The 142,758-nt window shown below is 40.6% G+C and overlaps 8 protein-coding genes and 1 pseudogene across 9 annotated transcripts in view; 3 read left to right on the top strand and 6 right to left on the bottom strand.

Annotated features, from left to right (window-relative positions):
* Window positions 1–4,056, bottom strand: part of LOC110947183 (myosin heavy chain, fast skeletal muscle-like) — an 11,442-nt gene extending 7,386 nt beyond the window's left edge. The window contains exons 1-16 of the mRNA XM_051941617.1: window positions 4,042–4,056; window positions 3,769–3,818; window positions 3,453–3,675; window positions 3,181–3,324; window positions 2,927–3,083; window positions 2,741–2,768; window positions 2,541–2,652; window positions 2,359–2,451; window positions 2,219–2,282; window positions 1,499–1,597; window positions 1,310–1,413; window positions 1,009–1,147; window positions 774–892; window positions 519–668; window positions 255–425; window positions 1–167 (exon numbers count right to left, since the gene is read on the bottom strand). The exon at window positions 1–167 is cut by the window's left edge and continues 140 nt beyond it. Coding sequence (XP_051797577.1) covers window positions 1–167; window positions 255–425; window positions 519–668; window positions 774–892; window positions 1,009–1,147; window positions 1,310–1,413; window positions 1,499–1,597; window positions 2,219–2,282; window positions 2,359–2,451; window positions 2,541–2,652; window positions 2,741–2,768; window positions 2,927–3,083; window positions 3,181–3,324; window positions 3,453–3,656 — 1,751 coding nt within the window. The 5' untranslated portion in view covers window positions 3,657–3,675; window positions 3,769–3,818; window positions 4,042–4,056. The remainder of the gene's footprint in view (window positions 168–254; window positions 426–518; window positions 669–773; window positions 893–1,008; window positions 1,148–1,309; window positions 1,414–1,498; window positions 1,598–2,218; window positions 2,283–2,358; window positions 2,452–2,540; window positions 2,653–2,740; window positions 2,769–2,926; window positions 3,084–3,180; window positions 3,325–3,452; window positions 3,676–3,768; window positions 3,819–4,041) is intronic.
* Window positions 4,057–18,238: 14,182 nt separating this feature from the next.
* Window positions 18,239–28,840, bottom strand: LOC110969581 (myosin heavy chain, fast skeletal muscle). Its single transcript, XM_051941603.1, has 40 exons — window positions 28,784–28,840; window positions 28,441–28,663; window positions 28,090–28,233; window positions 27,847–28,003; window positions 27,706–27,733; window positions 27,506–27,617; window positions 27,324–27,416; window positions 27,157–27,220; window positions 26,973–27,071; window positions 26,776–26,879; window positions 26,550–26,688; window positions 26,315–26,433; window positions 26,062–26,211; window positions 25,808–25,978; window positions 25,415–25,721; window positions 25,024–25,103; window positions 24,847–24,934; window positions 24,647–24,764; window positions 24,412–24,535; window positions 24,178–24,314; window positions 23,808–24,063; window positions 23,340–23,582; window positions 23,054–23,230; window positions 22,796–22,941; window positions 22,593–22,683; window positions 22,109–22,498; window positions 21,866–21,992; window positions 21,664–21,782; window positions 21,275–21,471; window positions 20,966–21,149; window positions 20,712–20,877; window positions 20,425–20,549; window positions 20,016–20,324; window positions 19,728–19,931; window positions 19,518–19,643; window positions 19,231–19,401; window positions 19,031–19,135; window positions 18,843–18,938; window positions 18,583–18,714; window positions 18,239–18,367 (listed from the first exon to the last, which is right to left on the bottom strand). Exons 2-40 carry the CDS (start codon window positions 28,642–28,644, stop codon window positions 18,350–18,352), a joined length of 5,820 nt encoding a protein of 1,939 aa, XP_051797563.1. The 5' UTR covers window positions 28,645–28,663; window positions 28,784–28,840; the 3' UTR covers window positions 18,239–18,349.
* Window positions 28,841–32,449: 3,609 nt separating this feature from the next.
* LOC110969576 (myosin heavy chain, fast skeletal muscle-like) lies at window positions 32,450–43,805 on the bottom strand (annotated as a pseudogene).
* Window positions 43,806–46,627: 2,822 nt separating this feature from the next.
* Window positions 46,628–55,793, top strand: xab2 (XPA binding protein 2). Its single transcript, XM_022219694.2, has 19 exons — window positions 46,628–46,772; window positions 47,140–47,288; window positions 47,598–47,721; window positions 47,839–48,036; window positions 48,460–48,594; window positions 48,692–48,856; window positions 48,943–49,087; window positions 49,176–49,327; window positions 51,200–51,319; window positions 51,416–51,547; window positions 51,811–51,942; window positions 52,101–52,214; window positions 52,344–52,506; window positions 52,602–52,792; window positions 53,629–53,751; window positions 53,846–54,017; window positions 54,279–54,405; window positions 54,552–54,664; window positions 54,780–55,793. The coding sequence occupies exons 1-19, from the start codon at window positions 46,737–46,739 to the stop codon at window positions 54,839–54,841; spliced, it is 2,553 nt and encodes an 850-aa protein (XP_022075386.1). The 5' UTR covers window positions 46,628–46,736; the 3' UTR covers window positions 54,842–55,793.
* A 4,165-nt stretch (window positions 55,794–59,958) lies between these two features.
* Window positions 59,959–88,247, top strand: camsap3 (calmodulin regulated spectrin-associated protein family, member 3). The gene is given in 19 exon segments (XM_022219690.2): window positions 59,959–60,489; window positions 66,461–66,723; window positions 77,296–77,436; window positions 77,661–77,747; window positions 78,886–78,918; window positions 79,705–79,843; window positions 79,939–80,078; window positions 80,185–80,269; window positions 80,367–80,409; window positions 80,508–80,563; window positions 80,851–80,887; window positions 80,978–82,299; window positions 82,302–83,089; window positions 83,168–83,292; window positions 83,454–83,746; window positions 83,865–83,958; window positions 85,431–85,555; window positions 85,652–85,770; window positions 85,861–88,247. Coding segments are annotated over 19 exon segments (4,323 nt in total). The 5' UTR covers window positions 59,959–60,356; the 3' UTR covers window positions 86,161–88,247.
* A 502-nt stretch (window positions 88,248–88,749) lies between these two features.
* Window positions 88,750–92,605, bottom strand: nr5a5 (nuclear receptor subfamily 5, group A, member 5). Its single transcript, XM_022219691.2, has 7 exons — window positions 92,405–92,605; window positions 91,509–91,624; window positions 90,817–90,958; window positions 89,759–90,516; window positions 89,496–89,615; window positions 89,228–89,375; window positions 88,750–89,078 (listed from the first exon to the last, which is right to left on the bottom strand). Exons 1-7 carry the CDS (start codon window positions 92,502–92,504, stop codon window positions 88,831–88,833), a joined length of 1,632 nt encoding a protein of 543 aa, XP_022075383.1. The 5' UTR covers window positions 92,505–92,605; the 3' UTR covers window positions 88,750–88,830.
* Window positions 92,606–94,200: 1,595 nt separating this feature from the next.
* On the bottom strand, window positions 94,201–96,192 carry soul5 (heme-binding protein soul5). Its single transcript, XM_022219693.2, has 7 exons — window positions 96,014–96,192; window positions 95,843–95,902; window positions 95,677–95,755; window positions 95,464–95,584; window positions 94,924–95,063; window positions 94,634–94,797; window positions 94,201–94,517 (listed from the first exon to the last, which is right to left on the bottom strand). The coding sequence occupies exons 1-7, from the start codon at window positions 96,016–96,018 to the stop codon at window positions 94,448–94,450; spliced, it is 639 nt and encodes a 212-aa protein (XP_022075385.2). The 5' UTR covers window positions 96,019–96,192; the 3' UTR covers window positions 94,201–94,447.
* Window positions 96,193–98,987: 2,795 nt separating this feature from the next.
* Window positions 98,988–113,139, top strand: zmp:0000001048 (retinol dehydrogenase 8). Of its 2 annotated transcripts, none has more exons than XM_051941615.1 (7): window positions 98,988–99,064; window positions 110,801–110,955; window positions 111,053–111,214; window positions 111,300–111,479; window positions 111,556–111,649; window positions 111,818–112,001; window positions 112,088–113,139. In XM_051941615.1, the coding sequence occupies exons 2-7, from the start codon at window positions 110,859–110,861 to the stop codon at window positions 112,295–112,297; spliced, it is 927 nt and encodes a 308-aa protein (XP_051797575.1). In that variant the 5' UTR covers window positions 98,988–99,064; window positions 110,801–110,858; the 3' UTR covers window positions 112,298–113,139. The 2 variants fall into 2 exon arrangements, with proteins under 2 accessions (XP_051797575.1, XP_051797574.1); XM_051941614.1 differs by having other exon boundaries at window positions 99,001–99,155.
* A 453-nt stretch (window positions 113,140–113,592) lies between these two features.
* Window positions 113,593–142,019, bottom strand: notch3 (notch receptor 3). The gene is made up of 33 exons (XM_022214902.2): window positions 141,732–142,019; window positions 140,751–140,823; window positions 130,069–130,211; window positions 129,636–129,971; window positions 128,842–128,964; window positions 128,529–128,762; window positions 128,280–128,435; window positions 128,001–128,186; window positions 126,651–126,764; window positions 125,357–125,470; window positions 124,122–124,355; window positions 123,822–123,932; window positions 123,520–123,712; window positions 123,243–123,388; window positions 122,714–122,947; window positions 122,457–122,609; window positions 122,104–122,332; window positions 121,783–121,984; window positions 121,524–121,680; window positions 121,231–121,415; window positions 120,976–121,108; window positions 120,604–120,861; window positions 120,380–120,492; window positions 119,765–120,294; window positions 119,350–119,676; window positions 119,111–119,259; window positions 118,794–119,016; window positions 118,574–118,664; window positions 118,266–118,434; window positions 117,822–118,126; window positions 117,428–117,575; window positions 117,210–117,307; window positions 113,593–117,089 (listed from the first exon to the last, which is right to left on the bottom strand). The coding sequence occupies exons 1-33, from the start codon at window positions 141,790–141,792 to the stop codon at window positions 115,593–115,595; spliced, it is 7,425 nt and encodes a 2,474-aa protein (XP_022070594.2). The 5' UTR covers window positions 141,793–142,019; the 3' UTR covers window positions 113,593–115,592.
* Between the last annotated feature and the right edge of the window lie 739 nt (window positions 142,020–142,758).

The following is a 142,758-nucleotide window of genomic DNA, read 5'->3' as shown; positions in this document are numbered from 1 at the left end:
TAGTGAACCAGGGAGAAGTGAGCCTCAGCCTTGCCCTTTCCAGGCTTTGGCTTCTCAAAGGCCTTGGTCTTGCCAAGATGCTGATCATGCAGCTTGTTCTTGAAAGTTGTATCAGAGGCCTTGGGGAACATGCACTCCTCTTCAAGGATGGAGAAGATGCCCATTGGCTGAGGAGAATTTACATTTCATGTTTAAAATTAACCAGCAGAATTCATCATTTTCACATGAATTCAAGAGATTTGTTATTTAAATACCTTCTCGATAAGCTCAATGCAGGCAGCCAAGTCCATGCCGAAGTCAATGAACTCCCATTCGATACCTTCTTTCTTGTACTCCTCTTGCTCCAGGACAAACATGGTGTGATTGAAGAACTGTTGCAGTTTCTCATTGGTGAAGTTGATGCAGAGTTGCTCCAAGCTGTTGAACTGTAATTACAGAAATATGTCTAATATCATGGCAAAATAGTATTGATCTTTTAAACTGCTCAAAGATATCTCAAAGATATTTCAACTGCTCACATCAAAGATCTCAAATCCAGCAATGTCCAACACTCCAATGAAGAACTGTCTTGGCTGCTTTGTGTCCAGCATCTCATTGATACGGATGACCATCCACAAGAACATTTTCTCATAGACAGACTTGCACAGAGCGCTGACAGCATTGTTGACCTAGAGGAAGACATTTTAGCATTGAAAATATCACAGTAATACAATTAATTCAAAATGCTAATATTTCAAAAACAAACTTGAGGCATCAAACTTTATCTTCATTACCTGTGGGACGGTCTGACCTTTGGTGACCATCTCATTGCCGACCTTGACTCTTGGGTAGCACAGAGCTTTCAGCATATCAGCTGAGTTCAGGCCGAAGAGATAGGCGATTTTATCAGCCACTGAGGCAAAGACAGAAGATATGCACTCAATACACATACTTTGATACATTAGTCTGATACGTGCCTTCCACGCCATGACACTTGTACAATGTCAGTTCTATTATTTTATCAATTACCCTCAGTGCCATCAGGCTCAGCCTGCTCCTCTCTCTGCTTCTGCTTGAATTTCATGTTGCCGTGATGCATCACAGCACCAGTCAGCTTGTAGATGTTGACTTTCTCTTCAGCGTTGAAGCCCAAGATGTCAATAGCAGTCTGCAATGTAAAAAGCATTAGAAAATTTGTGGTTGAAGGTTTTCCTTCAATTTTATTAAGTATACTATCTATGTTTGGAAATAAAATGACTTGTATTGATATGACAAAGTACAAGTAAATATGAAGTGTAAGTCTAAAAATTAATGTGAAATAAGGTTTTACATCTGTTGCAATGAACTCCTCCACATCATTGATGCTCTTGACAGTGATTTCACCCTGACTGATCATTGGATAGTCATAGGGGTTTGTGGTGATCAGAAGAGCCTCTGGAAGAAGACAAACAAAATTCATGACATTTTCTTATTTTTGAATGTTGTTAAAAGTTTAGACACAACTTGTGTGGCAACATACCCAGGAGCTCAGGCTTGTGTCCAGTCATCAACTGATAGAAGATATGGTAGCTCCTCTCAGCAGACAACTGGAAGGTGACACGGGACTTCTCCAGCAGATCTAAGAGGAACATATGAAAGTGTGGAAAACCGTTGTATTACAGCAACACTTTTTAAAAGCTAAATCCAGAGAGACTGCCATCTTTCTTACATTTCTTCTTTCATTCTGTTGCTTTTCTCATTACTCCAGTGATCATATCTGTCAACCCTTGCCTGATATCTACCACTTGAAAGTGTGGGAAGCTGGGAAATATTCTATCCCTATAAGTACTCATAGAGTGCTATGCAATTCTACATGTAACTTGCTACAGAGCTAACAGATTGCAACTAGTCACTTTGTTAATGTGTTTATCGCTTGCCTACTCACGACCATGACTGCAGCCACAGTCATACACTGATGCATATGCTCCCACACAACATAAAACATGTCTTTATAAATCTTAACCTAACTACCACATGGCAGCCTAAATATGTAGTTTTTATGCTTCAGTTGTAACATATCCACTTTAACACCGAAACACAACCACTTCTTCTTCCATAAATACTACATATTCTCATTGATCTGTTTTCCTACCCACAAGGTTTTGATTGCCACATTTTATTCATTGCATGTATAAAGTTAGACTAATAAAGCACATGTTTTTTGACCAAAACTATGATTTACCCAAGGGTCAAAACTTACATGTTTCAATATCAGCTGAGGCCAGCTTGCCAGAGGAGCCGAAGTGGATCCTGATGAATTTACCCTAAACAGTCAGATTAATTATAAGCATTGTATTTTTTTTGAAAACAGCACGAAAAATATGTTACTTGATGACTTACAAAACGAGAGGAGTTGTCATTCCTCACAGTCTTGGCATTACCATAGGCCTCCAGCAGAGGGTTGGCTGCCACAATTTGGTCCTCAAGGGAGCCCTGCAAGAGATGGTGTGAGTTATATGAGCTGTACATGAATGTAAACTTTTTCTCTGGAAAAATCTTCGCTCTTAAACAATGAAATTTACCTGCATCTTGCCAGGTGTTGGCTCAGCCTTCTTTGCTCCCAGAGCTGCAATTGTTGCAAAGTACTGGATGACACGCTTGGTGTTGACAGTCTTTCCAGCACCAGATTCTCCGCTGGGGAATAAGAGACACATTGTCAAGGTTCAGCTGCATGATCATGAAGTTTGCCAATGTTTAACATACAAGTTTGTGTTATACTCACGTGATCAGGACAGACTGGTTCTCACGATCTAAAATACAAACATATATGCTTCACTTGAGTTCCATCATTGTTTTTCCTTTAATAATTGTGTATTTAGTTAACTATTTTGTACTTAGTAGTAACTAAAGCATATGTTTGAGGTAATTTCTTCCATTAAATTTTTGCTAACTTTATTAGCAGTCTTACCAGTGAGCATGAACTGATAGGCATTGTCAGAGATGGAGAAGATGTGGGGTGGAGCCTCAATCCTCTTTTTGCCTCTGTATGCTGCTACACATGTAGCGTCATACACGGGAAGCCATTTGTAGGGATTCACGACAACACAGAACAAGCCAGAGTAGGTCTGTCATAGCAGAGAGTGAATAATATAAATACATCACATTTGAACCTATAAAGATCTGCAGATTAATTTAACAGTTAAAATCAAAGTAAAAACTTACGTAGATCATCCATGAGGCATAACGCTCTTTGAGGTTATACAACACAGATGGCTCGTTGAGGTGGGTCATCATGGCCATGTCCTCCATCTTATCGAACTTTGGAGGATTCCTGGGATGGATCTCATCCTCTTTTACAGTGATACTCTGAATAGGAGATGCAAAAAGGTTTTGTCTTTGAAAGATTTTATATTCTATCCATTTGAAAATGTATTAGTAATAACAGGTATAGAACATGTAATATAAATAATAGGTATTTCAGATCATTCACCAACCTTTCCCCCATCTGTCTCAACTGTGGCTTTGCCACCCTCCTTTTTGGTGAGTTTACCCTTGAGATACATCTCATCATTATCTGGCACAAAGAAGGCTGTTTTGGCATCAAATGGAGAAGTCTGAGCCTCAATCCTCTCCCTTTCTGGCTTCCGGAGGAAAATGGCCGCCGGGCCATACTGCTCCATCTCCGCGTCTGTGCTCATGATGGCACTTTAATGGGCACTGAAAATATAAGAAGTTCACACAAAAATGTCAAAGTTATCACAGAACCAACACTTGACAAAATTTTGTCAGCTTTTGCTTTATAGAAATTACCTCTGCTGATGCGAAACAGAATTCCTTGATATCCTTTGTATGGCACAGTGCTACAAAATACAAGTTTAATGTTGATCAATATAAGTTTTTCATTGTATTGTAATGATATCAAAGATTTTGAAAATATATTTAATATAAAAAACTAAAATCAAAACTGTCTAAGTTAAGGAATGTAACTAAAAGAGAAACACTGAATCATATGACTTATTTATTAACAATATTGTGGAATATTAATGTAACAGAGACATAGCATAGGGACAGTGTTGCACTCACCTGTCTTAGATGCCTGTCAGTTAGAGCAAACGGCCAGAGCTGCTGTTCTTATATACAACGGCTCTGCCATCTCAGCAATTGCACCCTACTCAGTTTGGTCAGGAATGCTTGACACCTTGTTGCTTGATATTGATATGGTCACAGATAAATTAACTATCATGTTTCATTTTCAACATATATAATTAACATTTTACAAATATGTATTAAAAATGCACATATGTTTTAGTACTGTATTGGAATTATTAATGCTAAAGAGCAGTGTTTAAGCAAGTATTAACATTTAGTTATTAATGCATTAATTAAACAGTATGACACAATCAAGCACAGTATCACTTTTATTTAATCATATTTTATTTCTATTCTATGGATATATAATCATAATATACATCACCAATCTTTATAAATGACTTAAATTCTTGTATTTAACACAACATAAATATTTAATATACCAACATAATTTTAACAGTTAATATACTTTGACTCTGTCTTGTAAAAAAAGTATGACAGTGTTATTTGACTGATTTATTGTGGCACTTGATTGAGCTTGTAAGTGCTGAGTGTTCTAGTTATGTCCACAGAATATCCACTAGTAAATTGCAAAAGTGCGCAGAAGCGTTTGTGGTCTGTTCATTCCAGTAAATCCAGTAGGTGAAATCATTCAAAGCTGACACAGTTTATAGCAGGGATATGTGTGCCCTGTTCATTAATATCACAGCCAGAAACAAGTGCAGCCAGTAATGAGTTTTAAATTTGGAGAGGTACTGAGATGCCTCTGGTGTATAGTTACAGGGCTTGCAAATCTCAGATAATAATGAAAACGTACTATAATTTAACACTATTAGTATTTTTTCTGTAACAAAAAGGTTCAGTTTGTGATTTTAATTTCTGACACTCAGAGCAAGTGGCTGACTGTTTTAATTACAGGGAAAGTCTGGGATCATATCCAGGATCAACTTTCAGTTCCAAGTTTTGCATGGACTTGGCTTATTATTTGTTATTTGTCATCTTATCAGCAGATCATGGGGTATTACCATGGTCAAAAATAAATCCAGGGAGGGACCAGTGATTCGTGTTTGGCATATATGGAAGAATATATTCATAGGACACATTTAGATATGTTGTTCACACATATCAAAAGTTTAAAGATATTTATTATCTCAAATTATCTTTTCCCTCCCTGTATTTCAGTAAAAAAGTATCATGCCTGTATAGATTAGGTACGGCCATATGCAGCGAACAGGCACAAATGTTTTGCACGTTTTTTACAGTTCATCTCAGGTCGGGTAGAATTGCTAGAAAAGTGCAGAGCAGACATATTGCTAAGGATGTGCCACAACCAAACTAGGAAAATGATCAACTTGCTCCACTTGCTTTAGCCCTGGCATTAAAGAAGAGTTCCTGACAGATACAGCAGTCTAGTGCTTTGCACCGAGTGCAACATTAAGGATTTACTTGCACTTAAAGTTCTTGCATTCCTGAAAAAATGGGAATAATGAAGGTTCTGTATTGTCCTTCTAATAATCAGAACAGATGGAGTCCCTTTTGTTTTCAGTCCCTTTTTGTTTGTAGCTGAAGAAAACATCCCAAAATTCATTCAGCGATAGCTCCACAACTGTACAGTCAAGATGAACAACCTCTCAGGCTCGATGGATAAGAGTCACTTGGAAGACTTTGAAAACTGAAAAATCAAAAGTGACTTTGAGAACGGAGTGAGGGCTAAAATAGAGAATACTCTATTCTATTCTAAAAACGATAATCAAAGACTTACATTTCTATTTCCACTCTCTATTTCCACAAATATATTTATTTATATATTTATATTTATGTTTAGTCTGTGAGCGTGTTCAAAAAATTCTGACCAGCAACTGTATGAAACGTTGAGGCAACAGAAATTACATGAAACAAATAGTACATAATTTCAGTTATAGCAGTATCTATATGTTCTAACAATATCTCAGGAACTATTAAAAATAAAATCCTGAAATTTTCACTGTTATTTCTCATCATGCCATATGTGGTACAGTCTGTTACATTGGATCAGTAGATCAAATAGTCTCTGATTATTGTTGCATTTAATTTTAAAATATTAAACAAAGAGGTCAACTAAATGATATTTTCTTCACCACATGTACTAACAAGGCACAATATTGCAAAAAAAAAAAAGATACAGAATACTTCTTTATATTAAATATTTGGTCATAAAAATGAAAATAAAGTTGTTCAAGTTGAGCTTTCACAATTGATCAAGCAGGGATGACAAAATACTGCCAGGCAACCTAATTCAAGCAGAACAGGGTTCTGGAGTTTCAAAATTGTTCTTCAAATCTCACAAAGAAAATATGTTTGTTTGTTTATTCAATATAGGCATATTTTTGGACTCCATTTTGTAGACATAAAACTTTGGTTTGGATTGGAATTGTAGATCCAAATGTCGCTTTGTGCATTTTATTGCATAATTGTTCCTCCATTATAGCATCATCAGGACATATGCTCAAAGATGGAATTCATTTGACTTATTTTTTCAATATATTTCAGCCTTTCCATGAGCAAAAACTATTTTATCTATTTATTCAATAATGCAGACTCTGGATCTGCAATATTGTGGATCTGTGGATCAATGGAATGGTTCGAAATAGTGGTGAAAATCACAGCTGTGTTCTTTAACAGTTTCTTGTGAGCTTTCTCAATAATGCCTTGAAGGAATTTCCTTTATTTGATATAAATGTTCACTCGAACTTGACAATGAAGGTAAAAATCAAGGTCACTGGCCGATCCCCCTCTCCTCCAGTCAGGCAGCCAACCCAGCCAAGTTCGCTGTGAATTAGAGCAAGTATCTAAGGAGCTGGTGAAAAGTTAATTACTATGCATGTTGTAATGGGTCTGTGGTGACCACATTTAACCACTATTGAAAATAAATTTGAGGCCTGTATCAGCTCCAGCTTTAATATTGATGGTCATAGAGTGGCCGCCGATGTCTCTATCTTTATCTCTGCCAAAGGCAGAGTACAAGTACACTTGTTTGAATGCAAAGAAAAGGTTTATGGAATATTTTCTCAAAATTTAGAAAGATTTGCGAGAAATCACGAAATATTCTAAATATATTGCATAATGGGCCCTTGCAGCTAGAAGATCCCTGATTTGCGTCCCGACTTTCCTGGGATCTTTCTGTATGGAGTTTGCATGTCCTCTCTGTCCATGCATGGGTTTTCTCTGGGTACTCCGGTGTCCTCCCACATTTCAAAAATATACCGAGGTTAACTGATTATTCTAAATTGCCTGTAGGTGTAAATACGAGTGTGCTTGTTTGTCTATATATGTAGCCCTGTGATAGACTGGTGACCTGTCCAGGGTGTCCCCTGCCTTTGGCCCAAGTCAGCTGGGATAGACTCCAGCTCCCCCATGACCCTAATGACGATTAAGTGGTGTATATATAATGGATGGATATTGCATACTTAAAGGGATTTAGATTTTTCTTTTCAGATGGTCCTTTTTTATGGGTACCTTTAAAAAATCCTTTTGGATCTGTGTGTGGACCACACGGTGTCCATAAGGCATTTTTGGAAGTTATTTACTTCTGTGAGGGAAAATTATGCAAACAGCACTATCTTAGAGTGCCAAGCTGTCCAAAACATTGCTTTGTCATGTTATGTCATTTCATCAATTACCATAAGTGAGGTGAAAATGTTGTCATGTGTGCAGTCTGCAAAAGGGCTTTATGTGATACCTGTACCCTGTAGGCTCCACAATTTATACCTAAACTTCAATGGTTTGGCCCTGAGGAAATACTTGTCATAATAAGACATCTAGTTTTGTCCGTCAACAATCATACTTTTGGCCTTTGAGTTGGGCTAATTGAATCAACTGGTTGTCATGAACATCAGCCTCATCTTCCAGATAGTTCACCTCTGCATCAACATACAGTAGTAAACCTGGAAAATGGCCCATTTCACTTCAGTACTCCATTTCTGATATGATAGTTGTTTATCTGTGATTAACCTATTTACTTCTGAAGAGGATCGCCTCTACCAGAAGTGCAAATTGGTGTGGTCATGTGACTTAATACACTAGCTACATGGCACTGATTCATTTTAATCAAGATCATTTTAGCTGCTTGCTTTTTAAGAAAAACAAAACAGCCCTTAGATGGTGTGCTGGCAAAAAGAAGATTTTGCATACATCATTCCAGTCGAACAGTGGGTCATAAGCGTTTAAAGCAAGTCTTTTCACCTGGAGAGAGGTTCTGTTGCTAGAACTGGGTTTGTTCCACAACCTAGTTGATGTAAACAAAGCCTTGAAGGGTGGCTGGTTAGTCTGTTGCCCAGGCCCGGACTGGCAGTCGGGAGAGGCAGGACTTTTCCCGGTGGCCTGCCTCCTTATTGGCCTGCCTGGACAGGACAGCCACGGACTGGCAGGCCAATGAAAAAAGTTGATCGGCTTTTTGGCAGACAGGCCAGAGACAGCAGCACTAGAAGCCTTACAGAGTACACGCCCACCCTCCTGTCACTCACACAAAGCAAGTGCTCTGAGCTCTAAATCAGAAGGATAGGGATTGTTCCAATTCTTTTAGTTTAGCAATGTTTAGCTGAAATGTGCCACCTGCTGAACGTATTTATTTGGATCACAGCAGGGGGCCTAATCTCACTAAAGTTTGTGTGATTTTGATCCACCTTGTCTGCTTCATTGGATCATTATTGCAGTGTTTTTGAAAACTGATAAATACTTAGTGCAATATTGATGACCATTAAACAATATCTGTAGAGAAATGAATCAAATAATTATTACACCTTTGTTCTTACATGGTGATGGAAATGTAATGCTAATTTTAATGCACAAAATATGGTGAGTCTGGCCCAAATAAGCTCCACAGGTGTCAGGTGGGTTGTAGGAAGCCTGAAAACGTTTGAGACCCCCTCTTCAGGTAGGATAGGCAGTTGACTTACAATTTTCAGTTATAAAATGAGCATTGGTGTTTGCATATACTATTAGCTATGACCAGCTGACATCTAAATGATTTGCTGACAAAATAATATATATTTTTTTTTATTCCACATGTTATATAAATAATAGGAAAAGGAAAACTTTGGAAAAATTGATGAGGGTAGTGAAGAGATTACAGAAGAGAAAAGTACTGGACTGTATGGAGCTGTCGTTATGGTTGTGTTTAATAGACTTACTGTCTGTTTAGTAGTGTTGTAATTGCTATAACATAACTGTAAAAGGCATATTTTTGGAAGGAAAAAAAAACAAAATTTTGGTGCATTATCCCACGTGACACAACCCTTGCGGTGGCGGAAGTGGCCTGACTGATTGGAAATCTCCTGGCCTGAATTTCTTTCCCAGTCCGGCCCTGCTGTTGCCTGAATCTTCACAAACTCTTGGGCAGACACAGAGAAGATCCCATTGTTTCAGAAAAGACTGTGATTGTGGTTTACAAAGATATAAAGCTGTCAGAGTAGATGCTAATGATTTAAGACAGCTGTTGGGCTTACTACTATTATTTGAAATGATAAGGTGCAAAATTGATGGATGCATGTACACAGCCATCCATCCTTGGCCTCACCTGTTACGATTCTGTAGGTGAGCTCAGATGCAGGGAATGAGCAAGCATGTAGAAGGTTAAGCTTAAAAGCTTTATTGCAGAGAACAGAATTTAAAGGCTACAGCTCGCAGGTGGAAGACTACAAACGGAAGTACTAACGAATAAGTAAAGTTAGCACTTTACTGCTACTAGAGGCTGAGAAGACTAATTACAGGGAAAGAACTCACAGTGGGTAACACCCAGGCAAGAACTGGAAATTAAAAATGCGATACTACAAGAAAACTAGGGAAGGGAAAAACAACTAAGGGTGAAGCAACTTGGCTTGATACGCCCAATAACTCTAAGAAGTAGGTACTTAATCAAAACTAAATCAACGCACTATATGAATCTTTGAACAAAAACTCAAAATAAGGGATGCTCGGACTGGGTTTCGGCTGGTTTGGGGATCCGGGGAGGGTTGCAGCGACAGATAGGTGCAGATGGACGCTGGACGGACAACGGCGGAGGTAGGTGGCTTTCCAGGTGGCAAGCGGACTAAACCAGGAGGTGGACGAAGGAAACCCAAATGGCAAGAGGCAGGAGCAGGTGGAACCAGAACTGTAGCAGAGGAAGAAAACCGGAATTACTAGGAGTACTCAGAAAACTCAGAACAATGACTGTAAACACAAGAAACAGTTACAGGAGGTTTCCCGATCCAGCGCCGAGAGGTGAGTGGCATCTGATTTTATGTCAGGAGTTGTGAGGCTGATTGGCTGCGCTTCCACCTGCTCCTAATCCGGCTGTTGATTGGAATGAGGGACGCCTGCCGCTGCAATCACCAGGCGAGGGAACCTAAGAGGGAAGGAAGGCAGGGGAAGAAGGCACTAGCCAGAGCTGGCAGCTGCTGGTCTAACATCACCAGAAAATGTCAGATGTATAAGACTGTTATTCTTGCATTATTTTCCAACATATTGTGTTCTTGAACTTCAGTGCACTTGGTTCACCAGTGTTCAAGCTTCACCATCCTTTTGAGAAAGAAGGTCATGTCCTCCAGATTCTCCTGAACAACATGCCTGTCTTTATCATCACTCTGAAAATGGCAAACTGGGATTTCAGTTTGGGAAAGAGATAGAAGTCAGTTGGATCCAGGTTAGATGAGTAAGATGCATGTGACAACATTTCAATGTCAAATTTGTCTGCTTTTGCCTTATGTGCTTGAAATTTTGGGAAGCAGGGGAAAAGGTGTGCTGGTTTTAATGCTTTGGTGCTTTGATTCAGGCCCAAGGTGGTAAACATATGTCTCTTTCTGTGTCACAAATCTCTTCAGGAATTTAGCTGGATGACCCAGAAAAAGAGCCAAAAGTGACTGAAATTTCCATTCTTTTCATCTGCTGGTGTCAACATTAGGGACATTCATATATCAGACAGTTTGCTAATCCCCAAGATGTCAGTAAAAACAGTCATGTCTTCGTGGATTTCCTTGGGGTTCATTTTTAAAAGGCATCACTAGCAAGGCAAAGGTCTTAATTTACCAGTCCATCTACGTTCCAACCCTCATCTCTGGTCATGAGCTTTGGATAGTGACCGCAAGAACAAGATTGCAGATACAAAGGGCTGAAATGAACTTCCTCCCCAGGGTGGCTGGACTCAGCCTTAGAGATAGGGTGAGAAGTTTGGAAATCTGGAAGTAAGTTTGGAGTAGAGCCATTGTTTCTTCATGTCGAAAGAAGCCAGTTGAGGTAGTTAGAACATCTGATTCCGGGGAGGCTGCCTTTGGAGGTTTTTCGCCTGGGAGGAAGCCCTAGGGCAGACCCAGAACTTACTGGAGGAATTATGTATCTTGTCTAGCCTGGGAACGCCTGGAGATCCCTCAGGAAGAGCTGGAAAGCATTCCTGGGGGGATGGATGTCTGTAATGACCTGCTTCGTCTGTTGCCTCCGCAACCAGGTCCCGGATAAGCGGAAGATGATGGATGGATAGATGGATGGATCACTAGCAAGGAACTGTCAACAAGCATTAGAGTTTTGTAGACAGAGACATAAGGCTTTTTTGTATGTATTTCAGGGTAGGACCAAGAACTTTCTAAGTACCCTTGTATTGACAGAAAAATAATTGACATAAAATATTTTGATTTTCTGCTAATCCCAACATTCCCTACTTTTTGCTTCTCCTTTTTAAATACCTGGTACTTCTCTGCATTTTATATGAGTATAAATTTAATATATATGCATTTTTGATTGTTGGTTATGAATTTTTACGACTCTCTGTGGTCTGAAATTTTGAATTACCAGATTAATTTAATAATTGAGAATATAAAAGACAGCATGATGAAAATATGTGTTAGTTGCACTCCCACTTTCAGATGAACATCCTAATCAAATGCATCTAAAACAACTGTGTCTGCCATCTTCATGAAATAGTCATCAAGAATGCTTCCCCAACTGTCTTCAAGGACTTCCTTATACAAAACATTTACATAAAATTGGTTGGTTGCTTTCCTTCACTCTGCACTCCAATTCCTCCTAAAGAATCAGATTGTAGATTTGAGTTTAGACTGCCTGATTGTGTGTTTTTGCATGCGTGCGTGTGCCTTTTTTTGTTTGTTCTTTTTCAACGCATTTTGTAATGCCACTTGTTTTATTTTATAGTTTTGATGTGTCTGGAAATTAGTGAAAATACAGAGGCTGTTGGAAAACTCAATCATGTGACAACCCTTTTCGCTGTGCATTTCCTGATGATCTTATAACACTTAAATATAGACATAATTTGTGCACGAGGCAACCACATAACTTTGATTCCATCTGAGTATTTAAATGTCACTTTAAGGCCAGGGATCACACAAAACACCCCTGGAGCTCAGATGTAAGTAGTGACATGCAATGAAAGGTTACAGCTCTTCCGTTTGTTTGTGAGATTTTTTTTTTGAGACCATATAAAAGTTTTATACACAGTGGCACCGATGGATTTTTTTTTTGACAAGTTGAGGAGATGCCATTCTATTCAGACAAGAAGACTGAGTTATACAGAAAGTTTAGGACCCTTTGAAGTTCGAATCTCTGCAGGACTATTTTAATTTCCTCAGATACCATCTATTGTGTCCCATGATGAACTATGGTGTTTTGAACAATTAGTGGTAACACTGTATTTAAAGCATAGAGCACTAGATATAATATGACACCATTATAGACATGACACTGACACTGCCTTGATAATCCGTTTATGACAGATAATATTTCAGGATGTGTACATTACGTATGGATACCAGCTTGCGTGATCTACATACGTAGTATGCAATGGGAATTGATGTGACTTGGAAACATCTCCACAATTAACTGTTCCTTGTATCATTCCCAAACCTCCACGGCAGTGAATTTGTAGTAGGATTGCAATCATGTGATCGTCAGCAGGTAGCTGACGTAGCATTCAGTTGTCATAGTTACAGAGACGCCGTGCCACTGTCTTGCAATGATACAGAAATCTGTGACAAATCCGTGGATCCAAACTATAAGCGGCAACACTGCCAAAATCTAATCACTTGGTCCTTGTGTCATTTCTGACCATCCCTGAAAAATTCATCCAAAATCTGCTTTTGAGTAATGTTGTTAACAGACAGATTCACAGATAAACAGACAAACATATGCCGATTATCACATAACCTAACCATGTTCCTTGGCGGGGTAAATATTTCATAACCGCCTGAACAGCTACCTGTCTTTCTTAAAGTAAAATATGTGACTAGAATTTGATACAGCTTTTGTCAAATCCAGCAAATATCTTCTCATGTTTCACTCGCTGTCCATTCAGTGTGTACTCTGTAAATGATAAAAAAACAAAACAAAACAAAAAAAAACAGACAAACTGGCTCAAATCACTGTTTCAAAAACTTTCATTATGTCTTCTTGTTAGTACACTTGTTATGAGTTCTTTTGTTCAGACATAGAATAATTTAGGCAGATGTTGATTACCTTGTAGCTTGACAGTTTCAGCGAAACCTCTTGCCTTCCTCAGAAGCGTCTACCTAAATTATTCTGTCTGAACAAAAGAACTCCTATCCAATGGCTCAAATCAGTCTACGCAATACTATCTTACTGTGTTCATGTTCATGCATATTCGTACTTGTATGCAGAACTGGAGGATATGGAGGGCAGGGGGAGGTGTGGGGAGAGAGACAGTTTTAGCAAGAGAGAAATGTAAATCTGGAACATTCTGACTATCTAAGTATGCTAACTCGTTAAATATCAACAGCCTTTCTTCAGAATTGTCAAGTCCACCTTTACACCTGAAGAGCTGTAATTGGAGCTCTATGGAGCAACCAGACATCCTAGTTGCAATTTATATATTATTGTACACACGTGGACAAAATTGTTGGTACCCCTCAGTTAAAGAAGGAAAAACCCACAATTCTCACTGAAATCACTTGAAACTCACAAAAGTAACAATAAATAAAAATTTATTGAAAATGAAATAATCAAAAACAGCCATTACTTTTGAATTGTTGATTAACATAATTATTTTAAAAAACAAACTAATGAAACAGGCCTGGACAAAAATGATGGTACCTCTATAAAAGATTGAAAACTATTTGACCAGAGTGACATGATTAACTCAGGTGTGTCATTTAATTGACATCACAGGTGTTTCCAAACTCATAATCAGTCAGTCTGTCTATTTAAAGGGAGACAAGTAGTCACCCTGCTGTTTGGTGAAAAGGTGTGTACCACACTGAACATGGACAACAGAAAGCGAAGGAGAGAATTGTCCCAGGACATCCGAAAAAAAATTATAGACAAACATCTTAAAGGTAAAGGCTATAAGACCATCTCTAAACAGCTTGAAGTTCCTGTGACAACAGTGGCTCATATTATTCAGAAGTTCAAGACCCACGGGACAGTAGCCAACCTCCCTGGACGTGGCCGCAAGAGGAAAATTGATGACAAATTGAAGAGACGGATCATTCGAATTGTATCCAAAGAGCCCAGAGCAACCTCCAAAGAAATTAAAGGTGAACTCCAAGGCCAAGGTACATCAGTGTCAGATCGCACCATTCGTCGTTGTTTGAGCCAAAGTGGACTTCATGGGAGACGACCAAGGAGGACACCACTGCTGAAAAAAACTCATAAAAAAGCCAGACTGGAATTTGCAAAAATGCATGTTGACAAGCCACAAAGCTTCTGGGAGAATGTCCTTTGGACAGATGAGACCAAACTGGAGCTTTTTGGTAAGGCACATCAACTCTATGTTCGTAGACTCAAAAACCAAGCATACGAAGAAAAGAACACTGTCCCTACGGTGAAACATGGAGGAGGCTCAGTAATGTTTTGGGGCTGCTTTGCTGCATCTGGTACAGGGTGTCTTGAAAGTGTGCAAGGTAAGATGAAATCTGAAGACTATCAAGGCATTCTGGAGAGAAATGTGCTGCCTAGTGTCAGAAAGCTTGGTCTCAGTCGCAGGTCATGGGTCTTCCAACAGGACAACGATCCAAAACACACAGCCAAAAACACCCAAGAATGGCTGAGAGAAAAGCGTTGGACTATTCTAAAGTGGCCTTCTATGAGCCCAGATCTGAATCCCATTGAACATATGTGGAAGGAGCTGAAACATGCCATTTGGAGAAGACACCCATCAAACCTGAGACAACTGGAGCTGTTTGCTCATGAGGAGTGGGCCAAAATACCTGTTGACAGCTGCAGAACGCTCATTGACAAATACAGAAATCGTTTAATTGCAGTGATTGCCTCAAAAGGTTGTGCAACAAAATATTAAGTTATGGGTACCATCATTTTTGTCCAGCCCTATTTCATTAGTTTGTTTTTTTAAATAATTATGTTAATCAACAATTCAAAAGTGATGGCTGATTTTGAGTATTTAATTTTCAATAAATTTTTATTTATTGTTACTTTTGTGAGTTTCAAGTGATTTCAGTGAGAATTGTGGGTTTTTCCTTCTTTAACTGAGGGGTACCAACAATTTTGTCCACGTGTGTATATGATATAATGAACCACTTTAAGTAAAGTTAAATATAAGTTGAATTAATTGAATTAAGCTACTGCAGTTTTGGTGAATCATATAAAAATGTTGTGAAGATTCAAGGAGAGTAAAGCTGAAAATGTCCAACAGTTTAAAAAACTCAAAAGCATGAACAATCTAAGAGGTTTAGATTGTCATTTGCTTATATTGGGAGCTCAGGAATAATGAGAAAATCTTTGCCGTTGAAACAGAAATAGCCTATTATGGCATACCATAATAAGCTATAAATGGCTGTCCTTATACTGATGTAATATTTGTTTCTCCTGTGTAAACAGAATTTTTAAAACTAGGTTTTGTGTAATTATTAAAATTTTAGATTTGAATCCCAACTCTCTTACACTTTATTCACAGTCCGATACAATATACAAACTGTCAGCATGTCTTTTTTTGTGCGTTTCAGTTGCTGGCTTTAATTTGATCGCTGGCTTGCTTGTATTGAAATAGAACATCTTCCTCTTCTAAATCCTTTTACATTTAATATGGGCATGAAATGTGCCGTGGGGGAGATATCAGATTTTATAAGTAGCATTTAAATTTATTTGATGACTGCCCATATTTTCAGTCAGGATAAGGCTGAATAACCTGATCAAAAATAGAAAGGCATCTGCAAGTGTGGCCTCAGGTGTCAGAAAGCGTAAACAGATGACAGGCTTCTGGAGTACATATAAGGTGGTCTCTGTGCATTTGTGTGTGACTGATTTCATCAGTAATGTGTGTCTTTTGCCACATGCCCCATTTTACTATGTGGCAGATGCAGTGATGCTGCTAACCAATTAATCTAAAATGTATTGCTCATACAGTAAGTGTTTGAAGAAGCCTCTGAGTGATGTGCTGATATATTGGCTTTGCTTAACTGTGAAATTGTTTTGTAGATCTTTCTGTGCTGTTGATGCATGCTGAAAGTTTTTCAAAGGCATTGCTTCAAAGCGGATATAATGCTGCACGCTAAACTTGCTGTAATGGTGCAGAAAACCATTACTTTTAAAATGTTAAAGATAGTCTTTTGCTTGTTTATTAGCTATCAAGTTGATAATTTTTCGTAATATCTATTGCCAATTGTACAACTGCATTGGGGAGCCTTTAATTATTATTCTTGGGTTTTTAATTTTTTTTTAACAAAGATGTTGACATGAAAATTTCAGATTTAACTTAACTGTATAAGGTAAGCTGATCCTTTTTTTGTAATCTCACTTCTTGCACAGGCATGGATTTCAAAGAACCAAATTATTACAGATTTATTTTACTCTCAAACTGACTGTGGAAAACGTTAGATACTTTAGGGCTGTAGCAGGATCACATTAATGACACTTCAAGCTTTTCACTTGCACGGCCCTGAATAACAGCAATGGCAACGTTCAAAAACACTTTGTGCATCTTTTTCTTTTGATTTATTTGATGCTCTGTCTGTTTCGGCAGTAATTGATATCAGCTAAAAGAGAAAATGCAGCCACAGCAAACACTTTCCACACAAAGCATGTACTGTTATTATGGCACTTGTTGTTGGACATGTCCATTAAAGCTTGGTAATAAAATTGTGTCTGTCACATCTGTACATCTCTGTCTGAAATATTGTTTGTGCGATGGTAAATTGATGGGAAGTAAGAGGTCAAAGTGAGCCAACTTAAGCCAGTTTTGCTTCAGGAAGTACAATATGTTAAGGTTTTGCTTATAGACAGGTACAGTGTTCAACTATGGACTTGACATGGTGTGTTGTGGTACGGTCTAGCTTTTAAATGGACAGAAGTTTAAAATATCATCCAAATACACTCGATATGGTTCCATGTAGACCACTCTATCTTAGTTTCAAGCAAAATTGATTTCTGAAATGTGTCCAGTTCTGTTTGTCTCTGTGTTATATGAGAATATCCTTGTTCAGAAAGAACTCATTATCCACATATTTAATTAATGGTATGCAGAATGCTGAAAGCAGTTTTCTTAAATGTTTTTTGAAAAAAAATATCAGTGTTTACGATCCATCCACATGTATAACTAACATGTAAAAATCAACAATGGTTCTGCAAGATATTTGTGCCTGTCAGTGCATTTACAGTAAAAGGAGAACTTTCAAATTTTACTTGTTAGATGTGGTGTATTTTAAGGTTCAACCTGACACTGCTATTACTCACACTAAAAGCTATATGGAGCACTGAGCAAAAGTGCTGTAAATACTTGACTAAACCTCATCCTGCAGGTATGAATCATGATTATTTTGAGGGAAAGAAACTGTTCATGCTAAGCTGTCAGAGCTCCTCATCCAGCCATATTAACTAATGCACTTTATAGATGAACTGAAGACTAAATAATACATCCATCCATTCTCTATACACCGCTTTATCCTCACGAGGGTCGCGGGGGGTGCTAGAGCCTATCCCAGCTGACTCGGGTGAAGGCAGGGGACACCCAGGACAGGTCGCCAGTCTGTCACAGGGCTACATATACAGACAAACAATCCCACTCACATTCACACCTACGGGCAATTTAGAGTTATCAATTAACCTCAGCATATTTTTGGACTGTGGGAGGAAGCCGGAGTACCCGGAGAAAACCCACGCATGCACAGGGAGAACATGCAGAAAGATCCCAGGCCCACCCCGAAAGTGCCAACCCCTTACTCCACTGTGCAGTCCCCCTGAATAATACAGAGCAGATATATTTAAATGGTGGTAAAACAGTTTATTGAATTAATACGTTGTTAGAAAACAATTCAACAGCTAGTTCATATTTTATGAACTCTGTCAAAAGGTTCCAAACCGATGTTGTCTCTTATTCAGCACTTTCAGACTGGAAAAAAGCAAAATAAAATTATTCATCACATATTATCAACATTACAATAGTCTGTTTCATGTGGTTATACATGTTCATTTTGGATTTCCCTCATTGAACAAGTGTATATAATTATATTTCATGCAAAGCAAATAAGGAATGGTGCATAGAATCTAAACAAAGCAATTCAGTAAGATAAGATCACATCTGTATCAAATGGTGACTTAAATTACCTTTCCAGCATCACGGCTCTTGGCTCTCAGCTTGTTGACCTGGGACTCAGCGATGTCAGCGCGCTCCTGAGCTTCTTCCAGCTCATGCTGAACCTTTCTGAGCCTGGACATGTGAGTGTTGGCCTGTTCCTCCTGTGAAGGGTTCAGAGTTACAGTATGTTGCATTTTTGCAAACCCTATCATATAAGTAAGCTTTCCTTTTGTCAATATTGACATGTGCCAATGTCCCATCTGTCAAAATCACAAAGCATTGCACTTACAGCCTCCTCAGACTGTCTCTTGTAAGCCTTGACTTTGAGCTGCAGCTTGTCCACCAGATCTTGAAGTCTGTTCATATTTTTCTTGTCCTCCTCAGTCTGGACAGACAAAGGATTGTTACTGATGAAGTGTAGACTTAGAAAAAGTAAATTATGAAATAATGTTAGTTCTTAAATAAATGAGTAACCACCTGGTAGGTCAGCTCCTTCACTCTCCTCTCATATTTGCGCACTCCTTTGACAGCATCAGCTCCACGTCTCTGCTCACCTTCAACTTCAGTTTCAAGCTCACGCACCTGTGACACGATGACAGAAGATATATTAAAGTTTTACGAGTGATGCATTGTCAGATTCATTTGCTGTGAGTATTTACAACATATACAGTTCATACCCTGGACTCCAGTTTCTGGAGCTGCTTCTTGCCACCCTTCATGGCCAGGTTCTCAGCCTCATCCAGACGGTGCTGCAGGTCCTTGACTGTGACCTCCAGGTTCTTCTTCATCCTCTCCAGGTGAGCGCTGGTGTCCTGCTCCTTCTTCAGCTCCTCAGCCATCATGGCAGCCTGAAAAGAGTTCATGTTCTCTATGTAATTTATGATCTATAATAGATATGACATTATCACTGTATGGAAACAGACAAAAAGATAAATACATAGAAGAGCTATAGACATAATCTCACATCAGTGATAGCCTTTTTGGCTTTGTCCTCAGCGTTTCTTGCTTCCTGAACAGCATCATCCACCTCACCCTGGACCTGGACGAGGTCAGACTCCAACTTCTTCTTGGTGTTCAGAAGGCTGGTGTTCTGAATGTTCAGAAAAGTCGTGTTAAGTGTGGTCAAGAATAAGGCATTTTTATACTGTTATCTTGTGAATTAATGACAACAAACCTGAGAGTGAAGCAGGCCGACACGCTCACTAGCATCAACCAACTCCTGCTCAGCCACTTTGCGTCCTCTCTCGGTCTGCTCCAGAGCGGCTCTCAGCTCGTCAATCTCAGCCACCATCAGACCATTCCTGCGCTCCACCATGGCAACCTGCTCCTTCATGTCTTCCTGTCCTCTGACAGCATCATCAAGGTGCAGTTGAGCATCCTGATAACAAAAAAAATCCATTAATGTTAACTTCCATTATTCTCAAATTGTTTGTTTTTAATCCACCAATCATAGAAAACTTACCTTGAGCTGTCCCTGGACGTTCCTCAGTTGTTTCTGGGACTCAGCAGCCTGCCTGTTGGCATGGCTCAGCTGAATCTCCATCTCATTCAGGTCTCCCTCCATCTTCTTCTTGACTCTCAGGGCATCATTCCTGCTCCTGACCTCAGCATCAAGATTGCTCTGCATGGAGTCAATCACCCTCTGGCTGTTCCTCTTGATCTGTTCCATCTCCTCATCCTTCTCTGCCAGCTTCCTGTCCACCTCACCTTTGACCTGGTTCAGCTCAAGCTGAACACGGAGAATCTTGGCCTCCTCATGCTCCAGGGTGCCCTTTAAAATTCACACACATGAAAAACATTATCTTTTACTGAAGCAAAATCAAAATAGAGGGTTACAAAAATGGTTTATGATGTGGTAATCAAGATTATACTTCAGCTTCCTCCAGTGCTGACTGGATTTCAGATTTCTCAGTCTCAACAGTCTTCTTGGCTTTTTCCAGCTCATGGATGCTCTTTCCAGTCTCGCCGATCTGCTCAGTCAGATCTGAGATCTCCTCTACAATACAAAAAAATCAGTGAGATGAATTTGGCTTGATGTAACCACTGTATCAAGGAAATAGTTTATGGGTTGTACCACAACAAAAGCTCATGAACAGCACAAATACATGTCAAAGAATTGCTAAAGGAACAACAAATTTAAATACAAAGACTGACTTACGTTGCAGGTTCTTGTTCTCTCTCTTCATGGTCTCCAAGTGATCCAGAGCCTCCTCATAGGAGTTCTTCATCTTGAACAACTCAGTGCTGAGAGAACGAGCCTCCTTCTGGGCTCCCTCCAGTTCTGCCTGGCCCTCCTCATACTTCTGCTTCCATTCTGCCAGGACCTAGAAACACAAAGAAGTAGAATATTTTGTCAGGGATTGGTGAAGTCTTGTGTTGAACCTGGTTTTGCTTTCTAATGCAAGCACCAACCTTATCAAAGTTCCTCTGCTTCTTGTCAAGGTTGGCAGCCAGAGCGTTTGCTCTCTCGACGTCAATCATGAGGTCCTCCACCTCACCCTGCAGCCTCTGCTTGGTCTTCTCCAAAGAGGCACACTTGGAGTTCACAGCCTCAATGGATTCCTCGGCGTCCTGTAGGCGCTGGGCAAGTTTTTTCCTGTGGTGAACAAAGAGTTATCTTTGCTCATATGTACATACTTTCACAATAAAAAACTTAAGTATAAACGAAAGAGATTTAACTGGTGATTTATCTGATATGGAAAGGCAAGGGGTTTTATTTACTTTGCGTCCTCCAGCTCCTCAGTGCGCTGGATAGCATCAGTCTCATATTTGCTTCTCCACTGAGCCACCTCGCTGTTGGCCTTGGACATTCCTCTCTGCAGCTCAGCCTTGGCCTCCTGCTCCTCCTCAAACTGCTCTCTGAGCAGATCACAGTCATGGCGAGCTGACTGAACACCATGGGCCAGGGCGTTCTTTGCCTGTTGAACACACAGTCTATGTCAGAAAACCCAGTGCACGTTACATCAAAATGCTTTCAAAAAAATTGTTGAAGTTGAATCCCTAACATACCAAGTCAGGGAGCAATGTCTTGGAGTAACGCTCTGGAACTGTCTAATAAATAGCTTTATACTGAATTGTAATGGTATAAAGGGAGATATAAGTTTTCACACCTTCACTTCTTCCTCAATGTGCCTCTTGAGCTCCTCAATCTGCTGGGTGAAGGCCTGTTTGCCTCTGGTCAGCTGGGAAACAAGAGCTTCCTTCTCCTCAAGCTGGCGAGAGAACTCACCTGATAGAGCGTGTTTAAAAGTGATATTTATCAGAATGATCATGACCGTGTTTCAAAGCCAGTTTTCATTCTACATCACTTACCATTCTCTGTCTGAAGTCTGGCCCTCTGTGCATTGATGTCGTTCAGTTGGCGAACGTTCTCGTCATTTTTGGCCTTCAACTCACTCAGCTGGTCCTCAAGAGTTCGGCACATTTTCTCCAAGTTGCCCTACAGAAAGAAACTGTGATGTATGTAGCGCATTTCAAGTACAAAGCTGTTGATAGATTCATTCGTGACAGTTCAAGTCATTTCTGTGCTTGATGGAAGACAACCAGTTCACTCACCTTTGATTTGGCAACAGCCTCCATGTTGCTGGAGAGGTCATCAATCTCCATCTTGTACTCGCTCTTCTCCTTCTCCAGCTTCTGCTTGACACGCTGAAGGTTGTCGATCTGCTCTCCCAGCTCTGCCACGCTGTCAGCCTGCTTCTTGCGGAGAGCTGCTGCAGTAGATTCGTGCTGCAGGGTTGACTCTTCAAGGTCACGACGCAACTTCTGAAACTCAGCCTCACGCTTCTTGTTCATCTCAATCTGAGCAGCTGTTGCTCCACCAGCCTCCTCAAGCCTCTCACTGATCTCCTCAAGCTCCCTGGACAGATCAGCTCTCTGCTTCTCCACCTTAGCCCGAGCAGCCCTCTCAGCCTCAATCTCTTCCTCCAGCTCCTCAATGCGAGCCTACAGTTGATGATGGTTACATCAACGAGATTTAGTGACATAAACACGTTGTTTTGGATTCTTCAAGTCCTGTATACATGTAAAATAATGATACCTGGAGTTCCTTGATCTTCTTCTGAAGCTGAGCACCAAGGGACTGTTCATCTTCAATCTTGCTGAGGAGCTGACTGGTCTCAAAGTCCTTCCTTGATGTGAAGAACAAGATGGAATTCACTATCATAATTCATACTGTTGTTGGAGAGTAATATGTAAGGTCCTGAAAAGACAAGTGAAAACCAAAACAAACTAAAAACCTACTTCTTGATTTTCTCATCAGATTGCTGCTTGTCATTCTCCAGATCCATTATGGATTCCTGGGCCAGTTTCAGATCTCCCTCAAGCTTCCTCTTGGCTCTCTCAAGGTCCATGCGGAGCTTCTTCTCTTGCTCCAGTGAGCCCTCAAGCTGACAAATGACAGGTAGTAAGAGTTAATATCAGGCATTTAAGTATCTATAGCACGTATCATGTATGTTTATGCAAAGTGACACCGTAAAGTCAAAACACTTGTTTTCTTACATCGTCCACTTGCTGTTCCAGCTTTGTCTTGGCCTTGGTCAGAGTGTTGACTTTGTCTTCCTCTGCCTGGAGGTCATCCAGTGTCTGCTGATGGCTCTCTTGGAGGGCTTTCTTCTCCTTGGTCAGCTTGGCAATAGATTCATCTTGAGTGGCCATTTCCTCTGTCAGGTTTTTCACCTGAAATCATGTGTAAAATTTAATATCCCTCTCAAGCATTCATTTAATTAGAAAATAACAATATGTAACACTATATTTCTATGTAAAACAATGTCAAAATGAAGTGAACCTTGTTTTCTGTGGCATGTTTCTCCTTCTCCACTTTAGCCAAGGTGAGCTCCAAGTCATCAATGTCCTTCTTCAGCTCAGAGCATTCATCCTCCAACTTCCTCTTCTTGGCAGTCAGCTCAGCATTGATTTCCTCTTCATCCTCCAGTCTCTCAGATGTCTCTTTGAGTTTGGCCTCGAGCTGGATCTTGCTCTTAATGAGCCCCTCACACCTTTCCTCAGCATCAGAGAGATTCTCAACTTCCTACAATCCATGCAGAACAGACAAGATAGTTTGATTTCACTATGTATTGATATTTGCTCATTTTTTATTGAGTACAATAAAAGTGATGAGAGCTGCAATTTTGTTCCAACCCACACTGGTAATGTGGTCTGTGATCAAGTCTATATATGTGAAAACATGAGCATCAGTGTCAGAGAAGTTGCCGTTGGTGTGATCCAATGACACTTCGTTTGGTTTGATACTTACTGCAGCCACTTGGAGTTGCAGGTCATTCTTCTCCTGCAGGAGAGAAACCATCTTCTCCTCCAGCTCCTTCTTCTTGGCCAAAGCAGCAGCCAGATCTGACTGCATCTTATCATAGTTATCCTTCATCTGCTGCAACTCCTTCTCAGTCTCAGCACTCTTCAGAAGAGGCTTGATCTTGAAGTACAGCTTCAGCCATGGCCAGTTCTTCACATTCATGAATGAGCGGATGTTGTACTGGATGGAGTAGATAGATTCTCTGGAAGAAAGAACAATCAACACAAAATGAATGTCATATTTACTGCCTTGCAATGTTGTTGTAAGGGGAACAATATCGCACAACAGAAATGCCTGTGTTTTATTATCGTCCTACCTCCTCTCCATCATCTTTACAAACTCCTTCCGCATGACATATCCTCTGCAGAGAGCCTGAGTCATGGTCACCAGTGAAGCCAGTTTCTCATCTCTCATCTCCTCAAGGGTACCCAGCAGACCAGCTTTGAAGAACACCTATGGTGTCAAATCAGCAGACTCAGTTGTCGGTACATATAGATATGACTGGACCTGTTAATAACCAAAGTCAATACTGTTGGTGTGCGATATGTACTTTAGTGTGTCCAAACTTGTACTGAGTGTGGTCCACATCAATGGAGCCCAACAGCTTCTCTGAAGCTTTCTTGTTGTCAATGAACTGTCCCTCAGGGATGACACTGGCATTCAATACTTTGTATCTGCAAGATAGAATGGTTTAGTTACTTTTGTCCTCCATGTCATCTCGATCTTTACCATCACAATATCTTTGAAATCATTATGATTTTTTTGTTAAAAAAAAGTTTTGTCACCTCTGCTTGAAGTCACCGTAGAGGATCCTGCTGGGGAAGCCCTTTCTGCAGATTCTGATGCCCTCCAGCACACCATTACACCTCAGCTGGTGGATGACCAAGAAGTTCTCCATAAGACCTGAGAGATGGAAATTCATAGTTTAAAGTACAGCAATATTTTCATTACTGTGCAGCATACTATAAGACTTTGGCCTTATTACCTGGGGTCTTTGTCTCGTTGGGAATCAAGCAACGGACAAAATGAGGATGAGTGCTCCTCAAGTTGGTCATCAGTTTGCCCAAGTTCTCCTGTAGAGTGGTAGGATCAGATAATCTGTCAATATGACTTCGATATGAGGTTTTTCAATTGTTTTTCCAATATGTGAAAGTATACATACTCTGAAAAGAGCAGACACAGTCTGGAAGGAGCCACCCTTCTTCTTGCCACCCTTCTTGCCACCGCCACCACCAGAAGCCTCTGTTTGCCAAAACAATGAATGTCACTATCATCACCACAGAGCAGTAATCAACTTATTGTCAGGAATAAATCATGTGTAACAGACAGATTCATGTTGGTATCTTCAAACTTATCGCACCTCATTTGACGTATCAACTGCATTTAGTGACTACAGCTCTATCGTTTACACACTCAGTTCAACCATTCATATCACTGTACCAATTATAGAAGATAGCATTATTAGTTAAAGAAAATTTCCACAATGCCTTCAGTGTAAGAATTTGTCTGCAATATCTATGCAAATCATGACTCTGTTCTTTGTTATTTCTTACCCTCTGCTCCGGCATGGGCTGCATACAGGAAGGACAGCAGTTTGTTTGCAGACTTCTGGTACAGCTGAACAACTGAGTCATTCAGTGGGTCCTTGTTCTTGTCCAGCCAGCCAGTGATGTTGTAGTCCACTGTACCAGCATAGTGAACCAGAGCAAAGTGAGCCTCAGCTTTGCCCTTTCCAGGCTTTGGCTTCTCAAAGGCCTTGGTCTTGCCAAGATGCTGATCATGCAGCTTGTTCTTGAAAGTTGTATCAGAGGCCTTGGGGAACATGCACTCCTCTTCAAGGATGGAGAATATGCCCATTGGCTGAGGAGAATTTACATTTCATGTTTAAAATTAATCAGCAGAATTCATCATTTTCACATGAATCAAGAGATTTGTTATTTAGATACCTTCTCGATAAGCTCAATGCAGGCAGCCAAGTCCATGCCGAAGTCAATGAACTCCCATTCAATACCTTCTTTCTTGTACTCCTCTTGCTCCAGGACAAACATGTGGTGGTTGAAGAACTGTTGCAGTTTCTCATTGGTGAAGTTGATGCAGAGTTGCTCCAAGCTGTTGAACTGTAATTATAGGAATATGTCTAATTTCATGGCATATGATTTTTAAATATTTAAAACTGCTCAAAGATATTTCAACTGCTCACATCAAAGATCTCAAATCCAGCGATGTCCAACACTCCAATGAAGAACTGTCTTGGCTGCTTTGTGTCCAGCATCTCATTGATACGGATGACCATCCACAAGAACATTTTCTCATAGATAGACTTGCACAGAGCGCTGACAGCATTGTTGACCTAGAGGACATTTTTAGCGTTGAAAATATCACAGTACTATGCTCAATTCAAAATTTTAATATTTCAAAAACAAACTTGAGGCATAAAACTTTATTTTCATTACCTGTGGGACGGTCTGACCTTTGGTGACCATCTCATTGCCGACCTTGACTCTTGGATAGCACAGAGCTTTCAGCATATCAGCTGAGTTCAGGCCCAAGAGATAGGCGATTTTATCAGCCACTGAGGCAAAGAGAGAAAATCTGTACTCAATACACATACTTTGATACATTAATCTGATACCTGTATTCCACGTCATGATACTTGTGCAATGTCAGTTCTATTATTTTATCAATTACCCTCAGTGCCATCAGGCTCAGCCTGCTCCTCTCTCTGCTTCTGCTTGAATTTCATGTTGCCATGATGCATCACAGCACCGGTCAGCTTGTAGATGCCTATTTTCTCTTCAGCGGTGAAGCCCAAGATGTCAATAGCAGTCTGCAATGACAATGAGACAAATTATTTGTAATTGAAAGTTTTCCTCCAATTGTATTAAGTACAGGATCCACTCAATCATTGACTTACATCTGTTGCAATGAACTCCTCCACATCGTTGATGCTTTTGACAGTGATTTCACCCTGACTGATCATTGGATAGTCATACGGATTGGTGGTGATCAGAAGAGCCTCTAAAAGAGTACAATAGATAAACATAGTCTTGTTGTTTGGTGTTTTTTCTTTAATCTTTAATATTTGAACTTCACAATAATGTTGAAACATACCCAGGAGCTCAGGCTTGTGTCCAGTCATCAGCTGATAGAAGATATGGTAGCTCCTCTCAGCAGACAACTGGAAGGTGACACGGGACTTCTCCAGCAGATCTAAGAGGAAAAAAGTCAGCTCAAAACCCTGGGGACCACATTTCAGTCCAGATGAACGTAGTCTCTCACCATGGCTGGAACTTACATGTTTCAATATCAGCTGAAGCTAGCTTTCCAGAAGAGCCAAAGTGGATCCTGATGAATTTACCCTGGAGAGTCATTTTATTAACAGAATCAGTTTTTATAATTATGTATTAAATTATTACAATTTAGCAACAAAAAAAATCTCAAGATAATCTTTGTGTAACTTACAAAACGAGAGGAGTTGTCATTCCTCACAGTCTTGGCATTACCATAGGCCTCCAGCAGAGGGTTGGCTGCAACAATTTGGTCCTCAAGGGAGCCCTGCAAGAGATGGTGTGAGTTATATGAGCTGTAAAGGAATGTAAACTTTTCTCTGATAAAATCTTTCATCATAAAACAACCAAATTTACCTGCATCTTGCCAGGTGTTGGCTCAGCCTTCTTCGCTCCCAGAGCTGCAATTGTTGCAAAGTACTGGATGACACGCTTGGTGTTGACAGTCTTTCCAGCACCAGATTCTCCGCTGGGGAATAAGAGACACATTGTCAAGGTTCAGTTTCATGATCATGAAGTATAAAAATGTTTAACACGCAACTTTGTATTATACTCACGTGATCAGGATAGACTGGTTCTCACGATCTAAAATACAAACATACATGCTTTATGTCAGTTTTGTTTCCGTTGTTTCTTTATTAAGCTTACATTTAAATTTCTGTTCTGACTTCTTCTAGCTCTTGTTATTCTGATCTTACCAGTGAGCATGAACTGATAGGCATTGTCAGAGATGGAGAAGATGTGGGGTGGAGCCTCAATCCTCTTTTTGCCTCTGTATCCACCCACTACTACAGCATCATACACAGGAAGCCACTTGTAGGGATTCACAACGACGCAGAACAACCCAGAGTAGGTCTGTCATAGGGAGGGCATCAACGTCATATTAAAATTTATCCATACATATTCACACTTATAGATAATGAATTATGGTCGAAACTTACGTAGATCATCCATGATGCATAACGCTCTTTGAGGTTATACAACACACAAGGTTCATTGAGGTGGGTCATCATGGCCATGTCCTCAATCTTGTCAAACTTTGGAGGGTTCCTGGGATGGATGTCATCCTCTTTTACAGTGAGAGTCTGAAATGAAAATAAAATGGAATTGTTTTTCATAGTATCAGAATTCATAAGACAATGCAAAATTATTGGTTTAGTGAATGTGCTACTCAGCTATCATCTTAGATAAATGTTTTTAGAAAGAATGTAGTCCTATATAGAAGGGATTTCAATTATTATTTGGCTTAAATGTTTTGTCAAAACAGAAAAACTATAAGGAATCACACCTACCTTTCCTGAATCTGTCTCAACCGTGGCTTTGCCACCCTCCTTTTTGGTGAGTTTACCCTTAAGATACATCTCATCAGCATCAGCCACAAAGTAGGCTGTTTTGGCATCAAATGGAGCAGTCTGTGCCTCAATCCTCTCCTTTTCTGGCTTCCGGAGGAAAATGGCTGCAGGTCCGTAGACCTCCATCTCTGCGTCCGTGCTCATGATGGCACTTTAGTCGAGACTGCAAAGGTAAGATTCTGAATGAATTCACTATGGCAACATTGATGTTGTTTTGTGTCCATGGCAGCTGAGGTTTTGTGTTTTATTTTCAAAGTGATTTCATTTATTTATTTATTTTTACCTTAGCTCGTTCCCCAAAAAATGAGAGGTGCAGTCTCAGTTGGAGTCTGAAGATGCTTCAAAAGATGATTAAATGTCAACAATAACTCAGCTTATGGATCTGTATTTATGTATGTATCTGTATTTAATTTAACTTTCTCTTTTTAAATTTTAGCTACAAAACTAAATTTTACTATAGTAGATGCTAAAAGTTGCAAAATTAAGTACAGTAGATTGTTGTTAAACCACTAAATCATAGCAAAACACAACAAAGCAACACATTAAATTGATAAGCTAAAAAGCAAGAGTACAAACTAAGGTCACAGTGAATGCACTCACCTGTGTTGGACGCCTATCAGTTCATGGAGACGTCCAGAGCTGCCTCATTTATAGAGGGTGGGAGTGCCTGGTCAGCAGTCGTCCCTCACTCAGTTTGGTCATAGCCTCATGGTCATCCTGTTGCTTATTTTGTGGCACTGATGTTTTTGGAAATGGCACAAGTAACTGTTTGAAACTCAAATTTTAAAATACATTAATTATGATGTTACGACAACAAGTGTATAAAAAATATACATGTGACCAAAAATGTGATTTTTAAATTTAAAATTCATTCATTCTTACACCAGTCATGTTGACATTGTACTAACATTATCTCTGCAATAATAGTTAATGAGAATTTAAGAACAATGGACATAGACACTAAAATACCACACACACATGCACGTACACACTCATTCATACACACACACACACTCACACACACACACACACACACACACACACACACACACACACACACACACACACACACACACACGCACAACCAGCCAGTCTAAACCCAAATAAGTATTTTGCAAAAATTTTGTAAACCAAAGCTATATAGTCTGCTTAATGGAAGCAATAAACAATTATTTAGACAGAAAGAAGGAGATGCTTATGTACTGCTGCCTGAGATAGTCTTGAAGCTTCCTGCTCTAAAATTTGGTCCACCACTGCCTCCAAGTGCAGGCAGGGAAATGATGGCAACAATAAATCATTTATGAAATAGCGCAAATATGGTTTGTGTATATTTCCAATGAATATTTCTGGATTTTTAGTCGGCATTAAAGCTGAAACCTTTGGTGAATATGAATATTTAATTATGTTTTTATTTAACATTGTGGACAGCTTCAGGGATTAGTTTTGGAGAGTCTTTCAAAGTCTGTGGGGATTCAGTTGCAGGACACTGGCATGATTGAAATCTCTGAAATGAAAGAAAGTTCACCGTTAAATGTCACTAATATTAGCAAGTCATTGACACTTAGTAATCACCGAATCATGACATTCATGGTGAAGAGAAATTTAAAAGTTGCTTCAAGTTTTGGGGAAAAGCAATTAATGATGAAAAATCATACTTCAAACAGCAATAATTTAAACTAGCAACCATGCTATTTTTAGCAAAACTGTCACTGCACAAAAAAATTGGATAAACTTGAGCAGGTCACTAATACCCAAAGGCAGCCCTAAAATCACTACCATAAGTTTATAGTTATGCACTATTTGAGCCAATAAATCAAAAATCAGTACTTTAGTACTGAGTGTTGGTAAGTACTTTATTAATAGGGATTGTGTCACTTTTACGTTTTTAGTGGACTATTTCAGATGCATGCAAGGACCTTAGTTTTGGAAATGCCCCCAAATGTTTGTGGTCTACAGTTACAGGACACTAGCACAGCTCATATTCCTGTAATAAAATTAATTATGAGGTGCTGTCCATATAAGTTCATTCACCCATTATATTGCTCCGTACATGGAAATGAAAAGGACTGGCAACTTGCCTGTGATCAAGCTCAAAATAAGTTCTGCACAAGGCAAAATGAACTTCATCCAGCTGCTACATTTGATAGGAGGAGACATCTATTAAAGAAACATGATGCAAGGGTCCTGGCAATTCCTGAGTTCCTGTACACAATATGTCATTTTTGAGTCAAATGGACAAACCAGAGAGAAAACATATAAACTTGGAAAATAGAAGCAACTTCGCTATTTCAGGAAACGCGCTAACGGTTTTCTTGTTGACTGTTTTTGAGTTGACTCTAAGGAGTCAACTCTGATGCTGATCTGAGCAGATGGTGTGAGGGTTTAACATGCCCAAGTGACCATTCCAAGTATTTTCCATCTCTCTTTATAGCATCCTTGCTGTGACACTGAATATACAAGGCTACTGATTCAAAATATATATTTTTTATAAATCAAGGAAAATACAAACAAATTGCTGTAGGTACTCGTGCATCAGTGTGTGTGTGTGTGTGTGTGTGTGTGTGTGTGTGTGTGTGTGTGTGTGTGTGTGTGTGTGTGTGTGTGTGTGTGTGTGTGTGTGTTTGAGAGTGAGAGAGAGAGAGACTGGTGTTTACTGTGACTAACTATTCTACACACATTGTTTTTTGTTTGATGTCACCTAACAGTGGTCTTCATGCTCAACACATTTGAAAACAATTTGAGAAAGACTATAGCCATATTTGAACCCAGGACTTATCTTTGTTGTTCCTTTGACATTTTGAATTGTGATTGTTTTGGAAAGAAAATGACCTTGACGCCTTAGTGGTGCTGATTTCTTATGCAGCTTATGTGACATGGACACGTATCCCTGCCACCATATGTTCCCATTAGGGGGACACAAAAGTGGTGTGAAATCCAAGTACCCCTTACAGAAAGACCCACAGGACTGCAAGCTGACTGGTCATCAAAGTCTTGGCAGAGACCTCATTTTGCCCCAAGATTCCAAGTCAAGCTTTAATTTCTTCCAGAGGACATAGTGAAAAGACTTGCATTACTTGGCAACCTGCTATTTGTTGCTTGTGACATCCCAAATAAAGTGTTGCATGGATGCGGGAAAGGCCTGAGCCATTTTTGTGTTGTAAGCAGAATTTGATCTGCTAAATATATTCATGTGGGGAAAAAAGAAAAGACACAGCCATGTTTTTTTTTTCTTTTTGTCATTTGTCCTGTATGTTAGAAACTATTTTCTTTCACAATTGTAAGCATCGATAACATATTTGGAGTTCAAATATAAGATGAACTCATAATGTAATAATGTGTCAACAGGGGTCAACAAATGTTGTCCATTTCATCTCGGTATGAGTGTCTGAAGTCTTCCAGTCTACCCACAGATATGTCCATGTCGGTTTAGCTAATACTGGATGGTGAGTGAGAAAGCTCAGCTCTTGTGTGGGCATTTGTTGTCAATTCAGTGGACTAATTCACCAGTGGAAGAAAAGCACACGATTTGACTAAACATCTAAAATCTATACAAAATTGTGCTTGTTTTAATGAACAGAATTTAACAGAATCCCAGATGACTTTTTATGGAGTTCATAATATTGAACACCAGCATCTGCTTTGTGCTTCCAATTCTATTTTTATTTTTACTTAGCTGCTCTTGCTTTATCCCCTTGTTTTCAAAATATGCAAAACTGTTTTTTTGTTGTTGTTTTCCCCCCCATTTGTACAGGTTTACTTTACAACATTTCAGAAACACTGAGATAGAGGTACAGTTGTTGTGGACAATGATATGGTACAGTGCTTTCAAACTGTATTATAAGGCAATACAGGATGTATGGCTAACTGCACTACTTAGTTTTGGACCACATGTTTTTCCTTGGGCAAACAAATAAATTAGTCATCAGAAATAAATTGACAGGATTCAGAATAGGGATGACAATTATTGTCTTTATTGATATATTAAAGAGCTCCCAACCACTTGTTCATATTTTATAAACTCTGTGGAAAGGTCTCAACTGAATGATGACTTACTCAGCAGACTCAGACTAAAAAAGAAGGAAAATCAATTAGCAATCCCAAAATTAAAACTTCTGAATGAAGACATAGGGTAACGTTGCCATCATACAAAATACCTATAACAAAGTTACCTTTCCAGCATCGCGGCTCTTGGCTCTCAGCTTATTGACCTGGGACTCAGCGATGTCAGCGCGCTCCTGAGCTTCCTCCAGCTCATGCTGAACCTTTCTGAGCCTGGACATGTGAGTGTTGGCCTGTTCCTCCTGTAAAGGATGCAGGGTCATAGTGACAGAGTTGGAAGGCAAGACTGAATTCACTAAAAATGATGTCACATGAAGTGTTTAACTCACAGCCTCCTCAGACTGTCTCTTGTAAGCCTTGACTTTGAGCTGCAGCTTGTCCACCAGATCTTGAAGTCTGTTTACGTTCTTCTTGTCCTCCTCAGTCTATATAGATTACAGATTATAGTGATGAAGAACAGAGAATTCAAATTGAGCCACGTCATTTTTTTCAGTGGGTATTACCTGGTAGGTCAGCTCCTTCACTCTCCTCTCATATTTGCGAACTCCTTTGACAGCATCAGCTCCACGTCTCTGCTCACCTTCAACTTCAGTTTCAAGCTCACGCACCTGTAAGGTGAGGATAAATAGTATGAGAAGTATTATATGCAAATATTTTAGCACAAAGTAATAGAAAGTGAATTCATTCCACACAGTGAAAGAATGATGTAATTCCAAAAATTAGCTTTTGTGAGTATTTTTTTAGAGACAATTTATACCCTGGACTCCAGTTTCTGGAGCTGCTTCTTGCCACCCTTCATGGCCAGGTTCTCAGCCTCATCCAGACGGTGCTGCAGGTCCTTGACTGTGACCTCCAAGTTCTTCTTCATCCTCTCCAGGTGAGCGCTGGTGTCCTGCTCCTTCTTCAGCTCCTCAGCCATCATGGCAGCCTGAAATAGTTCAAAAAGAATTTACAATTAAATTGATAAAACCATTTGAAATAGTGTTTAAAATTAAACAGGTAATGTTGGAACTGACATCAGTGATAGCCTTTTTGGCTTTCTCCTCAGCATTTCTTGCTTCCTGAACAGCATCATCCACCTCACCCTGGACCTGGACAAGGTCAGACTCCAGCTTCTTCTTGGTGTTCAGAAGGCTGGTGTTCTGAATGTTAAAAACAGTCACAAAAAATACAATAATTATTTGTCATGTAAAGAAAAGCCTATCTGTATATTCATTAGGTAGAAATAAATACATTAATTTTCTATTTGTGAATGATTAAAATCCAACCTGAGAGTGAAGCAGGCCAACACGCTCACTAGCATCAACCAACTCCTGCTCAGCCACTTTGCGTCCTCTCTCGGTCTGCTCCAGAGCGGCTCTCAGCTCGTCAATCTCAGCCACCATCAGACTATTCCTGCGCTCCACCATGGCAACCTGCTCCTTCATGTCTTCCTGTCCTCTGAGAGCATCATCAAGGTGCAATTGAGCATCCTGATAACAAAAGTAAACAAAACAATAAATCATTTGTTTTGTTCTACATGGTTCTGTAGCTAAATGATCATACAACCTTACCTTGAGCTGTCCCTGGACATTCCTCAGTTGTTTCTGGGACTCAGCAGCCTGCCTGTTGGCATGGCTCAGCTGAATCTCCATCTCATTCAGGTCTCCTTCCATCTTCTTCTTGACTCTCAGGGCATCATTCCTGCTCCTGACCTCAGCATCAAGAGTTGTCTGCATGGAGTCAATCACCCTCTGGCTGTTCCTCTTGATCTGTTCCATCTCCTCATCCTTTTCTGCCAGCTTCCTGTCCACCTCACCTTTGACCTGGTTCAGCTCAAGCTGAACACGGAGAATCTTGGCCTCCTCATGCTCTAGAGTGGCCTGACAAATTCACACAGATGCAAAAAGTTTGCTTTTACTCCAACAAAATTAAAATCAACAGAAGGTTACATAAATCATTTATGAAGTCATAATCAAGCTTTTACTTCAGCTTCCTCCAGTGCTGACTGGATTTCAGATTTCTCAGTCTCAACAGTCTTCTTGGCTTTTTCCAGCTCATGGATGGTCTTTCCAGTCTCACCGATCTGCTCAGTCAGATCTGAGATCTCCTCTACAGGAACACAATGCAAAACAAATCAATTTAGACTTTTTACAACAAGTAAATATCAGTATTAGAGCTGGTATGCTATCAGCATTATTACCTCCACCAGGAGGTTATGTAATCATCGGAGTTTGTTTGACTGTTTGTCTGTTTGTCTGTTAACAGCATAACTCAAAAAGTCATGGACGGATTTTCACAGAAGATCCGGAAGAGCAAAAGTAACAATCGATTAGATTTTGGAGGTTATCCGAATCACCGTCTGGATCCAGGATTTTTTTGAAGGACTCTGTACAATTGAGAGATGGCCGCCAGGTGAAAATCCGTCCATGACTTTTTGAGTTATGCTGTTAACAGACAAACAGACAAACAGATGGCCTGGTGGAGGTCTGCGCTCTCCGAGTGCTTTTCTAGTTTTCTATGTAGTAAAAGTAAACATACGTTGCAGGTTCTTGTTCTCTCTCTTTATGGTCTCCAAGTGATCCAGGGCCTCCTCATAGGAGTTCTTCATCTTGAACAACTCAGTGCTGAGAGAACGAGCCTCCTTCTGGGCTCCCTCCAGTTCTGCCTGGCTCTCCTCATACTTCTGCTTCCATTCTGCAAGGACCTAGAAACACAAAGAAGTAGAATATTTTGTCAGGGATTGGTGAAGTCTTGTGTTGAACCTGGTTTTGCTTTCTAATGCAAGCACCAACCTTATCAAAGTTCCTCTGCTTCTTGTCAAGGTTGGCAGCCAGAGCGTTTGCTCTCTCCACATCAATCATGAGGTCCTCCACCTCACCCTGCAGCCTCTGCTTGGTCTTCTCCAAAGAGGCACACTTGGAGTTCACAGCCTCAATGGATTCCTCGGCGTCCTGTAGGCGCTGGGCAAGCTTTTTCCTGTGGTGAACAAAGAGTTATCTTTTCTGACATGGACATACTTTCACAAAACAAACAGATTAACCAGGTGATTTATCTGATATGGAAAGGCAAGGGGTTTTATTTACTTGGCCTCCTCCAGCTCCTCAGTGCGCTGGATAGCATCAGTCTCATATTTGCTTCTCCACTGAGCCACCTCGCTGTTGGCCTTGGACATTCCTCTCTGCAGCTCAGCCTTGGCCTCCTGCTCCTCTTCAAACTGCTCTCTGAGCAGATCACAGTCATGGCGAGCTGACTGAACACCATGGGCCAGGGCGTTCTTTGCCTGTTGAACACACAGTCTATGTCAGAAAACCCAGTGCACGTTACATCAAAATGTTTTCGAGAAAAATTGTTGAAGTTGAATCCCTAACACACCAAGTCAGGGAGTAATGCCTTGGAGTAACGCTCTGGAACTGTCTAATTAATAGCTTTATACTGAATTGTAATGGTATAAATGGAGATATAAGTTTTTCACACCTTCACTTCTTCCTCAATGTGCCTCTTGAGCTCCTCAATCTGCTGGGTGAAGGCCTGCTTGCCTCTGGTCAGCTGGGAAACAAGAGCTTCCTTCTCCTCAAGCTGGCGTGAGAACTCACCTGATAGAGCGTGTTTAAAAGTGATATTTATCAGAATGATCATGACCGTGTTTCAAAGCCAGTTTTCATTCTACATCACTTACCATTCTCTGTCTGAAGTCTGGCCCTCTGTGCATTGATGTCGTTCAGCTGGCGAACGTTCTCGTCATTTTTGGACTTCAGCTCACTCAACTGGTCTTCAAGAGTTCGGCACATTTTCTCCAAGTTGCCCTACAGAAAGAAATTGTGATGTTCGTTGTGCATTTCAAATATAAAGATACTGATAGGTTCAATAATCACAATTGATGTAGCTTTTTAGCTTAATGAAAGACAAAGAAATCACTCACCTTTGCCTTGGCAACACCCTCCATGTTGCTGGAGAGGTCATCAATCTCCATCTTGTACTCGCTCTTCTCCTTCTCCAGCTTCTGCTTGACACGCTGGAGGTTGTCGATCTGCTCTCCCAGCTCTGCCACGCTGTCAGCCTGCTTCTTGCGGAGAGCTGCTGCAGTAGATTCGTGCTGCAGGGTTGACTCTTCAAGGTCACGACGCAACTTCTGGAATTCAGCCTCACGCTTCTTGTTCATCTCAATCTGAGCAGCTGTTGCTCCACCAGCCTCCTCAAGCCTCTCACTGATCTCCTCAAGCTCCCTGGAGAGATCAGCTCTCTGCTTCTCCACCTTAGCCCGAGCAGCCCTCTCAGCCTCAATCTCTTCCTCCAGCTCCTCGATGCGAGCCTACAGTTGATGATGGTTACATCAACGAGATTTAGTGACATAAACATGTTTTGGATTCTTCAAGTCCTGTATACATGTAAAATAATGATACCTGGAGTTCCTTGATCTTCTTCTGAAGCTGAGCACCAAGGGACTGTTCATCCTCAATCTTGCTGAGGAGCTGACTGGTCTCAAAGTCCTTCCTTGATGTGGAGAACAAGATGGAATTTACCATCATAGCTCATGTTGTTGGAGAGTGGATGTGAGGTCCTGAAAAGACAAGTGATAACCAAAACAAACTAAAAACCTACTTCTTGATTTTCTCATCAGATTGCTGCTTGTCATTCTCCAGATCCATTATGGATTCCTGGGCCAGTTTCAGATCTCCCTCAAGCTTCCTCTTGGCTCTCTCAAGGTCCATGCGGAGCTTCTTCTCTTGCTCCAGTGAGCCCTCAAGCTGACAAATGACAGGTAGTAAGAGTTAAGGGATAGATAGATAGATAGATAGATAGATAGATAGATAGATAGATAGATAGATAGATAGATAGATAGATAGATAGATAGATAGATAGATAGATAGATGGATGGATGGATGGATGGATGGATGGATGGATGGATGGATGGATGGATGGATGGATGGATGGATGGATGGATGGATGGATGGATGGATGGATGGATGGATGGATGGATGGATGGATGGATGGATGGATGGATAGATAGATAGATAGATAGATAGATAGATAGATAGATAGATAGATAGATAGATAGATAGATAGATAGATACTTTATTAAACACTAGGGAAATTCAAGGATATACCACGGATCATTTATGTTCATGCAAGGTGACACCGTAAAGTCAAAACACTTGTTTTCTTACATCGTCCACTTGCTGTTCCAGCTTTGTCTTGGCCTTGGTCAGAGTGTTGACTTTGTCTTCCTCTGCCTGGAGGTCATCCAGTGTCTGCTGATGGCTCTCTTGGAGGGCTTTCTTCTCCTTGGTCAGCTTGGCAATAGATTCATCTTGAGTGGCCATTTCCTCTGTCAGGTTTTTCACCTATAGTTGCATGAAAGGAACATTTAAATGGCACTTCACAAATATGTATTAGAAAATGGAATAAACATTTCTAAATGAGTCCTGTTAAGTTTTGAATTAAATAGACCTTGTTTTCTGTGGCATGTTTCTCCTTCTCCACTTTAGCCAAGGTGAGCTCCAAGTCATCAATGTCCTTCTTCAGCTCAGAGCATTCATCCTCCAACTTCCTCTTCTTGGCAGTCAGCTCAGCATTGATTTCCTCTTCATCCTCCAGTCTTTCAGATGTCTCTTTGAGTTTGGCCTCGAGCTGGATCTTGCTCTTAATGAGCCCCTCACACCTTTCCTCAGCATCAGAGAGGTTTTCAGTTTCCTACAGAACGAACATTTGTGTGATATTACTGGGACAGAAATATATTTAAAAATTGTAGTAAGTGGATTTTTTTGTGTAAACAAAATAAACATCTGACTATAAAAGATCACACTGATATATAGTTTTTTTCAGCAGTCAATATCACATATATTTTCCGTGCCACTTACTGCAGCCACTATCTATACAATCTACATGTCTATACAATCCGAAGATGATGCAGTTATGTGACATCTTTATATCCCACCTATATGTGTAAAAATGCAAACTAAGGTGATCAGTAAGTGATGCACAAGTGATAAAATCACACTTGGTTTGGTTTCCTACTTACTGCAGCCACTTGGAGTTGCAGGTCATTCTTCTCCTGTAGGAGGGAAACCATCTTCTCCTCCAGCTCCTTCTTCTTGGCCAAAGCAGTAGCCAGGTCTGACTGCATCTTATCATAGTTATCCTTCATCTGCTGCAACTCCTTCTCAGTCTCAGCACTCTTCAGAAGAGGCTTGATCTTGAAGTACAGCTTCAGCCATGGCCAGTTCTTCACATTCATGAATGAACGGATGTTGTACTGGATGGAGAAGATAGATTCTCTGGAAGAAATCATTTGAGATAATGTGTCATTTCTTCTGCAACATATTTTTGTGGTACTGCTGAGGAGAATGACTTTTCAAAGCTATAGGTTTTCAAACTGGACAGAATAGCGTAGAGTATTATATGATAATCCTACCTCCTTTCCATCATCTTTACAAACTCTTTCCTCATGACATATCCTCTGCAGAGAGCCTGAGTCATGGTCACCAGTTCAGCCAGTTTCTCATCTCTCATCTCCTCAAGGGTACCCAGCAGACCAGCTTTGAAGAACACCTATGGGGTCAAGGAAATAAGCACACATCGGTACAGTCGGACAACTCCATGAGTAAAAAATCTGTTAATATTGTCCATAATATTGAACCTTAGTGTGTCCAAACTTGTACTGAGTGTGGTCCACATCAATGGAGCCCAACAGCTTCTCTGAAGCTTTCTTGTTGTCAATAAACTGTCCCTCAGGGATGACACTGGCATTCAATACTTTGTATCTGCAAGAAAAAAAATTCTTAGACATAGTAAACTTTCGACTGATATCCTCCGTCACAGTGCTACAACAAAAATTTTGAATTTGTAATACATAAACTGACAATTATGGTCACCTCTGCTTGAAGTCACCGTAGAGGATCCTGCTGGGGAAGCCCTTCCTACAGATTCTGATGCCTTCCAGCACACCATTACACCTCAGCTGGTGGATGACCAAATGGTTTTCCATAAGACCTGGACATTGACAAAAGTGTCTTGTATAAAATATTTGTTTTCACACTATGCTTTCAAAACTACTAAAAGATGGCTCATGAATCAGTTACCAGGTGTCTTTGATTCATTGGGAATCAAACAACGGACAAAATGAGGGTGGGTGCTCCTCAAGTTGGTCATCAGCTTGCCCAAGTTCTCCTGTGGATCCATATCATGAATATATAATGTCAACGTGACTTCAATGTGAGATTTTCAGTTGTTTTCCCATTAATATGAAATTATACATACCCTGAAAAGAGCAGACACAGTCTGGAAGGAACCACCCTTCTTCTTACCACCCTTCTTGCCGCCGCCACCAGAAGCCTCTGTTTTTCCAAAAAGTTTCAACAGTGCCATTAAGTCATTATCTTTGCTTTACATTATCAGAGTTTATATCCACATGAAAAATCTGTGTTTTTACCAAAATCACATAAATTTAATTAATAAAAAGCCTTTTCACCTTGTATTTGTGGCCTCTGCTCAGGGACTACTAATGACGATTACCTTTAAGTGACATGTGGTTCAACACATGTATTGTGCATTGTCCCTGCTTATACAGTATTTTTTATAGATCGCCAATTAATGATGTACAGCATTCTGATGACTCTATTCTCTCCTATTTCTTACCCTCTGCTCCGGCATGGGTTGCATACAGAAGGACTAGCAGTTTGTTTCCAGACTTCTGGTACAGCTGAACGACTGAGTCATTCAGTGGGTCCTTGTTCTTGTCCAGCCAGCCAGAGATGTTGTAGTCCACTGTACCAGCATAGTGAACCAGAGCAAAGTGAGCCTCAGCTTTGCCCTTTCCAGGCTTTGGCTTCTCAAAGCCCTTGGTCTTGCCAAGATGCTGATCATGCAGCTTGTTCTTGAAAGTTGTATCAGAGGCCTTGGGGAACATGCACTCCTCTTCAAGGATGGAGAAGATGCCCATTGGCTGAGGAGAATTTACATTTCATGTTTAAAATTAACCAGCAGAATTCATCATTTTCACATGAATCAAGAAATTTGTTATTTAGATACCTTCTCAATAAGCTCAATGCAGGCAGCCAAGTCCATGCCGAAGTCAATGAACTCCCATTCAATACCTTCTTTCTTGTACTCCTCTTGCTCCAGGACAAACATGTGGTGGTTGAAGAACTGTTGCAGTTTCTCATTGGTGAAGTTGATGCAGAGTTGCTCCAAGCTGTTGAACTGTAATTACAGAAATATGTCTAATTTCATGGCATATGATTTTTTAAATATTTAAAACTGCTCAAAGATATTTCAACTACTCACATCAAAGATCTCAAATCCAGCGATGTCCAACACTCCAATGAAGAACTGTCTTGGCTGCTTTGTGTCCAGCATCTCATTGATACGGATGACCATCCACAAGAACATTTTCTCATAGATAGACTTGCACAGAGCACTGACAGCATTGTTGACCTAGAGGAAGAGATTTTAGCGTTGAAAATATCACAGTACTATGCTCAATTCAAAATTTTAATATTTCAAAAACAAACTTGAGGCATCAAACTTTATTTTCATTACCTGTGGGACGGTCTGACCTTTGGTGACCATCTCATTGCCGACCTTGACTCTTGGATAGCACAGAGCTTTCAGCATATCAGCTGAGTTCAGGCCCAAGAGATAGGCGATTTTATCAGCCACTGAGGCAAAGAGAGAAAATCTGTACTCAATACACATACTTTGATACATTAATCTGATACCTGTATTCCACGTCATGATACTTGTACAATGTCAGTTCTATTATTTTATCAATTACCCTCAGTGCCATCAGGCTCAGCCTGCTCCTCTCTCTGCTTCTGCTTGAATTTCATGTTGCCATGATGCATCACAGCACCGGTCAGCTTGTAGATGCCCATTTTCTCTTCAGCGGTGAAGCCCAAGATGTCAATAGCAGTCTGCAATGTAAAAAGCATTAGAATATTAGTGGTTGAAGGTTTTCCTTCAATTTTATTAAGTATACTTTCTGTTTAATTCAATCACTGACTTACATCTGTTGCAATGAACTCCTCTATATCATTGATGCTTTTGACAGTGATTTCACCCTGACTGACCATTGGATAGTCATATGGATTGGTGGTGATCAGAAGAGCCTCTATAAGAGTATGATAGACAAACATAGTGTTATTTGGTGTATTTTTCCTTAATCTTTTATATTTGAACTTCACAATAATGTTGAAACATACCCAGGAGCTCAGGCTTGTGTCCAGTCATCAGCTGATAGAAGATATGGTAGCTCCTCTCAGCAGACAACTGGAAGGTGACACGGGACTTCTCCAGCAGATCTAAGTTTAAAATATCAATGTCAGATAACAGAATATTTCATGTATGACATCACACAATGGCAAAAAAAATTAAAAGTTTGAAAATTAGCATCATATTGACATTTAAATTCAAATACATATGATTGAAAAAAGTATAGAATATGACTTACATGTTTCAATATCTGCGGAGGCCAGTTTGCCACTAGTTCCAAAATGAATTCGGATGAATTTGCCCTAAGCATATCAAATTTAAGTTAACACGCAGACCAAATAGCTTGCATTTATTTTTTTTATCCTTTTCACACTTACGAAACGAGAGGAGTTGTCATTCCTCACAGTCTTGGCATTACCATAGGCCTCCAGCAGAGGGTTGGCTGCAATGATTTGATCTTCCAGCGAGCCCTACCAAAGGATATTGCAAAATATTTTGCAAATCGTAAATAATTCCTGCAGATTCAATTTTCTGATGATTTTAAGTAAAGCTAACCATACCTGCATCTTGCCAGGTGTCGGCTCAGCCTTCTTAGATGAAGTCATTGCAATTATTGCAAAGTACTGGATGACACGCTTGGTGTTGACAGTCTTTCCTGCACCGGATTCTCCACTGGAGAGAGAAACAGATATCTTGAGTATGCTGTACGTTTTCATATACCAAATGTCCTGTAAAAGATATTCATTTACTTGTATAAAACTTACGTGATAAGAATAGACTGGTTCTCACGGTCTGAAATGAAAATGCTTTTATGTTACATTAAATATTACTTATGGCTAAAATACTTGACAAAATACAAAAGCATGTCATATCTGTTGTGTCTCATTTTGTGTGTCATGCATATATAGACTCATATGTCGTCTTCTCACAATAAAACATCTTACCAGTGAGCATGAACTGATAGGCATTATCAGAGATGGAGAAGATGTGGGGTGGAGCCTCAATCCTCTTCTTGCCTCTGTATGCCACAACAACCTGAGCATCGTACACAGGAAGCCACTTGTAGGGATTCACGACAACGCAGAACAACCCAGAGTAGGTCTGAAAAGAGAAGGAAGTTTTCACTGCATGTCACTTTGTCCACATATTACAGCTATACCATTTAAATTTGAGCTCTAGACTACTACGAAAAGAAATCCCCATTATTTAACATTTACTATTGAGTGAGTTAAACACTTACATAGATCATCCATGATGCAAAACGCTCTTTGAGGTTATACAACACGCAAGGTTCGTTGAGGTGGGTCATCATGGCCATGTCCTCAATCTTGTCAAACTTTGGAGGGTTCCTGGGATGGATGTCATCCTCTTTTACAGTGACAGTCTGAATGAAAAAACAGTGATGAAAAGTTTTTCTTTTGTTTTTTGTTTTTTTTTGGGCCAGGATTTTAGTTAGATATTAGTTTGTGTAATATAATCAGTTAGACAACGAATAAAGACATAGTTCTCTTTTAGAGTAACAGTCTGAATAGAAAATGTGTTCTAAAATAATCACACTTATAATAAGCATTATTTTAAGTAAAGATACAACAGATGGATGTTAACAAGTACAGAATAAAAACAACTAAATAAAGTTAAATGAAATAATGCTTCACCGACCTTTCCTCCATCCGTCTCAACGGTGGCTTTGCCACCCTCCTTTTTGGTGAGTTTACCCTTAACATACATCTCATCAGGATCTGTCACAAAGTAGGCTGATTTGGCATCAAATGGAGCAGTTTGGGCCTCAATTCTCTCTTTCTCTGGCTTCCGGAGGAAAACGGCTGCAGGCCCGTAGGCCTCCATCTCTGCGTCCGTGCTCATGATGGCACTTTAGTGGGGACTGGAAAAAAAGGAATTTGAATTACTTTGAATTATTTCTTTCTGATGTCATTTGAATAAATAGTTTTGGTGGTATATGTACCATAATACTGAAGTTGACTTATTGCCAAAACCTCTTACCTCAGTTTATCCCAGCTGTGTGACTCCTATTTGTTGATGTCTCAGGATGCTGTTACAGAAAGACTTAGAGAGATCATTAAAGAGCCCACAAACTTAAAGTATCGCCCACTGCCTAGCACCTACAGCAGTAAGCAGCAGTCACATTACATGCATTTTAGCCTATTTAGCAACCATTCAGAGTCCAGTAAGTGTTTAAAATTTGCACGGTACAGAGTTTTCTTGTGTACCATTTCTATATCATTTTGTAAGACCATTTTCAAACACTGTCTAGAAAAGCAAAAGCACCGTGATCAAACAAAAAAGTTAATCACAAATTCATTGTAAATGATCTCTAAATCTATTTATTGTGCTGTTGCATGAAATAATACCTCTGATCAGTGATATTATCTCTGAAAGATGACCAAGCATGACAAACAAGACAACGAAGTGACAGCTGGCATTAGTAATTTTAGGCAAAAACGAATTAGATTCAGAAAACATACAAAGCAAACTAACCTGTGTGGGATGCCTGTCAGTTCTCAGAGAAGTCTGAAGCTGCTGCTTTTATAGAGGCTGGAACTGCCTGCTCAGCAGCAGTCCACCACTCGATTTGGTCAAGCATCCCTGTCATCTTAAGACCCGTCTTGGGACATTACAGGTTTAGACAGCTTTTTTGTATCTTCGATTGCTTCACGGTCAAAATAAGAAAATAATACAGCAAGGTACTGTCAGAATTTTAGTGATTTTTTTTAAAAAGTAAAAATTAAGAAAATAAGCTTCAAATTACATTTTGCATGGGACATTGGACATTTTATGTAGCAAGCATTCTGAAAGATATATAGTAAGACCAAATCCTAACCATTTGAGAAGTACAAAACTGAATAATCTCATATGAAAGTTGTGCCATGACTTTCCTTTTTGAGCCCATAAACCATTTGCCCTCAGCAAGTTACACTCAAATGTCATTGGTATTAAGTGTCAGAGCATGCCCAAATTTTAAATCTTTGAAATTATTTAAACTTGATTATCATGACATTTTTTTCCTTCATGCCACTAAGACTACTACAATCATTCTACTGTGTAATTTTATGTCTCCCAAACAACATATATAACATTTTCAGAATATGCCATTTAATATCAGTAATATCATGCTGCATGCCTAATAGAGAAGTGTTAGACTTAACTTTATTTCTGCTCATAAAGCGTAAGTGTGATGGTAATGCCCAAAGTATGTCCCCAAAATAGATGCTGGGCAATGCATATGTGGGTTTTTGAACCACTAATTTGCTCCAATAAATATTTTCCTCAAATAAATTTAGATTCTGATTTACTTGAGAAGGATTTTATCGTTTTAAAATGATGTCTCTACTTGCTCATGCAATTAAACATGTGCACAGCCAGGAATGGAAATTCGTTTTGGAGAAGCACCCAAGTGGGGCTGGTATATAGTTGCAGGACATTGGCACATCTCATATTCCTCTAATAAAAGTGAATGTAAGGCCCTTTTCCATAAAGTTCAAGTGGTATTACACCTTGCCTTTAAAGGATGAGAAGAACATTTGCCAACAAGGCTGAGATAAGACCTATAATAAGTCCCACTCAGATATCAAAGATCTTTATCCTCGGGCTACATTTGATTCTATGTTGTTGCTGTTATGGAAACTCAGTGTCCTTGAAAAACTATGTGACTCTGGTTTTGAGACATTGCTTGCATAGGCTCTAAAATAAAATGACCTACTTAATCCCGAAAACAGCTGACAACTGCACAAATGCCTTTCAGAAGAATTAACAATGAATTGCACCGTAACAGCTTTGAAATATGTTTCTAACTTATCATGCAACTGCATAACTTCAAAACCAGCTTCACAACCATTTTAGGGTTTAGGTATAGACTACTGTATTTGCTTTTTATCTATTTTATCTATCCCTTTTTCGCAAGTATAATTATCTGTGCCTAGAAACTATAAGATATCATGGCTTTCTGCAGCACCTTTTGTGCTGGTCTATTAAGGTACATTAACAATTAATAAAATTAGGACTTGTATATGATAATGATGTAGATAAACATTCTAGCCTAACATGGGTACCTGGGGTGCTGTGTTAAAAGATTAATTTTAAAATATTGTCAGATTATTATTATTATTATTATTATTATTTAAAAGGCCTCAAATGATAAACATATTTATTGGTTTATGAAGGCTTTTTAAAATGATTTTTGTTTAAGAGGCAATGACATATCTTGCATTTTTAAGTGTTCTAAGGTTAAATGGTGTTAATGAAAAAGATACGCTGATTGTCTGCCATTCGACCCATAATGACTCACTTTAATTTTGCACTGTTCACATTTCAGTCAGCCTACTATAACTCTTGTGCTGTCAGAAAAAAACAGCTGAGCGTACCTTCACTAAAAGAAAAGTATTTAGATTATGGCTATTTCTGATTTTTGCAGGTAGAAGATCCAGTTATGAAATGTTACTCTGCAGGTTATCATTTTCTCATACAGTAAAATCTACAGACATTCCAGTTTCTGTCATTATAGTGTGTCATATTTGCTTCAAGAAAATCCTGTGCGTTAAAAAATGTAAAAAGGCATCAATATCATAGCATTATTTACTGTATTTTTGCAGATTTAATTGAACCTACTCTACATTAATAAAACTTAATTTTGTCTGCACGAATGTGACAGTATAGTATAGAGAATCTTAGTGAATGTCAAAAGAAACACAATATTGACATTCGATACAAAATCCGTACTTGATGCATAAATCATTTGGGAAAATACGATTCCTTTAGGGTTTACTTACACAGTACCGCTTCGAAACTACAAACATTTGTTTGGCTTGTAGTTTTTTTTTTTTTTTTTGGTCGAGTTTGTTGCGCATGCGTACTTTGTGACACATGCACCGGAAGTGTAACTGACTACACGCTTTGAATCTACAAGCTAGTTTTAGCTTGCTAAAGTTATCATTACTTTAATGTGGAAGCTCGATTCTTTCTAGGAAGAAATGCCTTCGTTAAACGGAAAAGCTGATGTTATGTTTGTAAGTTAAACCTTATAGTACGTTGTTTTCTATCGGTGTTTGTTGACAACAAGTGTTGGCTAGCTAGCGCTAACTTTTCCTGTATTGTTAGCTTGGCTGTGTGTGTTACGTTACCGGTGTTAAAGTTATGGTTCCGAAGCTTGGAACCAGATAGATCTGTAGTCCGGCATAATTGCGTGTTTACAGTAGTGAAATAATGAGATTATAGTTGCCGTTAAAGCGTCCATAAGTAATTAATCATCACAAAATAACCTCTCAGTCAATCTACGCTGTCGCGCAATGATGACATCTCTGTCGAACATAATACTTTAAAATGTGAGCATTACTGAAATTGAAGTGTTATTTGCTATGATTTTTTTTTTGTTAGGAGGACGATGATCTGCCTTATGAAGAGGAGATCATCAGGAATCCATACTCCGTAAAGTGCTGGATGCGTTACATCGAATTCAAACAGAATGGACCCAAATCCACCCTGAACATGATTTACGAACGGGCTCTGAAAGAACTGCCTGGCAGGTAACCTATAGGAGAACGATGCAAAGACGACATGGACATGCTTCTACCATGCAGATCACTTCAGATACTGCAAATGCACAGATGTTTGTGTCCAACTCAGATCATGCTACAAATGGATAGGGCACTTTCCAAGAATCATTTGTAGTTAAATTTTGATTAGCACTGATATACATTGCTATAGAAATATACTTTGACAGACTTTCATGTAGATGACTGTGTTCAAAATGGCATTTTAGGTGTAGGATCTTGTGCAGTAACTATTTTCTTGTGTTGTAACTCTTATTAAAAACAAATCTTCCCTTTTTCCAGCTATAAGCTGTGGTACAATTACCTGAGAGAGAGGCGGAAACAAGTCAAAGGAAAATGTATCACTGAACCAGCCTATGAAGAGATCAATAACTGCCATGAAAGGGCACTGGTGTTCATGCATAAGGTAATACTTCCTAAAGAGTTCAATACTGTCAAACTTTGCAATCAAAATATAAATGTATTATGTTGTGATGTTTGGGAGTTGTATTTAAAACTTATCACTTGTCTTTAATCAAACTAGATGCCTAGAATCTGGCTTGACTACTGCCAGTTCCTTGTGACTCAATGCAAGATGACAAGAAGTCGGCGAACATTTGACCGTGCTCTTAGAGCTCTTCCTGTAACTCAACATCCACGCATTTGGCCTCTGTATCTCCGCTTTGTCCGAAACCTGCCGTTGCCTGAGACAGCCATCCGGGTGTACCGCAGGTACCTCAAGGTGAGAACAAAGTGTACAAACCCGATCCCAGCAGCAGCTGTTACTTGGGATGTTTGTGATTTTACTGATTATTGTATTTAAATGCTTCCAATGATGTCCCAGTGCTTATGGTATGTCTACACGTACTATGTGTCATAAACATGGTTGGTAAATGCCTGAAAATTCTTAAATAGATCAAGGGCTATCAGATTGCCGTTTTAGTTTTGAGGATGGTTCACTAATGATTCAAAATATGATGTGGAGCTCTAACATCGACTGACAGAGATTTAGAAGCAACACACATTTACTAACAGTCTTATTTATACAGCAGAACAAGGACGAGGAAAGCTGTCAATAGATTATGCTGTAGAAACTGAAATGAAACGTTTTTTAGATGAATGATGACATCCTCTAAATATACTGTCTTCTCTTTTTACCCTGTAGCTTTCTCCAGAAAATGCAGAGGAATACATAGACTACCTACGGTCTGTTGGTCGCTTGGATGAAGCCGCTGTGAGACTCGCAGCTGTTGTCAACGATGAAAGCTTTGTGTCTAAAGAGGGCAAGTCTAATTATCAGGTAAGATTCATTGTCACATTAAGTGTTTTCTACTGTCTGTCTTTAAAGCTGAACAAGAAAATTAATGGATCTGTTTTTTCACCTATTTCTTGTACAGCTGTGGCATGAATTATGTGACCTGATCTCCCAGAATCCTGACAAGGTGACCTCTCTGAATGTAGGAGCCATCATCCGAGGAGGCCTCACACGCTTTACAGACCAGCTTGGAAAACTTTGGTGCTCTTTAGCGGACTATTACATCAGGAGTGGTCACTTTGAGAAAGTGTGTTTCCTCCGAAAAACGTCCACTTTTATACAGAAAGCACTTAGCTGGCGGAATCGACTAACTATGACTTTTCATTTTCTCAGGCACGTGATGTTTATGAGGAGGCCATCCTTACAGTGGTAACAGTAAGAGATTTCACACAAGTGTTTGACAGCTATGCTCAGTTTGAAGAGAGCATGATTGCTGCCAAGATGGAGACCACTGCTGAGATGGGGCAGGATGAAGATGGTGTGTATTAATTCAGTAATATTTATAACACTTATTGCTTTCACTTGTCTTGTTATGCATGCCTCACTCTTTGTTACCACCCAACCAGATGACATAGACCTGGAACTTAGACTGGCGCGCTTTGAGCAGCTGATAGCCCGACGGCCGCTCCTGTTGAACAGTGTGCTACTGAGGCAAAACCCTCATAACGTCCATGAGTGGCACAAGCGGGTAAAACTGTATGAGGGAAATCCACGGCAGGTAAGCTCTAGGTCTTTTCTAGTCCACACACAATTCATGGTGATATACAGCAGTGGAAAAAAAGTTTTCGGACACCCCATGCATTGTGAAATACTGCATTAAGAAACCCTCTTAGGTCTTCAAGTACGATTTCTTTTAGTACAGTCACAGTGAAAATACTGAATAAATCCTAAAAAAGCCATTAAAAACTTAAAATTGATTGGTTCCATAAAAAATCCATAAGAAATTTTGAGTATTCTCTCATTTTGGTACCAGTGATCCACTAATAAAGGTCGTGCTTTTTATTAAAAGACACAATTTTTGTCAGCACATCTGAAAGTTCTTTAGAGGCAAAAATATCTAAAACAAGGAACCTAATACAGGAAACGCACCCGAAGATAAAGATTCTCAGCCAGAAAGGGTACAGCTGCTGCCAGATAGCCAAGAAGTGCAGATGGCAGCAGTTCAATTTCATCAGTTGGATAAAATCTACAGAAATACAGACGAACCAACAGCTTCAAAGACAAACCAAGATCTGGACGTCCAAGGGTTTCTTCAGCAAGATATGACTGCATCCTGATCCGCATGTGCAAGAAAAACTGCTGAATGACATCACAGGAGCTTCAGCAGCAGTGGTCAAACCACACTGGTGTCCAGTGTTCCACCTGCACTGTACGTGGCTGACTTTTAGATCATGGCTTAAGGTCCTACAAGGCTGTCAAGAAGTCCCTAATCAGTGAGAGACAGAGGTTAGCACGGTGTCGTTGGGCCCAAGCACACAAGAACTGGACAACCAGGAACTGGAAGAAGATTCTGTGGTCAGATGAGTCCAGTTTCCATCTTTATCTTCCTCCTGCTAATGTGAGGGTACGCAGAAGGCCAGGAAAAACATCATCTCCAGCATGTACAGTACCTACTGTCAAGCATAGTGGAGGCAGTATCATGGTTTGGGCATGTATAGGTGCTGCTGGTGTTGATCATCGCATTGTCTGTGATGACACATCAATCAATCAAAATTTATTTAGAGAGCACCTTACAGCAACATAAAAGAGCACCAAAGTGCTTTCCAACAGCATGATAAAACAAGACAATACAATTTGGTTGTCAAAACCGTAAAAACTATAAAACCATAAGTCAAAACTGGATGTTTCAACAAGATAATGCCTCTTCCCACACATCCAGGACCAGTAGAACTTGGCTACAGGAGCACAGTATCCAGGTCTTAGAGTGGCCAGCTCAATGCCCAGACATGAGTTAGTGAAATATATTTATATAACATCTTTCACAGATAAAACATCACAAGGTGCTTTAGAGCAATAATCCAACAAGGATAAAAACAATAATGATAAAGGAAACAAACTGTTAAAAACGGGAGCTGCAGCTAAAATATAGTGCATCAAAACAAAAAAATAAAATAAAGCAGCTACAGGTCAGCTAATTGAGTCCCATTGAACATCTGTGGTGGATTATCAAAAGGTCTATTTCGGTAAATTTGGTGAAGGTCTAAAGCGTAAATTATTTTGTTTACTCTTTGAAACAGACCAGCAGTAATTCAAGAAGAATGGGACAAGATTTCCCCTCAACAGAGTGAAAGGCTCATGGGGAACATGACAGCCAGAATTAGAGCTCTACTGCGTGCTAATGGCAGAACTACTGAATATTAATTTGATGATGTGGTTTATTTATTTTTTGTTCGGTTTTAAACACATTCTTTGTTGAGCCACACCTTTTGAAACAAAGATTTTTCCACAAATATGTCATGATATTTGAGATTATGTAAAACTTTAAGGGCATCCGAAAACTTTTTTCCACCTCTGTACAATTGAACTAAAAGCACATAGAAAGCATTTTCTTTAATGTCGTGCTTTACTGATGACTCCGTGTTCTCTTCAGATCATCAACACATACACTGAAGCAGTACAGACCGTGGATCCAATGAAGGCCACAGGGAAGCCTCACTCTCTCTGGGTTTCTTTTGCTAAATTCTACGAGGAAAATGAACAGCTAGATGATGTAAGTCTCTGAAGTCTTTCCACGGGGGTTCTGTAAACTTCCTGAATTTGTTTTTCTATCCGTCAACATGTCTTGTTTGGACTGACTGTACCACAGGCCAGGACCATCTTTGAGAAGGCGACCAAGGTGAACTACAAGCAGGTGGATGACCTTGCTGCCGTGTGGTGCGAATATGGAGAGATGGAGCTTCGCCACGAGAACTATGAACAGGCACTACGCATACTCAGGGTAACACACTTGTATCACATATTAGCCACAGCATTTATACGTGATGCTTTGGAGCATCTAGTGGCAGAGTTGAGGAACTACAACAACCCTGGTCGGCTTCATTCTGCCTTTGAATGTTTTTTGAAAGTTTCTTTTTAAAATATGCTCTTGACAGCTGATATATTGGAGATGCAGAGCTTCATGTCACAACGCGTTACATGTAGACGCTTGACTTGTTTTGTTGTATGCATTATTCTAAGTTTGTGTTTATGATTTGAATGTAGAAAGCTACCGCCATCCCTTCCAAGAAAGCAGAATACTTTGATGCATCTGAGCCGGTCCAAAACAGAGTCTACAAGTCCTTAAAGGTCTGGTCTATGTTGGCGGACTTGGAGGAAAGTCTTGGAACTTTTCAGGTACGTTCACGACATGTCTGTGTCTATGGAGTTGTGTGTTTCATGAGCCAAATATATACACCGTGGGTAAATCAAATAATTTGTATTGGCATTAGAATCTCTGTGATCCTTGGATGTTCAATCTAATTCTTCCTCCATTTTGTTCTTTTTCTCCTCAGTCCACAAAAGCAGTGTATGACCGCATTATAGATCTCCGCATTGCCACTCCACAGATTATCATCAACTATGCCATGTTCCTTGAAGAGCACAACTACTTTGAGGAAAGCTTTAAAGTAATAATATGACACCTATTCATTAAATCTACATTAATTTTAAAAATGTAACTTTTGCCTTGCTCATTGTAGCACACATTTAATTGATGCTTTGTTTGTCTTTGTTCTTTTTCTTTGCTCTTCTTCAAGGCATACGAGCGTGGCATCGCTCTCTTCAGGTGGCCAAATGTTTATGACATCTGGAACACTTACCTTACCAAGTTCACTGATCGTTACGGGGGCAAGAAGCTGGAAAGAGCCAGAGATTTATTTGAACAAGCCTTGGATGGCTGCCCTGCCAAGTTTGCCAAGAGTAAATGGTTTTGCTAGAATCACAATCACAGTTTTTGTCAATTCAGTTTTTTTTTCTTTTATGAAATTCACTTCAAAACTCTGTTTTTGTTTTAGCCATTTATCTATTGTATGCCAAACTGGAGGAGGAGTATGGATTGGCACGACATGCCATGGCGGTCTATGAAAGAGCAACACAGGCAGTAGAAACTGAGGAGAGACATCACATGTTCAACATCTACATCAAGCGAGCAGCTGAAATTTATGGCGTTACATACACCAGAGCGATTTACCAGAAGGCTATTGAGGTAATGTAGCATTGTTCTTAGCTCTTAGAAATACCTACAGTTTCTTCTTTAGTAAGTTTTCTGCAAATTCGAGCCTGTTGAAATGATTGCATTCACTATGTAGCAGCACTTTAAAGCTATTAATGTCACTTTTGCTTTCGCTCATTTTCTTGCCTGTCATAAAATGAGACGAGCCCCATTTGGTTTCTTTTTTAAACTGAAAACTCCTACCAAGCTTCAGTGCAGCTAGTTAAACCTTTCGACCAGATTTTAAATGATGCAGACATTATTTAGGGATGCACAGATGGATCATATTGACATATATTTACGGTTAGTTTTGCAAATGCAAATATGTATGAAGGAAAATGTATTTTTAAACTGACAGGTTTTATTTTGCAAATGCAGCACCAATATTTGGTGAGATTCCAACTTATCTCCAATAAAGAATACAGTCATTTGTTTTATATTATTTTTTGGCCTTTATTATATTGGACAATGGAGAGAGAGAGAGACAGGAAACATGAGTAGAAGAGTGAGAGAGTGAATGTCCGTGGGCCGCATTCAAACCTATGACCGCTGCATTGGGGACTGCAGCCCCTGTTTATGGGTCTCCTGCTCAGCTATCAGGGCATCCCAATGAATACATTCATTTTTTATGTACTTTCTTGTAATAACCATTTACAGTTGTTTGTATTTCATGCTAAATGCTATCTCTTCACTTTTAAACAAACAAAGGTTACAAAAAACCTTTGAATAACTTCAGGCTTATGGATCGGCTCATGAAAAGCTCAAGCTACTGAACTACAGTTATTCTATTCTGATTTTCATGCTGAGTTCTGCCATTTGTGTCAAAACAGGTCCTTCCTGATGAGCATGCAAGGGACATGTGTCTACGATTTGCTGACATGGAGAGCAAACTGGGTGAGATTGACCGGGCCAGAGCAATCTACTCGTACTGCTCCCAGATCTGCGACCCAAGGGTGAGAGAGACGAAACAAAATGTCACATTTTTCAGAAAACGTGGATGTATTTCATCATGCCTCTTAATAATCACTTATGAACTTGATCTTTCAGGTGACGGCTAATTTCTGGCAGACCTGGAAAGAATTTGAGATCCGTCATGGAAATGAGGACACCATTAGAGAGATGCTGAGGATCAAACGCAGTGTCCAGGCTACTTACAACACCCAGGTCAACTTTATGTCCTCTCAGATGCTGAAGGCCACAACAAGCTCCACAGGCACTGGTGAGAGAACTAACTTTAAAGTATAATGTGTCTTACCTTTGTGCTGGTGCTATAAATGAACTGTATAGGTTATACAGGATATTCAGAGAATGGATGTGTGAAACTATATTGATATAGCCACGCATGCTCCATGTTTGCATTTTATCCTGGACAGATAAACCAGAATTGCAGAAGAGTGAATGTACTGTACACTATACATGAACTTATAATATATTTTTGAGACTCTTTCCCTGTTTGTTCAAACATTATTTCTCTGTCCAGTGTCAGATCTTGCTCCAGGTCAGATGGGAATTGATGATATGAAGATGCTGGAGCAGAAAGCACAGCAGCTCGCTGCTGAAGCTGAGCAGGACAAACTCAAACCCAAAGAGAAGATTCTCTTTGTTAGGTTGGTTGTTCTTTTTTTCGTCTTTTTTTTTTTTTGTACCTACAGCAAAAAGTTTAGTTGGAAATTTCCACTTTTCATAAAATTTGATGCCTTCTTCCAAATGACTTTGGTGGCATTTATCTCATTTTCTTCTTCTATTAATGCAGGAGTGACACTTCACGCAGTGAGTTGGCTGAGCTTTCTAAACAAGCCAATCCTGATGAAATCAACATTGATGATGATGACGAGGATGACGATGATGAAGACCAAGGACCAGAGGGTGAGCGCCAGACGCTGTAAACTTGAAACAGTGGTTTGTTTTATAACATTCATGTAGCAATCTTTTATTCAGGAAAGTGCATGCACTAATTGTCCCGTCCTCTCGGCCTTTGCAGAGGTGCAGCTGGAACAGAAGAGCGTCCCCACAGCTGTCTTTGGAGGGCTGAAAGATGACTGAAGGATAACTCCCTCATTCAGTTTTGTAAAGATGCGCAATTCTGATTTCCATTGTCATCATTCAGTTGTTGCATTTTAAAATATGCAAAAATATTCAGTTGTATCCAATTTATTTGAATAGAGTGTGACCCATGAGATCAGTCAGAAGGGCAGCATTTGGGCAGTTGTAGTTCAGTGTGCAAAGACCGATTTGTTTTGACCACATGGTGTCAGTCTTTATCAAGTATGAGCTTCAAGATAATTGAGCCATTATGTCTGTCTGTTCAGAAATCCTAATATCTGGTTTTATGATAACAAACGAAAGCCAGGTATGGTTTGTATCTACACAACATTTTGTGGAAGAATAAACAGTGAAGTCTTTTTTTGACCACTGGTAAATGAAAAGATCTTTCTCTGACAGGAAGCTCTGTCCGAGAAAACATATGGGAGGAGCATAGTTTCTCAAGCAGGAAGCATTCCTTTGATATGGGAGCTAAACATTCAAGCCTTGAATTGGTGGTTTGAGGATCACAAGTAGGTGGGTGTCTTGCAACCCGCAGGATTACTGGAGAGATTTCATAACTTTTGGAAAAATGTCACGATCCACTATTATACAACTAATTGAACAATCACGGGTTGTATAAAATTTTCAACAAACTGTAACAAATCAGAAAATGCTGATTTGGAGGTATTTCTAATGCCTTTTTTTGTTAGTATTGCAGGTTTACCACATTCACTGATCTTTTTTTAGGTTATAGTTAATAATGCTATAAAAGTGTGACTTAGTGATGTGGAGGATCGACTTGTAAACTTCATTTTTTTTTCTTCCTGTTGTCACACTGTAGACCTTTGCAGTGTTTGTGAATTATGCATCACTTGTTCCTATGACTAGCCGGTCTCTTTGAATCTCGTGGACTTTCTTAATATTGTCATAAGAATGCAGTTGTAATAAAAATGAATTTATACTTGTTAAACCGAGTGATTCTTAAGTGACTGAGGACATTGCTCTAAAAGTAAGGGTAGGTGCTGTTGCAAAACCTCTGTGAAGGTTAACACATCAAACATTGTTACCTTTAAAATGAATGTAAGTGCACCTCATGTACACTGGAGTAATTATTCTCTGATTAAATATGCAGATCAGCTTCAGTATTTGATGATTGAGGCGCTGCATTATTTGTTGCAACCCCATCATAAGAGTCAAAGTGAATGAGGACTGGAAAAATACTAGAAATTGTTTCTTTCATAATTTGATTAAAATAGCTGAGAGGTAATCCTCTTAGAAAGTTACTGCAGTGGAGTGTTTGAAGAGCTCTTGGAACTTTGCACATCATGTGATGAGGCACTCTTGAGGTTTCCAGTGTGGATGGTGCTACAGGAAACATGACTTAAAAAACAAACGGGGAAAAAAACTGTCCTAAATAACAACAGTTAAGCTATTATCCATATTTAATGTCCCGCAATCCCAACATAGTTACACAGAAAGTATTTTGCTCTGTGTCTCATTGTAGTTTTATGTATACAGATATACCTGCTTTAAAAAGCTGTAAGGTGGAAAAACATGACCATATTTGCAGGTATCTTGTATCATTCAAAGATTAATCAGAAGTTGATATGAATGGTTTTGTTCTAAATGAATCCCTCTTTGATAACGTGACCACCATATGTTTGTCCAACAAATATACTTACCAACAACTAATACAAGTTGCTCCAGGGTGTCAGTGTTACGTTGTGTCTACACATCTGCACCACAGCCAGAAATATGATCCAACATGTTTTTCAAAATGCATTTAATCAGTGTATTTTTATGTAGTGTATAGCATCAAAGAAAAAATAGCTTTGCAAAAATCAATAATGGGACGCTTCATGATCTCAAAACTTCTTTCTTCCATTTGCAAGGGGGCATTGTTCAGGGTCATATCCCAACCCGATATGGAAGTTTGCTCACTGCACACGCTGATGTTTTGTGGTGTTGTACTGGGGCCATTCACCTGACAAAGTCTCTAACTACTAGGGTTTAAGGCTTGGTTTGACGATCCACCATAATAAAGGGCAGTTTAGTTGTATTTTTTCATCTGCGCTGTTTAAACAGCAATGAAAACTTGTCTACATTAAGGCAGAGCAGGAACACAGAAAATACTGCTCAGGCTCAGTGGTGAGAGTATAGAGGTTATGCTTTACTTCTGAATATTCAACTTCTACTCCTATATACATCTAGTCAGCTACATTTAAATGAAATAGTTTGCTTTTCAGTCCACTGCCATCTGACAGTTACAAAGTTGCTGAAATTTCACACAATGCATTAGATTAAATGCCTGACATACCCACACAGGGGTTTTGAGTTACTGTGGCTGATTTTTTGTAAGTTTGCCAAACTCCATCCAAGCCTATACCCTCTTAAAATAATGTTTGGGAGTAACAAAAAGTAAATTAATAAAAATCAGTTAACAGTTTGCATAAATCATTTTAAGTTAAAACAACTGAAATTATGTTCAACCAACAAACTACATAGTTACAAGAGAATGAGCTTTTCCTCTACAATCACGTTTTTTTTAATGTCATGATTGGTTGCATAAACAAGTCTTTAAGTTGATTTCTCATAAAAAAATAGTTGAAGAAACTAGTTTATCCGTATCATTTAAAAGATTTTTTGTGTGTTATGTACTTCATTACCATAATCCTGAACACAAGTTCTTAAGCTGACAAAGATGGAAGATATAAAACTTGCTTGAATTAGATGTGTTTTAATAGTTTTTTTAAATGTTTTTGTTCATGTAGTAGCTTTTAAGAAATTAATTGATTCAACATCAAACTTATTTAGAATATTTTTTGTTTGTCTATCAATACCAGATATTAAATCTTAAAAGGATAAAAACACAAATTTAAATAGCTAAACTGAAGGGTAGGATGGCCATATTTGACTAATAAATACTGCTACAACACAAGCGGTCATATCATAATTAAAAACATTTCCAGAAAGTATTGCTTTCGAGGAATTTATTTGTAGAAGACAATCAACTAATGCACACATTAAGTTATTTGAATTACCAATATTACTGTCAACCCAACCCATCAAAAGGTGTCTGCAGGGTTTATCTAAATCGGTAACTTCAACAAATAAATCTAGTATTTATGTTTTTAATAAAGTGGTGGAAACAGGTATCTTTTTATTCAAAGTGTAAAAAGGAATAATAAAGTTGTCGCTTGTCTTGCAACAAAATGCTGGAGGAGTGTAAGAGAGTTCACCATCCTGATGTGGTTTGAACAATGTAACAGTGAGCATAATACTATCAATGTCTGCAGAACCACAGATGTTTCACCATTCTGTTGTGTCCAGCATCATCTTCTACACTGTAGTGTGTGAATGTGAACGGTTCTGATGCTAACAGCTCATAAGGACAGTCACTTTTTTTCCTGGGAGAGGAGCTGGAGCCTTTGGTAGAGGTGTCAGAGAGGAGGATGCTGAGGAAACTATACAACCTGTCATCCCCTGCACCACACTGGTATCACATCAGAGGACCTTCAGCTGTAGACCGAGACCACAGATGTGCAGCACAGAGCCTCATTTCTACCAGTGGGAATCATACTGTATAACTCCTTCCTCTTCTACAGGAATGAACAGACAATGAACTAATGATATAAATGTCATTTACAATATTATTTGTCTCAATTGTTTGTGCAGTAGCATTTTCAGTATGATGAGTAATATTTCATCTTCATGGGCAATAATTAGCTTTCAAGTGCAATATTTCATATTCATATACAACATGTCAATATAATGTCCATCCACCTGTTATTTATATGCCACTTAATCCTCATTGAGCCTATCCCAGCTGACTTAGGGTAAAGGCAGGGGACAACCTGGACAGGTCACCAGTCTATCACAGAGCTACATATAGAGGCAAACAATCACACTCACATTCACACCGACAGACAATTTAGAATCATCAATTAACCTCAGCATGTTTTTGGGCGGTTCTCCCTGTGGTGCATGCATGGGTTTTCTCCAGGTACTCCGGCTTCCTCCCACAGTTCAAAAATATGCTAAGGTTAATTGATCACTCAAAATTGCCCGTAGGTGTGAATGTGTGTGTGATTGTTTGTCTGTGTATGTAGCCCTGCGACAGACAGGGCTACATACACAAGGTGTCCCCTGCCTTCGCCCGAGTCAGCTGGGATAGACCCCAACACCCCCCGCGACCCTAGTGAGGATAAAGCCGTGTACAGAGAATGGATGGATGGATGTTTTTGGGCTGTGGGAGGAAGCCCATGCATGCACAGAGAGAATATGTAAACTCCATGCAGAAAGATCCCATAGGCCAAGATGACGGTGCAAACCAACAATAGAATGTGAAATATCTCTTTTTTTCCTCAATTCTATGTGTAATATTTCATTTTAATGTGCAATATTTCATACTCAGGTGCAACATGCCAATGCAATGTGCAAAATTACATTTTTCAGATCCAATATTTTAATTCTATGAGAAATATTTCAGTTTCATGTGCAAGACTCCACTGTCAAGTGTGATATTACTTTACTGCCTCATTATCATTGCCAGTATTACCTTTACTGTTGTAGTGTTGCTTCAATGTAGATTAATATAGTGTATTCTTATTAGAATCTGAATCTGAATCAGCTTTAATGGCCAAGTATGTACACAACATACAAGGAATCTGGATTTGACTGTTGGTGTCATCCTAGATATAAGGAAAGAGAACAATAAAATAACTATAGCAAGAAGAAGAGAAAAATAAACAGATAGAAAAAATTACAAAAAAGAATCTATTGATATTTACATATATGAAAAGAATATACAAACACACTAGTGCAAAATGATAACTGCTAGAGTGATAACAGTGCGAAAAGCAGAGAATACTGTTCTTAATGCAAAAATAATGTGCATCTACATATCTTAAAATAATTAATCCATAAGAGAAGACCTATTGCAGGCGACATAGTTAAATTCCTACTTTTTACATATTTAACTCTTCCAGTGAAAAGGTGCCCCCTCAGGCGTTCACCTGTGTGCCGCACATGCACCTGTAGCAGAAGTCACACCACACCTCTACCTGCTGTCTGCGTTCACAGGGAGGTCCCGCCCCTACGACTCAGGCTCGGCTCCTATTGGACGACGCGCTGAGTGAGCGCTGCCAGTGTGGAGCACCTGGTAGTCAGTCATCGGCGGGACTAAAGTGGAGCTGCGTACAGTGTAGTGACAACACAGCAATGCGGACGAAGAAGGGCAAAAACGAGGGGAATTGTCCGGTTTTCTGTAACAGCCCGGCGGGTCGGGGGCTTCAGCTGGTCGCGAGGCATCATTGAAGCAGGAATTTCGTCTCCAAAACTACGCAGAAAAGGACATTAGCCGGTTTGGAAACAGCTCCCGGGCGGATATTTTCCCGACAAAACCCGAAACCACATCCGTATTCCCAGCCCCGGTCGTGTGGAACAGAAAAAGAATGATAGCTTGAATATTTCTTATGCTGTATTTTATCCCCCTTTTTGCCAGCACCGCGTCCCATTTTGTTACAGACTCGCTATGGTGGACTCCCCTACCATGAGGAAGACTTTTGTGGTCCCAGACATAAAGCCATTGGATTTGTATGACTGCACTAAATCAAAAATATGCGCAAGTGTCGGATGGCTGCTGGCAAAGTCGTACGGCAGTGCAGGTAGGTTTCAGTTCAGGCGGCGGGGCCTGCCGAGTTAAAATGTTACTTACGGAGCTTGCATTACGATTACTATCCTTTTGTTGTCCAGCAGTGTGTTTATATTCTGCCCAGCGGTGTAGCGAAATGCACATGGATGTAGTGGGAACTGCAGTGTGTTCATCAAATTTCCAGCACAAAGAGCCGCATATGTAAAGAGGGACCCATGCGCCGTTTGCATTATTGGGACTCTGACACATGTCATTTGTTCTCACTCAATGGGTGGTCACATTTTGGAGGTATGTGTCAGAGAAACGGGCCTCCTCTTGTAGGCCTTATCACGCTAACCCTTTTTGTTTTGTCGTATTTCCAGCCACCAGGCTTCAGTCTGAAAACTGCAGGCTCCTGGGTATGTTTTTAATCCGGTTACACAGACATGGCACATGGGGCGTATATGTTTTTCAGGATCATTCCTCCTCTCAGGGACGATGACAGCCCCCAGCAGCCAGAGTGAACACCGGACACATAATGTGGATCCAAAGCATTGTGCATTGAGTGAATGTACCCCTCACTCCTGTGCCATCGTAATTTATCAGTGATTTTCTTCCAGTATCCTTAGTCAGCAAAATTCAATAGCCATTTGTAAGAAAGCATTCAGCCTCTGTGATGCAAAATAATACTTTCAGAGCATCCTTATCAGAAGACTTAGGTTTAGATTTCTTGAGGCAGCTCTCAGCTTTGACTCTGAGGTGCTAACTTCTAGTCTCTTTGTTTAAAGCACTAACTAGTAAAGATTAGATCTCACAAAGGAGAAACCTTTTCTCTTCAATCTAGCTTTATTTACACAAAGAATACACACAGCATTTTAATGGTAGGTCACTGCTTTCACAGTAGTCTTGGCTGCATTTACTAAAACACAGGACACGCAAGAAAAAAAACAAAAAAAAACAACAACATGAAAGCAAATCCAATTCATGAGATGGCCAGTGTTTCAAACATAAGCTTCAGTCAGTTTTGCTTGAGAAGGGTGTGATGTGAACTCTGTTTTACTTAAACAACAAGACATGCGTTGCACAATCCCAGGCAAGCCTTGGGTCCAGGACTCCAGGCTGCTGCTGCCGCCTATGTGTGCTCTGTTTAGCACCTCAACCACACCCTATGGTCAAAGTCACTCCATGCCAAGCTACAGGAACATGACAACAGCTGTGACGATGTGTTGTCCTAATCAGCTCTATGGCCTTGTTGATAGCTTCCTGCAAAATCAAGCTGACATCATCTAGTCCCTTCCCAGAAACTCGGCTAGGTAGAGGAACAGAGTCAGACTGGGTCATCTGGTCCCAGTTTCTCTTTGGACAATAAACCTAATGATGACAATAGATAGCCTTTTTGATCTTTTTGGTACAAAATTTATTTTTACATGGACCACATTGTTTCTACCTCTCGGGTCTTTATGTGGTTAGAGGAATGTTAGAGACTAGAATAAAATAGGCTACAACTGTTCCTTTTAAAGGAAACTGGTAAAGTCCCTGTGACATAAAATACAAAAATATTAAAAAGATCTTTAGTCTGATATAAGCAACCGTAAAATAAATCCATGTGTAGTCACAATGTTCTGCTAATAGGCTTGAATTGAAATAACTATGTTAGCATGAAAACAACATGTTTCAAGACCAGCCCTGTTTGAATTGAAATGAGAAGAAGCCATCTACACATCTCCTCACTCTAGTAATGGACGTCACATAAAGCCCATAATTCCTATATTTGATAATATTTTTAGCTTCCTGTTAACAATGTCAAAAAACAATATCAAATTCCATCATCACATATTCATACAATATACTGGATTTGGTTAGTCCTGGTTTTCTACATTTTGAATATGCATATGTCCTATATATAAAAGGTATAAAAGACAGTCTATGATCTTTCATAATGCCACGCCATGTAACTTATGTCTAATGTTTTCAAACAAGGTGGAGACAAAGTGGTTAGTCAAGGTTGCAATTTATGATCTGCCCTTGAAGTTAGTGTGACAGATGACTTGACAGATCATTTAAGGGTGACTCAAGCCAGCGTGTGCTTTTACATTGGAATGAGACCACTCTTGATTTACAACTTTAGGCTGGGGAGAAACCTGTCCTTATAAACTGTCAAGTTCATAAGAACTTGTCTATGAATTTATATGTATAGACGTAGACAGTTCACCCTATTCAGTTGAATGTATTTGTTATTCATCTCTAAATAGCTTAACTATGTCTTACAAAACAGTTTGTATGAAAGCTTCAGTGTTCTTCATTTTGGTTGTAGGTATCTTCTTGTGATATTTTTTTTTCCGACTCCTGAAACCGGACCACCTTGTACCTGTAGTACAGGTACACCACTTGTATCTTTAGCATTGGCAATAGTGTTGATTACTCATCCTCTTTCAGTCATTGGAGCTAGGGTGAGTCAACAAGAGACAAGGACCTGTGGAGGATGTTAGTTTACTATTAGTGTTTACTCAAAAGGTAGAAAGTCCTGTTGGTGTACCATATGAACCTTCTCAAGACTTTGGCAAGCCCTTTATCACAGTTACGGAGTTATGCAGTGTGCTTCAAGATAGTTTGATACTTTACTGTTAGAAAGTCAATTGCCACATCACACAGGAATATCAAAGGTCCAAATAATCCTAAGAACAGCTCACACATGTTTGTTTGGACCTTGGTGTCTAACTTGAGGACATATCTGCAAGAAAAATACTCACCCGGTGCCTTGCTGTGGTCCTATTAGCTTCTAAATGCCCATAATGTGATCACACTTTCTGTCTATAGGATGTCCTTCTGTTTACACTGGCCCTTTAATGTAATTGAAGGCTACTGTGCTATAGCAGAGTGCTGTCTGTGTTGATGTGATACAGGATACACAGGGCTGGTAGGGGTGGTGTGTTTATTGTAAGTGGGCCTGTGAATTCATATGTAAATTGAATTCTCTTTTTCATAACTAACCAGATTTATTCAAGCCAGTGGATGAAAAATACTTTATATACACAATCTGATAAATGCATCAAAGTATTTTATTTATTTATTTTACTGTTGTCTGTCAAATAGCACAGTCTTACCATGTAGACAGAGTTATACCTCCGCGTCTTGCCAATGATGTCTAAGCTGTAGTTTATTAGTTATGTTGGCATTAGCATTTTTCTCAGAACTAGGGGTCACGTGCAGGGTACCATGTTATCATAGCCCCTTTCACCACAGCTAGTTTTGGGGCAACAAAACAATACCTGCTTTGTTCGAGATGTGAGAGCGGATAATCGTCTGCGTTTGATCCTTCCCACCACATGATGAGAATGGTTATAGCTGAGTTTTGCAAGTAGGATTGAATGCTGAGTTATTAATTTTGCAAAGTGTTCTCCAGAGGAGGCACAGTAAGAGAAAAATAAGTCATAGAGCGAGATTGTGATTAGCACGTGTGGATTGATTGATGCCTCACCATCAAATCTTGTCATCTGAGCTTCCTGCTTGTGTGCTTACCGTGCACACTTCTACATATCTGAGCTCTTATAAATTATTTAAGGTGTGCCAGCGGTCCTGAAAGGTTCCACCGAGAAGTCTTGACAGTTTAGACTGTCAAATCTAGCAGGTTTTGCCAACTGCTGTGCCATGCCAATAGAGACGAAGCTACTTAATGTGCATTGTTACTGTGACAACCTTATTGAAATTCAATGCTGATTGTTCCACTTGTAAAGTGAGAGGGGGCGGGCAGTGGGGTCTTGTCTAATCTTATTCTGCTAAAGTAACTGGCTATGTGTAAATGCTGGCTAATTTCAACCAGACCTCGTATAAGTTTGTGTTGCTCGTTGCCTGTTGATAACTGTCAGGCGTGTGGTATCGTCTGTGACATGACCAGCATGCTAGCTCAATCAGTCAATGAAGTAGAAGGACACATGGCCTCTGTTATCACTGGGCTATCAAACAGTGCCCATCAGTACAGATATTTGCTAACTCAGCTAAGCTGTCTCTGTTGCTTTGCCCATTCTAGTATTTTGCATACCAGTTCATTACTGAAAAGGTGTTGTGGTCTTTCTCAGCTTGTCTTGGCATAAGGATGACAACAATGTGACACTGCAGTTTGCTTTCCTCTTATTTACGGAGGTAAGAGAAGCGAGTCAGCTACAGCACAGACCTCGTGCAGCTGCAAAGGATTAAGCCTCTTGGTCAAAATCTCTTTCGTCAAGATGGTAAATTGCTTCTGTTCTTGATTCTTAACGTCTTCACTTACAGAGTGACCGTCCAGCTCACCCACTATGATGATGTGGTAATATTGTAAACTTTGCACACATTTGACTTTTGCCTTCTTACTCAAACCAGTAGATAAAAACTGACCCCATGGCCTGTGAAAGTGACAGAGAGGTGGTTGCTCCAGTTTATGCAAACGCGCATGTGTTTTTATTTCAAATATTTCCCTGGAGGTGTATTGATGTCAACATTATGGTGGCGTCATTTCTTTTTTGTTGGGCTTAGTTACACACGAGCCTTTAAATGAGAATGCTATTCTTTTTATTTTTACCATTTGATGTGTGCATTATTAAATGAAAATTGCTATTGTTAGTATGTGTATACTTTGGCCTGCCTGTATATGAATTCGTACCCTCAAAATTTGTCCCCAGTTTGTTTCTGATATGTTACACACAAAGTCACCATTCTTGGCCAGACTGCCTCATAGGGAAATCATGCTCATATCCATTGGGCTCATCTCCCTGAGTTGTGGTATTTGCATCCTGCTTTGCCTCCTGGGGAGTTTTTCTTTGCGTTTTTTTGTAACGCATCACTGTGGGACTTTTTTTTTTCTTTTATATGCACTGTACAGTTATGTGTAACTAAGACGATGTTTACAGCAGTAATGTGGACATTGTTCTTTCGGCACACAGGAGATTATTTACAACAAAATGAACCGTGTGGTGTAACTGACAGTATTGTCTGGCAACGATTTTCATCATGGAGTGAGTGTGACAGAGAACAGGGCATTGTCAGTCCAAACTGTTTTGTTTTGGTGGCTGATGTCAATGGATCCATTACAGGACTACATAATGATACAAGAGTGTAAGGACACCTCCCTTGTAATAACCCTTTGTCTCTATGTTAAGCACAATGTTAGGCTCTCATAAACACACATAACTTTAAAGTTTCTCACTTCTTGTTTCAGACGAACTGCTGATATTTCAGGTTGTGAACTATTTTTCCTTGGGTCTTTTTAAAACGGCTAGACGCTAGTTTGTGTGTGTGTTTGCACACAGACATGGACTATTGGGCTTGCTGCTGGTTTAGTGTGGTTGCAGAGAAACCAGTTTTAAAGAGGGTGTGCCTAGTGTGTGTTTTTGAAATAATGTTTATCCAGGATAATGTGTTGGTCATATTTACAGAAAGACCAGTCTGAACAGATTCTTAAACAATCTTCTTTTCGTTATTGGTAATCCTACATATTGCTTTCCTATGCCTCCTCTGAGGTAAAGCAGAATTAGTTTTCTGTTTGCTTTTAATATCTGGGAAGGTGAGTGTTCCTGTCAGATTTCTGATTTCCAATACTGACCTATACTGTATATCATCTGTACAGTTCTTAAAGGGACATTTCCACTGAGCTTTGAATGAAAATGAAGCAAGTGGCCTAAAAAGAGGGAAGAAACAAGTGGCAGAGCATCTTGTAATTTGCAGATGCCAACCTCTGAGCTCATCATGCCCCACTGACCTTGATGCTTGCTCTGCTCTACTCACTAGTGATTATAGCTCTATAGTATACACCAGCTGTCTTAATCTGCTGCTAAACCTGGCAGAAGGCAGGTTTCCATGTCAGAAACAATAGAGCATGTTCATGATAATCTTTTACTGAATAAATGAGGTAAATGGTAATGATGGACATTACTATCCCAATGTGTCCCTTTAGTCCTATTGTTACGCATAGTTCTTTAATAGAGCTACTGTAGGAACTTATCTAACCATGTCTGTGTGTTTTCTTTCTCTAGAAAATGTCCCTGCAGAGCTGCGTGACCCCTTCTACTGTGACCAGTATGAACAAGAGCATCTTAAACCACCAGTCACGCGCCTCCTGCAGTCCTCAGAACTCTACTGTCGCACCTACAGCCTGTTACTGGGAAGCAATGGAGCCGAGGCACAGCCCAAAGACAATGTTGCCCTGCTGCAGCTCCTCTCTCAGAGAGGCGTAGTGGCCGAAGACCAGGACACAGCAGTAACTGATGCGGACCTCCAACATAAACCCATCAAAATGGTAATGTCATGATAGTTGTATTGAAACTTTAAACAGGTTATGAGAACACTTTCTTCTTTTTTATTAATGTTTGTGTGTCACCCTGAGAGGTACATGTCTCCTGCTGTGGAACAGAATCATTGCTGTCTAAGAGTCTTTAGAAAACCAGGAGCGGTCAAGTTCACTTGGTTCTTAGTATAGGGGCATGTTTATGCTTTGATTCTACGGATTAAAGGACATCAAAAAGACCCCCTCTCATTCAGCCCTGTCCCCACCCCCCTATGCTGCCCGGGCTGATCCCAGAGAATGAGTGGATCCAGCTGCAAGGACTAGGGCCGTCACGGTGACACAAGGGATGACTACTTTACTTTCAGGGTGTGAGATGCAGAGTGAATCTAGATACAGTAGATGGTCCAGATCACAACAATAGCTAAGCAGTTCTGGTGAAACTTTAGATACTGTGTGTGGGGAGAGTACTCTGGGCTGGCTCAGTGAGTTAAATCAGGAGAAACAGGTTTGTCCTCTCAGACCTTGACAATAGATCTTTCTGTCTTTTTTTCCATCTCATGCAGACACAATATAGTTCTCCAGTCTGAAAACCTTGCAAACAGACGCTCTTATATCTAATGGAATATGTACTGCTTTTCTGTCTGCGCTGACACAACATTACACTATAACTCAATTTGGACGTATTCCCTTAAATCCTCCCATTATACAGATTATTGTCCTTGGTACAAAATGGCAAACAACTGCAATTTCCCAGCCATCTTGGTTCATGCTCATACTGTCTGCTTTCGAAAGCTAAGTAGGGACTCTACAGGGATTTGCTGGGGAAATGGTGTATTTAGGTGGATGCCATTTGTTCCATGGCTGCTGTCTGCTGGTCACTGCAGCAGGTACTGCACTGCTGATATACTACTGTGATGATGAGCTCAGTAGAATGCTTGAAGATATGTTCTTGCATCTGTGACAGTTTCAAAGCTAAAAAAAAAATACAGAAATTGTGTGATCATTAGCAGTAGTGGAAAGACAGAGTGCTCGTTTTAATGGGAGTTTCCTTTCTGTTTGCTATTACCAAGTGTTTAGTATATATTGTGTGCTTCTCATGCTAAGATTTACAGCTCAAAGTTCATTATCTGCACTGAATGTGAGGCCATATAGTCTTTCAAGCAGAGATCAGTCCCAGACTTTCTTTTCTAAACCCTACACCCACTTGCTCTTGCAGGATTCCTAACAATTACCACCTGCACTAACACATGCACTATTTCACACTATGACACCGACATTAAAAATTTCTTTGACAGCAATAATTGCAACTTTCTCATCATCATTGCTACAGCACCAGAAATTAACGGCCTAATGACTTAAGTCATCCATGTGGGATGTTCCTGTAAAGGTTGTGTACATAAATTTCTCTGCTTTCACTCTGTGAGTGCGTCTTAGCTGTGGATGATGGTTCCAGGTCAAACCATGGTTCATCTCAGTGTTAAATCCTAATCACTAAACTCTTATTTTGGCTGCTACTGTTAATGCTGTATTTGATGTTTTGGTATATGAGCCTTCCAGTCGCTGCTTGGCTCTCTTTGAGCTTGTCTGCCATTGACTGGCACTGCAGCTACAGTGTGGCAAGCAAAGAAAGTGGGTCATGCTGCAGCGCTAGAAGGATGTAGCATCAATGTGGGTCTTGGCCAGTAAACGGCTTTGCTGCTGCAGCGGCAATCTGCTGCAGGACTGATGTATGTTAAAGCTTCACATATTTGTGACTAGGGATGGGTATCGTTAGGTTTTTCATGAATCCGATTCCAATTCCGGTTCTGCTTATTGATTCCGGTGCCAAACGATTCCTTAATACGATAATCGTATTAAGGAATCGTTTGGCACCGGAATCGATTATCGTATTAAGGAATCGTTTGGCACCGGAATCGATAAGCAGAACCGGAATCGGAATTGGATTCATGAAAAACCTAACGATACCCATCCCTATTTGTGACAAAGAGGATAACATATAGTGCTTGTGCAGAAAAACATGTTGAGTCATGCTTGTTGCTGACAGGTGAACACTGTTGCCAATTAATTTGCCCGGCCATGCATTGCTAACAACTTGTTATTGCTACATCACACGTCCTATATCATTGCTGTTGCTTGACGATCATTGTGAAATTTGTCTCGTGTAAATCCGGGGATGTGATTTCATCCTAACCCAGAAAGATGCTGGCACTCACTTGGCTTGTATTGCTGTAAGTGTGGAACATCAGTGACCTGCTGTTTGTGAAACTACAAAATTGGTGCTGTGATCAGAGTAGGGCAAAAAGAGACACATTGTAGCTAACCCAAGACATACAGAACTCTTTAAGAGCATTTATTCTCTTCACCAAACTGTATGCTGCTGCTACTGAATGAAGAAGTGTTTGCTGTTTGCCCCTGCTTTTAGACCTTGAAATTCCTCAGTTAACAGAAAAATAAATAGCATGAATCATGAGTCCCATTTGCCTTTGAATTGTGTTTCGATGGAGTTGAGTCTCTAAAATGAAAAGAAAATCTATTTGTGATTTCTTATAGACCCGTGGATGCTGGATGTGTCTATATATAATACTACCTGTAAGAAATTCTGTGTCCAACATGAAATTATATTGTGGTATTTTCAGCAACACGCTCACATACTTTTAACCTTAACACATTGTAAGTAGATTGATTTGTATGTAAGTCTAGGCTGGTTCTTTTGCAACACTTTCAGATGGTGTTGAAAGGGTATGAAGTTCTTCAGCAGCAGGTTAATGGCACTTCTCCTGCAATCCAAGCTAGCACCAGCTATCTATGCGGGTTAGAATCATCTTGAAAGGGAGGCTTTGTTGACAGCACATTGTTCAGCATCTTTGGAATAGGGTTCAGGGCCTCCTGCAGCCTCCACCCTTGACTGCCTATATATGTGTGTGTTTTACTGGTAGCTGTATTTGTGCTGGTGGCCCAGCCCCCATCACTCCTCAGATTGAGGATAGAGATCTTTGAAGATTAGAGATAATCTACCATGCAGACTGAACGTCATCATCCACGATTGGATGACATGCCAGAGATGACCACTGACCCACCATTCACCTAGCATGTCTCAACGTCAAACTAATTGGCTACATTTGTTCATGTTGAGGCTAGAATGCAATTGTTATGATTAATTTCAAGTATGCTGTTATTGATTATGTTAGAGACAGGGTTAAACATTGGTTCCCATAGTAGCAAAGTAAGTCATGTAGCCATAATGCAGCTAACCCTCTTCCTGGTCCCCTGTTGGTTTTGGAGAGGCAGTGACACTTGGTCTTAAATCATACTGCTGTGTTGGCAGGTTTCTGGTCAAGTGAGCTTCAGTCAGGAGCTTAGCTGCAAATAGAAGTGGCAGACTATCAGAAACACTAACCATCATCTTACACCAATTGTTCTCCTTTGGACTTTTGCTGATTGAAAATTAATGCACAGCAGTAATTTAACTTATTTTATCTGAAATGATAGATGAATTTGGTGTACAGCTATCATACACTGATTTTCCTTTCTGAAGCGCACAGTTCCAATACATATCAGTGTTCATATAACCTCCTTTTCAAAATCCCCTGCTGGGCCCCAGGCCTGCCTGACCCCCCCCTGTTTGTCCCCCAATCAACAGGCACCAGGCAGTGTAGGGGGATGGGGGTTAAGTCATATTTCAGACATAATCAGATTTTGCTCTCATAATAATCTCACTTAATGATCAACAAGATGCCTTCGCGTTCTTTGTTTTTCTGAGTTGTTGACACAATTATGCAAGCAGATTTGTCAAATGAGGCCATAAAAATGTAATGTTGTTGGGGTTAATTGATGTGGCATTAATTTTTCTCTCTGTCACATCGGTTTGAGGGGTGCTGAACGTTTCCAAGCAGAGAGCCGGGGCTAAGCCAGGAGCACAGAGCAGTGCTGCAGTCAGGCTTGTACTCTGATGCATTGTGGGTCAGCTGGTTGGTTGTTATGGTGATCTGGCAGGCTCTGAGCTGTGTGTTCGAGTTGCTCCTCTCTCTCCTCTCATTAGGGAGACTTGTGATTTAGCTTAGCGAGCTCTCCTGGGCCTGTGACGGGAAATCCACTAGAAACACCCCCTCCTTCTTCCCCTTCCATTCTGCACTTTTTGTCATGAATTGCCCTCAACTCCCTCCACTGAATAATTGCTGTACAGCATGACAACAGAGGTGGCCAGTGTCACTTGGTCTGTCATTCAGTCCTTCTTTTCCTCTCAGTCTTCTTGTCTCTTTTCATACTGTGGCAATAGTTCTAACCTATAATTACACTTGGCGGCTAAATGCAAAAATGTGTTCCTACCTTAAATCACTTTGTTTTCATGTGGAGTGTTGTAGCTACTGGAAGAATTGAGTGGCATCTGTGTTGTCAAATGAGACATAACAAAATGGATGCAGTCAATATTAAATGGTATTTTCAATATTAATATACACTACTTTATTTGGTACAACCAAATATTCTAATATAATCCAGTGCAACAACCATAAACTTTGACTTTAGGCAGTTTGCCTGAGTGTTGAATTGAACTGCTTCATTTTTTTTTTTTTTTTTTTTTTTAATGTTTTTATTAATTTTAGAACAAAAATAAAACAGAATGGGCCCCACTTACATCTGCACATTCATACTACTTTCAAACCCGACCGCACACACCAGAGGAGCGAAATATACCTTACACATATAGCACAATTTGGACACTATTTTTTCCTTTCTTCATTGAGGTTTGACACAATCAAGATTTCAAAAGAAGTTTTGTATGTGTACCCTAAAGATTGCGATTGTGTACACATGGCTATTTTTATTTATCATGATCTAATTCTTTCTCTCTTAAATTTGTCATGATAACTGTCAACTTCTTTTTTAACAGGCAAGGGTAAGGAGCCTGTCAAACAACGAAGAAACTTTGTGTCAAACCCCAATACATTTTTATCTATATACCCACAACAGTACACTGAATCTAGCTGTCTAACATTCACATTTACTCATTGAAATATTTCAATAACGGAGACCATATTTCTTCCCACTTCTTCAAATTTCCAGTTTTTATATAACGTACTTTTTCCAATGATATAACATCGACTAATTCAGACAGCCACGTTCTAAAACCCGGTGCACAAGATGATTTCCACTCTTTAAGAAGTAGTCTTTTGGCCAAAACTGTCCCAAGAACTATAGCAACCCTTATATGTTGTGGTAGGTTTTGTGTTTCCTTTGAATATCCAAACAACGCCATATCTCTATCCGGAGCACAGTTCCTTTGGTATACTCCGGAAAAGAAAAAAAAATACTAGACCAGAACGGTTGAATAATTGGACATTCCCAAAAAGAATGTAGCAGTGAGTCTTCAGTTGTTTTACATTTGTCACAGAATGGAGACACCTCAGGATAGAACCTATGCAGTGATGCTTTACAGTAATAAAAACGATGAATCACTTTAAACTGCGTTAGTCTGTGTCTACTGTTAATTGAACAGTTATGGATTTGGGAAAGGGAATGTTTCCATTGTTGTTCGGATATTGTAGTTTTTAATTCCCCTTCCCAAGCCATTTTAACGTCATTTGTTGATTCCAGTGTCGAACTACAGCATTTTAGAAATTTACCAATAATATTTTTACTAGACAGGCCCTGATTAAGTATTACCAAAACAGGGTGCTTTTCATGATTATTTAGATTACTTTTAATGAAGTGTCTTAACTGTAAATATCTGTATGAACCCGATTGAGGAAGTCTGTACTTTGTTTTTAATTCTTCGAATGTAAAAAGTCTGCCTTCCTGACAAACGTCTTTTATACTTTTGATACCTTTAGAGTACCAATCAAAGAATGTTTTATCCATAATAGCAGGCGTAAAAGCATGATTATAGCATATAGGTGTATATAAAGAGACACCAGGAACATCAAAATTTTTTCTAATTTGACTTAACATTTTGATTGAATTCCTAACAATGACACTATGACTTATTGACTTTACGGAGGAAATTGTTCTAGTAAAAAGTAAAGCTGACAAAGAGGTGTAAGGTCTAATAAGTGACTGGAGTTCAATTTTCACCCATAATGGAGCAGAAGGAAGTGATTCATCGTTAGGAGCACCAATTTTCCAATAGGTCAATGCTTGTATGTTAGCTGCCCAGTAGTAGTTTTTGAGTACCGGAAGACCGAGACCGCCCTCCTTTGTGGATCTTAATATGTGTTTTTTAGATATTCTATGTTTTTTATATCCCCATACAAAGTCCAAAATCATTGATTCAACTTTTCTAAAGTAATCCGCAGGTATAATAATTGGCAAATTTTGAAAGAGGTATATAAACTTGGGCAGAGATACCATTTTTATGGCATTCACTCTGCCCACCATGGAGAGAGGCAAGGTCTTCCAGTAGTCAATAGATCGTTTCAGTTTTTCAAGTCCTTCCTCAAAATTGAGTTTTAACAAGGATTCATAATTTTTAGATATTTTTATCCCAAGATATGTTATATGATCTTCCACCACTTTAATTGGGCAGCTATCTATGGTCCTATTAGCGCCAATGAACATAAGTTCGCTCTTTAACCAATTTATGTTGTAACCGGATATTTTACCAAAAGCATCCACATATTTTAGCAGGTTTGGGATTCCAGTTTCTGGTTTAGCAAAAGTCAAAAGAAGATCATCTGCGTAGAGTGACACCAAACTCTCTGATTGACCAACTGTAAAACCCTCTATATCAGGATGCATTCTTAAGCCAATAGCTAATGGCTCTAAGGCTATATTAAAAAGTAAAGGAGAAAGGCAGTCGCCTTGTCTTACGCCACGATATAATTGGAAGCTCTTTGATAATATATTATTACATATGATACTTGATTTTGGCATTAAATAAATCATTTTGACCCATTTTATGAAGGTTTCTCCAAAACCAAAGTGTTTAAGAGCAATGAATAAATATTCCCACTCAATTGAATCAAAGGCTTTATGGGCGTCTAAAGTCAAGATGGCTGCCTTATTATTTCCGTTGCAATCTGAATACAACAGATTCAGTAGTCTTCGCACATTACCGAAAGCAGGCCTGCCTGGTATAAATCCGGTCTGATCCGGATGAATAATATCTGTTATAAACTTGTTTAGTCGTATTGAAAGAATTTTTGTAAGAATTTTATGGTCCAAATTCAAAAGTGAGACAGGCCTGTAACTAGCTGGATCTAAAGGGTCTTTTCCCTTTTTGGGTATAACACATATGTTGGCTTCATATAGTGATTCAGGGAGCCTATTTTTATGAAAAGAATGATTAAGCATTCTAAGTAAAAAAGGGGTCAATTTTTCCGAAAAAGCTTGATAAAACTCTGCTCCGAATCCATCCGGGCCCGGACTCTTATTTGGTGGAAATGAGAGTAATGCTTTTGTCAATTCTTCCGTAGAGATAACATTATCTAGTAAGTGTTGCTGTTCTTTTTTCAATTGAGGTAAAGATAATTTGGCAAAAAAATCATTCAAGTGGAAAAGTGAAGAATCTGATTTTGACTTATATAATTCTGCATAAAAATCCTTAAAAACATTATTAATATCTTCAGGATCTGTGTAAATCTCTCCTGTCTTTGATCGAATTTTATGAATTGCTGCTGTAGATTGTTCTCCTTTAAGTTGTCTTGAAAGAAGTTTTAACGGTTTATCACTTATTTCAAAATGTTTTTGTTTATTTTTTAGAAGAAAATTATATATCTCCTCCTGAATAATAATGTTATACTCATTTTTTAATCTTAGAATTTTATTGTAGTCAGACTGCGCAAGTGAATTTACATGGATCCCTTCCATCCTTTTAATCTCTCTTTCTAGATCTATCTTCTTTTTTGTTTGTTCCCTTCTTTTTGAGCTTTCATATGATATAATATATCCTCTCATAGTAGCCTTAAAGGCCTCCCAAAGAGTAGAGTCGGAGACCGCTCCATTGTCATTCAAATCAAAAAAACTTCTATAGTTTGATTCATATAGTTTTTAAAATCTAAAGATAACAATAATTGTGTATTAAATCTCCATTGGTATTTTATTTTAGATAAATTTGTTTTTAATTGCAAACTAATAGGACTATGATCAGATATAACGCGAGGGTGGTATTCAGATTTCTGAACAGTGGAAAGGTCTCCTGCCTCTAATAAAAAATAATCAATTCTTGTATATGAATTATGTACCGGAGAATAGAATGAAAACTCTTTTTTATCTGGATTCTTTAATCTCCAAATATCTATAATATTTCTTGATTTCATTAAATTGAACTGCTTCATTTTGAGTTGTTTTTTGTTTTCTGTTCACCCCATTTACAAATATGAAGATGTAAGAGTATTAAAAACACACTTTATTATGTTAAAAACCCTCACAACACCCTTACTTATAATGGTCTGAAGGTGGATTCACAATTTGTAATAAAAACTGGTCATTATAAGCCTGAAAAGTAGACTTTGTGGCAGAGCTGTAATCTGCACACTGGATTGCATTAAATTTGTTACCTGTATCCTGGGAGTTTGTATTACAATGTGGCAAAATATTGTAGAAGTAATTGATCTTTTTTTTTCTGTTTACATCAGAAAGAATTCATCACAAATTTAAAAAAAAAAACCAAAAACTTAATGTTGCTAAGGATTATTGTGGAATTTTGTAAAACAATATTAGCATATTCTCATATAATCACAATATAAAAGTTAATATATTAATGTAAAGGTCTACTATGTTTCAATTATCAGTGCTAAGTAATAGTGCTCTGAAACAGTGAATGTGATAGTCCTAAAAATGTTTAGTTCTTTCAGTGCCTCAGCCGTATTCCTTGTCTTATGCCATTTGTCCCCATCTGTGCTACATACAATTGCTCTGAAAAGACAAGTCTTGTCTCACAGACACATGAGCAGCAATGAGAGTGCTGGCAACAGTGTTTGGAGGGCAGGCCAGTCAGGGCCACACTGCTCCAAGTGACTGGCTGTAGCGCATCGAGAGAGCTTGTCCCAATACTATCTGACAAGCCTTTGCTGGCATAGCCTGGCATGCTCGCCCCAGCAGTGGGCCTGCCCAGGTCAGCACTTTACATCAGGGTTGAGTAGGCAGACATGTAGACAGGGCTCATGCACGCCGCTGGACCGCCACCAGGACCCATCAGGCACTACATAAGAAGCTGGAATGAGAATGTCTGGCCTCTAAGGTGGAATTTGTAAGTAGAAAAATGGGAACAGGCACTGATTTACACAGATTAAACTCAAAATTGGAGACTGAAGGAGTGGCCCCATGACAGGAATGTGTTGTTTGTGACCTGCCTGTCCTCTCAGAATTCATTATTTTAACAAGGAGCTTGTTGCAGTTAGCCAATAGTGAAGAGAATGAGGCCCCATTACTGATGCTGAACCGCAACTAAAAGAAATGTAAAAGAGACGCAGATAAATGAGACAAAGATTGTAAATTAAATGAACTTGCTAAGAAGGAAGAGTTGTTTACAGAATAATCTCTTGAACAAATCATTTTCATCTTTAGTCTTTTCTATAACTTATTTCCTGATCTTCCTGTACTGATGTTGTTAATGAGCAACGGTTCTGTAAAAGGTTTTTGACACTGGAGAGAACTTTATTTTCCAGCTCTGATCATCTTAATGTAAACAATGGAAAACTGGGAAAGAAGATAGAAAACCCAAGAATTAATTTGGTATTTTTGTCATGAATTAAATCCACATCAAATTAGTCAAATATCTGAATGTCTGACCTGTGAATGAGCCACAGTACTGTTGGTTGTAGCCTTGTGGCACAATCAAAGCACAACATCTAATGACCTAACAGGTTTATAGAGTTAAGGCGCTCACTTTGACTGAGCTGATAATGTTGGCGGTGCATTTTAATGGGCTCTGGCTTTTAGAAAGGGCTCTGTAATGGTCTTCTAGGTATGAGGAAATGTATGTTGGATATAAGTGCTTGGGAATGTTAATTATGTGTAAGTAGAAATATTTCTGCTTCTGTGGGGGAAAAAAAACTGCATCTGATGTAAATTTTGCTGTCAATCGTGTTGTCGAACAAAAACACTGAGCCACAAACACCTGTTTCTTATAGAGAATGGTGTCCTTTGTTGTTGTCCTGGTGATCTAGTTACAGCACCTCATTTTATCCTGCAGTCTCTTTCACATGAGTCACAGAAATATTCACTGCGGAAAAAGGAAAGGAAGCAGCTGAATGGAAGGCAAATAAAGGGAAAGCAGCTGAGGAATGACAGTCCTTGGACACACATGTTATCATATTACAGGTTCGTTGCCTATTTAATGAGTTAATGAGTGTACAAACATGAGTCCAAAGTTCACCCACATCTACTGACGTGCCTGTCTGCTGAGAACTGGTCAGTTTCTGCTGACTCACAGCTGGCTTCTGGTGACCTCTACTGGATGCTGAGGGTAAACAAATGGTAATGATGCAGCACATAGAGGAGATGTCTGTTCTGCAGTAAGCAGTGCCCTGCTAGAGCAGTACAAATGTTGGTGTCCAATATTATTGTGTAAGCTATAATTGATTAATGCTTTCCGAGATCGATGGCCCTCAGCTGCTCTTTTTTTTTCCTCCCATGTGACTGATGCAGAGTGCTCACCTGGCAGTGATGGATGCCTTGATGGTTGTGGGAGCCATGGAGACGGTGACTGCGGTGAAGACATGTGGCTCTGCTGAGCTACTGGGTGGAGCTTCTAAGTGGGAGGATGCTCTGCTTCATTGGGTTAAGGGGGTAAGCGTCAGGCTGGAAAGAAACGATGCCTGTTTGAAGCACACATCTTGTGTCAGAAATGACTCATTGTTCAGATTTGTCTGAAATCCTCTGTTGTAGGCCACTTAGTGTCTATTTAGCTTCAGAAATGAAGATACTGTAGTTCTTTTAATTGACCATGTCTTATTACATTTGTGTATGTTTTGCTGTCTGAAAACTGCTTTGTCATCATACCATTTACTCAGTTAAACCAGAAGCTGAGAGAACAAACTGAAGGAGCCGAGAGCGACCCGTCTCAGGCCATCACAGAGCCCCAACCTGTTCAACCCACTGTGAGTACAGCAGTGTAAATTCAAAGTATTTTTATTGCTTGCTACACAGTATTATATCCAAAGACACATCATAATCCGTGTGGGATTATGCACTCTGGGCTCCATTTTCCTGAAACAGAGCACAGATGCAAATACAAGCAGAATCCCCAGGCACAAACAAAAATGGGCATGACCAGCAATTTTGGTAACCACAGTTGTTGTTGCAAACCAGTTGGAGTCAGGTACAGCATTGTGCAACATTTTAGAGATGCTCTGTGGGGAGTAATGGTAGGAAGAACACTGAATCATCAGGTGGAGTCAGGGTGAGCTTCAGTAATGATGAGCTCTGATCCCCTTTAAAAGCCACTGCTGTTGAAATCAAGGAAGAGTGTCTGAGGTCTCTGGAAATGAAAGTCCATTTCCATGAAGCATCTGAATTCCAAAATAAAGAATATACAACAGCCTAAATATTCATATTTCTTACCAGGGTCAGAAAAAAAAGCTTTAAACAGTATCTTTGAAGATAAGTTAATGTTTATAAAAATGCTTAAGGCTAATTATCATTACATCCTACATCTTTTCTGGATGTTTGAATAATCAAAATAAATGATGGTATCTCCCCCGTGCCAGCTCTGCACAAAGTATGGAAGCTTTAGGAAAAGTGTGAGTGTTATCCTCAGCTATGCAGTTGGTCTGAGAAGACAGAGACATAAGTGAACATAACCTAGCCTTGGTCTTTGCTCACCATCAGTGGCTCCTGGCCTGCTTTTAATTATGATTCAGTCCAATTGTTATATAGCTGGATTGAGTCTGATCCAAAATGGACTCAAAAATAATTGCTGCCTTGTTGGACCCCTGCGGAACTGTGCTGTGGAGGGAAGAAAGGGTCCTCATTTAGCTAATATAATTGCATTTTCTGCAATTCCAGTCCTTTTCTGACTTTTACTGCACAAGGTTAACGAGTAGTGTTTGACATTGAATACAAAAGCAGCGTCATTGCTGTGACAAGGTTGTCATTCCATTTCAAGAAAGGACTGCCATCACAACCCTTTCTCCTGTTTGTCTCGATCTTCCACTGTAGGCTTAATACCTCTCCTTGTGCTCCTGTTCTCCATTTCCCTCTCTTTCTATATTTTCTGTCCCTCCTCTCCTCTGACAGTGTCCTACTCGCTGGTACTGGAAACTTGTTCCTGTAAGTTCTTTCCTTTCCTCTGCTTCCTCCCCCTGTCCCTCCATTCCTCCAGTGTCTTCATCAAATTTATCAGCAAATACCTGATGTTCAGGTGTGTTTTATCCCCATAAGCTGGTGTGAGAATGCATCATGCATCATATCCTAATCTGCGTTAAATTACCCCTAACAGCATAATTGCGATACAGTGGGGCAGGACACGGGCTCGAAATGCATTGTTTGTGAACACATGAGTGGTGCATGAATCACTGCCTGTATTCAAGCGGGCCTTTGAAACTGCCATGTACAACTGGTTTCTCTTGTGTGTGACAGAGTTGTGTGTGTGTTCATGAATGGCTACGGGGGTTAACAGAGACCGGCTTCTAGTCAGCTGGGCCGGGCTGACAGTAGGCTGTTTGTGTACTGCAGCTGTACCTGGTTCTTTTTTCTGTTTGCCTCCTGAGACCATCGCTTGACCCATTTTCTCTTGACAAAACCTTCCTTCTTTCTGTTCTAATTCACTCACATTCTTTGCATCTACAGTTGGTTCACCTATGCATTCTTCTTTTCACATGGCCGAGGCATGACCTTTATTTGTCTTGCTTGTTACATTCATACTAGATTTGAGTTTCAACATTTTCTCCTGTGTCTCACTGCGTATGTATACTTAGACAGCTTGACTTTGATGATTACAGTGAGAATATTTACTGATATGTGAAATGTATGACAATACTATTAGAGTCACCCTGCAGTATTTGATTGTTTTACTGTTTTTTTTTGTTGTTGTTGTTGTTTGCTTTTTTTAAATAGCTCCGCTACAGGAAGGATAAAATCCAATCCAAAATAAAGCCCATCTTTCCAGTAGTAAATGAAGTAAAAGACCTTTCCAGTGGTTGCGCCATTGCTGCCGTCATACATTACTATTGCCCTGGACTGCTGAGACTTGAAGGTACCAACAAACATTGTCACCATTTGTTGTATGAATAGCATCTTAATATGTGTGTTGATTATGGCAGTTTAATACTTTTTTCCCCTCTCTTTAAGATGTTTGTATGAAGGATTCCATGTCTGTGCCAGACAGTCTGTATAACCTACAGTTCATCCGTGAATTCTGTGACAGCTGTCTGAAGAGCTGCTGTCACTTGGCACTGGAGGACATGCTTTACACACCACAGGAGCTTCAGGTACTTTCACATCACGGATGGTTAATCATTTTCTTTGCACATTAACAAAATATAATGTACTGCATTGTTTTTTCCATGTCTCATTTATTCCGTTTGATTTTTTTAGCTCAATTTGCTGAGCTTCTTGTCAGAACTGCTTAGCTGGTTTGAAGTACGAAGGCCGGAATTTGTTCAGCCAATAGACACGCTAGGTAGGCATCACCAAACTGTGGTCCTTAAACATTTCTATGAAGATCACAATATTTAATTCCTGTTACGTAGTCTGATTGGGGATTTCTTCTTTGCCAGATGGATCTGTACCTGTAACACCAAGTGGCTTGAGTGGGAGCAGGTAAAGAAGATTTTGGAATATGATTTTGTTCTTGCGGTTGTCTGACATATTGTTTGAACTTAACACTTCAATTGTAATTTTATTTTCTCACCTTACAGTACCTCTCCCTCTATCTTCAAGAAACCTTTCCTCCCAATTTCCTCCCCTGCATCAGGTAAGGTTAGGACTGTGACGTGCTGTCATAACATGAATCTACAGAATCATTTTACAATCTGGTTCACCTATTTCCCTCAATCCTTGTGTGTCTTTTAGTTGTGTTTTGTACTATTCCGTTTTCTTATTTTTATGAGTATTTTGAACTTTTTGTACACTTTTTCCTTCCATTGATGTATTGTTTGGTTGATTTGTGCATCCCTGTGTGGTTTGCATGCTTTTACATGTCTGTGTGTGTCCCATTGTACTCAGGATCTTTGACTCAGTCTACCTCAATGTCTCATATAGAAGGAGTTGGAAAGACATGGAGCAAGAAACCTCTCAGGTAAAACCCCATATATGCACTCACATTTAAACACTGTCTTTAAAGCTTTTTTTATTGTACTCATACACGCTCATTTTTTTCCTTTCTTAGCCGGCCCTTGTCGGCAGTATCCTTTAGCATTCCTTTTGGCTTGGACAGCGATGTGGACATTGTGATGGGCAACCCTGTGATAACTCGCTCTGTGAGCTCAGATCAACTCAACCCAGTAGGCCAAAACATGACTCGAGTGCCCTACACCCCACCTGAAGACCTCAGCCATTTGCTAAGCAAAGCCCCTGGACCCAACGGTCCACAGAGGGCATCGTGGTCCACCCAGACTCCGAGTGTTTCAAGGCTGGTAGAGGAGAACGGCCTTGGGACAAGTGAAACAGGAGAACTGCCTACCATTGAAGAGGCTCTCCAAATTATTCACAACGAAAGCAAGATGGAGCCTCGTTTACACCCAGATGGGGCTCCTGATGGCTTCTACCTCCACTCTCCTGATGACCCTGCTAGTTCTAGATATAACAGCAACTTGGCCCCGATTAGCTGCTCTGCTCCATCACGCTCAGGAATGATGTACCGGCCTATGGCAGAGTCCAGAGAGCCCGCTCGTACCAGAAACACCTCTGAATGTTCACGAGATGATGACTCAGTCTTAAGAGACGGCAGCGTGGATTCAGATGCCTCAGAAGACCTGCCTAAGGCCCACTCCACCCCAGCCACGCCTGCCGCTGGTGCACAGCCTGCTAGAGGCCATAGTAAAGAGGGAACGGATAGTGGTGTGAAGATGACCAGCTTTGCAGAACGCAAAAAAAAACATATTACTGATTCTCCAAAAGCCAGCGACCCACCTTCTGTGCAGATGACTACATGGACACAGAAGTCTGAAGAAAGCCCCAGCAAGAGCCCACAGCTCAATAATGATATGTCTGAGCTGGGGGCTCGGCTTGAAGAAAAGCGCAAAGCTATTGAAGCTCAGAAGAAACGCATTGAAGCCATTTTTGCAAAGCATCGACAAAGGCTAGGGAAGAGTGCCTTTCTACAGTTAAAGAAGGAGCAGCGTGATGATGAAGGTGACGGGAAAGGAGGGGTCAGCACCTCATCCACAGAAGAAGATCTGTCTCGCTTGACGCTGGAAGAAAGACTGGCTCGAATGGAGGAAGAAGAGCAGCAGGAACAAGATGAACAGCAACCCTCAATGGAAGATGAGGGTAATGCTAAGAGAGAACTTGGACTCAACAAAGGAGTCGGTCTGTCCAAAGAAAAAGCAGGCACACCAGGAGAGAAGCCCTCAGGGACACCTGGTGAGAAAATGGTAGCTCCTCTCGGGGATTATAACAATGCTGTGTCCAAGCTGACTGCAGCTCTTAGCTCCCTGCAAAGTGACATGCAGCGGCTGACTGAGCAGCAGAACCAGCTAATCAAGAAAAAGCTGTAGCTTCCAGCAATAAATCCTGGGTTATTCCAGCCAGCCCTAAGACCTCCACCACAGCCCCTCCTTCTGCACGCCTGTCTCGAGAATCCACACGAGACTTGAATTCAGCCTCCTCCTCTCCTTCACCATCCCGCAAAATCACAAACCATACCACTCCTCCAAAATCTCCTCATGCTCATCGAAGAGCCCAGTCTGTACCTCCTAAAAGTCCAAAACATAGTCGTCCATTGGACATTAAGGTTCCAACCCTGTCGAGGGTTCTTAATCCACCTCAAAATGTGGACCGCATCCCCCATCTTCGCCGTGTAAATCCCTGGCAATCCCAGGTCCAGACCTCCTCCTCATTCTCTATTGGTGACTCTGAGAGCCTAGATGAGCTGCGCTCATCGGGACCGACTCCTGTCCCCACGCCTACACTAACCCCTGCACCAACACCTATTCCAACTCCCCGTCCTGTTGCAGATGACGCCCTGTCAGAGGGCTCCAATGACGGACATAGTATATTTAGCATGGACCTCGAGGTCGGGTCATTGCATGGTCCTTTGGCTAAGAAGGAAGGGCTTGCAGGAGGAGGTTCCAGCTCTGGTGCTCCGTCGGAGTGCTCCTTTGAGAGTGATGCCCCTGCAGGAATTTTAAATGGCAAACGCAGTAGCCTGATAGAGATCTCACTGTCTGCCTTGCGAGGAGATGGGGAAGAGGATGAGCAAATGCCTGACACTTTCTCAGACTCAATGAGTGACCGGATGGAGCCAGAGGCAAAAGCTGGAGTTGGTTTCTTTTTCAAGGTTGGTGACTTATATTACTCTATGTATCATTTTTTTTAAGATGGGTGCATTCATGTTTTTTTCTGTATTCATTATTAGGATGACAAAGATCGACCGGAGGATGAGATGGCCCAGCGGAAAGCAGCTTTATTAGAAAAACAACAGAAGAGAGCAGAAGAGATGAAAAGACGCAAACTTGAGCAGGAGAAAGAAAAAGAATCAAAGTAAGATTCATCTTCTTTTAAATACCTGTATTCATAACCAAATGAAGATTGCAGCTCTGATTGCATTTTGTTTTATTTGGTCAGTCTTCAGTTGGTTTTTATAATTTGTTTTGAAATGTCATGCATTCAAAATTTCACGTGGCATCTCCTTGTGCTTTTAGCAAGCCCCAGTGGATGATCATTGAAGGCTGGGGAAATAAGAGTGAGGACAGACCTCAGACTCCAGGCACCCCTCCAGCATCACACACACCGTCAGCAGAGGGGACTCCCCAACGCAGAGGCGACTTCACTAGGCAGGAATATGAGAGGAGACAACAGCTGAAGATCATGGAAGACTTGGACAAGGTGCTGAGGCAAAAACCCACCACGGTCCGTGGTGTCAAGAAGCAGAGACCCAAGACTGTGTTCAGAGATGACTCTGTCCTCTCTCATAGCCCTGTCAAGGGTTTCATGGGTAAATAATTCTGACTTTTACCATCAAAATTGTCTGGCTTTGTACATCCGTATCTTTCACTCAGGTGTATTTAAGTAATTAACCTTTTTTTTTTGCTTTCCTCTTTTCCTCATTTTAGGCACCAAGCTGAACAAGGTGTACTCCCACTCAACCATGAATCTGTCCTCCATGGCTAATGACTCTGGAGGTTTGACTATCAGGAAGTCTCCCAGGTAACATACATAGTGATGATGGGGTGCATTTTCTTAATAAATGCTTGGAAAATGGGAGGCACATACACTATCGTTCAAAAGTTTTAGAATTCACCAATTTTTCCTTTTTTAAAAAAAATTATGTATGTAGATGTCTCATTGTAGTTTCAAAAAATCATTTTAGAAACCAAAATATATTCTAAACTTTTGACTCAAAGTAGCCACCTTTGACACTTGTGGCATTTTTTTCCACAATGGAAATCCAATATTTTTCAGAAAATTCTTCCCAACTCTGTTGCACAAGTTCCCATAAATGTGTGGCACTTGTAGGATGCTTTGCTTGCTCTCGTCTGTTTGGTTCATCTCACACCAGCTCCATGGGGTTTAAGTCTGGAGGCTGTGCTGACTACTCCATGTTTTCAGCTTACCATCTTGTAAGCTGTTTTTTTTTTCCTAAGGTAGTTCTGGCATAGCTTGGAGTTATGCTCTGGGTCATTATCTTGTTGTAGGATGAACCCCTGACCAACTAGGAACATACCAGAGGGTACTGCATGGTGCTGCAGAATGCTATAGTAGCTGTTTTGGTTCAGGGTATCTCTCACTCTGTACAAGTCACAGACCCTGGATCCAGCAAAACAGCCGCAGACCATCATGCTTCCTCCTCCATGTTTGACAGTTGATGTCACACACTGAGGAACCATCCTTTCTCCTTCTTGATGGCGAACAAAAATCCTGCATGATGAACCAAAGATTTCAAATCTTGATTCATCACTCCTTAATACCTTCTTCCAGCCTTCAGTAGTCTACTGCCTGTGTTTCATGGCCCAGACAAGCCTCATTTTCTTATTCTGGCATCTTAGCAATGGCTTTCTTGCAGAAAGTCAACCTGTCAAACCTACAACTCCAAGTCTTCTCTTCACAGTTGAAACTGAGACTTTTTTGTATAATTCTGAAATATGCATTATTGTTCAGTTTTGAGTAACCTTACCATTTTTTTAACCTCTGGCAGTTCACCACTTTGTACCATTTCAAGCTATTCACTGGAAATGAACTACTTGAATTTCAATTTTAAAAAAAAAAGAAAGAAAAAATTGGGACGTTCTAAAACTTTTGACCAGTACTGTAATTCAGCCTAAAAATGTGATTATTTTAAGTGTCAGAGAAATAAAAAAATATAACCTTTACGCTTTGTTTCAAAATTTGCCATAATATAGTAGAACTGGGCAATATATCAGTATAATATTAACTTATTTATTTGAGACTGAACTATGATTTCCAGGAGTACAACAAAGAAGAATTACGTTAATTCTTTTAGAGTATTGATATCAGAATTGTCAGTAAGTGTGACTGGCTTTATGTATCAGTGTATACATACTGTAGGTACTGTAGTACTTGTTATCAGGTGCAAATGCACATGTAACATACAACATGTACACACAGCCTCAAGGTCTGTAAACTCACTTTTCTCACAAAACACTTTTTATTCTCTTTAGCCGTTCACACTCCCCCTCCCGGTCTCGGCTGATGTCACCAGGACGAATGAGTGCTCAGAATGGAGAGAAAGACTGGGAGAATGGCTCCACCATTTCCTCCCCTGCTTCAATCCCAGAATATACAGGTCAGTGATATGCCCCACAGTAAGAGATTATAAGTAGTAACCCAGTAAGCATTGTTTTGTTTGATGTTTGGCATATGGAAATGTTGTGTCTCACAGGCCCAAAGCTATACAAGGAGCCTAGCTTTAAGTCCAACAAGTTCATCATCCACAATGCTATCACTCGCTGCTGCCTGGCTGGCAAGGTCAACGAACCGCAGAAAAACAAGATTGTAGAGGTAAGCCATCCCCCACCCCATCCTACCCCAAACATACTACAAGTGACAACCTGACTTGGATCTTTTCTTTCTCTGCATCTGTTTCTTCAGGAAATGGAGAAGAGCACTGCCAATCACTTCCTCATCCTCTTCAGAGACTCCAGCTGCCAGTTCAGAGCAGTTTACACCATGAACCCTGAAACTGAAGAGATGGTACGTCTCACTGGCATTGGACCCCGCATCATCTCCCCTGAGATGGTAGAGTCCATTTACAAGTACAGCTCTGACCGCAAGCAGTTCACCGTCATCCCGTCCAAAACCATGTCCATGAGTGTTGACGCCTTCACCATCCCTGGCCACTTTTGGCAAAAGCGCCCAGGGACTCCCAAAAAGCTTGGTACCCCCAAATAAAGACTTCAAACCATGGGTAGTGATGTTAGCATTCAGGGAATAAACTCCCAAATTGACTTCTATTTTTCCTCTACTTTGGCGAATGTGGCTCTTGAGGTTGTCCATTATCCAGTTGGAATAGTAGCGGACAGCATGACTGATTAGGTTTTTGGCCGGTTATCAGTCCGGACACCAGGAATAATCCAGTTGACTCTACATGCCAAGAGAACGGGCCAATCACTCACTCAGTCAGCCAATGCATCCACAATAGTTTGTCTCTTGAGAGCCTCTGACTGACTCTGCCTGGTCTACCTAGATTGTAAAATGTAATGCAACCGATTCTATCAGGATGAAGAATTCTTTCCCTTGCCTCCTCATGCCTTGCCTTACCCTGCCATGCCTGAGTCATTTGTGTGACTCTTAGGTAAGAAAAAGAGGGGACAACCACACTGCCTTTGCCCGCACAACAGTATTTTGGGCACAAGTAGTTCCCACCCCTCTTCGTTCTGCTTGCTTTTCCTTTTGCTGCCTTTTCTTCTTCCAGGGCTCACTCTCTCTAGTCTACTGAGACCAGCTCTCAGTTCTGATAGGAGATCTCAGCTGAAAATGACTAGCAGGTAAAACTGCTCTCATATGAATGTAGGGCACACACTAATCACTCATTCCATTCAGGGGTGTTTTCACTTTATGGTTAAGAAAATACCATCGTGGATGGTCCTTCTGTGGGCTGCACTGGTGGTGGCTACTGTGGTTGTCCGTGCACACCTAGAAGCTACCTGTGCCCCATAGTTTGTGCACCGCTCCACTCCAACTTTCCTTCAGCTGTAGACATCTGGATGTTTTTTATACTATTTTGACATGTTTTTGCTGGACAACTTGAGTCAGCCTTTGAGAGCTGAAAGAAGAATGAAATTCATGTGACTTTTTTCCTCTTAACTTGCTTTCTCATTTTCGACGTGCTGAAATGAAATGTTATCCGAGCTTGTCTTGAAAACGAATACTGGAACCATGAAGGAGGGCTTTATCATGTTTATCATTACTTGGATACAGCTCTGTGTGAAAGTGATAATCAGTGCTGATTTAATACATACTGAATGCTGATTACTATGATTTTTTTTGGGGGGGTTGATGATTTGTAAAAAGTAAGTTGACATTTGTAAGCTACGAATAAGCTAGCCTGCTGCTTAAGCATTAGTGAGATGGATGTTTGAGATGAGAATGAATGAATGACAATGAAAAGAATTTCTCAAACAGCTGAAATTGCTGAAACTGTTTGTTTAGGGATTAATAAATCCTTTAGGTCACTAGGAGTCTGTTTCTGTTATATTATTCCCTGTTTGTGTGTCCTGGCATATAAACAGTAGGTTTCTTGATGAAGGATCATTGCGGACTGTAACAGCCCTCATCTACCCCACAGTCTCTAGAGACTCCTTCATGTGCAACTGGAGGAATGTAAAATGCCAAACTGCTTTTTTTTTTTTTTTTTGCCAGTGTCCTTGTTATTACGAAAACCTGACTGATAAGGTCAATGTCACTACAAAGTCTGTGTGAAACTAGTCCTCTGCTCTTCCTTTGCAGTCTTTAGCACTACAGCAGCTGCCATGGTGCAGCTGTCTACTTTCAAATCACTGACTGCCTCCAAGAAATGTGTTGTTTGAATGAGATTCCAACACAGATGTGAAAATGAAAATGTTGAGAGCAGCAATTAGAAAAAAATCAGCAGTGTGTGTGGAGGGGTGCATATGAAATTAGTAGATGTTTGTATTTATGTGGTTGTAAAGATTAGTCCGTGGTAGTAAACACCGTATTTTGATTCTGTGCAATTCTCCCCTAGAAATCTTGACGTCATCCTCAGTCGTATTTATTTGCTTTGAATTAGATGGCGCATTTGATGTTTAGTTTCAGGGTCTATTTTTTTTTTCCTCTTTTTTTTTTTTTTGGGTTATGGCTATAAGTCACATACTCATTTCATAGAAGTTGTCATAACATTTATGTTTTCTTTCTCCTCTGTTATCCAACCTGTGCCAGCACATTATGTATATTCATTTCATAAACTGACTATCCCTGGCAACTGGACCAGACAAATAAAATCCTTTTTAAATCATCCACATCTGTTTGTTCATTCTCATGTTTATTTTCCCATATGCATTGTTTATGTTGCTAGAATTCTGGTGTGGTTGATGCCAGCACTGGTTGCAGTAGTGTAAGCAAAATAGACCTGCAGAAAACTAAAACTGTTCTTTTCTGACAAAAAGATGCGCAAGTGACATATTCTTGCACACTTAAGTGAAATCGGTTATAGTTTTACAAGTACGCACAGACATATGCAAAAACAAATTCCTTTATTAAATTCAATGCATTTTGTTTCTTCTTTGAACAGTGAGGCTCTTCCTGATTACTAAAAATGGCACGGTAGTGCTTGGATCTCAATTCTCACAACAATACTGACAAGGATTACTGGGATGTTTGGCTGTAGTTGATACTGTAGACCATGGAACAAGAAAAGCAAATATTTCTCTTTGATGATCCTGGATCACATCTCTTCCACCTCACGTCTGAATGGAGCTGTAACAACTGTTCCTTACAACAGCTGTTCAAAAGTGAATGGGAGTGTTGGATCCAAAAGGCAGCAGAGGAGGCGCAAACTCAGGCCGCTAGTAGCACTGATGTTAAAGGCATGGCAACATTTTCTTAGTTGTGTTTGGTGTGAAGCATCTCCGTAAGTAGAGAGTTGCAAGGCAAATCTCCAAGAAGATGTCGCTGGTACAAATAGTCCTCAACCTGCAGGCTAATACTGCGCACTTCAGGCAGCCGCAGAAGTAGCTGGCCGAACTTGTCCGAGTGTCCTGGATGAGTTCGCTGGGTGTGCTCCATCAAGGCTCTGTTGACCCTCTCTTGAGTCTGCTCCACCTGCCTGCGGCCCTGCACTGACTTCACATCTAGAGTAGTACAAAAACGCACAACAAATGCATAGACATTCAATATTACATGACGATAGTATGACAAGAAAAATGGTCCCTTTAATTGATAAAAAGGCTTCCATAGAGTGTTGTCACTAATATTGTAAAAATAAAAATAAAATACTCACCGGGGTTAAATAGCACCAGGTATTTGAGACAAACAAACTCATGCCTGTCTAATTGGAGTGCCTTAAGTTTAGACACTAGGTCTTGGGTCCTTGATACCAGGCTGCTTAGAGTCACTCCTGCCTGGGAAATAACGGTTGACACCTCAATCTGCATCAGAATAAGACATGGTTGGTGATCATAGCTAACTTTAAATGTGTGACTGCAATTCAAAGACATTTGTGATGACTTAAGAATGCAGTATTACATGCGGGAATTGTTATACTTTACCTGTTGCCCTGTGACCAGATATATGCAGCCCTCCTTGCCAAAGGCCACTTGTCTACAGAGGTGATCCAGGACCAGCAACTCACTCCAACAGCTCTGCAGCAGCACCATCTGGTCCTCCACCTGTTAGACATGTACACAGTTGATCCGATGTAGTTACAAATTAGGGGTTATGACCATTCATCTCCAACACATTGCAAAGAGTAATTCCACTGCTGCAAAATGTTTTATATAGCACTGTGTCAAATGATTTCATGATTCACCACCTTGAGCTCCTTGAAGAGTGCACTGTTCCTAGCCCACTCCACAAGCCCAAACAGAGTCTGGTCTGCCATTTTGCACATGATGCTGAATGTATTCAGGCGATCGTGTTTGCCTCGACTGGCCTGTTCTCTCTGCAGACTGGCCAAGACTTTGGCACACAGCTGGGCCTCATCCGGCTCCCCCTCCAGGAGTTGGCTTAGGAAGTCGAGCGTATGAGTAGCTGAAGACGGGTCGGTTTGGGTTGTGGTGGGAGCCTGGGAGAACAGGATGGATGAGCTTGATGCTGAGCAGGGGGATGACGCTGGCGTGCTTCTTGGTGTGAATGAACTATGGAGGATTGAACGCGATGGATAGTTTGTGGGAGCTTGGCTGCAGCTAAAAGGCATTTCTCCTTTATCCTGTGGGTATCCGGGGAAGGTGCAGTGGTACAGTCCAGGGTAAGGCAAGGATGGAGGAGTGAGCACTCTGTCTGTGTTCATGGTGCAGTCCAAAGGCAGGGGTTCACCTGAATGCCCCATGCCAGAGGGGTATAAATGGGACTGATGAAACGCGTCAGAAGACAACGGATCACTTGTGTGACTGCTTACTAGGTGAGGGTCATTTAGTGCTTGGGGGCAATATGTTTGTGTAGTTTCCATCTTAATCCTGTAGGGAGCAGTGTTTGGCTGGTGATAAACCTTTTGCTGTTTCATCTGTCTGTCCCGCCGGTACAGAGGGCCAAATTTGTTCCTGCCACCTCTCATGCGATCGGCTCTTACAGCTGATAACAGAACATAAAAGAACACTTTAAAGGCTTTTACAACGAGATTCCAAACACTGGCTGGGTAATTTATTTTATAAAACTGATAACATGCCCCCTACATTTTGAGGGCTCCACATCACAGTTATCATAAGTAATCTGGGTCTTTACAACACTGGCTTATGATTCCTTAGATAAGCCATACAAGAGAAAAGAACATGCATGTCAGTGGAACACAAATCATGGTGCAATGGGGCACAACATAAGAACAAAGACAGGAGCATATGGGTGTAAGCTTTGGGTGACTGCAATCTACTGCACCTTCTTTCTTCATGCCCACTGCCAAACACTTCTGGAAGCGGCACGATGGGCAACGCTTTCTCTGGGAAAGGTTCATGGGGCAGCTTTGTTGTTCTGAACAGGTGTAATGCTTGTTATTCTGCACTGAGCGTTTGAAGAAGCCCTGCAGAGAGAAAAAGAGAGGCGTTGTAAGCCTGCTGCTTCATTCATTGGAATGAGAACATAAGAGCTGACAATATCAAATGCAGCATTGCAGTGACATATAGCTACACTACAGTTCAAAAGTTTGGGGTCAACCAGACAATTTCAAGTTTTCTATGAAAACTCACATTTTTATTCATGTGCTAATATAATTGCATAAAAGTTTTCTAATCATCAATTAGCCTTTCAACACCACTAGCTAACACAATGTAGCATTAGAACACAGGAGGGATGGTTGCTGGAAATGTTCCTCTGTACTCCTATGGAGATATTCCATTAAAAATCAGCTATATCAGGCTAGAATAGTCATTTACCACGTTAGCAATGTCTAGACTGTATTTCTGATTAATTTAATGTTACATTCATTTAAAAAAAAGCTTTTCTTTCAAAAATAGGCACATTTCTAATTGACCCCAAACTTTTGAATAATAGTGTGAATACAAAATGCATATAACCTAGCTGTGCATTAACTAACTGTGTGGCTATTTGGTGAACTGAGACGCACTGCTCACCTTGCAACTCTCACAGGTGAGCAGTCCATAGTGGTATCCTGACACTTTGTCTCCACAGACAGGGCAGCTCTCTTCTGGCTCTGGCCTACTGTCCGCCTCCGTCTTCGACTCCTGAGCTGGAGAATGACACCGGTGGCATTAAAGGAGCATCACACATGTCACATTTAGGTCAGGAAACAAACGTCAGCTCCTGAAAGTGCGACAGCAATGAGGAACAAGTGGAGACAACAAATGCTGAATGTTAAGTGGAGATGAGTGTGCTGATGTGCCAAGGTACAGGTGAAAGTGAATGGACTTTAGGTATCAAATATTGTGCACTCGTGTGTTGGGAATGATGAGCGAAAGTTTGACATCATTGCAAACAGTGATGCACACAGCATTCCAGGTTTGTACCAGGAATGATAACCGACAGTCAGACTGAAATTAAAACATGTCAAAGCCCACTTGGTTGAAGAGAGAGTGCCATGTTGCCAACATGTAAATATGTCATCCAATAAGGTTTATTGCTCAGCTGTTGAAAGAGCAGCAAGTAGGGCCATTCCTCTGTTGCAGACAGTCTTATCACTAAGCTTGATTCGCGCGACTATGATCACAGGTATGACCCTTATGTAATTTTTAAAATCAGTCTCCCACATGAAAAATTGTGGCACAATGGAGAGCCGCTATTAAACTTTTATTACTGTAAATAAGGACTTTCAATTAGAGGTGACTTGTCTGCTTATTGCACCAATGCATGACATATATTTGAAAACATTGTTATAGCCTTCTTAAAATTTCAAAACACAGCCATTAAAACAGAGATACCACTATGGGACTGTACAATTTAGAAGGAATATCTTCTGATGTCTGCCTATATAGGCTCTGTCCAGCATAGTGCACTTGTATGTAATACTCACATGTTGATGATCCTTCCAAAGTTAACACATCGTCTGGATAGTTAACAGGTTGGTGGACAAGAGGCTGGGACTGCTGTGGGTGATAATTAGGTAGGTCCATTTTGGTCAGAGTTCCACAGTCATTCCAGCCTGATCTTCATTGTCGCAGAGATCAGGAGACCAGACAGACCTCGCATGAGAGCCAGAGAAAGGCTGACAAGCGGCCAGGCAAAACAGCGGACTGATGGTTCTTTGAGGCCCACAAGTGAACTTTGATCTCCAGCGAGTGTCATAAAACCTCTCCTGACTGGCACTCCTACCCACTCAGTCTGTCAGCAGGCAAGCCAGTGAACCAACCAGACCCTCCATGGGAGACGGTCAGATAGCCACCTGCTGGAATCCTACATAGTGAAGTCACGTCAGTATCACTGAGCCCTCCTGGCCGGCTGATAAGATAAGAGTCAACTGAAGTGTTAGTCGCTGTCACAACTACAGACGATCAGATTCCATATGCTAATTCCTGCATTATTCCTGTGCTTTGATGTCTTGCTTTTATGGAGCAGTAGGAAAGGTTCATAGATCCAAAGTTAAAATTGAAACAATGACAAAATACTCAGTGTCATAGAAGAATCTTCTCCTTCACCTTGAGTCGAAATACTAATTCAACAACAATACTTTATTGTGATCAGCAAAATTGAACGGAGGTATTGAATGAACTCGGTCCACAGCCAAAAACTGGCCTCTGTGAATGATTTATGCCTGTACAACAGAGTTCATGCTAATGGAGCAATGTGTCTGTGGAATTTCTTGTTGCTGGCTGAGGTGGAGCTAGTTTTAATCATTTTACATCCATTTTGATAGTTTAGTGCAATGGTTGTCAAACTTATGGACAATCCCATCCAAAGAAAAAGGTTTACCCACATAAATGTGGAGTCAACTTTCTAATCTCTTCTTTTTTATTGAAATATTGGATAATTTTGAATGATTATTTTCATGAAACCATGTGAGAGTTGACTTCATTTAATCTGTGTTTATTTTAAAGGCTAGTAGCTGTTAATATAGTTAATAATAAGTGGCCTCAATTAGACTCTTCTTTTTAGTTCAGGGTAACAGGCCAACAGGTTTGAGAGGGACTGATTAAATCTGTAATAATGTTTTATATATTTTTTGAACATATCATTGTCTTGTTTATGTAAAATGTTGCAAATCTGTCATGTAAAGGTTCATCGCTCCTTGAGTAATGCGGTGAAGTGAAAGTAAAAAGTAATGAATCTATGAATAAAATCCACTTCAATGGATCACTCTGAAATAAAAACAAAAAGAAAAGAAACACCAAGAAACACAAGACTAAACCACATACTATGAATATATTACCACACATTTGGAGCCAGTGTTTGAGGTGATAAGGAACACCTGAAATGACAGCAGGCTGCTTTGGTGAAGCTCATAGTTACATCACAGCCGTAAGGCAGTTCAAGGGTCATGACACACTGACATTAGCTTGGAAATGGATTGTGACATTCATAAATAAAGAGGTCTCTTTGCTGTACTAACCAGCATGTTTAGCTTCACACTTGCCAATGGCCCTTTTATGCAGAGGTCAAATCTTCATGAAATGCATGAAAGTATTCATGAAATGAAAAGCTTGAAGGTGGTGTGTGGAATCCTGGAAGCAATGGCCTTTTTGCAGCGCCATCTGGTGGAATAGAGTGAAACTCTCCTCACTTGAGGTGAGGTTTTCTTTCGCAGGTTTGTTAAGCCATTTGGTTTAGAATAGATCCATAAAGGCAGACTGATTCTAAAGAACAACAGAAGAATGACTGCAAAGAAGAAACTTTATTGAATATCAAAGAAAGGCACCAAACAAGCTAATATAAAACCATCACCACAAGACACAGTGCATTCTATTCATGTACGTTTTTAAAATCTGTGCTCTCACTGACAGGTTAATTATGTGACACATGACTAGAAGTAATGTTCAGCTACAAAATGTCTCCGTATGCGCAGTCTGCAGTAAGCTGTCGTTGCACAGGACTCATGACGTTCAAGAGAAAGGAGAGGATTTCATTTGCACACAGGGTCACCCTCAACAAGTACCCACACCTCGTTGTGCCTGTTGAGCAGCTTCATGGGACTGCAAGACACACACACACACACACACACACGAGAATAAAAAAATATCATCAAATTTTGGCATTTTTTTCATAGTTTTCATATGGGTTTTTCTTTAAATACTTAGGATTAGCTTACCTGTTGTACCCAGCAGCGTAATGGAATCCTTGCACGTATTTTGCCTGATGTTTGTCAAGCATTCCAATCAGTTCCTTTGTCTTCACTTGGTCAGTCCAGCTCATCATCCATCCTCCGTAGCTCAGTACATACACTTTCATATCTGGAGTGTCATTGATGAACACCTGCATTTAAGCAAAGTTTCATTATTTATCACAACTTTCAACAGACTTTAAACAATACATTCAAACAGGATCATTGCAATTATGACAAAAGTGAAGGTTTAAAGTGTGTTTAAAAAAAAAGCTTACATCATCATCAGTAGGACTGGGAGGATTCGTTTGATGTTCAGCTGGCAGCAAGAAACTCACTGTGTAATTACTCCTTTCGAAAAGCATCTTCTTGTCAGGAACTCTCATAACAACGGGAGCAGTCATTTGAATTTTTATGCCTGAGGGCAAACATTAAGACAGTACGCACATGAAACAACATGAGAAAATGCACGTCACTTTTCTGATTTAATGCAGCCAATAAAAATAACCAAATAAGACTGTCTTTGTTTTATGATCACAGCTAAATCCAGTTATTACCATCTTGGCTCAAAGCATGTTTTAAATTTAGCTAGACCACATGATTAAACAGAGGTTTGGAAAACAGGTTTTGAAAAACAGCCCTTCATTAATGGAATGAGCATTAAGATGGTCAGAATTTTTATCGCCACCATTAATTGTTTTCATTAATGTGCCGCTACTGTATATGCTGCATTCAAATAGTAATTTCTGCCTTTATTCATGCTCATTTTCTACATGTTTGTTCTTGTTTTTTTAAAAAAAAAAAAAACATATATGTACCTGCTTCATTTTCACCCATTATGTAATTAAAGAGTCTCCTGAATGCTTTCATCATTGCCAAATCCATGAAAAGATGGTCTACGTTGGTTGAAACCCATTTCACAGAATCGTAGTGACGCACCTGAAAGATATGAACAAATTGCAGTGACTTTGTTTTAAAGTTTTGTGAAGTAGACATGTGAAAAGGTTTCTGTCTCGCTCAGAGACACTTACTTCGTAGTTGTTCTCACAAATCAGATCATACAGCAGACACTGCTCTGTCTCAGTACAGAACTCAGACTGTGAAGAGTTTCTGTGAAGTTAGAGAGGAAATATTGTTTTATAAATCATCCTACTGCAGATGTTAGGAGGCATATCAGCAATAATTAGGATTTCTTACCCAACTCTGGCGTCAGCTGTGAGGATCAGCAGAAATCCAACAAGCCCTGCAAGAGCAATCCTGAGACAAACATGCAGAGTGTTTTCATTCAACACAAAGTAACAAGCTTGTTTGTAAATGCCAATTGATTTTTTTCTATCTCTTCATCTGAAAAAAGGAAACTGTACTTACATCATGGCACACTGTCCAGTTCTCTGCACTCCAAAATGAGATCTTTGCTGCCGAGTCCAAAACGGCTATTTATCACAGCTCTGGTTATGAAAGGAAAACAGGACACTCCCAGAACTTATAACACAAACCAGACAATAGAGTGTCAAAGCCAACAGAAATCCAAAGCAGAAGCAAGAAAAGACTGGGAAGAATTACCCTCATTGCATGTTTTGTAACCTCTTTAGTAATGTCTCTGTACAGGCGATATTAAAGAGATCAGAGATCATCTGTTGTAATTTGGGCTGCTATGTACACAATGCAAAAATTAACATGAGCCAAAAAAACCATAAAGAGTTGCCAAAACTACTTTTTGTCCAAAGTTAAGTTCATTTGAAGTGCCGCAGAATACTGTAGGTTTGCATTTGTGCTTTAAATCATTACATCAAATCAGTACAGAAAATATAAAACAGAAACATAGGTCTCACTGACAAAAACCCTGCATGTTTATTCTAGTTTGCTAAATGTTGGGGCTATGTTTTAGTTTTCATTTACACAATAATGCCTTTCTGTTCTTCTGTGTATAAAACCTTGTACAAACTGTGCTGGAACAGCATGCGAGGCAGTGGCTCACGTTTTCGAAATGCCTTGTTCCCATGCAATATTATTTACCTCAGCATTGTGTAGAAATGCTCTAAATGACCCCCTGTCTGTGGTACACACAGTCAGACAGAAAAAAAATAAGCTGCCGTGACAGAAAGGATGAACTAAGTATGTTAGCATTCACGTCTCGAGAGAATTACCTGTTCTACCTTTTGTTGGCGTGGACCATACGATACGTCTTGTGAACCCACAGACCACCAACTTATCTTCTTGTTCCCAAGAAACATTTTCAACCACGAGACAAAAGGACCACTCACACCCATTTTTACAATAGACAAGACCTCTGGTGTGCAATGATGCCACAGGGAAAACATTTGAAACAATTTCAAGTATAAAGAATTGGTAGTGTCTACAGATACGGACCCGTACCCGTAGCCTGTGGCCTACGGATACGGCACTTTCCCTTATCATAAATATTAATGAGACGTACATGAATATTAATCAACCTAAAGAATTGGTTACTGAAATGGGTTGCAGCTGTGGTTTTTATTCTTTCAGGGGGTAGCAGTAAGTTCATCACTTACATTATAATCCTTAGTATAAAAAAAGGTTTCAAACAAAACAAAATTAAAAGCTTGTGACATGAAAACAAAAAGTCCTAATCATAAAACCACACATTTATGTCTTAAGAAACTATTATATCACTATAAGATGTCTTGTGTGTTTGTGCTTCGCTGCTTAAAAGAGCAATGTTGAAAGCTGTAATTGTTTTAAGAGGTGTGTATGAACACGTGGAGCTTAAAAAAACATGAGGTGCTTGTGTTAAAATTAAGATTCATATGAAATCTTATTCCAACTATCTGAATAGTTGGCATTTGAAGACACACAGACTTCATGTCCACTGAATAACTCTCTAAAGAAAAACCGTCAGTATTATTAATTTTTATTGGGCCTGAATTTGGGTTGGCATCCTTTTAAACAAACTATTTCACACCAAAGTGAAGCAGGAAATGTCTAAGTAATAAGACCGCACTCTTTTAAATTGCTTTGCACATATCCGCTGTCTCACTGTTGCATTTCACATTCCACTACACTCCTGTGTCTAAATTATAGTCATTATGCCATTACATAATCACTACACATTAAGCAAAGGCCATGTGTTGATCTTTTTGTTTTCGTTGAATGACTTTTTCAGCCCCGGGTTTCAAAAGGAACTGAATAGAGGCAACCTGAGTCCAACAGCAGCGCCGGGGACAAAGTGTTGAGAAAGATGAAACCCTACAGCTACACGTGATTTCAAGCTTGTTATTGGTTAGTTTCTGATAATAAAAAAATTCACAGCAAACATTTGGACATGTTATATAACAGGAAAAGCCCAGGTATGTTACTGATGGCTGCATTCCACTTTGGGCATGTTCATACTGTTGTTATTAACCAGACTAACATTAATATTAAAGGTTAGTATATACTCCAGAAAAAACTTGCTCGACAATACTATCCACAAAACATTTCTAATTTTAAAATCTATCGAAATACTAAATGTACTAAAAGTCAGTATACAGTATTTACACATTTCAAGACACATTTTGAGATTTAAAGTGATTTTGACAGGTAGTAAGAAAACAGTTGTAGTAAACTATGTAAGATGCTTAGACATTCTATCACATTGGATCAGTATAACTATCATGGCTTACTGGGAAACCTATTGGGAGCAAAACACCATTAATGTTCCTCTAATGCAATGTTTGTTATTTTCAAAAAAGGCCCTTTCTTCTTCTTTTCTTCAGTCCTGAAATTCAATATGTTTTCATGGGAATAAGGTCGTAAACCTACAGTCACTGAGCTGTTTCCTTTCTCTCATAATGAGTCTTAAATAAACACATCTGGGTCTGTCCATGACTAAAGCATGTTGGAGCTTTATTGAACAGTATAATAATAATCATGCAGTCTGTTGTGTGCGCATCCTGCCGCTTAAAATACATGATGCAGGCCCACAGTTTGGTGCACATGTTCAGAATGCTATGTTATTTCAGTGCACTGCGCCCTCCAATGGCCATAATATGGAAATGCAATGCTGCTTTAAATTTGTGGTCATATCTGTATGAATATTTTTTCACAATCTCATTTTAGCAGTCTCTAAACAGGTAATTATTTTTTATTTATCAGACACAAATTAGTGTTATCACACATGTAACTCAAGAGGGATTTTTGCTTTTATTAAATTTAAATATTAAATCGTTCAATATTCAATGTAGAATTTCTTCAGATATATTTGCATATTGCAGTAGCAACAGAATCAACAACATTAATGTTAATATTAGTAATAATGTGATGCAGTTTTCGCTCTGGCCTAAAGAACTACAAATCCCACCCACTGAGCCGGCCTCGCTGACCCATTTAGGTAATCGCCGGGTTTATGTAGCCGCATGTTCCTGTGTGACTTGGCCGTGTTTTTGCTCTCCGAATCCTCCAGTGAGTGTGTTTTTTAATCGATCCTGTGGTTTATTTCAGGCTGTCTGTTTCCCATTTCCGCCGCCGTGACGAAGCTCTGCTCGCTCCACAGGTCTGTAGACTTCAGCACAACTTAGAAGCAAAACCACAGGCCTGATCATAAATGTGGACAACTCGTCCTGTGGGGATTTACAATCTGCAGGCTCTATTGACCTTTTATCCTGTGGTGTTCCTGTAGGTTATGTTCCATTTGGGCTGCAGTGGTTGGTCACAGGTTTGAGTTACTACATCATTTTATGGTATTATTCTACATTGCTGGGGTTATTTTTGACTGAAATAATGCTATTTTTAATCATATTTGTCTTACATGAGCAGTTTAGTGATTTGTCTCCATCTCTGTAAAAGCAAATAAGATCTGAATCTCACAAAGAACTACATTTGTGAAATATAATCACGACTAAATGTGGGTTTTGTTTAGTCCAGCTATCTGAAAGGATACAGTCTAAAGCAAGGATGTCAAACTCATTTTAGTTCAGGGGCCACATTCAGCATAATTCCATCTCAAGTGGGCTGGACCAGTAAAATCACAGCATAGTAACCTATAAATAACCACAACTCCAATTTTTCCCCCTTTGTTTTAATGCAAAAAAGTGCCCTCTGAAAATGTTCACATTTAATTCACTCATTTTAAGATAAGGAAAAATAAGATGAGAAGGCTTTATTGTCAATACACAAAGTGTACACTGGAATCCCAGATGACTTTATCCCTTTCAAACATACAAGATAAACAAGTTAAGGAAATAAAATAAGTCTGAAAACTAACTAATTGGTGGAGTAAAAGATGTTAATAGAAATCTTTCCAAAAAAAAAGTGCATTTGGCAGCATATAAGAAAAGAACAGAGCATTGCAAAAGTGTTACAGTGGCAGATCATAGAATGCATGGCGGATAGTGCAAAACATTGTCAACAACCTGAAATTTCCTAAGAAAAATAATTTTTAAAAAGTTCAAGTTCAGATATTATGCCTTAGTTTATCATTTAACAAATTACAACCTACAGATTACAGAGTATCTACAAAAGCACAAAACATTTAGTCTCAGGTATCTGTAACTGAACAATATAGTATTTTACTTTATGATCAAAAAATTTGCAGTTAATGTCTTCTCTGTAATTTTTCCACTTTGCAAAGTCATCCGTATGTTTGACACCCCTGATCCAAAGAATTCAAGTTTATTTTTTCACTCTTCATTTCTGCAGACTTAATGTGCATCTGCATAAAGATCCCATATGCTGACGTGAAATCCTTACAGTTTCACACAGTAATCAGGGTGGAACTAGATTTCCAGGGCTGTTATCTTGTTATTGCTTCTTAAAAATTAGACACTAAAGATATTTTCTCATTGCAAATGTACCTGTTGAATAAAGTCGTGGTTAAAGTCCTAATAAAGGCAATGGGCTGTTTTCAGCAGCTAAGCATTCCAGCGCACATAAATCAGATTAAAGCCAATATAATCTTTGAACAACAGTCTGATTCTGGCCTCAGTGGGACCTCACAGGGATGAAGATGTCTTCTGACTAAAACGTGGAGTCTTGTTTTGAATAAATGACTTAGAACTCAATTTATAATTCACCGTGAAAAATAAAGCTAATTTGTTGTTGTAAGTATGTTGGATCATTGCATAATGGATGTAATACGTGAAAGGCTTTGGCTATTTGCAGGAGCATTACGTCATCATTCTCTGAAAATAAAAGACAAGAAGGGATAACAGATGTTTTACTTTCAGTAATGTAATTCACTCATAGCCCCATGCAGCTGCAAGATTCAATGCATTTTTAACATGAAATGCATTCATTTCCGAGAAAACCTGAACCTTTGCGTGTTTTTTTATTAATTTTTTTTATAATGTGTATATTTTTGGCCTGCATCTTGACAACAGCCATGAATGAAAGTATTATGTTTTCAGGTTGTCCATCTGTCCCATGATCGCAAAGCACATTTCGGGCCATAGCTAAAGAATTTAGATGGTTAATATGATAAAAGAAAATGCCCAAAAAATCTATGTAAAATGCATCCTTAAAGAGCCTTTCCTATTTCAGTGACAGAAGTATTACACAACTATTGACCAAACTGTCACAAATGAATACTGTTTAAAGAGGTTATCCCTCACATTGTGATTTCATTGGCACCCCACATTCTTCCTCGTCTGACCCAAAGAAAACCTACCCAGGAAAAGGTCCGATTCTTCGACCCTGTGAGCATTTACATCCCCATCTTCTTTCCACATCTGGACCAGATACAGCACCTAACCTTTGTTCTAAACCTACACTGTTTAATGCCTGTGGATTAACTTACTATGCACAGTGCAAGAACACAAAAATACAGAAAGGCACATTCAATAACATTCAGTTTAAAAAATATATATTCTTGGCCCTTTGTTTGAAGCCAAAGCTGCTGGTGTGAGGCGTAGGTCAGTTCAGATAGCACCACAACGACCAAATATTTCGATATTCGGGTCAAGCCCTATAAAAATTATAATCATATTATCAATTATTGGTCCCCCACTGGGTATATTAACACGTTACAGCAGCTCGAAACAAGTGAAGCATAGTAAGAAAGACAAGAAGTACAAAAGTGCAATGAATTCAAGATAATGAAGACTATATAGCATATCTGTCATGGTGGATATTGTATGCAATTGTAGGATACACAAGGTGTGTAGAATTGTACTACATTTCTACAGATTAACATCACTTTTTTGGTTTTTGCACTACGATTACAGAGAGAAAAGACCAGAGTGACATTATGTAATTGTAGAACAGTAAGACAGTGGCGAATCTTCCGTGGGGGCACAAGGGGGCAGTGGCCCCTCCGTGATCTGATTGGCTACCCCGTGTGCCCCCCCCAAAATTTTCGTTGGAAATTTACATTACTGATACTCTGATTTCCGACTCTCCAGAACGCAACTTTGTAGTCCGACTGCACCTGAATGCACCAATAACATTAGTTTGATCTTTTGATTGTATTTCGTTTGGATTTGAAGAAGCTTTGAAGACGTTTCCTGATGCCAGAGGAGAAGACGAGCAGCTTTGTACCTTTGCGGTAAGAAGACTATGGCCGTTTCTCAGAATGTAACTGTCCATACTTCCGTACTTCACGTACTCTATTTGTTGTGGTCTGTATCCAAATCTCAGGACGCTAGAAAGTAAATCTCGTTCCGAAATCGCGCGATAGCTCGCGCCAAAACCGGTGTTTTGGGGCTATCGCGCGATTTCGCGAGCTATCGTGTGATTTCGGAACGAGATTTGGTTTCTAGCGTCCTGAGATTTGGATACAGACCACAACAAATACCGATCGCCAAGTAATGTGGAGGTTTTCGTTCACTTCTCATCTCTAGTATGTTGTGGGACACTCGTTGAGACAATCCGAGCCGGTCAGTGTGGGAAAAAAAGCACGTTGGGACTGACTTTGACACAGGGGGGCAAGTTGCCCCATACTTCTCGCTAGCTGAGCTGCTAGCTGAGCTGCTAAGCTGCCTGCCTGGCTAAATACTGGAGCTATGTCGAAAATTCATTTCTCCATCACTCACATGTATGAAAAGACATATGAAAACAGACCCCAGATTGAAAAAAAAACGAAGTTCCCCTTTAAGTTCATAAAACTGTGGCTGGTTGATGTTCTTGTTACGTTCAGGAAACGGTAACGTTAATGTTCTAGTTGTCAGTAATCACCTTTAATTTGACACTAAAACAGACTCTGATAGTTTTAAATGACATCAGTTTCATTAATTTCTTGAAAATTGTCTCATTTGTTGTGATGTTGCTGCTGATTCATTAAAAAAAAATTATGTGTTGAAGACATGTTTAGTTCTAGTATCAGAAAGAAAATGGAAGTTTAGTTCTGCCATGTCAAAGATTTCAGGAATAAAATAACTAAATGAGTCTTTATGCCTCCAACTTTATTTTACAATAATGAAATAATCACAGATAATAAAAATATAAATAGCAGAGAAAACGTGAGAGAATAATTTCCTAAAAAGTCTGTGAAGGAAAAGCAGCTTTTTTCCTGAAAGATCAGAATCCGCTCCAACATCTGCATCAGACAGCATCAAGTCAACCAGAAAGAAAAGAAAAAGAAAATTATTTCTTTCTGATCACATTTGTTCTGCTGCTCACATTCTTCACCTTTATAGTCCACTTTTAAAAGTTCAGCAGACAGGTGCTCTGCTTTGGAGTGTGACGATGTCGTCGGTGATGTAGAGACTGAAGTTTCCGTTTCACCCACAGCGTGCTTTAGGACACCCGGGTCAGATTTGATGTTTGAAATACTGACTGACAGCTCAGATTTAACTGTCTGCCATTCCGTTTTGATGGATGTTAAATTTTCACTCAAAGCCGCCAGAAGCTGGGTCTTTAAAATAACCTCCGTCTCGTTACAGAGTGAAAGTAGCAGTTCCTCCTTAAGGTCAGAGATTGCAGCATCTGAGGGCCTCTTCAAAAGAAGATGTAGTTGATGAAGATGTTCTGGAGCAGGAAGACCACGACCAAGTAGCCTTGAGAACTTAGGCACTGTCTCCATCAGGTTTGCATCAACGGTGTTCACGGTCAGGTCTGTGGTAATCCTGTCAAAAAACAAAACAGAAAAAAAAAATCTAGATTATAAATCAACATGTAACCAAAGCACTCTGTGTATAACGTCATAGTATAGGATGTAGTTCAGAAAATGTCAGAGTATAGTATACTTTTCAAGAATAACATAGTATGGCCTGTAGTTCATAGTATAGCATGTCAGCAAAAAAAAAAACAACCATAGATTATTATGTGGTTCAATAAGCGCAAAATGATAGGATGTTGCCTAAAATTGTCATGTATGCTGTGTGGTTCAAAAAATGTCGTAGTGAAGTATATTGTCAAAATAGTATGTCATTCAAGAAAACGGAGTATAATATGTGGTTTAACAAATGCCATAGAATAGTAGTTCATTGCACAAGTAAAAGTATAGTAATTTTTAAAACTGTTCAATTTCTTATATGTTAGCACCCTAAACTGAAAATACCAATGGGTTCCCTGTTTTCCTTTCTGAACAGTTCAAAGGTCCCTCTCTATCTCCACACACATCCACCAACCACTGGAACACATCTCCAAAGTTCTGCTGAAGCTCAGCTTCCCCTCAGAAGAAGTGCCGCCAGATGAAGGAGCCTTTTGAGAGGCAGCTGTCATCGTGATTGGACTGTACTTTGGTCTGTTCCAATCCAGCTTCAGCTCCAGAGACGTCAGACGGGAGGAGTCAATGGAGGCCGGGTGGACGAAGGCATGCAGCCGAGTACAATCCAGAAAACAACAGAGGAGGAGTGCAGCAGCCCAGGGCCAGAACAAACAGAGTAGCATAGTATGTCTCTGAGAAAACATCATAGTATAGACTTTGGTTAAAAAAAACACCATCATATACATCGTATATTGTACAAATAACCAGTCAATGGAAAGAGACATACATTGTAGAATTGTAGTAATTTTGGGCTGACTGATTTACTGATAATCAGTATTATATTTTTTCCTGATTTACAGTAATAAATCAATTTATAAATGGCGCTACTTTGGCTCTGAACCTTTATCTACCTGTGGTCGCTCTGTCTTCTGGAGTAATTTGATTGGTTATACATCACGAATAAAACTCCTTTAACTTAACATCTGTAAACAAAACAAAAACGTATCAACAAAGTTTTGTGTCAGAGTTTGTGTTCTTCTAAGTTTAACTCAAATATTTTAAATACTTTCATTTACTGCAAATGAATATCTCCTCCAAATGTCTCACAAATAATCATTATCAGCCTTAAAAACCCACAAAACACCCCTCTATACTTGACCACACTTAGTACAGTCCGGTTCCCCCTTCTATAAATCTGCTTGGAACCTTTCACTTCCTGTTTGTCAAAGTGGCCTTCTACCTGGACAGGTTTTGTTAGAGCTCATGCAGCAAAAATTTTGGGTAACTGCACTTTAATATGGATGGATGACACTGAATTAGAGTCTGTTTTAATGAGACTGAGTTCAGATGTGTAGCTCTGTCATTAAATAGGAAATTATTTCTCAGAATTCACAGAGAAAAGTCTGAAATGTTTGCTAGGTTAGCGTCCCACATGTTCTTTGGCTCAGCTAAAGCTAACTCTCTGCAGCTTCTGGATCTCTTGAGTTGCTTGTTGTTCAAATATCTTGCTAGAGGTGCTGAAGCTCAGAAAGTCTGAGATGTTTGTTCAAAATAAGCTCATTCTCAAGTCTTTTCTGAACTGTCCTCTTTAGTTTGAACTTTCCCTAAACTTAGGAGTTAATGACAAGCAGCACATCCAGACTCAGTCTCATTTATGTAGAGATTAAACTTCAGTGTCATTCATTGATGTTAAAGTGCAGTTTTTCAAATGTTTGTTACACATGCTCCCGACCAAACCAGTCCAGGAGAAAGAGGATGTGAAGAGAAGCTCCAGAAGATGAATATCACACATTTACGTTGGAAATAAATGTCCTTTAATTAGACATTGTCATGCAAAAGTGGGATTTCCCTTTAATGATGTTCAAATCTTTGTTGAGTGTTTTGGTGATGTTGGTTTCTAAATGTTTTCTGACACTCAGCCCCAAAGATTAAAACCTTTTACGGCTCACAAGTTGCAACAATTCACACATTATCAACTATCTTTCATACTAAACTTAGATAAAAAGTGAAAAACTGCCTGATTCCTGCATCATGAATGTAAATCTTTTTGGTTTTTATGACAGCAAACTGAATATATTTAGGTTTGACATTTTATAAACCAAAACAAGAAATGAATTACTGCAGAAAACAACAGATTAACGGACAAAGAAAATATGTTTTCCAACATATATGACTGAATTACTCCAACATTACAAGATACATACAATTTAAATCAATTTTATTAATATAACGCCAGTTACAGCTCAAATTGTCTCAAGATGCTTTACTTTTATATTTTTTGTCATATTTAAAATATGACAAAGTAAGAAATTTAAACCTCTTGACTAATCCAATTTAATATTTGGTTTGTTAGAGACTAATTAACAACTAAAATAACTTTCTCCACTAAAACTAATAAACATGAGGTCAAATAGAAGGAACAGTTTTAAATCCTGCAGTCCCACGATGACAAGAATAAAGTTTCTTAACAAAAACTAAATCTACTAAAGTGTGATACTAAAGGTTTGTGGTGCTAAAAAGTAAAGATATCAAGTTGTACATCTGGATGGAGGTTGATAAAAGTTGACCTCCCTTCATTTCTCTGGAACCGACTCCATGGATTTTATGGATGCTGGTTAAAGACCTGCTCTTCTAGTCGTCTTCCTTCTAGTCGCTGTAAAAAGTCACTCCATCCTTGCCAACTTCAGCACCTCTTCATGACAACTTGTTCTGCCTCCGACCTGCTGGAAACTCAAGAAACTCGGGAAACCTGTCGAGACTCGGATTTTCAAAAAACTCGTCGGGCGGGGGAAGGTGTGGTGGGCGGTGGGGGAGTAGAGGGGGGCAGTGGGGGGGTACAGGGGGGAGGCCGCCACCCACCTCCCCTCCCACTCTCCACCCTGACTCCGCCTTGGCTCCACCCATGTGATCACTTCAGAAACTATGACAAAGGGACGACGAAATTATGTTTTTTTATCTGATCTGTAGCTCAGTGAGTTAAGGGTTTGCCTATAGAGTTGCAGGTTTCTGGTTCAAGACCAGACCCTTCTTAAATTTTTTGAAAAAACTTAGACAAAGAAAAAGAAAGAAAAATACCAGTGGTAGGTCTTGAACCTGCTACCTTCCACTTGGTAGTCTCTCTTCTTACCTCCTAAGCTACTCACTTAGATACTAATTCTTCTTTTTTTGCGCATTTATCATCTATTTTTTGTCGTTTTCGAGTTTTTTTTAACTCGAGTCTCGTCTCGACCGTTTTTCTCAGGGGCTTGGACTTCAACCTTTTTGCTCGAGGGTTGAACCCTCAGTTCCAAGATTTTCCAACGCCTCGAAACCTCCCGAGTCCTCAGGACCTGAGCTTTCACACAGTCTGAGGGCTGAAATTTTCTAAGTCCCACAGTAGATCTCTGTTAGATTCAACTTTCAGACAGTCCAAGGACCTGATATCTTCTAAGTTCCTGAGTACTTCACTGTTAGTTTGAACCTTTCGACACTCCAAGGGCTGAAATCTTTAAAGCTTCTCAGTATTTCTCTGTTAGTCTGAACTTTGTGGTTAACAGAAGCCTTAAAACTTGTGACCATGAGTCTTGATTTCACATTCAGACCACTGATCTGAGTTCTTCTCAGACCTTCACCTGTTTAGAAATCCTGAACAAACTTCAATTCTCTTCACTGAACAGGAAAGTTTGTGGAGATCAGAAGGTAACATTAGTTTGATCGATGCCTTCAATGACGCGTAGACTTTATGTGGAAAGCAGTTTTCTGAAATGAGTTCTTAGTAAATCTGTCCAAAATCAAACCAAGAGCATAAACAGAGGAAATGTTTGAAGAAACAACTTGATGTTTTCATTTCAGATTAGAAAATGCTTTAAGACCTTTAACTGTTTTTGCTCTTTTTGATCGTTTTATTGTCTCTTCTGTTTAATTTGATCTTCTAAAGTCTAACTGGTGACTTTTCAAATGTTTGTCTAGAGTTCCATTATTTTTAAATGTTTAGTTTTGCTCTTTTCTCACCTTTTATTCTTTTCTAATATCTGATTTGATTTTGAATGTTTTGTCTTTTTAATGTTTAATTGTTGTTTTTTCAAATGTTTTGTCGGCTTGTTTGAAAAATTTCCTTTTCTTTCCCAATGTTTAATTTTTAGATTAAATCTTGAAGGCTTTTCTTTTTAAACGTTTTACCACCTTTAAATGTTTAATTTTCTTTTTAAATGCTTCATTGTATTTTCTGTTTAATTCCTATTTAAAGTTTTGTCTTTAAAATTTAATTTTTTAATTAAACATTTAATTTTTGAATTAAATATTTTTTAAAGGTTTAATATTCTTCTTGTTTAATTGTATTTTTAAATGTTTAATTATCTAAAATATTTCATCTTTAATGTTTAATATTTTTGTTGAAAAAAGTTGTTTAATTTCATAATTACATGTTTTGTATCTTCTGTTTAATTATCTAACTAAATATTTTGTCTGTTTAATGTAATTTAATTGTATTTAATGTTTAATTTTCTATTTGGAAGTTACCTTGTATTAAATGTTTTTTCCTTTAATTTAATTGCTTTTTTTTAATATCATTTATTTCTTTTATGTGAAGATTTTTACCCCAACCTTAAGAATGAAACAAACCCTTAAATCACAATGAAAATACTTCTGTTGTCACAATCATGAGTTAATCAGTTAATCAATTCAACTTTATTTGTTTAGCACCTTTCACATAGACAAAATTAAACAAGCAAAAAGAAGAAAACTATGATTAAAACTCAAAATATTTAGAAAAAAGATTTAACATGGTAATGAAATATGTTGTGTCCAGGGGATGGAGGGAGTTTATTGAAGTCTTCTTGGGCTCACACAATAAATCATTTAAAATAGAAACTTGATATACAGAACCAACAATATCTCCAGTTTTCTCGTTTAATGAGTCAACTTCTGGTGCTTTCAGACTAAAGAACTACAGACTCTTCACAACCTGCTCAAACTCTTGGTACAGGACCTCACCACACGGGTCAAGAAGGTTTCCTTCTCATTTCTACTCTGAAGCTCACCTTCTCCTGCTCAAACTGCTGACAAATGTTTCTGCTGCTCTAAAGTCTGGTCTCCAGAACTTCATAAAAACTCTCAAAGTCTCTTCTGCTGCAGGTTGCTTTGTAGAACTGTTCCAGAAAACCTCACTAAACCACATGGAGGGGCCTCAAGATAGTCATCTAAATGAAACCGTACAAAAACCAAACTAGCACAACCCAAACGCTAAAGTCTCCTGCAGCCTACCAGAGAATCTCTTTAAACAGAGAATCAGGACAGGAGCTCTTACCTTCTGGACAATCAACGTTGCTTCACAAACAAGAATACAGAATGTGTCTGACCAAAAACCTCTAAAGACTCACTACAGCCAAGATAAAGTCACAACTCAGCTGCACCAAACCCACTAATCACTGCACACATTAGCACCGTGCGCTAACTGTGGCTAAAGAGCCACATTTACCAAGACAACTATCCAGTACAAAGCCCTAAAACACACCAAGAAACACATTAAAGTTGATTTTACTGCTGGAAGCTGCAAGCCAACGCCTAAAAAAACCCCAAACTAAAGCAACAGAGCCAAACCCAGTTCAGTGAAGAGAAGCAGAGGAAATGTTTGACTGCAGACATAAAGCAGGAAGACACTGAACTGCTGAGGTGTTCCTGAGAACACCAAGCAGCCACCTGGACAGCCAATAGGAACACAGCTTACTGGAAGTCCAGAGGGCTGGGTTAGTTAAGGAAATTTAGTTTAAAGTTGAAGCAGAAAGTTAACAAAGAAAGTTGAAAACCACCTTCTGAGACCTGAAATCTCTGAGTTTTCACACAAAGAACGCCTAAACATGACAAACTGGTTCCACAGTAGAACCTTCACTGTAAAAACGTCATTGTATGGTGTGCTGCTGAAAAAATACTTACGACCAGCTGTCTCTGGTCGCCGAGGAGCAAAAACAGGACAAACGCTGGTTTCCAGCGGGTTAGGAGGCTATTTATTTGAAAGAGTAAGTTTACAACAACACAACATGTGAGCAGAAAAATCACAAAGTCTGTCTTTAGTTCAGCTGAAAATATTAGCTTTTGTCTTTTTTATTGACCAAACTTTTCAGGAAGTAGATGAAGAATAACTAAAGCTCTCATGTAGAAGTCCAACTTATTTTGGATCCTTGTGGAGAGTTTAGTCTTAGAGTTTGTAAAGCTGTTGAGTTTTTAGAGTCACATGGTTTGTTTTGACATTTAATAACTGAGTCCTGAAATAAAATTCCACTTGTGGATTTCTGTCGTTTAGTCTGGACTAAATAAATAACAGCAGCATAAATCTCAAACGTCTTTATGAGGAGTCTGGCCGTCGAACAGACCCCCCCGGCCTGTTCGATGTCCACGTCTGGACCATGTACCTGCAACACAAGAACATCTGTTCACTGTAAAAGATTATTGAGAGCAGCTTTTTGTGATTTCTATGCAGAACACTATGATGTTTGCTGAGCTGTGCACTATTAAATGACTTAAGAATATGGAATATTGCTGCTGTTTATTATTGTTCTCAGGTTTATTGTTAAATGCAGAGTGTTGCTTACTGTATTTTATTGTACTTGATTTAAGAATATGGAGTATTGTTACTGTTTATTATTGTTCTCAGGTTTACTATTAAATGTACAGATATAGATAATGTATAGATATTTTATTGTATTTTAAAATTTACATTATTGCACAGAACATTTAATATTATTTTACCACAGATCAAGGGTACAGATTGTTGTTGTTCACTGTGTATTGGGTCGTACTCATTTTGATTTAGACTGATTAGTATACAGAACCCTGTGATGTTTCTGGTATACAGCTGAGAACTAGTTCCTAAAAGTACAGAATATTATTTCTTCTTTTAGGTGTGATAATTGTCAGTAACCCCCCCCCCCCCCCCACACACACACACACACACACACACACACACACACTAAAATTAATCTGAATCCGCCCCTGCACTAATGTACAGCTTTTTTTTGTTATTATAATAACATAATATAATGAGAGGAATATTCCTTTTAATTAGATTTCTCTTTTCACAGAATCTTTTGACAGAGCCGTGAGGACCCCCCTGAGCCTTGAGGTCAGAAGGCAAAGAACATGGGGACCAGGAGGGTGCTGGTGACTGGGTGCTCCTCTGGGATCGGCCTGGCTGTGGCTGCACGGCTGGCCAAAGACGAGCTTAGACGGTTTAAAGGTCAGTCATTCTCTCTCAACATAGAGCAAATTTTAAAAGCAAACACATAAGGTGATACAAGTAACTGTGCATGTGTTTCATTGTGTGTCGGAGGCAGTGGTCGCCACAATGAGGGATCTTAAGAAACGGGGGCCGTTGGAGAAAGCAGCAGGTGACTCATTAAACAAAACCCTGGAAATCAAAGAGCTGGATGCTTGTTGTGAAGCTTCCATCAAAGAGTGCGTCAACAGCCTGCCAAACAGACGAGTGGATATTCTTGGTCTGTCTCCTCTGCTTCTCGTAGACATGCTGTAAGATTTAACCAAAGATACACACTTAAATAACAGGATATTCTGCTGTTACAGTGAGCAATGCTGGTGTTGGCATGATTGGGCCGCTGGAGTGTCAAAGCATCCCTGCCATGAAGGAGCTCTTTGACACCAACTTCTTTGGCCTGGTGCGGCTGGTGAAGGAGGTGCTGCCGGACATGAAGCAGCGTCAGAGCGGCCATATTGTGGTGATGAGCAGCGTCATGGGAATACAGGGTGCGTTTGTTTGTGCTGGTGAAATCTCTGAAGCAGTGGGGAAGTTGCTAATACCTTTCCTAATATTTCCACACAGGACTTCTGTTCAATGATGTCTACTCTGCCTCCAAATTTGCTGTGGAAGGATTTTGTGAAAGTCTGGCAGTGCAAGCACTGAAGTTTAACATCAAGTGATTAAATCCATGCCCTACAAACACATCAGCTTTAAAAAAAAAGTGCACCCAGCCCTCAGCTAGAACTTTAGTTATCAGTAAGCCCACATAGGTAAGACTTCTACAACTTAAGGAATGTAGTGGAACACTGATCCTGGATTCATGTTTTTCTGTCTGTGTCACAAGGACAACTTTGGTGGAACCTGGCCCTGTGATAACAGAATTTGAAAGGAAAGTGTATGAAGATGCTGAGATGATGGATCTATCTGAGACCGATGAAGAGACGGCCAAGATCTTCCGTGAAGTTTACCTTCCATACTCTAAAAAAGTCTTCACTTCATTAGGGCAGACCACAGAGGAAGTGGCCGAGGCAAGTGGTGATCATTCTATTTCAGGTTAAAAGGTCTTTTCCAGTGAATATACTGTAGTGTTAAAATATGTTTCTTTTTTATTTAGCAAACACTTAAAGTGATCACAGCCAAGGATCCTCCTCTACGCCACCAGACCAACCGCCTGTACACACCTGTGACTGCACTGAAGCACGCTGATCCGACCGGCCGGCTGCCTCTGGACACTTTCTATAAGATGATCTTTAAGCATGACAATGTGCTCAATGCTACTCTTGGGGTTCTGCGCATGCTGCAGAGGAAGACAGGCAAAAAATAATGATTTGACTGTTGCACATAATAGAAATTTTATTCTCAAGCAGATAGTGTCGCTGCAACTTCTAGTTACTGTTTTTATATAATGACATGCAGCTTTAAGGTGACAGGAGTTTCCTTCCTGAATCCATTTCTTTTTATTATTTAACTTTCCAATAGTTGTAACAAGACTGCATGTTTTTAATATAAAGAAACAAGGGTAAGGCAATTAAAAGAAAATAAAAAAGATTTTTAAATATATTGCAATGGCACTAGCAGAATCGTATTAGAAAACTAGTAAATTAAGTATTAATTGTACCATACTGTATCTTATTTATCCATTTAACAAACAAATGAATAAGTAATGCACTTTATCACAAAACGTTAGTAAAAAGTGATTATTTAATATTTGACTTCATTGTTTTGGGAGTATCTTTATTGCACAGACTTACAAAGATTATTTATGTCCTTTCCAAGACACCCAGCTGATTTTCAGCACAGTAAGTAATGACATTTGATGTTAACACTAGTATTTTCAATACAACTGCACTCCTAAACAGCCTAGTTTGAAGAGTAAATGTCCTGCTTATAGTCAAATGTAAAAAGCCTCTGACCATCCCGCTCTCTCAGTGAATTTCCTTCTCCATAGTTTTAGGAATTTTTTGTCTGTAAACTGGTAATATGGCACCAAACCTGACATTTATAGCACAAACATTCAAGGTGCATTTCACAAACTTTTACTAATTGCAAATTTAGGTGTGATTATTCACCGTATTTGTCACCAAGATCAGACAAACTAAATCAATAAAGTCCTGTTAGTACCTGGAGAAATGTTATCATGGTATTATGATTAAAAGATAAATTGCATCAGTTGCAGCAAACTCAACCTTACTGTTCTAATGAAGTTGCACAACTTTATGGTAATTCTCATTAGGTAAATGTGGCATCATAATTGCATGACTCTGGGTTGAATCATTTCCCTAGGATTGTGTGGCAACTAATATCTGCAGGTCACAGCTAATAAGAGAAGTGTACTGTAGTGAGACATATCCACATTTTGCCCTCTCTTTCTTGTTTAACAGTAAAACATGAAACACTTACTGAACACGAGGACACAAAATGTAGTTCCCTACAGTTTTTATTATAAGTAACTTATTTTACAACTTTTGACTGTAGAAAGAAAAACTGTAGAAAGGTTTTATGTACAATGATTTTGAACTACTTTTAAACAAGTATTGAAATTAATAATGATAGAAAATATCTATGACTGTTCTAATAACACAAGACCAATGAAATATCAGTCACAGCCTCAGCTTCAAATAATGCTAAATGAAGTACATTTTTATTTTTGTCCTTTTTAGTACACAACAATCACTTTAGAAACATAAGACTTCTCAAGCAATGATCTACCAGAACAAACATATTTACAAACAGAAGTTGGGAGTTTGAAATGTACAAAACACTTAGTGCGACCTGGTATGGAAATTGTAAGACCAGTTATATATAAAAATAAAACAAACAGACAAAAAACTGTTTTCCTTGTAAGTAAGATGTGAACTGGACAGTGAACAACATGTTTCCACGGTCTGACAGAACAGTAGCTGACTCTACAGCGAACAGGATAAAACAATGAATTAAAGATAAACTCAGGCTATGACACAACTAGGGGCAGTGTTTAAGTCACCACAAAAGTAGTAGCTAGGAGTGGTGGCCTACTCATTTCTGTTCATGTTGTCACAAGACGAAAATGCAAAGGTTATGTTCTCAAAATTCTACTATTACCAACTGACTTTATGTTGAAATGTCAAAAAAAAAAAAAAAAAAAAGGTTAAGGAGAAGAGAACCTCTATCCTGCACACTCAGCAAATAAGAGTTGGTCAGACATTACACAAAGTCTTAGTTGAGTGACTGAGAGTCTCATCTTAGAATTGTTAAAAGGTAAAGGGTGCAGCACTACATAGTAGTGTTTTTCCTTCAGCCTCTATTAGTAATCATCTTTAGATGCAACTCCGTGGCCCCTGGACTGGAAGCTACTGTAGATGCAGGGGAACTGTCCCACTGCATGCCATAAAACACCTCCCTGAGGAGTGACAGGGCATAAGCAGTCACAGCCCAGCAGCCGCCCCCTCACACTGACCACAGCTCCACCGCAGACACCAGCAGAAACGAGGTGAGAGTGCTGCTACAAATAGTCCATTTAAAGTGGTCAAGAACATGAGATAGTTAGGTTCTGCGTTGCTCAAAGGCACAGCGTCCAAACTCAACAAGACAGGCAAAATGGAGGAATGTTTGCAGGGAAGAGTGATATAAAATAGCAGCTGATATAAGCATAGCTTAGTACATCTGAAGTGATGTTTTTTTTAAAAAAAAGTATTTATGGTTTCCACAAATATACAGAGTATAAAACAAACAAATAAAACATAAGGGCAGTGAGAGGCTGATTTAACAGGAAAACAGTTCTGTTTGAAACATTTTCTTAAAGTGAATGAAAACATGCTTAAAGACTAAAGATATCAGGGGTGGCAGTAACACTGGCAGATAGGAACCTTCAGCATCAGTGACAAGCTACAAATGGAAGCATTAAACCTAAAACTTTACTCTGCCCATTCAGTGTGGATGGTTAGAAAGAAAATTGCCATGAAGTAAATGCCACCCATATATTATAAATATCCGCTGCAGTCAAATGTCGTATCCGACCCACACTTACCCTATAAGGCTGGTCACTTGAAGTGCTTCATAGACACTCATCTACATTCTTGTTCATAATACTCATGTGGAAAGTAATCATTTGCCACAATTCAATCAAACATATCACTACTGCAGAGCAACTCTTGAAATGCATTTGCTAGAACCAGTGAATCATCTTGGGATGGCACTTTATGTGAGAAGCTAGGACAGAAAGAGAAACAACTAAAGAGCAATTCAGATAGATAAAAACAATAAATAAAATTCCCTTCAACTTTTCACTTTTTCTCTTATCTACTTTTAAAATGTTTGTTAGTTTTCAGGAGAGTGTCCCTAAGTCTTTGAAATGAAAGACTTGGTTTTCTTCATATACTTTTTTTATAATAAAAAACAAGTCCATCTGTGACAGAATTACTTCATTAAATTGTCTGTTGTTTTTTCAGACAACACACTTTTCCCTTTACTTTTTTTCTCTGCAAAAATCACTAGCAGACGGTCCTCGTGATAAACACAGTCAATCCAAATCCAATGAAAATCTTGGAAACAGGCTGACACATAAAACACAGACGGGCCGAAGAGCCAGTCCACAATTTCTTGCACCCCAGGTCCCTTTTCAAGCAAAGGCCATAGGATCTTCACGCAAACACCTGCATCTTGCCATTGGCCTCTGGGATTTGGGTAATTTGGGTCTGGGCAGGGACAGCAACTGTTGGACTCGGTGTGGAATCTGACCAATCAGAGACACAGTGGGGAGAGGGACTGGACCAGTGCTCAGGAGACTCTGGAGAGGGGGTCAGGTATGGGTGCTCACTAGGCAAATGGAGGTAATGCTTGGGCGTGGCATCTAGTGCGGATGAATAGCTGTGCTGGGAGGGAGGGGTTGGATAATCCTCTTTTCCTGCAGTGCTGCCACTGGGCTGGGAGGGCAGAGCCTGAGCGGGCTGGGCTGTTGGCGTGGACGCCTGTGGGGGCTGAGCAGGAGGCTGTGACTGAGAAGGTTGTTGAGACATCTGTTGCTGCTGGAAGAAGGATGGTGGGGGCTGTGAGGTCTGGGGTGTCGGCGGGGTGGAGGTGCCCATGCGGGCGATGCTTTGTTGGTTGGTGATGCTGTGATTCATGAGCTGCTGCTGTTGCTGCTGTTGTTGCTGCTGCTCAGCGATGGAAGGCAACTTCACCGGGCTAATGGTGGGTGTGGAGGTAACAGGCGTGGGCTGCAGCATGGCATTACGGTAGATCTGCTGTTGGTGCATCAGCATGTTTTGCTGCTGCATGGCTTGACTCTGGGGGTGCATGGCTGCCTGGTTGCTCTGCACAATATTCACTACCTGCTGACCACACTGGGAGGAGGGGGTCATCCGGTTGTGCCAGTCAAAGGGCACACTGACAGGACTGACCATGCCCATGTTGAGCCCCATCTGGCCTGAACTGAGCACGTAGCCATGGCTGACATCTGAAGCCATAGAGACACGTCCCTGCAAGGACATTCCTCCAGCTCCCAGGTCATTGAGCTGAGCGAGAGACACGGCAAAGGGCCCACCTCCCTCCAACATGCTACTGTGTACCATTGGGGTGTTTGGGACAGACATGGAGGAGTGGAAAAGCCCTGGTGACTGCATGGCCACAGGCGAAGTGGGGTTGGTGATGTAGCCAGCATTGCTAGCTCCACCGTGTGGCGAGTCCAGTGAGTCGACTGGGGACAGAGTAACTGAGCTCTCCAGTAAGGCGCTCTGCATGTCCAGGGTCAGCTTCTTATTGCGGGCCTTCACTGACTCCTTCAGACTGGAAGCATGTTGGCTTCCCAGGCCAGAACCCTTGGCCCCAGGCCGACGGTTCTTCTTGCCCTGTGGGGTGTTCTTCAGACTAGGTAGGAAGGCGCTGGGAGGGCACATGAGAGGAGACAGCGTGTGCCCCCCTGTGAGGTGGTGCCCAGGCCCTCCATGGCCCTGGGGACTCCTTACTGTGTTGTACTCATCAAGAAGCTGCACGATGTCATGGTGCATGCGCTCCTGAGCAATGTCTCTTGGCAACCTGTCCATATGGTCTGTAATTTCTCTGTTTGCGAAGTGAGCCAGCAGCACTTTTACAGCTTCACAGCTGCCTTCACGGGCTGCAAGGAACAGCGGGGTTTCCTCCTGGAAAAAAAAGAAAAAAAAGAAAAAATAAACAGGCTGTCTAAGATACAAACACGTGTCTCTCTGTTTTAGCCATACTGATCTTAAAGTGTGGTTAAACAGTATAAATGGAAAACATACCTTGAGATCTTGCATATCTTTGTTTGCACCATTCTTTAGCAGGGCAACAGTGGCATCCACATTGTTAACGGCAGCAGCCCAGTGCAAGGCAGATTTACCTAAAAGAGACAAACAAATAATGAGCATACAGATTAACAGTGTCCGTATTAATATTAATATATGACATGGGAGTATCTGCATGAGGTCACTCACTTGAGTGAAAAATTATACACACATACCCAATTCATCAACTGCGTTGACATCAGCATGACAAGTGATGAGCTCCTCTACCATGCCCTCTACTGCCAAACGCGCAGCCAGAATCAGTGCAGTGGAGCCATCATACATACGAGAGTCAAGATCGGTGGCTCGATTCCGGATGAGAATCTAGTTGGGAAGAAAAAATTGAATTCAACATTATGATATACACTATACACTATACACACACACACACACACACACACACACACACACACACACACACACACACACACACACACACACACACACACACACACACACACACACACACACACACACACACACACACACACACACACACGCAAATATACGTTGCAAGCACTTCTATTACTGATTTAGCCAGATAAACAGTGTGTAGAGATGTTTGATTACCTGGAAGACACCCTGTGCATCTGCAGCCACTGCAGCATGAAGTGGGGTGCGCCCTGTGTTGTCCTGAGCATTGGCATCTGCCCCGGCATCCAGCAGCCTCTTAGCAGCATCAGCACGGGCGTAGCGAGCAGCCAGGTGGAGTGCTGTCTCACCAGTGCGGTCTGTTTGGGCAGCAAGGGATGCACCCTGGTAGATCAGGTCAGAGATTATGTTTGCAGAGCACTCCTCGTTCTCTTCTTCCTCTGCTACCTCAGGCTCTAAACCACCTCCACAGAATGAGGCCAGCATCAAAGGTGTAAAACCATCTGGTGGGAGAAGAAAATAGGCACAGGTGAGTTTATGTGTGCTTAAGCATTCAGCATAACAGATGTATTAAGAAAGTTTAAAAAATGCATGTGCAAGTTCCAGCCTCAGCATTTCAATATAGAACACTTCATTACTAACCTGGGCCTCGGACATTAACATCCATGCAGTCACTTTCAAACTCTCCTTGAGGTGGCGTGAGGGCCATGGTGGGTGGGACACGGATGTCTGCGGCTGCAAGGTGATGCTGTGTCCACTGTCTGCAGTCCACTGCATCTTCACTGTCTGAGAGCATACTTGGCTCCTCAACCTGAAATCACAGAAAGAGAAAATCCAGTTTGCTTTTAAAAGCAGACTGAAATGCTGCCAAAATGTACAAGTACACTCTGGTGCTTGTGTGTATGTAAACTGATGAGGACAATTTACTGTAAATTAGTTGTGTTACTAACCTTAAGTCTTTTTGCTTCTGGGCAATCTGAGTCCATCCACTGGTCACTATGATCTCCAAGAAGAGATTCCTCCACAGTTTTTGGCATGTGTCTGTTTACAGAGGAAGATAAATATATGAATCTAAGCCTAAGGAAATTCATTCAATTTCAGAATCAATTTTTGAAGCAATTCCGCTCCAGCAATATCATTAGTGTTAACATTTAGAAATGAATAACTTACTTCATTCCCAGAGCATCCTGGCCTACAGGTTCCCTGCGGTTCTTGTTGCTGCTGGGTTCCTTTTTGAGGAAGAAGCCTTCAGGAAACCACAGGGTGCTGTGTTCTCTCTTTCTACGAGCAATCAGCATGCCTATCACAAGGATGATCAAGAGGAAAAGAGAAGCAATCCCCACCAGAATCAGCTTGGCCCAGGACGGTATGGGGTCAGATGGCATCCTTTCACCTGTGGCGAAGAGAGAAACAGAAGTAGCAATTACACATTTGTACCTCACTTGTCTTACTAGTTCTCTTTGTCTTCTCCAAGTATCCCTACTCACTCCAAGCTTCTTTGAGGGGATAAGGGAAACGGAGCATTTCTACTGCTGACAAGGCTCCTAGGTACTCTGCAGCACTGTCAGCTGTGGGGAAACAGTCCTCGGCGCCTTGAGAGCACAAACGGTTGTCTATTTCCAGGTAGACTTTCGAGCTGCATGAAAAGCAGAAAAGCAGGTGTTAGAACAATGCACAATTTACATGGTAGACATCAGCTTTAAAGTTGACTGTTGGCCTTACTGACCCAATGATCTCGTGTTGAGGCTGTAGCTCCCGCTTGAGCCGTGCCTCTCGGCGGGTATAAGGGCGAATCATGGCCTCTCCATTGTCGTCTAGCCTGAAGCGCAGTGAAGTGTGTAGGATTGCACTTAATTTCTGCAGGAAAGCTGTGCTGGTACGGAGAAGCTCCTCAGGAGGCAGCAGAACTACCAAAACCAAGACACCATCAGCAAGGTTTTCTGGAACCTTTGCTGCACAGTCCAAGCCATCCCAGCCACACTCTTCTGTGTTGCAGCCTTGGTCACAGAGTCCATCAGCAAAGTGGTCGATGCAGTAGGTTTCATATATTGGACTGAAAATAACAGACAGAAGGATCAGCTCAAATTTTCTCAGGCCTATAGAAAAGTGGGGAATCCATTTAACAGTAAATATGAACTCACTTGCAAACTTTCTCCTTGCTTCTGCAGTCAAAGTTGTCATACAGACAGTCAGCATTGTTGCAGGACTCATCACACTGGCTGTTGTTGAAGACATGCCAGCAGCGACGGTCTGGACAACGAGCCCAGGGGTTCACTGCTAGAGAACAGTCACCACCGTCCCAGCGACAAGGGAATGTGTTACATTCCTTGTCGCAAACACCGTCATTGGCTTTGGAGTGACAGTCTGCCAGAGGACATGAGGGTATTGCAGGCTCAACAATGTCGATCTTCTGCTCACAACGTTTACCTGTCCAGCCACTTTGACACTGGCACTGGAAGAACGGGAAGCTAGTCTCTTCAGTGCACATCCCTCCATTGTGGCACGGCTTGGAGGAGCACCCTTCATTGCTGCGACGCTGACACTGGGGCCCACCGTAACCTGGCAGGCAGGTACAACGCGCCCCTCTTGTGGTAAGTGCGCAGCTACCTCCATTATAGCAGGACAGCTCCCGACAGGACATGCTTCTTTCACAATTTGGCCCAGTGTAGCCCTAAAGATAGATAGATATTCACTTTGCAGTTATGAACTTTTGATGCACAATCAAAAATGCTATGATTATGTAGATGTACACTTACAAGTTGACACGTGCAAGTGTATCCGAGGGGAGAACTGCTGGTTAGAGAACAGGCTCCTCCATTCTGACAAGGCTGAGACTCACAAACACTGAACCTGCTCTGACACCTCCGACCTGAAAACATCATAAGGATGGTAAAAGCTCTAGAATTAAAAGAGCATTGTACACAAAGAAAATGCAAAGGAAAAAACAAAGGGGACAGAGAATGGTCGGTAGCTGTCTAACCTGTAAAGCCAGGCTTGCAGATGCATTGGTAGTCATTGGGCAACTGGATGCAGTCAAGACTGTTGGAGGGACTGCAGGGGTTAGAGAGACATTCATTTATGTCTCCCTCACATCTTTCTCCTGTGAAACCAGGGGGACAATTGCAGCGATATCCACCCACTCTGTCCACACAGGTGCCATTGTTCAGGCACTTAGGGGGAGCACTGCGCATCCTCAAGGGCGAGTCACAGTCATCTACATTGATTTCGCAGAGAACACCTTTGAAAGGAGAGGAATATCATAAATTATTATGTATTTACTGTTTCTTGATCACATAAGTTGAAATCTGTGTAGCAATAAGCAGCTTTTTCTGTTGAATATGTGCTTACATACCCAATGTTCCTGGGGGGCAGGAGCAGATATAATGTCCCACCAGATCAATGCATGTGCCTCCATTCTGGCACGGATGAGACTGGCACTCATTGATTTCTATCTCACAGTTCTGTCCAGTATAGCCTGGCATACACTGTAAAGACATGCAGTTCACAAGAACATAAACTCAACAGCTATGAAAAGGCACTCAGCGAATAAAGGTTTTTGTTGAACTTCAACCATAAATCTCATAGTAACACAAATCAATGGACTCACATCACACTGGTACCCTCCCACATATCCCCTACAGGTGGCGCCATTGCGACAAGGTTTGTCTTCACAGTGATCCACTTGACTTTCGCAATAGCTGCCAGTGTAGTCAGAATTACATTTACAGTAGTGGGTATTCCCAGTGTTGACACAATGACCACCATGGTGGCACAGCTCATCTGTCTGGAGCCCTAATTAGAAAGATTTTGGAGAAAATTGAACTTTAGTCATGCAGTTACAGCACAAACTCAGAAATAGAATTCAAATGTCCCCATGTACAGAACATAAAAATACGCTACCTCTCTGGCGAGCAGCTGTCTCACAGGACACTCTTGGGATATCACAGTAACGTCCTGACCAGCCATTGGTACAATCACAGATGAAGGAAGCATCTTTCTGGCGACAGCGTCCTCCATTTTGGCATGGAGATGAGCGCCTGCACCAATCAACTGGTGTCTGGGTAAGCAGAATGGAAATCTTAAGAATTTGTGGTCTTAAAAACATGAAAGTATGAAGACACAAGGTCTTAATAAGGATAGTGTCTGTTAGTGTGTGTACCTGGCAGCGGTTGCCAGTAAAGCCCTTGGGGCAGGAGCAACGGAAGGACTCCAGGGCATCTTGACAGATGCCTCCGTTGAGGCAGGGCTGGGAATCACACTCATTGACTTCATACTGGCAGTGGGAGCCGGTGAAGCCAGAGCGGCAGGTACAGGAGTAGCCATTGATTTTGTCTGTGCATACCCCTCCATTGAAGCAGGAGCTGTGAACATGAGTGAAAACATGGATGTGAATTTTTAGGATTATATTCAGCATTTAATAACATGTTTGAGCAAATTTGTGAAGTACAACATGTAATATGTCCGTGTCTCAAACACTCACCTTTCGGTGCAATCAGGAATGTTGGTTTCACAGTGAATGCCAGTAAAACCAGGCTTACAGGTGCAGGTGTACGAGTTAACATAGTCTGTGCATGTCCCGTCATTCTTACAGGGGGAACTCTGACATTCATTGATCTCTAAAGCACAGCGGGGCCCCGTGAAGCCTGGCAGGCAGTTACAGTGGAAGGAGTTCACACCGTCTGTGCAAGACCCTCCATTCTGACAGGGATCTAATAGCACAACAGAGGAATATGACTTTGGTTAAATACAGTAATGTACATGGATCTAGTACTGTGTTTGACAGCAAGAGACAACTGGAATAATTCAGCAAGATAAGTTTATGTGGCTACTCACTTGGAGCACAGTCATTGATGTCTGTTTCACAAGTCAGCCCAGTATATCCTGCTCTGCAAGCGCAAGTGAAGCCTCCACGCATGTTAGTGCAGGTCCCACGGTTTTTGCAAGGGTTTGAGATGCATTCGTTTACATCGTTGTTACACAACTGACCTGAAGGATACAAAAGAAGGGTAGAATGAGACATGATTTGTAAGGTTCCAAACAGATTGTGTCACAATAGGTGAGTGAAATGATGGAGTACAAAATGTGCTAACCTTGCCACCCTTGCTGGCATTTACATTGGTAACCCAAGTAGTCTGCTGTGTGGGTGCAGACAGCATGATTGGCACAGGGGTTAGGAGAGCAAGGGGTGAGGACCTCAGCACAAGTGGGTCCGCTGTAAGGGAGCTCACACAGACAAGTGAAGCTTGCCACCCCGTCCACACACGTGCCTTTGTTCATACAGGGACTGGATGCACATTCGTTGATGTTCACTTGGCAGAGGTTACCTGTCAAAAGGGAAAAGGAGGTAATTGAATGTTTAATAGAGCTGAGTTTTGATGAGTCTTGGACTTGTAAATGTGACTAGAGAATGCATCGACATGTTTTCAGTTCACCACTAGGGGGAGGTAGACAATTGTCATTTAGCAGCAAAATGTTGGACAACATCAGAGGGATCTTTTTGAAAAAATCTCCAAATTTTCTACAAGAAACTCAATTATGACTTCAGTTACTATGTGTGCCACGCATGTGTGTTCCTCTCTTTAATTATAATGTATGTTTTGATGTGTGTCAGCCTCTAACCTCTGAAGCCTTGGCGACACTTGCAGGTAAAACCATTGAGCTGGTCGATGCATGTGCCAGCATTCTGGCAGGGACTTGGCAAACAGTCGTTTCGGTCCAGATCACAATTCTTCCCCACCCATCCGGGCTCACAGTCACAGCGGTAACTGTAAATGCAATAGCACAGTCAATTATCCAAGAGATACTAGTTTGTAAAAGCGAAATGACAATGATCTGATATGCAAGCTGAAACCTGTAGGATTAGCTACAAGCTGACAAAAGCTCTAACTTTTCATACCCATTGATGTCATCCCTGCATGAGCCATGAACACATGGGCTGCTGCCGCACTCATCCACCTGAGAGTAGCAGTAAGGGGGCTTGAAACCCTCAGGACACTGGCAGTGAAATCCATTCTCTTCATCCACGCACGTCCCTCCATTTCTGCAAGGGCTAGATGCACACTCATCTATTTCAACATTACATTTGGGACCTGGCAGGGGAGAGGTTAGACAAAATCAAAATGTGTGTGTCAGCAATTTCAGTGAGAATCGATTTTTGTGTCACATTTGTGCCTTCATGTTTAGGGAAGGGGGTCTTACCAGTGAAGCCAGGTTTGCAAACACAGTCATAGCGGTTGATGCCATCTTTGCAAATGCCATAGTCACAGGGGTTACTGGCACAATCGTCAAAGTTTATTTCACAATTTCTGCCTAGGTGGACAAAGAGTTTCACATTAGACTTGTTGAAATGTTCTAAACATTTGAACAATTGCAGAACTAATGATTCAGTGTATTTCAGGGCAGACATACACTTGTCGCTATTACTGTGATTGCCCCGAACAGCAAAAGTAATTTTTAAAAATTGTTAAATCTCAGGCTTTCTGGGATTTTTCCTGTTACCTGAGGTTCCATGTTGGCACTGGCAGATGTACTTGTTGACAAGATCCACACACTTGCCTCCATTCTGACAAGGGTTGCTGTGGCACTCATTGAGCTGATTCTCACAGCGATAACCTGTATAGCCAGCATCACAGTTACAGGTGTAGCTAGCAATGCCATCTACACAAGTACCATGGTGGCATGGGTCGGGCTGACAGTTGTTGATGTTACTTTCGCAGAGCGTTCCTTCATAACCTAGAAGTAGGAAAAAAACATAAAAGGGAATTGATTAAAAGGCACCTTCCAGGTTGCAAAGATTCAGGCTTTTACTTCCTCACAACCTGATATTGGCTTTCCTTTCCATTACTTTCACTGTAGTTATCACTTATTAGCTTTGTAAAATTTCCAATTGTGTTCTTTTCCCCAAACTATTTCGTTTTTGGAGCCTTCTGTATCCATTTCCCACTTTTCTTCATAAAAGCCTCTACAGTGTTGGCTTCAGATCCACTGTGGTTTCCATGTCGACGGTGTCTGTGTGTTGGGCAAGCAACTGTTGGTTTGTGTGGTATGTGTGTGGAGCAATGCTGAGTTGGGCAAAGCAGTAAAGAAGGGCCCTACACAGGCCTCCCAGTCTTGCTTTTGTTCTCAGTGGTGGAGAGAACAATAGCCTGCGCCACGTCAAACAGGGCCACTTCACTCAACAGAAGGGGCCCACAAACACAGGGAATACCAAGCAGCTGGCCACTGAAACAATGAAGCGTACTCCTCCATAGGCATTGCTCTAAACAAACATGCTAAATATCACTGTATACACACACCCAGCTAATACATAGAGCCTTTGTGAGAAGCTTCACAGGTCACTATATCTGGTTTTGTTTCCAAATGTGGACATGATTGAACATGAAGGAATGAAAGTTAAGACACAGCATAAGGTGTTCTGTGGGGGTTTAACAGATGAACAGATGTCGGGGGTGATGACCATGGCTCCTTTCTTGCCAACTGCTGGTCCTTAGTGACCCCATGATCCTGAGAGCCGATGAAGGAAAGAGGGGGATTAGGGGCCTCAAGTCAGTCTGCTTGGCCAGCAGACACCCAGAGAAATAACTCACCCCCAAAAACTGAATACTTAACAAAGACCGAAACAAGTGGTCAAGGCTCATCTGCTCTTCTGTCTGGGGAGACTTCTTGAGATGAGTACTGTCTGACAACTATACACTGACAAGTATTAGGTAGAGAAGAAGTGGAGAGTTCCTTACCTTCAGCACAGCGGCACTCAAACCCATTGGGTCGGTCGTAGCATTTTGCTCCATTCTGGCAGGGCGTGCTGGCGCACTCATCTATGTCGATTTGACACATGGTGCCAGTAAACCCTGGGACATGCAAACATAGAGGTTAGGGGTCAGAAAGAAGGTCCAGTGGAAGGGTCCAATGCTGAGGTCAGAGGGCACTTCTGCTCTTCTTATAAGGGCAGAGGTCTGTGGCTTGGTTAGTAATGTCTGGCTAAGGTAGGGTTTGAGGGTGTCTCGACTGGTTAAGGACATGTCATCTGTGCACTTGGACCAGTCCTGAGATGACCACTACAAACTGCCTTGGGAAGACTGTGACCTTGATGATGTTTTAGAGGAGGGACTTACAAGCGAGGCAGATCTAAAACTAAATCTAATTAATATTGGTAGCTTGAGGTATTAAATGTTTGAATAGGAAAATACAATTCCAGATTCACTTAAAGTTAGGTTCTGGTAATGGCTATGGTAATTTACATGTCGGCACAACAACAATTTTACACATTTATGGAATCTGTAATGTAGAAAATTATTTGGATATTGGGTAATAATAATAACAATAATAATAATAATAATAATAATAATAATAATAGTAGTAGTAGTAGTAGTAGTTTAGAAAGTTTGAGAAACTGAGCAAGCCTGAAATCACTGGGCACAGTGCCCAGACAGGGGTGAATTGGTGCATTGGTAGCACACTGCTCAGTTGATTAACAGTGTCAGGATGGTCTGTGTGTTGGTGCTTGGGCTGCTAAAGGGGGGTTCGAGGAGACGGTGGGATTGTTTTCTCTTTTGGGGACCCCCCCTCCATTGCCTGCATCAGCTCCACCGGCTCAATAGCTAGATGGGGGGTGGAGGGGGGACGTCTGTCCCAGATGTAAATTGCGGACCTGGAAAAGAATCTCATTAGCAGGACTGCTGTCCCCCTCCCACCACCACTACCACCACCATCACCACTACCACCAGGGCAGGATGAGGGAGACTGCTGTCCCTTCCACATTCCAGAGAGGAGGGAAGCGGGGGTCACAATAGTGCCTTTGTTCAGGCAAGAAGATAGGCAGCCTTTTGGGCTTGCCTTTTTATATGAGTGGTGGCTCTAAACACCAGCAGGCAGAAGCAGTGAGGCTGACCCTCCCTTCTCTGGTTCTAGGGGCCATTTAAACTTTGCTTCTCTGTTGTTACTGCTGTAGTCACTGAATTGGAGTTGTTAAGAGGCAACATAGATACGAAAACACTGAAATAAAATGTAGTTAATTCAGAAAAGTATTACCTGGCTGGCAGGTGCATGTAAAGCCATTGACCATGTCCCGACAGATGCCATCATTCACGCATGGGTTGCTCTCACAGTCATCTACATCAATCTCGCAATAAGTCCCCATGTAGCCTAGAAAACAGAATTTCACACTGAAATCACACACATTTTTGCAGTATGTTGTGCATGTGTATTGTGTGTACTGTTTGCACTGGGAAGACAGTCTGTGGGAAACTTTTCACTCGTGTGAGTTTTTGACATTGGTCTCTGCTGAACCACAAGACGGAAAAAAAAGATCCCTAGAGCTTTGCCAGAGTTCCCACTGCACTGACCTGAAATCACCACACCCTACTGTCCATGGAGCATTACCCCTCCCTGGGTCAGTGTCCCATTCACCAGATGCATGTTATATATATTGCATTAGCAAACTATGGATGGCTCCTTCACTGAGGTGAAACAGAATGTGAATCATAGTGTTGCCCCTGAGGAGAGGCTAGCGTGGAATCAGAAATAATCAGCAGCTCCACATGAGCTTTGCCAGGCTGACTGATGATGAGGAGGGTGAAGAGGAAGGGCCTGTCTCTGGAAATGAAGGGGGAGGGGGAGAGGCTCTGGGAAAAAGGCTCTTTCCCTCTCTGTGTGTATGAGGGGTGCAAAGTGGAGCACAGAGGGGCCCCATTGTTCGGCTCCATTCCCACCACTCTACCACTCATTAGTATTCACAGCACACTCCTCCCCCTAGCTGCTCGCCCTCTCTCACATCCAGTCCTATAGACCCAACTCCCAGCTCTAATTTGTATAGCTCCAAAAACCCCAGGATCCATGTAGGACTGTGCGTGAGAGTTTCACTGTGTTTTTGTCACTGAGTGTCCAAACTATCACTTAGTCCAAACTAATACCCTGTCTGGCTGTACAGTGCACTGAGAGTTGAGAGGTGCCTCCATACCCCCAATGTCAATGGGAATGTATTACATAATAGTCTACACTGGCAGCAAGTATGACAGCACTGTAGATAATGTTTCTTTAGAAGGTCGAGTTTAAATAATCAGTTGTTCTATTCTCTTCTGATTTTATGTCTGTCTCATGTGAATAACATCCCAGTATAGCGAGGTGCCTTGTATCATTTTATTGGAAATGTTAAAATAATTTTTGAGGTCCCCTTCATTTTAAAAGCATGTTAGATCAATTCTCATTCTCTTGGGGGAGGGGAAGAGATTACCATATTCAAAATTTCTGAATTTTTCGGTGAGGAAAGCACAGAGGATTGCATTTAAATTATTTGCAACTGAACTTTTTTGTGGAAAGAAAATCAAAGTAGATTTTTTTAAATAGATATTAATGGAGGTGCTCTTTAACAGGCCTAAATACCTGGCATGCAGATGCAGGTGAACTCTCCAATGCGGTCCAGGCAAGTGGCATCATTTTGGCAGGGCATGGACAAGCATTCATTGATGTCAATCTCACAGCGTGGGCCGGCATATCCCCGACCACACTGACACTGGAAGGAGCCCTCTGTGTTCACACATTTCCCAAAATGCTCACATGGGTTCGCACCTGTCGGTAGAAGGTTGAGGATCAGTATACGAAACATACTGAAAGAGAACAGAGTGCAAATGACTGCAGTGCTGGAAAAAAGAGCAGAATTACCAATTGAACATTCATCCATGTCCTGGTTGCAGGCCCCGCCAACAAAGCCAGCAGGACAGGTGCATATTGCTCGGCCATTAAGGGGGTTGGTGTCACACACTGCACCCTCATTGCAGGGGTTGCTCACACATGCATCATCAAGGTGGCAGAGCAAACCTGTGGCAAAATCACAGAAACAACAGATTCGTTAAACAAGAATTTAGCCGACAGGATCAAAAGGGGTACAGAGGACGTGACAAACCTGCTTACCTGTCTTTCCAACCGGGCACTCGCAGAAAAAGGATGCGACACGATCATGGCAAGTGGCACCATTGAAGCAAACAGCTATGGCACAGTCATCAATGTTCTCACTGCAGTCATCTCCAGTCCAACCATTAACACAAACGCAGGTATGGCCACCAATGGTGTTGAAACATGTACCCCCATTATGGCAGGCATTAGGTTGCATGAGACACTCATTGACATCTTCAGCGCAGTATTGCCCTAGTTTGGGGAGATGACATATTAGCTCACACATGGTCAACCTAATCTGTATATGCAAAGTTTATTTCAAGAGCTGTACCTGTCCATTCTGGTGGACACTGGCAATTGTAGGTATTTACTCCATCCACACATATTCCACCATTCATACACTTGTGACCTGGACAGTCATCCACATTATTCTCACAGTTGTGTCCCTCGAAACCTGACACAAATTGAGAAAGAAAAGAGTTACGATACACAGATACACACGAAGTACACACAAACAGTAAGTTTATTAAACATTCAATGGCAATGGCCCCTCTTCCAGACTCTAAACATTTGTACTTGAAACCTTAAGTCATATTTCCCACACCATAGAAGGTGTGAGGCAACATGGGTAGCAAAAAGGTCAGCGGGTGTCTGATTGTTTATATCCTCTTATGACAGTTCCCATACGATGCCAGCAACAGCCATGACTCCTGCCTGCTTCAGGGGTCTGCACTCCCCTCAATGTTTGCTTGTTTTATAATCTCTCACAGTTTCAATGACTTCCTCTCTGGCAGGAGTCATTTCCTCTCAGCTCCCCAGTGGGAAACCAGAAGGCCCATAAAGTAAATTCTTTCTGTAGTGAAGAGGGCAGAGCAGTGTAGAGTGAAGGCAGACTGCCTCTTCAACTCTCCCACCATCCCATCTCCCATCAGTAGCTATTAATAGCAGCCAGGAAGCTGACCTAAGACGCAGTGCAAAATCCCAACACTAACAGCTACGTCATCGCGTTGGGAAAATCAGTTTGCTTTTAGTACTGTGCTGTTGGTCTGGGAAAACAGTGGGGTGTATATGCTGACCCTGGGTTTGTATACATGTTCTACTATGCTATGCTGAGAGATACTCTACCTGGTAGGCAAGCGCACTCATAGGAATGGTCGCTGGTCTGTCGACAGGTACCTCCATTAAGGCACTGAGATGGGGCGCAGGGCAGTGTGGACACCTCACATGTGCGCCCGCTGTATCCAGGCTGGCACTGGCAGCGGAAGGACCCATGGGTGTTGATGCAGAGGCCGCCATTGAGGCACACGCCAGGCTTGCGGCACTCATCAATGTCATTGCGACAGTTCTTTCCCTGGTAGCCAGGTGGGCAGGAACAGTTATAGTGGTTATTCCAATTGACACAACGGGCCCCATTGGCACAGGGACTTGTGGCACAGGCATCAATGAGAGAGCAGTCTTGGCCTGGGGATTCAATAGAAAAATTGCATTCAGTTAAAGTGCTTTCAATCGTCATTTTCAGAGTTGTTTAACGAATGATGATATTTTCTTCTAAACATACCTCTGAACCCTCTCTGGCACACACAGGAGTATTGTGGGATACCATTGACCACCTGGCTCTTGCAAGCTGCTCCATTCAGGCATGGTGATCGATGACAGGGATCCAGGTGCTGACAGAGAGGGCCGATGAATCCGGGACGACATCTGGACAAACACATTCGCACGCACACGTTAGGATGTGGTCTACAGGTCACAAGCTGACAGAGTAAGATGTTTTAGACAGGGCTGCTAAATGATGAGAACTGTAGGCCAAAATTTGGCAGTCAGGACCCAATAACACCTTGGCAAGGCCTGGTGCATGACTTACACCTTGAGTAATGCTTCTGGGCCTGACAGTTTTCCACACAAATATAGGTCATGCAAAACATTGTTCAGGGAATGACAAACACACACATCCACCCACAAGCAGACATTAAGATAAAAAAAAATGCAGGGACGCCATCTCGTTGTGTATTGTAGACTTAATTAGGCACACATTGTTGTTTCTAGCTGGAAAGCCTCATTTTCTCCATGTTAGCCAGCATTCTTCCACTGTTAGGGTTTTTCCACACTCCAGTTCTCCTTTGTGTTCCCATATATGAAAAAGAACACACCCTGAGACAGAAGTCTGGAAACTTAGCAATTGCCAACAAATCCTGACATGAGAAAAAAAAACAAGGACTACACTCAGCACATATGAACCAAATAGGAGAAGCAGCTGTGGTATTTCAGTGAAATAACATATACTCCTTTCATTAACAGCATACTGAGGCAAGAGTGCATTATTTGATCAAACAGGCTGTCTGCACATAAGGTGTTTAAGCCATGTTTATCAGTTATCCTTCTTTTGAGGGTCTGACATGTTTCTATTTTAATTAGTTTAGTTTATATCAGTATAGTGTATAGTTTTGTTCTGTTTTACATGCGGAACCTTTGGGCCAAGAGTGCTGCCAAAACATGGGTGACCTATACTGAACACATCCTGTGTGGATACAGGCAGAGGATTGAAGCTGCTACTCCTCTGATAATGTGCTGCTTTTGCTATCCGGGCTGTGTAGACACTGTGTAAACTTGACCTAAACTCCTCGAAGAAGCTGAGATAAATATATAAACAAGGTTTCCCATAGCTCTCTACAGAGGTCCGATGGGAGTTCAGACAAGCTTCTAAGAGTTGGTAACTCTATACCCACAGTAGAGGCCTTGGCTGGGGACAAGCCCCCTCTTCAAACAGACTGTTTGATGCCGATGGCAGGGCAGTGACAGCTGGGTTCTGGCCCGCCCTTGGGCCCTGTCTTCTCTTTCACTGGAGAAGAACCCCTGGGTGGTATCAACAATAGGTTTTCATCCGTTCTCTTTAACTGGAGCATCATCACTACATTGGAGTTAGTTCTCTTTTACTAATTATTGATATTATTAATTAGTATTAGTATTATTTTCACATTGATTATCAATTGCCTCCAAAGAAGTCAAACTGAAGCTGAGGCTGCGTTAAGTTAAGCAGTGGAGGGTGGACTGATACGGATCTAGATTTTAAGTCAAATAAGCTGCTTTCTTTCTTACTGTTCTGCTCTGGTTGAGAAAAACTGAAGGTTTCCCAGTTTTGTTTGGCTTTTCTTCCAGCTTTACAAAGACACTAGTGAAATGGAGGAACCACAAGGCGAAGCATTCAAGCACACAGCAGTATCCACAAGAATGTACATCTACACAGTAGCAGTGCAGAAAAAGTACATTTCCAAAGCCACACTTTGTTTGTATATAAAAGATTAATTGTGTAAGAACTACATATGACAGGGAATACAGACTTTTCCCACAGCGAACAGTACAAGGTCAGCACAAAGCCACTTGGTTAGGAAGTTAAGTGAGACTGCACTCAAGAGCCCATGGTGAAAGAGAGTGTCTGCACAGTTACTACAGCTACTCTTCCATCTCGTAAAGCCCCTGAGCGCCAGCTTGGCTTTCCCCCCCCAACAACTCCCTCCTCTCACGCGCTGAGAGGTCAGATGTCAGAGGTCCCCTGTCTGATTGTGATGATAATGTCACTCAGGCTGCAGAGCGTGGGGTGGGGCTGCTCTGCAGCACAGAATGTCTTTAAAAGGTGCAATTGGTGAAGAATGAGACGAAGAGGAGAAGAGAGTGGTCCAGCAGGAATGTCATGTCATATTTCCTGTAATCCCTGGTCCTTTGGTCTGAAAACACAGCACTCACTCCTAATGCACAATTCTTGTTGCCCTAGCAACCTCACAGGCAAACAAGCAAGGCTGACACTCAACCAATCACCCCCAACCCCACCCTTGGTCCCCATGGCTATTTGTCATGGCTTGGCTGGGTTTATTTAGAGGCAAATTAACTATGTCTGGAATCTAGGGTGTCACTAAAAAATGAAACACAAATGTGGCACAAAGAGGTCTTTGAAAGAACCGATGAGCAAAGTTGCTTAGAGGGCTGCAAAAAATACAGCATAGACTGACAGTCAGATTCCTCTCAAGCCACTCAGTACTGTGGGCATTTTACTGCCAAGGAAAACCAAAAAGATAGAATTTTAAGAGTCTGTTGTTCTAGACCATCATGACCCTCTGTGGACAGAAAATAACTCACTCCAGGAAGTACTGTGTGGCAAGTGCATCTTGATAAAGAGAATAAAATACTGGGCAAGTAGAATAAAGGTGTGTTCAACGATGAAAATAAGTGCACTGCTGTTTATTTGTGTGTGTATTAGTGTGCATGTGTGCGCGCGTGCGTGTGTGTGTGGGGGGGTGGATGTGTGAGAGTGATGATAGTATTAATGACTGATAAATTATTTTCCTCCCTTACAAATGCAGAGTGAACAACGCAGCCAAAACACACATTCTTTTGTCTAGACCTGACTCACTGCCAACATACAACTCCCATAACTCACAAATCAGTGTGCTATCAGTGCCGGGACTGTGAGAGACAACTTTGTGCCGGTTCACCTGAAAGTCTCCTTATCAGGCTCTTTATAATCTTGTGGATTCTGCTGCCTATGGGAACACCAGGGCAGAGACTGTGCCTGAGCCCAACTTTATTTGTAGCGGATGTAAAAGGCAGGTGCAGACTGCTGTTGTGCAATGGGCCTCTGAGTCATACTTAGTGAGTGCCGACTTTTGACCTTTGAGGAAGAGAGTAGAACAGGAGGAGGAGGAGGAGGTCTTTGGGTGCAGCAGAGGAATAGCCAGAGCGGGTAATCTCTCCATGTCAAAACATATGAGAGTTTTTGCCAGCTGCAGTCCTGACACCATGCATCTGTCCACATCTGTCAGTCCAGCTCTCGGTGTCTGGCATTCCCCTCTCCTTCCAGACTTTAAGCCAAAACAACTGTGCTGTTTTGCCCATGGGGCTAACCCAGTAACCAACAAAAAAAAAAAACACTCACACACACGGGCCATTTCACATCACTCAAGGGTCATCCTTCACAAATACATGCATGGACAGCGCTTCTTATCACACATTTTCAAAACTGTTGTGTGAAGCCACCACTGCAACAAAGCAAACACATGCAGCAACACTACACACCCAAATGCAGAGGGAAAAAAACTTACAAACAGGATCAGCCTCTGAGGATCGTAGTGTCACGAATACAAAAAAGAGAAGATCCAGTGAGAGAATTATGAAAGAAGAAGAAAAGAGATGGCAACTTTTTTCAAACATTTAAAGACGAAAAGTTTAAAGTGCATTATAACACATTTTGTAAATTGAAATATGACATTCTACCGATGTGCTATGATTCTCAGTTGTTCTGCATGAAGAAAGTGGATTTTCTACCTAAAACCATTTGATTTATCTAAGTGAGTTCTGTCACCTATACTTGTGTAACACAATGCCAGTTTTCCTGCGTCATGGATCACTGAAGCAGGGTAACCTGAGCTCATCCTCTTCTATACAATAGCAGCTACTCTGCCAGAGGTCAGAGGGTGGCTCACCTGTGAACAAAGAGGCTGTAATCTCTGACACGGTTCATACACACAGTCATGCTCCACAAAGCAACAAGTATAAAGGATTCTTCCTATCTCTGAGGGCATTTCCAAAGACAAATGGAGAGGAAAGAGCAACAACAAAACTACCGTCTTTAGACTTGGGGCACACTTTCAACTTCTTTGCTCTATGAAGACGGCTAAAGTCGCTTACATTTTACAAATTATTTTACACAGAAAGAAATGTTAGAATCTTTAGCAGAAGTCTTTCAACACTGTCTTATTTTCTCAGCACAGCCTTCTTTCCCTCCCCCCTCTTTCCACAAGCAAGCAGGAACCAGCTCCTCTGCTTTATGAGAGTCCATACTGACACCACACTGCCAACAGGAGCCCATCCACACCCCCTCCTCCTTCCAGCAGCCTCTTCTGCTCTGCTCTCCTCAGCTTGGCTCTCTCTTTTTCAGCAAAGAGCCAGATTGGGGGTTGGGGAATGTTTTGTGGCCCAAATAAAAGAGCTAAAGTAGTCAGAACTCCTTTGTATGAAAGTTTTTTTTTGAGGGGGGGGGGGGGGAGCAGTGACCCAAACAGCTAGTCTTTCAGGCCTGGGCTGTAGCCTGGCAACAGTAACCCATGGTGAGACGGAGCCAGAGTGAGAAAAAGGGGGTGATGAGAGACAGGGTTTTGTAAGGACAGTTGGAGCACTTCAGAGGACTGATCCCCCTACATATGCAGGTAGCTCGAAGCGCTGTGCCGGACCAATTCAGTCTGGTAATTAAGTACAATCATATCCAAAAGAATTGGTGTTTTACTGTTTAAAGGACAAGATTTGCTTCAACAATTGTGTTTAGATAAACAATGAAGGTATTGAAATGTTCCGAAGCTTTCCAGAACACCCCTGAACTTTAATATTAAACATGTGACTACAAGGACATTTAACTCATTCTTTTGGAAAAGCTGGGATGCCTGTTAGTGAATCCTTTCCACCTCTGACAGCCTCTCAATGGTCAGATTTACATCTATAAGAATATAAATCTAGGATTCCAAGGAAATGTCAGACATATCATTGGCAGTGGGAACTGCACAGATCCACTGTACCAGGAGAATAAAAACGGACCCTCGTTGCTAAGTGCTCAGCAATACTGCTATGAAAAGGGCCAGACACATGCTTGCATACTTCTACTACTTCACTTGTTGTTCACACACTATCTGAACAAATTTGCGTCCAGTGTCAATCTGAAAGAATACACCCTCACATTTTTCAAATAGCAATGCATTTGCCCATAACCACATCGCATGAATCCTGGGGTCGAGGTCTTTCAAAGCATTCTCTATTGAACTTAACCACAAAACCCCACCCAACCACCTAAACTGAACCAGATTTTTGTAAAACTTTCAAAAAAGACCCCATCCTGAACCAAACACGAAAGACCAATAGCAAGATGACTGCTCCAGGGACTTTCTTAGTTTAGATTTCTCAGACCTACGAATAGCATGTATTGCTATTCATTCCATTTTAAACTTTTTCTGCACATTGATTGTGGTTGAATAGAAGTACAATAACACGTGATAAGATACAATCCACACCTAAAACTGTTGACAAACTGTCACACACATCGACCGAGAGCAGCACAAACTCTCCCAGGCTCATAGTCCTGATAGCATTAGACCTGGGCCGCTAACAAAGGTTCTAAGAATGCTAAAAGAAAAACAGCTCGAGATAATTTAAATTTCTGTGATTCCAAGAAGCACTACAGAAGTTAAAGAAAGATGTGAGTCAGACAAACATGTGAAATTTTATAAAAGTACAACATATTAAACTAGTGTGGTGTGTTTGGTTTTCTTTCCAAGCAGCACAGTATTTAAGACCCAAAATGTCTGAAAGTATCTTCAATTACGAAAAATGTAAACGTCAGCAAAATGCTGTCTGGGTAAAAATCAAGTTTCTTTTGGAAAGAGTGCATAGTGGAAAAGTGAAAGCCTTTCCTGAATCATTTAATGATGGACCCATCCCTTCCTCTTCTTAAAGGGAGGGAAAGACTAGGAATATTTTGCTGGCAGACTTCAGTTATTCCAATCAAACCTGCCTGAATGTCTCCTCAGAAGTCATTGTCTCCTGGATAAGGACAAACAGCCAGGGGATGAGACTTCAGAGGCAGGCTTATCCCTACATCCCCACATAAGCATGCAGTTCAGACATACGTCGACCCCAAAGGAATAAAACACACATTTCAACAGGATATTCCTGTGCAAACTCACACTAAAGGCAAAACCGAAACTCCTTTTTGTACGATATGCGAGAGTGTACAAAAGCTTCATTTCCGCATACACGGAAGTAAGTTTCAAATAATAGAAGAGGAAGCAATTTTAGCACCATGTATCAATGTAGTGAGACGGGAAGATGAAATAAAATGAGGCAAAATATGAGAAAACTGAGCAGTGTGGAGGCCTTCATGCACTGAGTAAGCTGCTTAAGCTTCTCCGATAAGACAGGATGTGCGTAGTAGGGAGGTCAGAAGGCACCACTTCCTTTAACGGGGCCTGGGAACCACAGCTCCCAGTCTCCAGTCATGGCCCAGAGAGAAGAAGGGACAACAAACCCAAATCTTCCTCCCTTCAACAGTGTAACCTCTTTGTCAAATAGTCATCATCTCCCAACGGACACATTTAAATCTAGTGACTCTGCAGTGCATCAGTTTTTAATGGATAATGACTTGACAATGGCTCCATCTGCCTGTCAGGGCGGCGTGAGTGATATGGTCCGCATGTTGCCTCACAAAATTGCAAAGTAACTAACTGTGAATCAAACAAGTCATTCCAAACATGTAATTTTCAATGAGACTGGGCTGACAGTTTTGTTAAAGGCATTCCTGAGGGGGCTAACCGGGTGAATGGACGGGAGGTAGAGACAATAACCTGAAAGCACCAGAGGGAGAGGAGGAATCTTACTAAGCATTCCTTTCTAATCCACCATAAAGATGCCAAAGAAAACACTAGCCCTGAGGTGCCCTGAACTAAGCCAACAATATAATCTGTCTCTTTGCTACGGTCTGTCGCTAAATATGTGCCTTGGCATGTGTGTATATTACCAAATTTTAGTGAATATTGTTTTCAACATGTGCTTGCAACAGAGTTGATTTGTAGGTACCACATTTCTCAATTGGAAAAGTTAAAGGCTACCCTGAAAAGAACGATACTTCCTTATTGAAATATGCAAAAGATTATATATGCTTTTTCCTTTTGCACATGTACAGTTTTTTTTTCCCCATATTCTCAAAGTGAAACTGAGATTTTATTAGGGAAATAGCACTTCACACTGAACAGCCTGCTCCCAATCAAAGTCCAAGACGGCCTCTTTCATCATGTTTTAGGAAGTCGGGAGTTGCTACCGGGTCAAAACACAACACCCACAATTTATATTCTTACTCTGCTACTGAGGCCAAGGGCAAAGCATTTATAAAACATAAAGACAACCACTGTGTTCGTCCACGGGCCTCAGACAGCAGAGAGGGCCCACATTTCATTCCATTCAGCTTTGCGGATCTGAGAGGAAAGAGTCGGTTGTAATCTGCGATCTGCCACTGCGTTGAGAGACAGAGGATGAGCTGCGAGAGCTCAGCCAGCATGCTGCGACAAAAAGAGCAGACCTGTTTGCTGATGCACTGTGAGAGAAGCAACATGTGCTAGAGGGACTGTGGGCTACCGGCTTCATTCCTCCACAAGCTTGTCTCTCACAGTATGGGGGCGACTGACTGCTCAATGGCAGCACCTGGCCCTATGCTTTCCCTTTGTCAAGATCTGACTTCACTGGATTACCATCACAACATCCACCAGCTGTCCTATATGCAGTCCCCCCCACCCCGCCCATTCCCTCCCTCCCTCCCTGCTACCCAGCCTCCCCTCTACCCATTCCCTACCCCCCAGTCCAATCCCTCCAGCTGGATCCTCTCTGAATGACACCCTCTCAATCTGCCTAATTATCTCTCCTCTGGCGCAGCACATTCTGCTCGCAGGGCGGAGCTGAGGGGGCCAAAGGCTCTTCAACACGACTTCCTGACTGCTCACCTAGAAGGACGCACTTTCTGTGACACTATCAACCCTTCACTGTCAAGTTCAAAACTCTTAGCCATGGCAGGAAAACTTTTTTTTTTTTTTTTTTTTTACTAAGTATCAATGCAAAAAAAAGTCAGATGCCATGTTAAGTTATCATCATAGCAAGGCTGATTTAAAGAGCTGAAGTTTCTTTGCAACTTTGGCTCACAGCTACAACAGTGAAGGATGTTCATCAGCTGAGGAGCTGGACCAACATCTAGCACAGGGTTCCAATTTGTAACAAGGACTTAAAGACTCTAGTTTGAAACTGTAGTTGAACTAATGTTACTACTAAGAACGATCCCTGGGCATTTATCCATTACCCATTCTACAATTACAAAGTGATTAAATCAGCAGTTGCAGCTAATATTTATATCAAGTTAGTAGGGACAGTATCATATAAAGCCATTAAGAACCCATTAGCAGATTTTTTTTTTTTACTGGGTTACTGAAACAGGCGAAACTGCTATCAGAGACGGTGTTTACTCTTTAGTTGTGAATTACAACAGTGATTCTCTGTTAGCAACAGTGGCCTGCATTCTCTATTAAATTACCTGGTGTGGAATCCACCTCAGAGACACATAAAGAAACCCACAAGGTTTCCTGTACTTTAAAGGTAAACTGTGGTATTTTGGGTTCTTTTTTTTTTTGAGGAGGAGGAGGAGGAAGGGGAGGCAACAAGACAGAGGATACACTGGTATCTGGGACAGTAACAATAGCACCTGCCATATAAACTGTCACTTGAGCTGCTAATTCCAGTAAGAAAAATGCAAAAAAAAAAAAAAAAACACACACATTCTCTGGACAACTATGAGGGACAGATAAACATTCCCTACAATGTGTGTGGTTTTGTGGAACAGCTGTGGTTTCTAATAGGGGTGTTTTCCACTGCTTTTCCAAATTCTTTTCAAATGCCAAAGCATGTATTTGTATCTGCATTTCGCTTCTTTCTACTCCATATTGCCCTTGCTTTGCTGTGGCCTTTCTTCCCTCAGTCCATACACCCTGTTCTGTGGTGCCAGGTTACAGCCAGGTATCTGGTGGAAGAAAAGATCTTTTCTGTTGTTTTGGATCTCTCGTTTCTGTAGGCTCCCAAGGGAAGGGGTGGGGTGGCTCCACCACTCATAGGACTGGTCTGACCACTCTCATGTGGCCACGCTCCGCTCCACTGCTCTACCCTGCAATGGGGCTCCGTCTACACTGTGTGCTATGACATTTGATGTCCCTGTCCATTAGAAATCCTTTTCCTTTTGCACTCTAACTGCTTCTTTTTCTTGGCACTGAACCAACATAGTAATTAAACATGACCAACTCCTACACCCCTAACATGTACGCAGACATGCACACAGCACAACGGACTGGAGGAACAAAAAGTCTGAACAAATGGAAGGAAAACACATTCCCTGTGATGTGATTACACTAAATCTGGAGGTTCAAGCATACACTAGGCCAAACATTGTGAGTGCTGTGTTCATTTTCACTCACAGTGTAGGAGAGGTACTTCTGTGGGGGGCTACAAATAAATGATTTGCTCATAAATACAATGTTAGATATGCTGAAAAAAGAGATCTGGTTGGAAAACATTACAGATTTACTCACTTAATGACACTCAATCATCTTGGGCTTGGCTAATGATTGAAAAAATGTGGCTAGTCTTTCACATGCAGCCAAGTTACACATTGGCTAGAGTGCAATGTCTCCTATTGACAGAATAATGATTTCAAGAATTGAGAGCAAACATGTGTCACCATATATGAGTGCATGTTGATTTGCCTGACAAGTGCATTCATTGTAGTGGCTCAACTTTGACCCCTGCAGTACAGAGAACTGCAAACCCTCATCAATAAAGTAATAAATCTACTGTTATGAGGGAAGCAGCTGTAAAGCAAAGACTTTTATTCTATCAGTGACTGTATCCCTTCCATCTGAAACACTCAGGCATGTTTCTTCAACTAAATGAGTTTTTTAAAAGGGTAAAGACCCCCAGGCAAGACACTGTAGGTTATTTAACTTGACTATTGTAATAGGTTCCCACACAACCCCCATCAACAATTTAAAAAACAAAAGCCTTATCATTGTCAAAAGATGCAAGAGCTCAAAACTGCAGACACAGGTAGAAAACGAAGACAATTCATCAAAGAAGGATTTTAAAAGTATTAAACTAAAGTTAAATTACTACAAAAATAAAAATAAAGGTAAACCATGCATGAAAACTGTATATATTGAAAATAGCAAGAAGAAAGACAAAAGGAAAAAAAACAAAACCTCTTATTCAATGTGCAGCTTAATGCTGTGATTTATGCTTGACAAAGCTCTTCAACAGGTGCAAGAGATGAGTGTGGCAGCCAAAGATTTTGAGGCTTTCTGATGCTCGCCTGTGTAGGAATAATCAATTTGTGCTGTCTTTCACCACTTCAACGTGGAAAATGAACAGACAACAGGATGCAACGAGGTCGTATTCACTTTCTGCTTCATCACACTGGAAATCAATCTTTAACCTGAACCTTTGAAGAGCCACCTGACAAATTATAGCCTGTGTAAATCAATTCAAACACAAAGCCAACACTTTTGGTTTGAATGATTTGCAAGAGCTGAACTTAGAAAGTGTTGAGCCAGGGGAAAACATGGAGGCGTTGCTGAAAGGGAACTCATTATCCTGGAACATCTTTAGATATATTGCACTTACATGCATCGAGAGGGTGAATCTAAGCATGTCCCTCCATTTTCACAAGGCCTGTATTTATCCACGCAACGGAACCCTGTGGAAATCAAAGACATGTGTTAGAGAAGCACACAACTGATAGCACTTCTAGTCATCACTTTAAACTGAAGGGACACACGTTTGAGCAAATAAATCACAGCAAAACCATAACTGATATAGTTATTGTAGATCTTTATAAACTTTCTGCAAGATATCATACTTCAAACCCTGATGGGGATGTCTAGATAGCAGGCCTTTGCCACTTGTGGCATCTTGCAGACACACCCGCATGTTTGGTGTTTACTTTGTCGAAGGCAGATAAACTTTTGTGCTTCCTTCATAGAGATGACTTAATGTGATTGCTTCTGCTTCCAAAGACAGTTTTTTCTTGAGGACAATAATTCACCAGTGCTGTCAGTCATTGCTCAACCTTTTTTTTAAAAAAAAAAATCAGTACAACAATTTTAAAAACTTATTTAAATGGTCTTTTTAAATTTCCCCTCTACATCTTTAGTGTGGTTTTAGTGAGTCAGTGAGAGTGGCATCTTCCCATCGCATAAAAATTTACTTTCCAAAGAGTTTTGCATGTGATTTCTAAAGTATTTATTTCACCTTCACCTTCAGTGGGAGATGTTTTTTTTTGTTTTTTTTGTTTTTTTTACAAAAACAATTGTGAGTGAGAGATAATTTGACACGTGATGCGCAAATTAGACTAATCTGCTCCAATTATCCGTTGCGCGCTTTGGAAAACTTGAGTTTGCTAATAAACTGCTCAATAAATGGAAAAAAATGAATATTTTAAGAAAAACGTTTGGCACAAAATAGTACTTATTGGTAGCCTAGATAGTTAAAGATAGCCTCAGGTTTTATTTGGAATCAGGCGGCGGTGTCCAGACATGTCCAATCTACCTCTGGATTTAAAGCAGACCTCAGTGCAACAAGTGTTAAATGGACAATGAGTCTTACCTTCACAAATGTGCATAAACAATAAGAGTGACAGAATAATCCATGGAATATTCCCTTCCATTTCGGTGGAAAAGTTTCCAGCGTTTCAAGTTGGGCTTTTAGTAGAAATACATCCTTTGTTAAGTTCACATAAAAATGAAGGCTCCAAAAAAATCGATGGGGATTTTTTCATAAAGTCAGCCGGAAAAGCGCAGCGTTACGTCCCAATCCCGTATTATCCTGTGCAGCTCGGCCGCAGCTGCTGTGATTCTCCTCTCACCTCCTGGAACTTTTGAAAAACTTTCCCTTCCCGATCTGTCCCAGCGTCTGCTGAAGCTCCGCCCCCTCGTCCACCCTTCCCTCCCTCTCTCCCTCTCTCTCTCTCTCTCTCTCTCTCACTCACACACACACACACACACACACACACACACACACACACACACACACACACACACACACACACACACACACACACGCACACACGTAAAATAATTTAATTTAGCCCCAAATATTGAAATAACGGATCCAGGAAAATGCTGATCAAAACTCCAGCTACACTTGTGATTGGTCCTAATCTAAGCACAGGCACCAGATATTTGATGAGACACAGTTTCAAAAGCGGCTTCAGTCAAAACACAAATTCTCCAGCAGATTTGACCTTGAAAAGAGCAAATACAAATTGGCAACACTCCTCAGAAAAAGGCCAAGAACTATCTTCGTAAAACCTGAAACCTAATAGTATGCAATGGACAATGTTCATCTCTAATCCTTTGCTGCAACTCTTGAACCTCAGACCACCTCTTCTTTTACAAACAAAAGAAGCATTCTGTTTGGTTATATTCCATGTCACTGTGGTTATTGCGCATGCACTGCCTGCTGATGCACTGTGAAAAATCTTTTAATGCTTTCACACAAAGATAATTACATCAAATCAGATATATATTTTGAATTGATGGATAAAAAACCCTTAAACTCCCAGATGATGTTTAGTAAGAAGTGTTATGGTAGCAGATTGGAATGTGTCCAACCCTGGGCAAGCTCTCCTGTT

The sequence above is a fragment of the Acanthochromis polyacanthus genome, chromosome 21 (genome assembly GCF_021347895.1).
Source record: "Acanthochromis polyacanthus isolate Apoly-LR-REF ecotype Palm Island chromosome 21, KAUST_Apoly_ChrSc, whole genome shotgun sequence".
Taxonomy (NCBI): domain Eukaryota; kingdom Metazoa; phylum Chordata; class Actinopteri; family Pomacentridae; genus Acanthochromis; species Acanthochromis polyacanthus.
The sequence above is the reverse complement of the archived record's forward strand: the minus strand, read 5'-3'. Positions and strand labels throughout refer to the sequence as shown.

Coding starts and splice junctions, on each gene's coding strand:
- LOC110969581 (XM_051941603.1), bottom strand. CDS start 28,644: ATGAGCACGGACGCAGAGATGGAGGTCTACGGACCTGCAGCCATTTTC. Junction 24,765..24,846: donor CAACGAGACAAAGACCCCAG/GTAATAAGGCCA, acceptor TCCATCTCTCAG/GTCTTATGGAGAACTTCTTG. Junction 21,783..21,865: donor CAGACTTCAGACAGAGAATG/GTAAGTGATGTA, acceptor ACGCTCTATCAG/GTGAGTTCTCTCGCCAGCTT.
- xab2 (XM_022219694.2), top strand. CDS start 46,737: ATGCCTTCGTTAAACGGAAAAGCTGATGTTATGTTT. Junction 51,943..52,100: donor AAAGTCTTGGAACTTTTCAG/GTACGTTCACGA, acceptor TTTTCTCCTCAG/TCCACAAAAGCAGTGTATGA. Junction 54,406..54,551: donor GAGAAGATTCTCTTTGTTAG/GTTGGTTGTTCT, acceptor CTATTAATGCAG/GAGTGACACTTCACGCAGTG.
- soul5 (XM_022219693.2), bottom strand. Junction 95,585..95,676: donor TTTGTGAGAACAACTACGAA/GTAAGTGTCTCT, acceptor CATATCTTTCAG/GTGCGTCACTACGATTCTGT. Junction 95,064..95,463: donor AATGGGTGAAAATGAAGCAG/GTACATATATGT, acceptor GTTTGCCCTCAG/GCATAAAAATTCAAATGACT.
- zmp:0000001048 (XM_051941615.1), top strand. CDS start 110,859: ATGGGGACCAGGAGGGTGCTGGTGACTGGGTGCTCCTCTGGGATCGGC. Junction 110,956..111,052: donor CGAGCTTAGACGGTTTAAAG/GTCAGTCATTCT, acceptor TGTCGGAGGCAG/TGGTCGCCACAATGAGGGAT. Junction 111,480..111,555: donor CAGCGTCATGGGAATACAGG/GTGCGTTTGTTT, acceptor ATTTCCACACAG/GACTTCTGTTCAATGATGTC.
- notch3 (XM_022214902.2), bottom strand. CDS start 141,792: ATGGAAGGGAATATTCCATGGATTATTCTGTCACTCTTATTGTTTATG. Junction 120,295..120,379: donor ACACTTGCACGTGTCAACTT/GTAAGTGTACAT, acceptor ATCTATCTTTAG/GGCTACACTGGGCCAAATTG. Junction 118,665..118,793: donor CAGGATGCTCTGGGAATGAA/GTAAGTTATTCA, acceptor CTCTGTAAACAG/ACACATGCCAAAAACTGTGG.
- nr5a5 (XM_022219691.2), bottom strand. CDS start 92,504: ATGGACCTACCTAATTATCACCCACAGCAGTCCCAGCCTCTTGTCCAC. Junction 91,625..92,404: donor TTTGGAAGGATCATCAACAT/GTGAGTATTACA, acceptor GTCATTCTCCAG/CTCAGGAGTCGAAGACGGAG. Junction 89,616..89,758: donor CACTCTTCAAGGAGCTCAAG/GTGGTGAATCAT, acceptor CATGTCTAACAG/GTGGAGGACCAGATGGTGCT.